The following is a 144,179-nucleotide window of genomic DNA, read 5'->3' on the forward strand; positions in this document are numbered from 1 at the left end:
GATTCATTCCCAACGTTTGAAATAATAAAAGTGAAGCTATTGGAAGAGTACGACAGACAGTCTGAAAAAGAAAAAGAGAGCATTGGAGTAGTCAGTCAGCAAGCTTTTCTCGCAAATTCCAAAGGGGAAAATAATACATCGAAGAAACAGTTCAGCGGAAAGTGTTTCAACTGTGGCAAGCGTGGGCATATGACCTCAAAATGTAAAGCGCCGAAAAAGGACAAAAACACCGGGTATAATGAGAAGTATTCATTTGCAGTGCTAGCGGCGACAGATGTGTCGGGTTTCAAAAGATCATCGTGGTGCATTGATAGTGGTGCGTCTACTCACATATGCAGGGAGCGAAGTATGTTTGTTTCTCTCAGACAAAGTAGAGAGAGAGTGAAGCTAGCATCGGACAATTACGTAGACGCGGTAGGTGTAGGAACAGTCGAAATAAAAGCAAATTGCAAAATTTATTTAAAAGACGTTTTATATGTGTCGACTATGGCGGGGAATTTCATATCGGTTGGAAAAGCAATTGCCAATGGTGTAACTATATGTTTTGAAAGTGACTGTGCGGTAATAAGAAATCAAAAATCTAATGTTGTGTTAAAAGCTCTGAAGAGGAATAATTAATATATATTTGATTGCAAAAGTGAGCATTCTTGTTTCGGTGTAGCAGAAGAGAATTTTATGACTTGGTATAAACGCTATGGACACTTGAATTTTGCAAGCCTAAACGAACTGTCTAATAAGAAAATGGTGAATGGGTTAGATATAAAACATGTACCAAAAACTATAAACTGTGACGTGTGTATGAAGACAAAAATAAGCTCAAAGCCATTTCCACAAAACAGTGAGCACAGTTCGGTGAATTTGTTAGACATAATTCATTCAGATGTATGTGGGTCTATGCCAAAAGTGTTTCTGGGTGGTGCGCGTTATTTCACGGGTTTTATAGACGACAAATCTAGAGAAATTCAAATTGTTTAAAAGTCTAGTAGAATGTCAAACAGAGAAACGAATGAAGATGTTAAGAAGTGACAATGGCACTGAGTATGTCAACCGTGAGTTCGACGATTTCCTTAACGCAAGTGGTATACAAAGACAGTTGACAGTCCCCTATACGCCTCAACAGAACGGAGTAGCGAAACGCGCGAATCGTACGATCGTAGAGATGGCCCGCAGTATGCTTGTAGTCCAGTCATTATAGTAAGTTCACCTCGGAATTCGATATTCCGAGATTCTTACCTAATTTAAGCTTAAATGACTGGACTATTGTGCAGGCTGGACTTTGTGAGTCGTTATGGGCTGAAGCTGTGGCAACTGCAGTCTATATTCGAAATCGTTCAGTTACTAGACTACTTGGTGATAAAACACCATACGAAGTTTGAACTGGGTAAAAGTCAAATGTACGACATATGAGAATATTTGGTTCAAAAGCAGTTGGTCTTATTAAAAATCAACACAATAAGTTTCGCGAAAAGGGTAAAGAGTACACATTTGTTGGTTACTCTTTGACAGCAAAAGCATATCGTTTGTACGATTCCAGTGAGAGACGAATAGTTGTGAAGCGAGATGTCATCTTTGATAAATCTACGACAGGAAGCGTACGAGAAAAAGAAGCAGAACGAGTTCTAGTCGAAATAGAAAAAGTACCAAAGTCGCATGGTGAAGAATGTTTAAACGTTGAAAGAGAGACGAATGTTCATCTTGAGAAGGAGCAATATGAAACAGCTTCAGAAGCTGAAAATGAAACAGGTGAAGAACGCTAACGAGATCGTAACGAGTAACGAGATCATACTATATATGATAGCACAAGTGAGAGCAATGCAAACGAAACACGAAGAAGAGGTAGACCGAAAATTCTTCGTACTGGCAAACCAGGCCGTCCGAGCAAACAGTTTCATACGGTAAATCTAGCTGATAGCAGTGGCAAGATACCGAACACTGTAAAAGAAGCAATGTCAAGCAAGAATTGTAAACGCTGGCAGGAGGCTATGAACAGAGAATACAAATCGCTTATTAGAAACCAAACATAGGCATTAACCGATTTGCCAATTGGAAAACGAAAAATTCCTTGCAAATGGGTTTTTAATTAAAAAAAAAAACAAACATGGAAACATTGAGCGATACAAAGAGAGGTTAGTTGCAAAGGGGTGTAGCCAGCGGTGTGGCGTTGATTATAACGAAACATTTTCCCCTGTTGTACGTTATGCTACTATACGAATGCTGTTTGCATTGGCAGCTGAAAAGGAACTACATATGCATCAACTGGATGTATCAACGGCGTATCTTAACAGCGAGATAGACGATGAGGTATATATGGAACAACCATAAGGGTTTGTCGATTCCAAATATCCCAATCGTGTGCTAAAATTAAAGAAAACAATATGGTTTAAAGCAGTCTTGCAGAGAATGGAACCGTAGGTTGAATATCACTTTAAAATCCATTGGTTTTTAGTAGTGTCAGAATGAGCCATGCTTTTATACGAAAAATACTGATAAAAATTATAACTTCATTGCTGTTAACGTTGACTACATTATCGTGGCAATTTTGAGCGTGACAGACTTATTGGCGATAAAGAGACAAATCGCTGAGAGTTTCGATATTGTTGACAAAGGCAGAATAAAACATTTTCTTGGAATAGATATTGAACGTGTTCGTCAGCATATGCGATATATCTGTTGGTCACTCTCAATACGTACAAAATTTGTTTAAGCAGTATGGTATGGAGGAGTGTCGCTGGGTATCTACTCCACTTGATCCTGGTTACAAGATTCAATGTTCTACAATTGAATGCGAAAGAGTGAATGCTACAGAATACCAGTCTCTTATTGGCGCGTTGATGTATTTAACAGTAACGACAAGACCCGACATCTTACATTCAGTCAGCAAGTTGGCGCAAAGAAATAGCGATCCTCATATCGAACTTGAGACAGCGGCAAAACATGTACTAAGGTATATTTCTGCAACGAAAAATTTAAAGCTTCATTTCAGAAAGACGGGTAAGCAAGCAGAGGGCTTCGTAGATGCAGATTGGGGCAGCAGCGTAGATGACAGAAGGTCCTATACCGGCTATGCCTTTACTCTGGCAGGTTGTGTATTCTCTTGGGAGAGTAAGAAACAGGTGACAGTTGCTTTAAGCTGTACCGAAGTTGAATACATGGCGTATCGGCGGCAGCCAAAGAGACAGTTTATTTGAAAAATTTGTTGAATGAAATGGATTGCTACAATAGCAAGGGTGCGTTCACAATGTATGGTGATAATCTGAGTTCACAACATTTAGCGCAGAATCCAGTTTACTACACTCGAAGTAAACATATTGATACAAGATTTCATTACATACGAGAAGTTGTAAAAAATAATCTAATTGATTTAAAATATTTAAGTACAGATAATATGCCAGCAGATATTTTGACTAAAAACCTTTGTTAATCAAAACATGTAAAATTAATTGAATTACTTGGAATGAAACAATAACTTTTGATATTGAAAAGAAAATAATTGTTGTTGAGGAGGAGTGTTGAAGAATCTAGAAACCACGAATGGCCATAGTTTTCCCCTTAAAACAACAACGTTTTTCGGTTACGTTTAAGATATTTGTAATCCATCTTGTTAGTTCTTAATAAACTACTGATGAGAACGGTCATATGAACTTTAATCAAGGTATTTTATTTATTCCGGCTCCCTGCGGTAAAAGTAAGTTTTACAACACTAAGCCATTATCGTTTTAAACAAAAAAATATAAGCTTAAGGCTAAATTAGTAAAGATTTTCTTGTAATAGATTACTTATATATATTAGTTGTAAGATGTATAAATTATTTTTGAGTTTTCTATATTAATTTTAAGCTGTATATATGTATTTGTTTTAAGTTGTATATATTAGTTCCAAGGTGTACATATTAGTTTTAAGTTGTAGTTTCTAGTTTTACTTTTTTATACAAGTATGAAATTTCAGAATTATAATATTTATACTGAAGTAAACTTTATCTTGCATTATAATTTTTAATTATATAATTTAAATTTATATCTAAATCGGGACATCCAAATAATGAAATAAAAGTGAAATATTAAAAAAATATTTTTTGAAAATTATTTAAAATGGATGAATTCGTTAGAAGTAACAAAAGGGCAACAAATATAATAACATATCGATGTAACAGATATACTTGTTATTGCTAAAAAATTGGTAACAAACACGCCAGCATGTTTATATTATATGTAAAAGATAACAAACTGTTAACCAAAATAATACCACTAACAGAAATTTGGGTAACAAGTACTTTTTGTTATGCATAACACATAGGCAAGCTATGCGCTTACAAAAATATTTGTTACCTGTAACTGACTGTAAAGAGATTTGATAACAAATGTATGTATTTTGTTAGAAGAAGGCAGCATGCGAAATTTGCCATTGCTTAGAGCGAGAAAGCCTGTGAATATCAAATAACGATGTGGTATTCTTTTCCCACTATCTGAACAAAAGTAACAAATATTTGAACGTATGCAAAAGTGAGCAATAACAAGCAGCTTACAGGTTTGCTAACAGATACCCGTCTTGCAGGGTTGTTGTTAAGCGAAGTCCGAGGCTGCCAGAATGTTCGAACGGCAAAGTTTTGACAGCGATAGCCTACTATGCAATGGCTGCCGGACTGCGCCTCCGACACAGTTCTAGTCAGAGTGTTACCATGTAGAGGGATACAAGTAAAAAGTAGTTAGTAAAGATAATGAATAGCAAAGCATTAAGCTGTTGGAATCAGAAATAAAAATAAGTATAAAGCCATTAAATTGAGACTTTTATTTAACAATCCAGTGAATGAACTTACGATTTAGTTTCATGGTGGAAGACTAATCGCGAAATCTGTCAATATATTATATTTAGCATCGTGACTCGGTAAAGCCACAATTACTTCCCAATTCGGCTCGGTGTTGGGAAGGCTCCGTTCGGATACAGCCGCATTAATCTCCTGGCTGCAAATCATCCAATGGGCACAGTAGTCGCATAACACCCTGGATTAGGAGGTGGTAGCTCTTGGTTGCCGCACACATGCAGCTTCTGCCAAAAATGCAGTGTAGTTAAGCCCCTGCACCACGACAAGGTACCTACCATTCGCAGAGGACAAATAAGGTAATTTGTATATATTAACTAGCAGCCCGTTCCGGCTTCACACGGGTATTAAGCAATCATTTCAAAAGTTATAATTTTGTACACTTTCTCCGACACATACTTTCTCGTTTTTGCGTGAGGTCATTAAAAATTAGTTACATGAAGGAAATACGGACATGAAAGTATATTTTTTGTGTTTTATTGTTTTTTTTTAATTTTTGTAAAAAGGCCTTTACTATGTATTTTACTTTCTCTGCTCCTGAAAAGTAATTTATTGAGTCAAAGCTTCCCTGCAGAGAACGTTTATCATAGAGAAGGTCCACGAATTAGATATCGTAACTTTTCGCAGGGGTACTCGGCAGAGATGAGGGAGTTTCACCAAAGACAGACCAGAGTTTGACATCAGGGAACGCGAAAATAGCAGAATTGAGCATTTCCAATGTTAAATGATAAAAATAAGGATAATTCCAATGTTAAGGAATGTATGCTTTCAGATTCGCTTATTTACTATGCACAAACTACTCTGCTTATAATTTATAGATCGGTATACCTACATATGCTCATATATTTGTTATGAAAGCACATAAGTATGTATTTTAAAATTTACCTATTTTATAATGTATTCCATAAAGTCTTTGCAAGTATATAATAAAGATTTGTATTACTACCTAAATATACATTTTATATGGGTTTGGTAAGTATATGTATTTGCTTTGGTTATTAAAAGATTCGATATCATGTTAAAAGACCAAGCGGTCGCACATGTGCTCATACATATGTATATATGTAGTATAATTATGTGTGGAAGTAAACAAATATGACAGACCATACACATAATGTTTCTAAATTTGTATACATGCAACATATGTATGTGTCGGAGCGGAAGTACTTGTATTTTGTATGTCAGTGTATATGCGTATATCTGAGTGCTAATAGTAGGCGACGCATTGGTGGCATATATTACGGTACTATAGAATGTAAATGCGCAAGTAAGCATAGTAACAGGACTAGAGAAACTGTTACTGAGTGAGGTCTGATCGTATTCTGCGAACAGAGTGAAGAGACTCAGGAACCGTTAGCTTTCAGAGCAATGAAGGGAAGCGTATATAATTATTCGCTATGTCCTCGCAGAATCAGTTCAAGAAGTGATCTTGATAGGAGCAGAACTTGCTGTGCTCGTATAGTGAAGTTATTGAGAAAAGTGTAAAGTGTAAAACTGTGAAGTGTAAAGTGATATGGAGACATCCATAAGCAAATCCTCAACAGAGTCATCAACGAAGCAAATCCCCGACATATGTATATAATAATGTACACTCAATGTTTCATGCGAAATCTCCGCTGACACGGGCAACCAATTGCCGAGCTGTGCCGAAAAAAAGCGAACGATCGCTGATTGCCACCAAAAAACTTGCGTAAATATGTAAGATATGTTTGAGCGTGCATACATATCGATGCACATTTCTGCGAACCATGGAAAAATATTATAGAATTTACAAATTTTATAAATCGAGAACAGCTATGTTGCCACTTTTGTCACTCCGTGTTTTTTATGTTTTGCGAGTTTGCACCAGAAAGTTCTTCAATTTATGATTTTTAGCGTTTGCCATCGTCGCAAAAAGCCGCTTGTGGGCAAACGCATGCTCGGGGAGATGTGAAGGTGGTCGCTTTTATGAATGAAGCGAGTTTATTTTGATGAATGAAATTGTTCTTGTTGTAAGATTTACTACATTTGGTTGCATTTGCTGTTTTCGTAAAACAATGTTTATAGTTTTTGAGGGTGACATATTTACAAGTATACGCATATGTGTATGCATTATTTGTGTGCCAATGTAATACGCACACGTATGTATATAAGGTCATAATACATATTTATAAAATTTTTGAATGATAAAAGATACGATTTATCATTATTGAAATATATTAAGTTGTTTTAGTATATTATGAGAGTTTGTTATATACATACATACATACACATGTAATGAAGTATAAATATAGGACATACAAATATATTTCAAACATTTGAAATAATGAAAAAAGTATGCCTTATTTATACATAAACTACAAATATTGGTTGGAAAAAGTAATTTAATTAAAATGTATTCAATTGCATCTGTATTTATAAATATGCACAAAACGAATTCATTTGAATACCTACATATGTTTGCATATAAACGTACAAAAATATAAGCAAACGAGCTAACATACGTCTGTAACAGCAATATATATGTAATTCTGAGCATAATTTTTATTCAATGTTCAGCTCTGTTCAAGTGCAACTGTTAAGATTTCTCCTGCCGAGCTGGCACTGGTGAAACTCCCTCATCTCGACCGAGTTAGTCAAAAATACTTTTACGTTCTCCGCGCCGTGAACCTTCTCTATGATAAACCTTCTCTGTTCCCTGTAAACGATATTTGATGTTAAATTTTTTTGTGGCAGCAATGTAAATTGATTTTCAAGACCTCCGACCTGCAACAGACCAACACCCAGTAAGTAAAACATTCTTTTCGTAGGTCAATCCCTAATAATTCGAAAGTTTGGCCTTGGGTCTTGTTTGAAGTTAGAGAAAAAGATGTTTTCACTAGAAATTTAAGCCGTTTAAATGCCAACATGCAGTTGGCCATGAGTAAAACATTCTTTTCGTAGGTCAATCCCCAATAATTCGAAAGTTTGGCCTTGGGTCTTGTTTGTAGTTAGAGCAAAAGATGTTTTCACTAGAAATTTAAGCCGTTTAAATGGGATTGGCAGGTTACTTGGGGTCATCGGAATCCTCGCTATATGAGCTAGTTGACCAGCTGCTGGCCCGGTGATAATAGTTGCTACACTTAAATTACCCTTCAGTTATTAATAAGCAGGCTCGTCCCGTTGCTTTTGCTTGGAGAACTTAAATTCTTCAAAAGCATAATTGGAATTCCATTTTTTAATGCCAATTCATGTGGTGGCAGTAAAGAAGCGTTTAATGAGTTTAAAAACTCCTGAGGATAATGGACTGCGTCTCCGATATTAGTCACGGATTCTATCAATTTGTATTTTTTTATTTTTCCGTGAACTTTTGAATAATTAGATAGTTTATTTCGTTGACACTATCATTCCCTGGTGATTCCATTGCTCTAGAACACAACATTTGAAATTCCCTTTCGTGCAAACATTTTGATGTCAGGGTGTAACGCATATATTAAAATTTCTAAACTATGGACTATTTGGCCTAGAGACTCAAGCACTTGCTGTGGAAAATCACCATCAGTGATTCCATTAAGATGAGCTCTAATATTCGTCCGTAAATTTATACAGTGTTCAAATATCATTGAACATGCTTACTTATCAGCAAAGAAGAAATTCTACTAAATATAAATATCTATTTATGAATTAATATATGTACATACATACATACATGTATACTTAATGCATTTACATGCAATGCACATTTAATAGGAAGAAAAATGCATGGGGACACAAGTCATAAATTTACAGAAGAGATAACATCACGCACACACACATATGTATTAAATTGTACATGTTAACATGGCAAATGTTAACAATTACTAAATAAAAGTAATAACGCGTAATCAGCAATAATGAGTAAAGCATAGCGGAAATGCATCTTTAGTTGCACGTTAGCCGCCTGCCCAGGAGAATGTTCCTGCTACTAGAGTAAGAATTAATTTTAAGAATCAATATTAATATATTCACATATGTAAAAGAATTTTTAAAATATAAAAAGTGAAACTGTTTAATGTGAAATAAACTATGTTTAAGAAATCCTTAATGCAAAGGTGAACACAATGTAAGAATAGTGACACAATTTAAGAAAGAGGGCGTAATTCAGAAAAAAATAATTGAACTAGACGAGATAATATTATATCGAAAAGTTAACTAAAAGTGAAAAATTTAGAAAGGAAAGTTTTAACTCAAAACAAAATAAGCTAGGGATAAATTAAATTTTTGAAATAAAAAAGTGAATAATAGAAATATATCAATCTTGCCAGTTAATCCTGCCAACCTTGTTCGGCCACCAATACTTAATGCACCCCAAGGGCCACCAGCACCTTCTGGTCAGCCTCTTGCCTTTTTTAATTCATTCTCTATGGATGAGTTAACTACCGTAATCACAGGAATTGTGAACAATGTCTTAAGGACTGAAGGGCGAAACATGGTTCAAGCCGCCCTTAATCCAAATTCCAACTTTTCAGATTTCACGGACATTACCATAGACTCAAGACTACCCGGGAATGTCTCTGAATTAGACAAAATACCAGATGTGGTACGATGTCTTCGGGAGTTCTCCGGAAATTCGGGAGAATTCACATCTTGGAGGAAAAGCGTGGACAGGACCCTCCAGTTATATGAGCCTCAAAGAGGTACCCCAAAATATTATGGCACCCTCAATGTCATTAGAAACAAAATCGTGGACAATGCCGACATTGCCTTGGAGTCCTATAACACTCCACTCGATTGGAAGGCGATCTCCAGTTGCCTAACATTGCATTACGCGGATAAACGCGACCTTGGTACCCTTGAGTACCAAATGACCTCTCTCGTACAGGGTAGCAATAAAATTCAAGAATTTTATCAAAAGGTATATTCTCATCTCTCACTAATTCTGAACAAACTGGGATGCATGGAAGTCGGTGCAGAAGCCATGCACCTTCAAACTCGCGGACTCAAAGGAGATCTACCGAGACTCCTTAGAATGAGGGAACCAGCAGATCTCCCTCAGGCACTCCACCTGTGTCTCAAACTAGAGAATCAAACCTTCAGGTCACATTATGCCTTGAGCAATAATAACAATATCAGCAGGAAACCACAAGAGTTTCGTCCACCACTACCTCCCAGAAGGATGAACAATGAGTTTTATCCCGAATTGGCATACATGCCCCAACCAAGGTTGTACGCAGCCACTCCACATAGACCACCGCAAATGAACTATCAAGTTCAACGACAGCAACAGGCGCCCCAATATGCACAACAGCATTACAATCCACCACCACGTCCTTTGCATAAGCCACAGCCACGTCCAGAACCAATGGACATTGACCCATCACAGCGAACTAGGAATTTTAATTATATGAATAGGCCACGTAATAATGACCCTATTAACAAAAGACCTCCTCCTGGCAACCCACCAGCTCCTGTGCCCCCAAATAAAACCCAAAGGAATTTCCATATATATTCCGAACAACCCCAAGCTTACTATCCTACCACGACAATTGACGAGCAGACGAACGACAACTATAGCCATTACGATGACGAATGTTACAGAGACAGAAATGATGGAGGTCAGGACGATACCTACATAGACACGACTGATTTACATTTTTTAGAATGAGTCACTCTTCGCTGCCTTATGTTGAATGCAGGCTGAAGAGTGGAGATATTGTGAAAATTTTAGTAGATACAGGATCTACGAAAAACTATATACGATCCTCTATCGTGCCCAATCCAACAAATAACGAAAGCATTTTTTTTGCGAAATCCATAGCAGGAGACATCGAAATTAAACAGCATACCTTTCTAAACCTATTTAACTCAGACAAAAAACTGAAATTCTACCTCCTCCCAACTCTGACATCATTCCATGGTATTATTGGGAATGATAGCCTTAAGGAGCTTGACGCAGTCATCCACGTAAAGAATAACTTCATGGAGTTAGAAGGCAATACCAAAATTAAAATCAAGCACCTGGCTTCAAGATCTGTTAACAAAATATATATTAAGGAAGATAACTTGTCACAAAAACATCAGAAGGAAATTAATAATTTAGTCGAAAATTTTTCTAATCTCTTTACGAAACCAAACGATAAACTTACCTATACCACTAAAGTCATAGGAGAAATCAGAACGCACAAGGACACTCCCGTTTATACAAGGTATTACCCTTACCCAATGTCATTAAAAGTTGAAGTCGAAACCCAAATCAACAAAATGTTAGACGATGGCATCATTCTACCATCAAGATCACCTTATAATTCACCTATTTGGGTTGTAGCAAAAAAACCCGATCCCCAAGGCAATAAGCAATACCGAATCGTTATTGACTATAGGAAGCTTAACTCGATTACTGTAGCAGACCGTTACCCAATACCATTAATGAGGTACTATCCCAGCTTGGAAAAAACAAATACTTTTCCGTTTTGGATTTAAAGAGTGGATTCCATCAAATCCCTCTCAAAGAATCCGATATTGAGAAAACAGCTTTCTCAATAAACAATGGCAAATACGAATTCACAAGACTGCCATTCGGACTCAAGAATGCCCCTTCAATTTTCCAGCGAGCCTTAGATGACATTCTTCGTCATCACATTGGGAAAATTTGCTATGTCTATATCGATGATATAGTCGTTTTCAGCAACTCTGAAGAAGAGCACACCCTCCACTTAAACCAAATTTTCAAAACCCTTGAAGACGGAAACATGAAAATATAATTAGACAAATGCCATTTTTTCAGGGACTCAGTAGAGTTTATTTCCTCAAAAGGAATAACAAAGAATCCCTCAAAGGTAGAAGCAATAGCTAAAATACCCTACCCCAAAAATATTAAGCAACTTCGCTCATTTTTAGGCCTTTTCGGCTACTTTCGTCGCTTTATTAAAGATTACGCCATGCTGGCTAAACCTCTAACCATACTCTTAAGAGGGGAAGAAGGACGTATATCTAAAAACAAGTCCAGCAAAATCAATATAGAATTGGATGAAGACGTAAAGGATGCCTTCAACAAAATTAAAAATTCACTCATGTCTGACGACGCCATACTTTCCTATCCTGACTTCAATAAATAATTCCATCTAACGACTGATGCGTCAAACTTTGCAATTGGTGCAGTCCTTTCGCAGGACAAACACCTCATCGCCTTCATCTCCCGAACACTAACCAAAACAGAAAAAGCCTTTGCTACGAACGAAAAAGAGTTTTTAGCAATCATCTGGGCTCTAAACAATTTCAGGAATTATCTATACGGTTCAGCCAAAGTAAAAATTTATACAGACCACCAACCCTCCAACCAACCCACAGGCCCTCAGCAATAAAAATAATAACTCCAAAACGAAACAAATGGAAAACCACACTGGAAGAATACAATCATGAACTCCATTACAAACCAGGCACAACTAACGTGGTAGCCGACGCACTATCAAGAACGCCTTCCGAACCAATTAACGCCTTGTCAGTAACTCAGCATAGTGACGAGAGCTCATCCGATAACTTAATTCGGCATGTAGAATCCCCAATTAACGTTTTCAAAAACCAAATCTTCCTAAATTCATGCCCAATTTCTACCTATCAATTCAAGATAGTACTCCCCACATACCATAGACACGTCATTGAAGAACCGGAATATAACTCAGAAACATTAATAAATCTCCTAAAAAGGTACCTAACCCCTCCATAATAAATTGCATCAAAACCGACGAAAGAACTATGGGTAAAATTCAAGAAATATACCCGATCCACTTTAGTAACTATAAAACCAGGTTTTCTCAACTCCAACTCCAGGATGTGACAGACGAACAGCAACAAGAATAAATAAAAGAGCACATAGGAATTCTCGTGAAAACAAACTTCAAATTTTACAAAATTACTATTTTCCCTCCATGACCAAAACAATAAAAAGAATTATTCAGCAATGCTCAGTTTGCAAAGAAAATAAGTACGACCGCCACCCTACCAAACCAAAACTAGGAGAAAACCCTATTCCACAGTTTCCAGGACAAATCTTACATATTGATATTTACATAACTGAACGAAATTTCGTCCTTACAGCCATAGACAAACTTTCAAAGTATGCACAAACCAAAATCCTTCGCTCCAGAGCCGTAGAACACGTTAAGGAACCTCTCCGCGAACTACTGTTTCAATTTGGCGTACCAGAAACGGTAGTTATAGACAATGAAACGTCTCTGAATTCAGCTTCCATTCGATTTTTATTGGAAGATACCTTAAATATAAAAATTTTTAGAACACCATCTTATGCAAGTTCCGTAAATGGTGAAGTAGAGCGATTTCACTCGACCCTCACAGAAATAATGCGCTGTTTAAAAGCAGAACGAAGTTTCACCTCATTCACCGAACTCCTCGATAACTCCGTCTACGAGTACAATTTTTCAGTCCACTCCTCCACAAAGAAAAAACCAATAGAGGTATTTTTCGGGAGAAGAATCTCCACAGACCCAAGCCAATTTGAAAGAGCTAGGGAAGAAATTATCTCGGAACTAAAAAATAGACAACTAAAAGATCTTTCCTACCATAATAAAGCCCGTCATCCAATTAAAACATATAACCCTGAAGAAACAATTTACGTTAGGATAAACAAACGACTAGGAACCAAAAAATTTCCAAAATTTAGAAAAGAACTAGTAAAGGAAGACAATAATTCCACCGTTTAGAGAGAATCAGGAAAAGTAGTTCATAAACGCAATATAAAAAATCAAAACTAAAATTTTTGTTTCCAGACTTCTCCTTATTTACCCAATATTCGCATCAATAAACATTTATGACTACTCCACGGCACAAATAGTTACGATAAATGACGGACTAGTAAAAATCCAGAATGGAGACTTCAGGCTAATACACATAATCGACCTCAACAAGTACGAACAATTTCTGACGGACATCTACAGATTCACCTCTTCGGACATACCCAAGGACACAATCCTTTATCCCATCCTAAAACACGAATTAACCCAATCTCTTCAAATTTTAGATACAATAAAACCTTTCGAAAGAAGACAGAAAAGATAGTTTAGGAACGGCTTGGAAATTCATAGCCGGAAGCCCCGATCACGAGGATCTGGATGTAATAACCAAAAATCTTAATGATATTGATAATAATAATAATAAACAAGTACTAATTAACAATATTTTTAACGAAAAAATTAATAACATTAGCATGATAGTAAATAATCTTCTTAATAACATAAGGAAAGATATTTATATAGAAAACGAAACTATTATAAATTTGCAAAATAGAATAAGATTAATAAAAGAAGAGTTGATTAACATTAAATACGCCATACAGTGGGCAAAGAAAGACATTTTATATACATTATTGTTAAACAAAAATCGTTTTGCGTTAAATTGCGTTAGAAAATTTAGAAAATGACGAAACACCTTTCAAAAATGCTGAAGAAGCACTAGAAATATCAAATATAAATTTAATTAGTCAAAATATGACAATATTTTACTTGGTAAAAATACCATTAACTATTAAGGAAAAATTTCAAAAAATTATTATAAGACCAGTTGTTAAGCAAAACAAAATTATTATTAATGTCGAATTTGATAAAATATTAAAGGGTACAAAAGATACCTATGGAATTAAAGAAGTATGTAATAATTACAAGAAAATTGAGATTTGTAAGCAAACTCAACTAGTAAATATAAGTAATAGTAGTTGTATACCTAGAGTAGTAAATAGCCTAAATTCATCTTGCACTTTAACAGAACGGCCAACATGTCCAACAAATCCAAGAAGTAAAAACCGGCACCATGTTACTTAATGGCTTTCAAGGGGTAATAGATGCTGACGGAATGCAGAAAAATTTATCAGGGACACACCTTATTAATTTTCATAACTCAACGTTAAAAATAAATCCTCAATTTTACATTAATTACGATTTGGTTCCACTGCCGGCAATCCCAGCAGCCCTGCAACCAGCACCAATCGAAAGAAATCGAATTGAATTACTTTCTCTCCAGGCCTTAAAGGGGTTTCACATTGATAACATACGAAGAATAAATCTTCTGAAGACAGCAACGATATCCAATAGCTCCCTTTCACTTGGAGCCGTTGCAACTATCATTCTCGGTATAATATTTTTTCGAAAATTCTGGAGAAAGCACCAAAACAGAAAAATCATATCTTCAAGCCTGGACCTTAACCAGATGCCCCCAGTGAATATTGATCTTAAGGAGATCAAATATCTTTCCAATGATCAAAATACTAACATCAATTTTAACAACCTCCCCTATTTTTGATAGGCTCTCAGGACGATCGCTTTTAAGAGGGGAAGTGTTAACATGGCAAATGTTAACAATTACTAAATAAAAGTAATAACACGTAATCAGCAATAATGAGTAAAGCATAGCGGAAATGCATCTTTAGTTGCACAATATTTCCCACAGCAAAAGCCAGGCGCTTTCATCAGCATAAAAGCTAATTTTTCGGTGTGAAGCGGAAATCCAAAACGCGCAACCCAAATAAGCCAATTCGGAGAATCGGCAACAACATCAAGTCAGCAGTTGGCCAGTTCAACTTAGCTTAGCTTTTAAGAAAATTAATTTTTAAGTTTTAGTCTTAGCTCTGTAATGAAACGAACAAGTAATAAATAAAATTTTTTTTAAAAGTAATTAACATAAAATTTCTTAACTTACACTTGAAAACAACCCCATGTCAAGCAGCAATGAACAATATGCAGCAATACATACGCACATACACATATATTGAGTGATATAAGATAGTTTTAAAATTTGGATAAGTTAATGATGACCTAGTCGTTTTAATGCAGATTTTATTCTGAGCTTTAATAAATTACTCCACGATCAACCAACCCAATATTTTACCAGATGCACCGATTGCCGCATTGCGGCTTGAGTTTATTCGCCAGGCTATGCAACAACTATTTCCCAGTTCCCTTAGTGCTGTATTACGGTTTGAGTCTTTACCGATTGTCGCATTGCATCTTGAGCGTAATTAGTATGTATAGTTTGGCAATGATTATTCCTCGTTTTCCTAAGTGCCGCATTTCGGTTTGAGCTCTTAATCCATTATCCGCTAGTGGAGCGCAATGTATTGGTACTTCATTGGAGCACGACATCGTTGTTGCTCGAGTATGAGATGGAGCAGCGCGCACCCGAGAAGCTGTGCTTGTTGTTGTTGTTGTGATAACGCATGCGCTGAGTGATAATGATGCTCATTATTGAGTAAAAGGTCAAGCCGCTCACTGCAGCCAAAGAAATTGTAGATGTAGCTACACTTGCTATCTTAACTTATATAAGCAAGGAAAATACTAAATAAAAACCAGAATGAAAGATTTCTCACTTGATATAAGAAGTTTCATTTCCCCCACCAGTGGTTTTGGTCCTTCGAGCCGGATTTAGAGCTCCGCCAAATTAAAAAGTCCTGTATTTACAAAACAGGCAATCTACAAAAAAAGTCTTGCTTAAAATACAGGCAACATAAAACAAAAATAATTGTAAGACGGGTGTATATTCCAGCATATTGACTAAATAAAAATAATAATTGTAAGACGGGTGTATATTCCCGCATATTAAACTGATCACATAAGCCGTTTTAGCAGAGACTAAACGCAGTGATCTAACTGCTATCCAAGAAATATTCAGCGGCTGTGAGTCGTGGCACAGCAAGGTTAACTAGGCGACCAAATCTATATACCTCCAACGATTTCTTTGGAGAATACCAGCAGTTACACAAATACGAAAAGTGTTTCGGAAAAGATCAGGGTATAAACAGGAACAAAATTCTTGATGCCCAAGCGGATTTATCCGAAACGGTGTTGTACACGTCCAACACTTTTCCAACAAAATCTGACATGACAAATACATAAATACTAATCAGATACATTTGATTTGAGTCTTGAAATCTTCATATTCAAGAGGAAAATTCAACTCCTCAGAAAAGTAATGGATGATCTCCACAAAATCACTGCAATAAAAAGTGATGATATCAAACTTTTAAGAATTGTGTTTCTTCAAATGCACAATTTTCACACGAAATACCTTTCAAACATTTTTCTTGAAGTTGAAAATTTGTATTTTGAAATAACGGCGGAGTATTTCCAAAATCTCAAACTTTGTAAAGCGAGATTACAAAAAGGAGAGCCTGAAATTAGTTATAGTTCAATTCAGCGTAATGTCCTGTTTGAAAATTTTACAATGGAAGAAGAACCTGAAATTTTGTACCGTTTTGACTCGGATTTAAAATGTACAAAAGTTCCAATCTTTTATCTATCATGCATATATCCTGTCTTCTGCTGAGAAAGAAACAGCAGAAGTAAAAGAGGAAAACAAAAACGAAAATGACGTTGAAGTTGAAGTAGAAGAAGAATCACTTGAAGAACTCATAAACCTTAAAAAACTGAGAAGTCTCAGAATCTCATATCTCTTCCGGCAGGCTCACATTTCGGAGAAATGTGGGAAAGTGAAGTCCGGACGAAATCGTTTGAAGATGAGGACGAAGCTGAAGATATCGACCACATTTTGGAAAATAATGCTGAATCATATAAGAAGGAAGGAAAGCAGCCAACAATTATAGCTTGCGAAACTGCTAAAATGCAGAATCAAGCGGATCATGACTCGAATAATTTTACAACCACAACCGAACGGAAAGGACCTCAACGACTGCAGTAATATTGGGCACAAAAGTGAAGAAATTGATGCATCGATATTACAAGCGCAAAAGGACTAAACTTAAGAAAGTTTAGTTTAAGTATCATACATATAAATATTCATATACAGTCCACTAATTTTAAATAATAATTTCTTTCCCTCCGCAATATGTTCAAATATCACTGAACATGCTTACTTATCAGCAAAGCCGAAATTCTATTAAATATAAATATCTATTTATATATTAATATACATACATACAAATAACATATGTACATAAAATATATTTCTTTGTTGTATTATTTTACCGCTACATGCTCTCTCCCGGGAATCTGACTCACTATCTTAAGGTAAACTTAATTCAGTCTGATGTCAACAGTCAAGCTACGAATAGCATATTAATAATAAATAAATATTTCTTTAATTAAACTGAAATAATTGTGTTTAATGTTACTTATATACATGTATACATAAAGCATTTACATCAGTGGTCGGCATTTCTTAGCACAATTGTGCAAACTAACTTCACACGTACGCTTACGCTCTATCGTTCAGTCGTTGTCGAGCCAGCCATGGATAAATTGATCCGAAACTCTTTGATTCGAGAGAGCGCTGTCAAAGTCCACATTTTTTATAACATTTGCCAATGATTTGCACTGCTGAAAAATATTAGATTGGGTATTTAATAAATTATACAAAACACTAAATTGAACACTTTGAAAATGCATGCATATATAAATGCTAAAATGCAAAATCATTAATTAATTTACATAAACATTTATTTTGCCAAAATATGTTCGCACAGTTCAATGAAATTTCATTTCTCACTAATTTCGTCTAGCTTTTTGCAGAGAACGTATAATATAGAGAAGGTTCAACTACGGACAAGCGTGTAAACTGTCAAGAGCCATGAATTTTCTATTGGTGGATTTCACCACTTTTGGCTCGGCAGGAGAAATTTTAACAGAAATGAGTGAACAGAACTGAGCATTGAATGAAAATTATGCTCAGAAATATACATTGCTTTTACAGACGCCTGTTGGCCTTTTGGCTTATATTTTTATACGCTTACATGCTATCATATCAATTGATATGAATATAATTTTGCGAATTTTTGTGAGTTCATGAAAAATTGATAACATTATTATTAAATTATGCTATTTTCATGGTAATATTTCTAGTTAATGTCCAAATAAAAGCTTCTTTTTAAATATTTCTTATCTTTGATAATATTATGTAATTTCGTATGCATGTTCATATGTATATATGCTATATACATACATATATGAAATATTATCGTAATATCCTAAAAACATAATATATAACAATAATAATATATGAAATCACACCTCTTATCATTTAAAACTTTCATACGCATTTATCCTGCAGATATGTATACAAGTACAAATCAATTTCAAATCAAGATATCATTTATCAGAAATATAAAAAGCGCGCGAGTTATAGTTTCCGAAAAAAAGGAGCTTAGGCTTTTTTTTCTACGACCGCCTTTATTGAATTGAATCTTAAGACTGACTAACTCTATATTCCTTATTAGTTTACATACTCCTTATTCTAATGCTAACTGTACTGACATTCTTAGTTAGTTAGCTTCTAATATTAGGCTTAACTGTATTATCGTTCGACATTAGCTTATTTACTTATATATACTTATTTATATATATATATGTATGTATACATTTATGTTTTTAGTTGAGATGGCGTTAGCAGACCCGAAATACGCTCACTCTCTTATTCCGCAACTAAGCCTAATGTGGAACCTAATTTTATGTTAGTGAGCTATTAAGCATTTACTATATACATACATAAGTATATATAATTACAAGGTGTTTAGAGTATAGGAATGTAACTCGCGCTTCTCTATATTTACGTACACACATATGTATGTATGTATGTGCGTATGACATTCTCATGCATAATATTTGCGTACGCATGTAAATCAAAAAATACAAACATTCATCATACATACTTACAATATAAGTACAAAGAATGTATATATGTATGTGCGTATGACATTCCCACACAAACATTGCATACACAACATACATACATACTTACATGCGTTCATGCAAAAATTACAAATATTGTTCTACAAAAACAACAATCGTTTGAAAAAGCATCAGAAGCCAATATGGCAGCCAAATTGCCGACGTCAAAATTTATAGTAAATTACACAACAACAAAATTTTCATTCATTAACGCAAACGTACTTTCAAAAAGCAAATTCGATTCATTCATAAAAGCAGACGCCATTACATCTCTCCGAGCATGCCTTGCCTACAAGCGTCTTTTCGCGACGATTTCAAAAGCTAAAAATCATAAATTGAATATATTTCTGAAATGCATGAGGAGGAAAATGTGACAACCCCGCAAATATAAGTACTAAAAAATATTAGAAAAAAATAGACAACATAGTTTATTTGTCGAATTTCAAGTCTATAAATTTTTCAAAGAAAATATTCAATATTCTTCTGATTTTTGTGTACAGTCAATCCCGGTTAAGTAGTACTCCGCTTAAATGAAAATCAAATCCCTCCTTCATCACTCTTAACACCCTATATTATATCTTGCTGCATCTCACGGTTTGTTTTTTGAAATACATAGAAGTTATTGTTTTAAGTACCACTTGCTTAATTATCCGCCCTCGTTTATGTGCCATACTACATTTTTATTTTTAACAAACCACAAATATCTGTATCTTTGAATGTGGCACATAACCAGGATTGACTGTATTTGTCAAGGAATGTAAAAAATATTTTGTAATGCTGAAATATTTTTACGCAGCTGCGTCGATATGTATGCAAGCTCACACACAAACATACATATTTACGCTGGTTTGATGGCGAAGCTGTACAGCGGCAAGGAAAGCGGTGACAATCGGCGGCCATTCGTTTCTTTTTTTCGGCATAGCTCATTGGTTGTCCGTGACAACGGAGTTTTTGAATGAAACAATGGTTGTATATATTTACATACAAAGTTGTGTAAATGTAAAACATTATGCGAATGATTGTTTCAAATTTTTTTACATGAACACAAAATTACATACATACATACATATGTGAATATGTGAACTTTATGCGTACGGTTTTTAAAATCTGTTTACATGCACACATCATTATATCGGGTGATTTTTTAAGAGCTTGATAACTTTTTTTAAAAAAAAAACGCATAAAATTTGCAAAATCTCATCGGTTCTTTATTTGAAACGTTAGATTGGTTCATGACATTTACTTTTTGAAGATAATTTCATTTAAATGTTGACCTCGGCTGCGTCTTAGGTGGTCCATTCGGAAAGTCCAATTTTGGGCAACTCTTTTCGAGCATTTCGGCCGGAATAGCCCGAATTTCTTCGGAAATGTTGTCTTCAAAGCTGGAATAGTTGCTGGTTTATTTCTGTAGACTTTAGACTTGACGTAGCCCCACAAAAATAGTCTAAAGGCGTTAAATCGCATGATCTTGGTGGCCAACCGCCCATGCATCCCGAAAAATGCACTGTTTGGTGTGGTTTGTACGCTGGTGGAATCATTGACCGTATTTTTTCAAAGATGCTGTTGGACGCAACGTTACGGTGAATGGCGATCGCTATCGTTCGATGCTAACAAACTTTTTGTTGCCAAAAATGGAAGAACTGAACTTGGTTGACATGTGGTTTCAACAAGATGGCGCTACATGCCACACAGCTCGCGATTCTATGGCCATTTTGAGGGAAAACTTCTGGAGAACAATTCATCTCAAGAAATGGACCCGTAAGTTGGCTACCAAGATCATGCGATTTAACGCCTTTAGACTATTTTTTGTGGGGCTACGTCAAGTCTAAAGTCTACAGAAATAAGCCAGCAACTATTCCAGCTTTGGAAGACAACATTTCCGAAGAAATTCGGGCTATTCCGGCCGAAATGCTCGAAAAAAGTTGCCCAAAATTGACTTTCTGAATGGACCACCTAAGACGCAGCCGCGGTCAACATTTAAATGAAATTTTCTTCAAAAAGTAAATGTCATGAACCAATCTAACGTTTCAAATAAAGAACCGATGAGATTTTGCAAATTTTATGCGTTTGTTTTTTAAAAAAAGTTATCAAGCTCTTAAAAAATCACCTGATAAGTATGTATGCATATGACTTTTAAGATTTTATCAAAACGGGATTTTATCAAAAAAAATTGTTATCATTACGGGTATGGTTTTTAAAAATCTGTTTATATGTACATATAATTACAACCATATGCGAATATGTGCGTCGGCTTGGTCTTCTAAATGTTATCAAAACCTCTAATGCCCAATATACATGTGTATGTATGAATGTATGTACATGTATCTATGTATATTTATTTAGGTAAAAATGGAAATATGACTTTATTATAAATTCCAACAGATTTAATGGAATTTATCATTAAATAGGTCAAATTGCACATACATACATATACATACATATGTATACATATGTATGAGCTTTGTTATCAAATATATGGAGAATATCTACATACAAATGATTGCAAACACGCGAATCTGTAAGCGTACATTTCTAAACATTGAAATTAGCATCACTTTTCTCATTTAACAACGAAAATGCTCAATTCTGCTATTTTCGACCCCTTCATGTTAAATATTGGTGAAATCCGCTAATAATATTTTTGTGGTGAGATCCACTAATAGAAAACTCCACCCCTCCAAAAAGAGAAACAACCTTCTCTATAAATGTACGTTCTCTGCTTTTCGTCTGGCAGTTCATTGTTTTGCTTGTCACCTGATTCGTAGCCCATGAACTTTCAGTATTGCCATACCAAACCGTTAGATCATGGGCTCTCTCAGAAAGCGAAGAGAGGAGTTTCGGATCAATTTATCCATGGAGCCAGCAACGAATTAACATCATGCAAGACTGTAGCGCAAAACCAAATATGCCCTGCGAGGAGTATTTTATGATTCTAAATGCCTTTGGTGCCATGCAATGCCTTTTATGTTCCAAGTATTTTAAAGATAATATATCCTTAAAAGACATTTTGTTAATTTTCATTATACTATTAATTATTTAGATTAGATGCTTAATTTTAATTCCAACTTCTTACTGGGCTACTTTTTTTTCGTGCTCATCAACACACTGACAGATCCTCTCAAAACTCACTTTTTTCTTGAATCAGCTCATACGCAAAAGTTTCTATTCAAGTCCAATCACTGAGCGAAACACAGCGTTGAGTAAAAATCAGCTCATGTTGCCGAATCGATCATTGGCGTACAATGTGAGCCTTCGGTCCGAAATGCTTTGCTCACGTTTGCTCACTTCACGAAATATTTAGCTCATGCTCGCTCACTTTACGAAATGTTTAGCTCACTTTCGCTCAGTCATTGGAATTGAATAGAAACTTTTGCGTATGAGCTGATTTAAGGAAAAAGTGAGTTTTGCAGTTCTCTGGTATGTATGTACATATATAGTTTTTGTATGCTTTGTTCGCGATCAGCTTATGTGTCACATGCATTGCACTAAGAATTTGGTACACAACTTATATTTTAGTATGTATTTGTCATCCCGTCGATATGGAGCAAGAAGATATTTTAGAAAAAATACGTACAAACGCCTACACATTGTCAGCCCGACATAAGGGAAGGAGCCATGTTTGGAATATATTATCTGAAATTATTAAAGAGGATAGCACTATTTGGAATGGATTTACATATATACTGCCAATCCTGTAACAATATTTTAAAATATTTGCCAAAAAATTCTTCAAATTTAAACAGACATATGTATGTAAGTGCTGCAAATCGCTTAAGGAGACGGCGCTTTTATTCAAGCACAGTGAGTTTATTCATATGCGTTGAGTTTGCTCATACCCACTGAGTTTGCTCATAGGCGTTGAGTTTGCTCTTTTGTGTTTTTGTTTTCATTCAACACGATCATTGTTGAGCCGAATGAGCGAACTCTTGAGTAGAGCTGTTTTAACACGAGCGTGAATAAACTCAGCAAGCAAACGAATTTACCGCAATTGAGCTGAATTTAGTGGCGAAAATATTCACGAATGCCATTTTGAGCGCTTGAGCCGAATGTGCTGATAGTTCGGGTATTGATCGTGCATGAGCATTTTTGCGCTCAACGGAAGCCGTTCTCTGCAATGCACATCTAATAGTAATAAAAATGCATGGGGACACAAGTCATAAATTCACAGAAGAGATATCATCACACACACCCACATATGTATTAAATTGTACACTTGAAAACAACCCCATGTCAAGCAGCAATAAACAATATGCTGCAATACATACACACATACACATATATTTAGTTATTTAAGATAGTTTTAAAATTTGTATATAAACAAGGAAAATACTAAATAAAAACAATAATGAAAGATTTCTCACTCATGGCTTAGCTAGATCATGGCCTACGGCCAATAGCTGCCGAGGGAAAACCCGTCAGCCAATCAGAAGCCAGCATGTCGTCGTCGTCGTAAAAGGTGTTATAAATGTTTACCGCATAATATTTGTAGACTGTATCATACATTGTTGTAAGTTGTAATTAATATCAATAAAAAAAAACATGTTATTTGAAGTAAACCTTGTAAAATATGCTATATAAATAATTGAATATCCGCGGTAAATTTAAATGTCTACAAATAGTGACAGTGATAGTGATAGTGTGCGCTCATATAATTATTCTCCTGCTCCTGAACATCATAATGCCGAAGAAAGTGACTCTGAGGGAACCTCTAATTCGGGACGACTCATCTCCGAACATTTCGGACACAGAGACAGTGATGCCAGCGCAGAATATAACTTCAGAAATAATTCCAGTAGAAAGCGAACCTATTCCCAACACTCAACCTGTGACTGCTGCGATCGTGAAGGAAACGACAAGGAAAAGGAAGAGGGAGGAAAAAGAAGAAAAAGGAGGAAAGAAAATGAAGATCAATATCGAGGAGGTAATATATATTTGTGAAATTATTAACAACGTAAATAAAAAACGTATACAAATAGGAAATTCGCCAAGCGCAATGCTTATCAGAGAACTCGACACATATCTCGATTCTCTCGATAATTTTAGCGATGTGGACACCGGATTTTCTTTTACATGCGATTAAAACTTTGGAGAAAATGTTATCGTTAGCCCTAGTAAAGAAGGAATACGAGGCGAAACGGGTAATACATTCATTAATGGAATACCTGTTGATGGTCCAGAAACAACCCCTAGCCCCAAAGAAAGAGTTAGGAAAGTGTTCCATGAGGAACTTAGTGCGAAGCCTCTTAAATCTAGAATCATCCCCCCACCAGTGGTAAGGAATGATAAATTTTTGTTGAGTTTTAAATATACAGCGTGGCGCAAAAGTCAGAAGATGATCAAAAGATGCTATAAATTTTGCAATTGACCTCTAATGTCAGTTCTGTTTTACATTTGTGTAGTAAACACATACGAAATACACTTAAATAAACAATGGTAAGCTACACTGCGTGCAACAATCGATATGCTGAAGGTTGCATTTCCCGGGCGCCTAATCTCCCGTTTTGGCGATTTGCACTATCCAGCAAGATCGCTTGATTTGACCGCTCCAGACTTTTTTGCGGGCTGTTTGAAGTCGCGGGTTTATGTCAACAAGCCTCAGACTCTTGCAAGACAATATGTGAGGAACTATCGGCGTAAGTTTTGGCCAAAGTGATGGAAAATGCCATAAAAAGGGGTGACAATCAACTGTGGCGGCGGCCATTTACATGATATCATATTCTCGACTTGATATAAAAAAATTTAAAAGACCAAATAAAATTAATCCACAAGCAGAATCAAAGTTTTTCATTTTTTAAAAAAGTTTTTCATTTTCCAAAAAACATCGGAAATTAATTTCTTCGCCACCTGTTATTTTCAATCGAAGTACATAAGGGCGACGATATTAAGCATGCTTTGATCATCTGTACGTGTACCTCTGTTAATGACAGGAATAGTTTGTCGGAAATCTCCAGCAAATGCAAAAGTTTTCCCGCCTATGAGAGCAAAGGAGTCTCTAAGGTCTTTTAATGTTTTGCAAGAACGTCTTGCCAGTGCCCAGTGGCGCATCCAAAAAAAAAAAATATTGCTTTTGTTATTATTCACGCTTTAACTCGCGCTTTTCTGTGTATTGCAGCTTAGCCAAATGTTAAATAATATTCTTCAGTCACTAATTTTAAACGTAAAAGTTGTGAATTTTAATAAAAACTTTCGTGATTATAAAAAAATGTGTGGCAAATATTTATCAATTAAAGAACTTGAGCTTATTATAAATTTGCATGTAAAGCAAACGAAATCATACGTAGAAATAGCCAAGATAGTGTCCCGTAGTCGTTCGACAGTACAATCCGTTATTGGCCGCTTTAAATATGAACGCCGTGTAGAAAACAAAAACAAATCTGGTCGGCCTTCAATTCTCGTGGATATAGATCGCCTAAGAATTAAGCGAATGGTTACTGCAGATCCATTCATTAGTGCTCAAAAAATCGCTACAGAGCTTCACCAATTCAGCAAAAAAAGCGTTAATGTAGAAACTGTACGAAAGTCACGAACGCCTCGCCGAAAGCCACTTGCAAGCGTGACAAACCGTAGGAAGCGCATTGCCTTCGCTCAGAAGTACCAAAATGCATCTCCTGTGTTTTGGCAGAATGTAATATTCTCTGATGAATCCAAATACAATACAACATTTTTCGATCTGACGGCAGGATTTAAGCATGGAAGAAACCGAGAGAAGCATACAAACCAAAAAATACAATTAAAACAGTAAAGCACGAAGGTGGTGGAGTGATGGTATGGGGTTGTATGGCTGCTAATGGCATTGGCAAACTTGAAATAATAGAAGAAATGATGGACCACCGTGATTATATTGACATTTTGAAGCGAAATTTGAATCCAAGCGTAGAAAAGTTGGGAGTATCTGAAGGATTTTATTTCAAGCAGGACAACGACCCCAAGCGCATGGCTCATAAAACAAGGATGTACTTAGCGTACAATGTCCGCCATTTACTAGAGACACCACCATAAAGTCCTGATCTTAATCCAAAAGAGCATATTTGGAACTTGCTCGAAAAACGGATCAGTACACATCATATAAGTTCAAAAGCTCGCCTAAAAGAAGTCTTTCTAGAGGAATGGATGAAAATAGATGAACGATATACACAAAAGCTTGTGGAATAGATGCCAGACCGTCTTAAAACCGTTATTAAAAAAAGGGCTATCCCACAAAATATTAAAATAACACATATTTGGATATATTTATAATTTATTTTACTTGTAATAGAATGTACGAAGACTTTATTGGAGTTAAAATAGTCAAATTATTCCAATTTGTATGTATAGTCTTGAAACGGTATAATGAGTTATGTTTATTTTTGAATTAATATAAAACGAAATATGTCGTAAGCAAATACTCTTTAAAAAATTAAAAAAAAAAAAATTTAAATGTTTCACTGCTTTTTATCAATGAACTTTTTATTAGGTGCTGTACGAAGACTTAATTGGAACACTGTATATATTTGAATGTCTTAACTTATCGTTATAAGGCTTAATATATAAAAGACTGCATTTGTTGTTTTTGTAGAACAATTTTTATAGTTTTTGAGGGTGACATATTTACAAGTATACGCATATGTGTATGCATTATTTGTGTGCCAATGTAATACGCACATACATATGTATGTACTTATAAGCAGCACGCACATGTTATTAATGATAAGTGATAATATGATTTGAATTCGTGAAAGCGAACATACGAGTAGAAAAATTAGTCTTAAAATGTCTTTCGTCAAATGCGCTGCCGAAACTATTAGCGATAGAACAAAATAATATACAACAATATTGAAGAACATCATAATGTCTACAAAAAACTCTGCGGTAGCATATATCCAACTATTGTAGTTATGTCACTACAACAACTTTTTTCATTTTAAACATTAATGAAAATGCTAACCAAATTCAAACCATGCTATTTATATGTTAATATTAATCCTTATCCAAATAAATTATTTTACGGTCAAGACCATTTAACTACCTATAAAATAGCTTTTAAATGATTTAAATTGGACTTTCTATTCAAAAGATATTACGAATTAAAATTTAAATTCAAACATTAAACTAAACCGTCATAGCGCCGTGGCCGTTGTTTGCGATGCAGTCTGTAAAGCGCGCCGGGCCAGAGAATGTAAAGTATAGAGAAGGTGCAAATTGAATTCTGTATGATGTTCGATTTGGCGGCTAACATAGCCGATAGAATCCAAATTAAGGAATTCGCCGTTGTCGCTGCTATTTAGAAGAATTGAGAATATATGTAAAACGCCTGAATTCATGCCAGAATAAATAAAGAGAAATGCTTTGAAGAAAAATATACAAAGCATTCTCTGAGTCACATCTGCTTGATTATTTTGTATTATATGAACCATTGTTTTCTGGAAAATGGTAAAAGTTTTAATTATTTTTACAAAATCGGGAAAAATGAGTAAACGTTATTTTAATTTTATTTTTCTTTAATTTAATTTTTTTGGAGGATGGGGTCATGTGTAGAAGTTCACGCAAGTCAGGAAAGTTCTCTGATCGCCATTCACTTGGGAGTGGCCAGAAACGATTCTTCTATATATGACTCAAGTAGCTCACGACTTCCGGTCTTTGACCAAGTATCCTCTGGGGAGCCTAAGAACATCCGTTCGAAGGCGAGCTAAAGTGAGAAGGCGAAACATCCCCTACATAGGGTTGTGCGCTGGGTTTGGGACCCGCCACGTAAGAAGCATACCCCAATGAAAAACTACCAACAGCCTCGGATGAGAACTCTCGCCAACAGGTGCTACTTCGGACTGAGTAGGCAATTGAGAAGCAAAGTCCTCTCTCGACAAACAAAAACAAAACTCTATAAGTCACTCATAATTCCCGTCCTGCTATATGGTGCAGAGGCTTGGACGATGACAACAACTGATGAGTCGACGTTACGAGTTTTCGATAGAAAAGTTCTGCGAAAGATTTATGGTCCTTTGCGCATTGGCCACGGCGAATATCGCATTCGATGGAACGATGAGCTGTACGAGTTATGCGACGACATTGACATAGTTCAGCGAATTAAAAGACAGCGGCTACGCTGACTAGGTCATGTTGTCCGGATGGACGAAAACACTCCATCTCTGAAAGTATTCGACGCAGTACCCGCCGGGGGAGGCAGAGGAAGAGGAAGACCTCCACTCCGTTGGAAGGACCAAGTGGAGAAGGACTGGCGCGCTGTTGTTAACTCGGTTATAATCGCGTAAGCGGTGTCTACGCCAATTAAGAATAAGAAGAATTTAATTTTTTAATTTTTAAATAAATTAGTATTCCAAATAAATTGTATTTATTTCGACTATTAAAAACTGAAGAAGAAAATTGATGACCTTCATGAAATATGCATATTCGCATTATTTCGTTATCATTTCCATATTTGTACCAATAGAATTTCTTTGATACATACATATGTAGGTACATACATATATTATTTCTTTGGCACATTTGTCATTTGTATCTTTTAAGAGGTTACAGTTTCCTCTAAAAACATCATTTGCCCTCACAATAAATAAGTCCCAGGGTCAAACATTTTCGATGGTTGGCATCGACCTAAGAAAAGAATGCTTTTCTCATGGACAACTATATGTTGCCCTTTCTCCAGTGGGATCTCCTGAAAATCAATATATTTTGTTGTCATCTACAAATACCACTGTCAACGTAGTTTACAGTGAAGCTTTAAGATAAAAACTGACAAATATAAAAGTAAAAAACGTAAATAAAGTAAATAAAAAATACTAAAAATGTAAATTATTAAGTAATAATAAGAATGAAAATGATTAATGACAAACCCTTTTTTAATAAAAAATAAAAAACAAAAAAATATATAAAACCAAAATAATAAGCACAAAACAACAAAACCAAACAAAAAGAAAAAAATAATTTTGTAAGGAAAATACTAAATATTGATAGGCAAGTTTATATCGACACGAACAAAAATTTCTTTGAAATACCTAGATGTATAGGTAGATACATTTTTAGTTGAAAGTTGTCAACGTTTAATTTAGACTGTATATAGTTCATTCGACTCTGCTTTTATTCTAATTACTGAAAAAACATAGTAAAAATGTATATAATATCCTATGTAAATATTACTTATTTAAGTGCCCGCCACTTAAACCTTCAAAGAAATTGAACATAAATAGACTTACATACAAATATAACTGTGGTATTTTTTTAATACCAATAAAAATATTTGTGAAAAAAGTGTTTTATATCCAAATTTCCAAAAATAAATAATTGTTTACCCCGTGCGAAGCCGGGACGGGCTGCTAGTGAAGTATAAATATAGAATATACAAATATGCATATAATATGTCAAACATTTGAAATAATGAAAAAAGTAGGCCTTATTTTCACATAAACTACAAATATTGGTTGAAAAAGTAAATTAATTAAAATGTATTTAATTGCATCTGTATTTATAAATATGCACAAAACGAATTCATTTGAATACATATGTTTGCATATAAACGTACAAAAATATAAGCAAATCTGTCTGTAACAGCAATATATATGTAATTCTGAGCATAATTTTTATTCAGTGTTCAGCTCTGTTCAAGTGCAACTGTTAAGATTTCTCCTGCCGAGCTAGCACTGGTGAAACTCTCTCATCTCGACCGAGTTAGTCAAAAATATTTTTACGTTCTCCGCGCCGTAAACCTTTTCTATGATAAACGTTCTCTGTTCCCTGTAAACGATATTTGATGTTAAATTTTTTTGTGGCAGCAATGTAAATTGATTTTCAAGACCTCCGACCTGCAACAGACCAACATACAGTAAGTAAAAGATTCTTTTCGTAGGTCAGTCCCTAATAATTCGAAAGTTTGGCCTTGGGTCTTGTTTGAAGTTAGAGAAAAAGATGTTTTCACTAGAAATTTAAGCCGTTTAAATGCCAACATGCAGTTGGCCATGAGTAAAACATTCTTTTCGTAGGTCAATCCCCAATAATTCGAAAGTTTGGCCTTGTGTCTTGCTTGTAGTTAGAGCAAAAGATGTTTTCACTAGAAATTTAAGCCGTTTAAATGGGATTGGCAGGTTATTTGGGATCATCGGAATCCTCGCTATATGAGCTAGTTGACCAGCTGCTGGCTCGGTGATAATAGTCTTTTAATGCTTTGCAAGAAGTTTCTTGGCAGTGCCCGTGGCGCATCCAAAAAAAATATTGCTTTTTTTATTATTCACGCTTTAACTCGCGCTTTTCAATGTATTGCAGCTTAACTAAATGTTAAATAACATTCTCTGTCTAAATTTAACATTTTCTGTTATTTGTAAGTAATGATTTTGTTTTTACTTTACGCTCGTAAGTCGGTTAAAATTGATGGTAAATGTTCAGCAGAGCGGCTTTTCCGAAAACGTGCACCAATTTTCATGAGAAATGTCTTAAAAAATTCGTTTTTAATTCCGATTCACGAATGTGTGTGGCGCGTTATCTATTTTTATGTTTTTTGTAATAAAAACAAAAAGAAATATTATGATTTTGCACGATATTTACGCTATAAATGGCATCAATATTCGAAATTCAATTGGGTGCTAGTGATACAAGCAGCGATCGGTTTCGAAATATCGATACTCTCGATATTCGAGACTAAACATGAATTGATAAAAATGAGAGACACATAATAAAAAAATAATAATAATTGGAAAAATAAAAAGAAATTAAAATATCGATATTCTCAATATTCGAGTCTGAACGAGAATTGGTAAAAATGAGAAATACATAATAGGGAAATAATAATAATTGGAAAAATAAAAAGAAATTAAAATATCGATATTCTCAATATTCGTGACTGAACGAGAATTGATAAAAATGAGAAATACATAATAGAAAAATTTATAATTCATTATTATTGCAGAAAGAAGAAGAAGTTAGACACAGAAGAATTATGAACGCCGGGGTGTTGGACCGACCAGGGCTATTTTTTTTCGAACGCTCGAGAGTATCGTTAATTCGAAAACGATCAGTTCATGAACCCATTCGAATTTACAGCAGTGATGCCACTTTCGAAGCCAATTTCGAACATACCCTGCCATTTTTGTTGAAGTGAAGTGATGATGAAGTTTTTCATATTTTTATAAAAATAACATAAAAACAAATTTCTCTTGTTAAATTACTAAACAGCATCAATAATTACGTGTATATAATTTATAGAAAATATATTTTTAACATCTAAAGAGGTGTAAAGTGCAAAAGTTAATTTTTGATTTCGGGAAATACGATATTTTTCTATTAAAACAAATAAAATATTGTTTTTAAAAGCACGCGCCTAACATATTCGTAAAGTAGAACTAAAAACGAGTATTTTAAGACATTTCCCGTGAAAATTGGTGCACGTTTTCGGAAAAGCCGCTCTACTGAACATTTACCATTAAAAATTTTAATTACACACACGACCTTCAATTCACAATGTTTACCTTTTTCTCCTTGTTAACCCTCCGATGTTCATATGGGTCTGGCCAGACCCATTCGATCTTTAAATGTATGTAGATCTTTTATTTTTAATATCTGAGGTTTCTTAGTCCATGACTTCTTAAAATGTAGTGTTCTAAACACAATGAAGTAGCAAAACTAAGATTTTTGCTATATTTGTTGTAAAAATAATAATTTTAAACTAATTTCGTTTATTAAGCTCAGATGGGTCTGTGCAGACCAACATAAGCTTCTCATGTAAATTGGTTAACCGTTAGGTGTAAACAACTAAACTGTTAGCGGAGGCAGCGGCAGAGATAATTTTTTAGTTGACATTTGACAATTTGAAGTGTTTTTTTTTAAATAAAATGGAACAAGTAAATATGGATGAAGTTGATGTGTTGACGCGTTTGCTTCGTAAGCTAAACGCAGCAAATGTGAGTCCGGAAGAAAGTCAGCGACTTCAGGCACAAATTGAAGAAATTATGGGACAGGAGTCCGATCCATATGAAACAAGTGGCGACGTAGAAGATGATGAATATTTTCCAGATGAAGATGACTTCGGTGAAGCATCAGATATAGAACAGGAACTCGAGTTAGAGGCTGTTCTGGATAAAAACCTTGATGATATTGAGGATTTGTATAGAGAAGCTATCGCCCTTGAGGCTTCAACTACAATGGAATCATGCAGCACATCTATTACCCAGGGCCTTATATACAGGTCGAAAGATGGTAGAATGTGGAATTAAAATCCTCCACCACCTGGAAGGCCTCGTTGTCACAATGTTACAACTTTTACTCGTAAAGAGCCACTACGAGGAGCGTCACCGAGTCATAAAGCTCTTTTCAAGCTATTGCTGTCTCCTGAAATCGTAAGTATCATTGTGCGGGAAACCAACAGAAAAGCCGTTGAAGCGTTTCGTCTATGGAATGAAAAGCATTCCAGTAATAAACAGCGTTCTTGGGTAATGACTGACGAAGACGAAATGTATGCTTTTTTTGGGATGCTACTTATTGCTTGTGTATTCCACTCGAATTCTCAGTCAGCGAAAGAATTGTGGGCCAGCTACAATATGCCAATTTATAAGGCCACTATGTCATTGAATCGGTTCAAGAGCTTAACTACTTTCATACGTTTCGATAACAGTGGTACTCGTGCTGAGAGGTTGAAGCAAAGCAAAACTGCTGCCCTGGACGATGTATGGCTCATGCTGATGGCCAATTTAGAGAAAGCATACACTCCGTATTGTCATGTAACCGTCGATGAACAGTTATTTCCATATCGTGGGCGCACTCGATTCACCCAATATATTCCGAGTAAGCCGGCAAAATATGGCATGAAAGTGTGTTGGATTTGTGACTCTGTTTCAAACTACCCTTTGAAAGGTATAATTTATACTGGAAAACCACCAGATGGCTAGCGAGAAACGAATCAAGGTGAACGGGTCGTCATGAAATTGATGCAAAATTATATGGACAGCGGTAGGACTGTTTATGCTGACAATTTTTTTTCAACATACAACTTGGCAGAAATGTTGATGAATCGTAGAGTGGCTTTTGTCGGTACCGTAAGAAAAAATAAGACCTTCATTCCGCATGAATTGCTTAACCCGAAGCGTGATGTTAAAAGCACTTTATTTTGTTATCACAATAATAATATCGGTCTGTGCTCGTATATGGCAAAGCCGAAAAAGCCAGTAATTATGTTATCCACTGCCCATTACCGTCAAAGCACCGATCCATTGAAGAAGATCATATTTTGGACTACAATAAATTTAAAGCGGGGGTAGATACAATGGATCAAATGTTGACTGGCTATTCGTGCAAACGCTCGACAAACCGTTGGCCACTGGCAATGTTTTATAATATGCTGGATATTGCCGGTTTGGCCTCATTCATCATCTATGACGAGCTGAATCCGGCAAAGCAGAGTGATAAGAGGCGCTCATTTATCATTGAATTGGCACGGCAGCTAGTTATTCCACATATGACGAAACGGGCGACTAACCCATTAGTATGGAGGTTTGCTCATATAAAACAAGCAATGAATCTTTTCAATATCAAGGTGAGTATGAATTATATACACACCTACATATATCTCCGCGTATAAAGATATGTGTATGCATGTATTCATATTTACTAATTTAAAATAAATTATTTAGCTACTTTTAGGTACCGGAATCTTGTCCATCGACATCAGATGCAACACAGCAACAATCATATGCTCAAGTTGCTTCAAAACGGTCATCGTGCTACCATTGTGCTGCTTCTTCTTCGAAAAAGCGACGTAAAACTCGTTATAACTGCAGCAAATGTAATCGTCCCATATGTCTTAATGAACATTCCATGCAACTATATAGTTGTAAACCCAATTGCTCTTCATAATTAATACTAATCCGTTCAAATAAATAAATAAAATTATTTTTAAAACCGTATTTCTTACATTATTTTTATGGGTCTGGGCAGACCCTTATGATGCACTTACCGCATCATAAGGCACCGAACATCGGAGGGTTAAGTTTTTCGTTTACTCTATATAAAAGAAATTGATAACATATATATATATATATATATATATATAAAAATTAATTATATAATATCAAATTTTGAAATAACGAACTTACCTCTTTAAAATCCAAAATAAAGTGCGCTTTTCGTTTTCTCGTTCTTGAAAAATTGGGCATTCGTCTTTCCTATTCTAGCAAGTTAATATTACAATATGTTTAGAATGTCGATATTTTTTCTCTATCTTACTTACGGATTCTCCCATTCAATTGAAAATTCCAGAAAATGTAACAGGGTTAGTGAACAGCTGAAAATGTTTCAATGTGTTTGTGCAATCTGTTACCTCCGTCTTGCAGGGCGATAGCAGGAATAAAGGGTTGTTAAACTTATTCCAGTGTGAGAGCGCTTCAAAATTAGCGTTTTTTATAACATTTTCCATTATGGCCAGATTGAACAAAATTACAATTTTTGGGCATTTAAATTAAAACACCCAACATTTAGTATGAATAAAAATTACTATATAGCGGTTATTTATTATATGGAGAAACTATTTAAATCTTTTTAAAGAATATTATAACAACTGACTTTTGTCCTTTCAATGCCCAATAATTGGATTTAAGCTTGTTAGCTCTCAATCATTAAACGTGTTTAATCATTTTCCATTGAAAATAAAACTATGATGCTTCATCAAATATCTTTAAATTTTACAAAATTATTTAATTTTCATTTTTATAAGTGGTCTTGAACGATGCAACTAATCCCTCCTATAACATATTTTTTTGGTAAAATTTCAATCTGGCCATCGCTCGTTTCCAATTGCTAAACGTCAAAACCTCTTGAACTCGATCAACTCTCAAAGTTTAGGTGGTTTTGACGTTTAGCAATTGCTCTCTCAATTCCAGTGAGAGAGGAGTTAAACATCTCTTTATCTCTGGCGATAGCCTACTATGGAATGGCTGCCAGACTGCGCCTCCGACACAGTTCTAGTTAGAATGTTACCATGTAAAGGGATACAAGTAAAAAGTAGTTAGTAAAGATAATGAATAGCAAAGCATTAAGCTGTTGGAATCAGAAAATAAGTACAGAACTATTAAATTGAGACTTTTATTTAACAATCCAGTGAACGAACTTACGATTTAGTTTCATGGTGGAAGACTAATCGCGAAATCAGTAAATATATTATATTAAGCACCTTTCAATGTGATAAGTTAAGAATTCGGGTAAATTTTAGAATACCATCCCCGATTTCGGGATTAAAATGGATATGTAGGGATAAAGGAGGTCTTCCAGATTAAGAAAATTTATATATGCATGTAGTTGCCGCTGACTTATGGTTTTTGAGATATTTGCATTTAAAGTTCAAATTCAACTATTTAAAATGCGTGTTTCTCTCATTTATAAAAAATTTTATAGTTATATTTTTAACTTTTACAGCCACTAACACTTCACTTATTCGTTTATAACCATTTATTTGATGTTATTATAAATAGTGCAGAAATAACTTTTATTCAACATTTAACTTTTGTCCAATTATTTTTGTTCACACAATAACAAAAGGGTTGCATTCTAACTAATAATCAGTTCTACCTTCTTCTTCTTCTTCTTAATTGGCGTAGACACCGCTTACGCGATTATAGCCGAGTTAACAACAGCGGGCCAGTCGTTTCTTCTTTTCGCTACGTGGCGCCAATTGGATATTCCAAGCGAAGCCAGGTCCTTCTCCACTTGGTCCTTCCAACGGAGTGGAGGTCTTCCTCTTCCTCTGCCTCCCCCGGCGGGTACTGCGTCGAATACTTTCATTGATGGAGTGTTTTCGTCCATCCGGACAACATGACCTAGTCAGCGTAGCCGCTGTCTTTTAATTCGCTGAACTATGTCAATGTCGTCGTATATCTCATACAGCTCATCGTTCCATCGAATGCGATATTCGCCGTGGCCAATGCAAAAAGGACCATAAATCTTTCACAGAACTTTTCTCTCGAAAACTCGTAACGCGGCTTATATGCTCTTTTCGAGCATTACCCCTGTCGGCTAGCTTATCAAGCTCTTCGTACTTACGCCATTCGGCCTCTTTCTTTTTCTGTCTGCAAATGCGTCTCGCTTCCCTCTTCAACTCTCGGTATCTATCCCATCCTGCTCGTGTTGTGGTCGATCGTAACGTTGCGAGGTAGGCAGTCTGTTTTCTCTCGGATCCAACACGGCACTCCTCCTCGTTTCAGCTGTTCTTTTGCATTTTCTGAAAGCCGATGGTTTCGGTTGCAACTATACGTAAGAAGCTTGAAATGCCGTCCAACAGTTCCCTTATTCCGAGTTGTTGATGATTGCTCTCAGAGAGAGGGAGTGCAAGCCGAGCATCATTCTCGACGTCGAACCTTCCTTGTGTTTGTTGACGTGCGTTTTTTGCTACACAGAGGCGGGTGCGAATCTTGGCTGCAACAAGATAGTGATCCGAGTCGATGTTAGGACCTCGGAGCGTACGCACGTCTAGAACACTGGAGACGTGTCTTCCGTCTATCACAACATGATCGATCTGGTTGGTGGCTTTTCGATCCGGAGACAGCCAGGTAGCTTGATGTATCTTCTTGTGCTGGAATCTAGTACCACAGATAACCATATTTCGGGCCCCGGCGAAGTCAATCAGCCTCCACCCATTTGGGGATGTTTCGTCGTGGAGGCTGAATTTACCGACCGTAGTGCCAAATATACCTTCTTTGCCCACCCTGGTGGTAAAGTCGCCAAGCACTATTTTGACATCATAAGTGCACTCCAAGCGCTAATAGAAGGCATCTTTGGTCACATCGTCTTTCTCTTCCGTCGGGGCGTTGGCGCAAATAAGCGATATGTTGAAGAACCTCGCTTTGATGCGGATTGTGGCTAGACGTTCATTCACCGGAGTGAATGAGAGAACTCGGCGACGGAGTCTCTCTTCCACCACGAATCCAACACCAAACTTGCGCTCCTTTATATGGCCACTGTAGTAAATGTCACAAGGACCTACTCGTCTCTGTCCTTGTCCCATCCATCGCATTTCTTGGACGGCGGTGATGTCAGCCTTAATTTTCACGATGACATCAACCAGCTGGGCTGCAGCACCTTCCCAATTAAGGGTCCGGACATTCCAGGTGCATGCCCTAATATCGGAGTCCTTATTTCGTTTGCCATGGTCGTCATTAAAAGGGGGGGTCTCTCATCCGAGGCAGTTGGTAATCTTTCATTGGGCTGGGGGGGGGGCTTTTTACGTGGCGGGTCCCAAACCCATCGCACAACCCTATGTAGGAGATGTCTCGCCGTCTCACTTTAGCTCGCTTTCGAACGGATGTTCTTAGGCTAAAAGAATCGTTTCTGGCCACTGCCAAGTGAATGGCGATCAGAGAACTTTCCCCTCTTGCATGAACTTCTACACCTGACTCCATCCTCCAACCTTGCGTTCATATTTTACAAAAGAACTCAAAGAAATAAAGAAAGCGAATAATACCCCAATGACAGGGAATGCATAACACATAAGTTTCCCGATAGAATTATTTTTGCGTTGACGGCCTTCGGCCACTTTCCAAAAAAATAACCCTCGGTCGGACCAACACCTAGCCAAGCCAACACCGAGATTTATCAAGATAATGAGAATTCTGAAAAATTTTTTCATTTCTCATCACACTCATGAATTTAGTTATGACGTCATAATCTTTCTTTTTCCTTATATTTATTTCATTACGAAATATGGTAACACTAATTTTTTTCTTGTTTACAGACATTTTCTTATTTTATGAATAAATGGATTTTAACTAAAGTTTGATATGGAATTAAAGTAGTTTTTGCACTATTTCATATTAAATAAATGATTAGAAACGAATTAGTGAAGTGTTAGTGGATACAAAAGTTAAAAATATAAATGTACAATGCATTATATATCGGAGAAACACGAGTTTTAAGTAGTTGATTTTTTGAACTTTAAATGCAAAAAAATTTAACACCATAAATCAGCGCAACTATATATATATATATTCTTGATCTGGAGGACCTCCTCTTTCCATACATACCCATTTTATCCCTGAAATCGGGGGATACTATTCTAAATCGTAGCCAAGAATTCGGTAAATCTCAATATGGGTTGGGTTTAGTATCGCGCCGGTTAATTTTGGCTCACTGTACCTAAACGAGACAACCGAATTGAAAATTTTAAACACGAATGTATGCTTAAATTATCAAACTTTATTTTAAAACATATTTTATAAAAATCGGTTCACAAATTTTTGCACAAATTCACTTTAAAAAATGCTATTTTTTGCAAATTTCTCAATATATGCTAGTGTATTTTCACCTGTTGTGCATTGTACCAAACCAATTATGGATACATTTTCACGCACATATATTACTTATAAATTATAAAAACCACTAGTAATGTTTTTAATTACTTTTGATTGTTAATTTCTTTGTAAATCTTTAAATAAAATACACCTTTTTCTACATTGAGTTCAATAATGCGAAAAACCAAAATGACTGCCTAATTTCAACTGTCAAATTACCGAGAAAGCACGAACAAAAGGGAATAAATTAAACCCAGTTAGTAATAAATGTATGAAGTGAACGCGAAAAGGTGTTCAATGCTAAAATACTGTGGATGGCGTAGCCGGTGTTGGACCGGCCAGGGTTATTTTTTTAAAGCGCGGCCGAAGGCCGCCAACGCAAAAAGGAGTTCTATGCGAAAAAAATTCTGAAACACCCGGGTGTTGGACCGACCAGGGTTATTTTTTTTGAAGCGCGGCCGAAGGCCGCCAACGCGAAAAGGTGTTCTATGCGAAAAGAATCTGATACACCCGGGTGTTGGACCGACCAGGGTTATTTTTTTTAAGCGCGGCCGAAGGCCGCCAACGCAAAAAGGAGTTCTATGCGAAAAAAATTCTGAAACACCCGGGTGTTGGACCGACCAAGGTTATTTTTTTTGAAGCGCGGCCGAAGGCCGCCAACGCGAAAAGGTGTTCTATGCGAAAAGAATCTGATACACCCGGGTGTTGGACCGACCAGGGTTATTTTTTTTAAGCGCGGCCGAAGGCCGCCAACGCAAAAAGGAGTTCTATGCGAAAAAAATTCTGAAACACCCGGGTGTTGGACCGACCAGGGTTATTTTTTTTGAAGCGCGGCCGAAGGCCGCCAACGCAAAAAGGAGTTCTATGTGAAAAAAAATCTGATACACCCCGGTGTTGGACCGACCAGGGTTATTTTTTTTGAAGCGCGGCCGAAGGCCGCCCACGCAAAAAGGAGTTCTATGCGAAAAAAATCTGATACACCCGGGTTTCGGACCGACCAGGGTTATTTTTTTTGAAGCATTAATAGATAATTTGTACCATTAATAGATGCAATTAAATATGTATATGCATTGCACTGAAACATTTTGGTTTTCTTTATTTGAATTATTGTCCATACAAAAATGTTGGCTGGGTTGCATTGGTTTCAGTTTGTATGGAAAAATGAGCAAAAACACCGATTTTTGGTCATTTTCAAAGGGCTCCCTACAGGTCTATAGTGGCTCTAGGGTGTCGAGGGGGGGTTTATTAAAAAGTTCGAACCTTCCTCTTTCCGATAAGGGGGCGTGAGGGGGGGGTAGACCCCCCCACCCCCTCCTGTTTTTCTCCACAAACGATACTAAACCGGCGCGATACTAAACATTTCCCCTCAATATCTACGTAAACTGAAAATTTAATTTTTCTTCCAAAAATTCTTCCGCGTTGTGAGCTTAACGTGCTTATTATTAATGATAAAAAAATCCACGTCTGAACGCAGTTTATGAAATGGCAATACCATTAGCGATGTATATTTCGAGTGAAATCATCGATAGTTCTACGGCACCGCTATTGGGTATATGACTCAATGGGAAAGCGTTTTCTGGGCTAAGGACTGTTTATATTTGGGTTAGTAACGAACTCTGATATATAAAACATATTGAAGAGAATAATGGATCATGGTTCTCAAATATAACAGTGCAATATTACTGGAAAATTTGCCTAAAGTTATAAAAAGACATGTAAAAAACATTCAACGACGTTCCAGGTAGGATTTAGAAATGTGAGTAACGTTATATTTATCCTTATTTTGGATTTATTCTAGTGAAAATAATGGGCTGTGATTTAGAATAGCATCCAACAATTTTCGGGATAAAATGGGTATGTACGGATAGAGGTTCTTCAGATGACGAAAATAAATATATTGTTCCCGCTGATTTGTGGTTTTTAAAATAATTGGATATAAAGTTAAAAAATTAACTAATTAAACTGCGTCTGTCTCCAGTTTATAATGAATTTCACTTTTATATATTTAACTTTTATGTCTACTGACACTTTACTAATTCAGTTCCACTCATTTTTTATATGTGAAATAGTGCAAAAATAACTTTTATTCAGTGTTTAACGTATTTCGTTGAAATCCATTTATTCGTACAATAAGAAAATGGTTGCAAGGAAGAAAAGGGTAACATTTAGATTAGCATCCCCGGATTTCGGGGATAAAATGGGTGTCACTGGAAAGGTGGCGTTCTCCAGATCTCGAAAATATATACATTTAGTTGCCGCTGACTTATAGTTTTAAAGATATTGGCATTTAAAGTTGAAAAATTGACAACTTTTACATTGATAATTTGTGTATTGTGAGTAACTTTTTCACTTATATTGTGCACTTTTCACTTACCAACACTTCACTACAACGTTTCGGTATATTAATTTTTTTAATATTTGTTGTAAATAAAGCTAGGATTTAGAATAGCATCCCCGGATTTCGGGAATAAAATGGGTATCACTGGAAAGGTGACGTTCTCCAGATCACGAAAATATATATATACAATTGCCGCTGACTTATAGTTTTAAAGATATTTGCATTTAAAGTTGAAAAATTGATAACTTTTTCATTGGTAATTTGTATATTGTGAACAACTTTTTCACTTATATTATGCACTTTTCACTTACTAACACTTCGTTATAACGTTTCTGTATTTTAATTTTTTTAATATTTGTTGTAAATAAACTTTAAGTCAGCGGCAACTATATACATATATTTTCGGGATCTGGAGAACGTCACCTTTCCAGTGATACCCATTTTATCCCCGAAATCCGGGGATGCTATTCTAAATTTTAACCATTCATTCAAAAAAATTTAAGCGTGGACGAAGGAAACATGTAAACAAAAAGAATTGAACAAATGTTAAATATTGAATAAAAGTTCTTTCTGCACAGTTTAATATAGAATAAATAGTCAAAAATGAATTAATAAAGTAATTAAAGTTAGTAATAAAAATTAAACGTATAAGTGTAAAATTCATTAAAAATAGGTGAAACACGCATTTAAAATACTTGAATTTCTGAATTTTAAATTCAAATATCACAAAAACCATAAGTCAGCGGCAACTATTTATTTTCTTGATCTGGATGGCGGCACGTTTCCGATTACTTTGGCGGAGGGGTAAAAAAACCGAATTTCCGTATAAATGGGGTATGTACGGATAGGGGAGCTTCTCCAGAGGAGGAATAATGAAAAATTGCTAATATTTTTTAAAAAGTTCAAAAATTTGCACTAAGAAAACATGTTATTTCTCTATGTTCAACAAAATTTTTTCACATTTTTTACTTTGTATATGTAAATACACACTCTAAGCTTTGAAATAAGCTTACATTTCACTTTTATTTTGCTATATTTTACCTAAATGTATTAATTTAAAATCACTTAGCACACTCATCGTTGAAAAGGCTAGATTGTTTACAATTATGAGGCAAACGAGCCTTGCCACATCTCAAACAGTAAATGTGTAGGATTTTTAACAATTTTTCTTTGTTTGTTTTATCGCGTGATTCTTTTTTCTATATTAACTATAAAAAAATACTTTCTGCATATGTATACATATGTGTAATACGTAATTTATGTGACTGAAGTACTTTCGCGTAGTACTCCTTTCTGCGTTGGCGGCCTTCGGCCGCGCTCTAAAAAAATAAACCTGGCCGAGCGAATACCCGGGGTCACTGAAGTACTATCGCGTAGTACTCCTTTCTGCCTTAAAAATAAAAAAACATATATTGTTTTTTTGTTATAAAGTTGTGAAAGTGGTTATATTCTTTGGTTATTATGCATTCATATTCAAACAAAATTTATGTTTTCGTTATAAAATTGATAAATTTTGATTATTATTTTTGTCAGCGATTTCCATTTATTTTTTATGATACATTGGTTTGTTTATTAGGTGACGATATGTATATATATATATAATGTTTAAAATATGAGTTTGAGTGCATAATAACCAAAAAATATAACTACTTTATATCCAAAACTCAAATTTTGTTTCAATATGAGTGCATGATAATCGTAAAATATGACCACTTTATATTCAAAACTCATATTTAAAAAATTTAATAATATGTATATCGTCCCCTAAAATACAAACCAATGTATCGTAAAAAATAAATGAAAATCGCGGACAGATATAATAACCAAAAAATATAACTACTTTATATCCAAAACTCAAATTTTGTTTCAATATGAGTGCATGATAACCGTAATATATAACCACTTTATATCCAAAACTCAAATTTTGTTTCAATATGAGTGCATGATAACTAAAAAATATAACCACTTTATATCCAAAACTCATATTTTAAATATAATAATATATATATCGTCACCTAAAATACAAACCAATGTATCATAAAAAATAAATGGAAATAGCTGACAGATATAATAACCAAAAAATATAACTACTTTGTATCCAAAACTCAAAATTTGTTTCAATATGAGTGCATGATAACCGTAAAATATAACCACTTAATATCCAATATTCAAACAAAATTTAAGTTTTCGTTATAAAATTTATACATTTTGGTTATTATATCTGTCAGCGATTTCAATTTATTTTTTATGATACATTGGTTTGTATTTTAGGTGACGATATATATATTATTATATTTAAAATATGAGTTTTGGATATAAAGTGGTTATATTTTACGGTTATCATGCACTCATATTGAAACAAAATTTGAGTTTTCGTACTGTACCGTAACTTTACACTTTATTACGAAACATTATTATATAATATTACTTATACATATGTGTATATAATATCTAATATATAAAATTCTCGTGTCCTGGTGTACGTTATTGAACTCCTCTGAAACCGCTCGACAGATTTTCGTGAATCTTAGCGTGCATATCGGCTAGGGTGGAGAATCGGACAACATCTATTTTTCATCCTCCTAAATGTTAAGGGAAATTAGAAATTGGAAAATTCCCAAAAAGTAACATTTTTCCATACACATTTTTTTCAATTTTTGTTTGTTTTGTTTTTCAATATTTTTATTTTGTCAAATATTTGAATCATTCAATTTCGGTTGCATGCTTTTTTTATTCCGGCTATTCAAAAGAAAAATTATTGAAAATTATTCAGTGAAAACGTTATTTTTCACATAAAGTGATCAATTACAGATTGAAATTTCTTACGAAGCCACGAAGAGGTCGCGCTAATATCGGTCGGCGTTCCGTTTGCCATCAACGTATGGCAGCCCAAGACACATGAACGACTACTCCCAGGATTCGATGACATACATGTGGAATTATGGAACGCGGTCAATCAGCAAGCGATCGTCACGATGTCACATCACGACTTTTCAAACAACAGCAGCGATGCTTGATGGACTTTATCTTGAAGCAACATATATATGGTACTGTTAGATGCTGGATGTATTCTGTTGAGTAGCAAAGAAAAGTTACCCGCACGCACACATTCTTCTTTGGATGGTGGATGGTGGTTACACCAGATCAAACTGATGAACTCATTTCTGCGGAAATTCCTGATGCAGAGAAAGATACAGTATTATACCAAATGGTGAAACCAATATGGTTCATGGACCTTGCGGACACCACAATCCCACTTCGGGTTGTATGTCTGACAATAAATGTACGAAACACTATCCAAGTGCTTTTCTTTCGGAAACTCAAACTTCAAATGATTGATATCCACTGTATAGGCGTGGCCCACCAGACGACAATGGCAGATCATTCAGCATTCAAATTAGAAGAATGAATGTAGAAGTTGACAACACATGGATCGTATCATATTCGCCATTATTGTGTAATTCACATTCAAAACTCATATCAATGTTGAGTATTGCAGTTTGGTGTAATCGATAAAATACGTTTGTAATTACGTCACCAAAGGAAGAAACATGGCGGTTATTGGTTTTGAACGATACGGTCGAAACGTGAACTGCAATAAAGCGCTTTGTAGGATATTTACTTTTGCGATTCATGAACGTTTTCAGACTGTTGTGCGTCTCGCAGTTAATTTGGAGAGTGTATACAAATCGATCGATCGTCTTGACAAAGAGACGAAGCCGCGAATTATCAAGTGGAATTTCTAAGTGCTTTGGAGAGGCTTGGTATGACACCGCATTATTTGCGTCTCAAAGTTGGATCTTTCGTTATTATGTTTCGCAAACTTCAAGCACCGAAACTGTGTAATGCAACCCGACTGATTGTAACGTAGCATCTTATAGAATGGGGCAGAATGCTTGACTCTACGAATTCCTCTGAGCTCCAACGATTTGCCATTTCAATTCAAACCTTTTCAGTTTTCAAAGAGTTCTACAATTTCCGTATCAGTTCCAACGCATTCCGTTTCAAGTGAAAATTGCATTTGAGATGAGAATCAATAGGACACAAGGATAGTCGCTAGAAGTGTGTGGCATAAATTTGGAAATGCTATGTTTTTAACAAGGACGGATATACGTGGCGTGCTCACGAGTTGGAAATCCATCTGCTCTGTACATTTACGCACCGAAACAGAAACCAAAGAATATTGTTTATCAAGCTTCGTTAAAATTGAAAATATTTGGAATAATCGAAAATAAAAGGTTTTTAACACAATATAAATTCAACTTTCTTTTCATTTCAAAACACATAATTTCAGGCAGGACAACGGCTGCCGGGTCAGCTAGTTATTAAATAATATTACTAATACGTGTATATAATATTACTTATTTGCCTATGTTCGAATTTTGCGATTTTTTGAACTTTAAGGTCGAATATCTCGTAAACTAAGCGTTTGCGGTACCTATAACCCTGTATATTTTTTATTCAGGAGGACTTCCTCTTTCCAACGGTACCTTCAAATCGCGTCGCCAAAGAAATCGGAATTGTGCCTGGATGGCCTTCGTCCGTACATTACCATTTTAACCACGAAATCGGGAGATGCTATTTTAAAATGAAACTAAAAATTATTTAGTAATGTATTAGTGCATATAATATTCAATATTATAAGCAAAGTTTATAAGAACATAGAAAAACTGCAAACTTAAATTTGTAAATTGAATTTGTCTTTATATGCGAATAGCTGGAAAACTGTAAGTGTCGTGTGACTATATATTTTATTGATGTGGAGAACAACCTCTATCTCCCCCATTCCCATTTTTCCCGAAATCAGGGATGCTATCTATCTATCTATGCGTTTTTTTTAATAATTACACACTGAATATGTATACTGGGTATATTTAGCTTACCACGAAATTTGTAATACCGCGAAGATACTATAAAATAAGTATATAAATGGTCTGCATGACGAACTGATCAATTCCTACGACAGCCGGTTCTACGCACCGCAATTGACTCGAATTTCATCCGACTAAAGGCTGTTTTTTCGGCGATATAACCCCGTTTGGATCGGTAAGTGTTAAACTGTGTTTGTCGTCATTGTAGCAATGCCTCGCAGCAGGGTTGCTGTGTATCTTCCTGACTCATACTGGCATTGAGTTCAACCCGTGCTCGGAGGAATTTTTCAGCTGCTTTTGCGCAAAACGGCTCGAGAGGCAATTATCTCGATCGAGAAACCTCCTGATTTCGTTTCTGTGGACAACCGTATCTTCGTTAACTTTAACAAAGCGAACTGGGTCGGCTTCCCAGAATTTACTGAGAGCACCTTTAACACACTACCCATTCCTACGGACGTATGCGTTGGTGAACGTCGGTTCCGCAAGGTGATCGCCGCAGCTACCGTACACGTACTAAAGTACAGACTGCTGTGCAGTCGGTCAGCAGGTGCTCCGGGGTTTCAGGCTCCCTGTCTCAAAACCGGCAGTTGGCGCAAGATGATAGGCCCATGTTAAATAAATGTCTATTCAACTTGCAGTGGCCGGTGTAGAATGCGACCAGTAGCCTGAGTTTATCCCTTGGGAGGTTAATTATTGATTTAAACCTATTCTGGTTGTACCCCTCAATTAGCAACTTAGCATGTCGCATACCATGCGCTCTTTGCCAATTCCTTTCCCTGCTCACTCTTTCTTCCTTACGGAGCAGCTCCTTAACGGTATGGGGGCCACCCCGTTGAATGGTTCGGGCCCTACCATATTAGTCGAGGCTGCAGAGCGGGCAAGCTCATCAGCCAGTTCGTTGCCGGCTATACCTCTATGACCAGGCACCCAAATTAGGTGCACCTGGTTTCGTTCAGCTAGACTGTTCAGCCGTTCTCTACACTCCTGCACTAGTAGCGATTTGATCTCGTAGGAGGAGATTGCTTTTAGTGTCGCTTGACTATCGCTGAGTATAGTTATTCGTTCATTGCGGTAGTTGCGATGGAGATTTATCTCTATACATCGACTTATGGCAAAGACCTCTGCCTGAAAAATGCTCGGAAAGCTACCCATCGGTATGGAGAGTTTGGTGCGTGGACCCGCGATCCCTGCCCCCTTCGACGTTTTCGAGCCGTCGGTGTCCACTTCAACATGCTTTCCCTCAGCGTTAGCTCAAGAGTGGAGTCGTTCCACCCATTCTTGTTGCCGAGGGTAACCTTGAACTTCTCCGTGAAGTTAATTGTTTTGGTAGTGCTGTACTTCGGGAGCAGGGCTATTGGAATATTACCACTTATCACCTCCATCCTCTGGGACCAGATTACCTTACCTTTGCCACACCCCTCTGCTGTCATTTGTAGAAGTGAGTGCTTGGCTACTTGACCGATCACCAAATGAAGAGGTGTGAGTTCCATCAGGACCTTCAGGGCTGCCGTTGGGCAAGTACGCATTGCGCCCGTCATGCAGACACAAGCTAGCCGCTGTAACTTGGGTTCCTGTAGAAGCTTGCGACGCTATTGAGGCCCAGGACACCGCCCCATACATGATTATCGGTCGCACAATCATGGTGTACAACCACCTTACGATCATTGCCTTACAGCCCCAGGATTTTCCCGCCAGCTGATTGCACACCATTAATGCTTTTACCAGGGTCTGGTTCACATGCTGCTTCCACCGAAAAGTTGAATCCAGCGTAAGACCAAGACATTTGACCGTGCTAATCATCTCGACCTCTCTGCCACCAAGTGTGAGATTCCTGAGACCGGGTAAGGACCTGCGTCTCGTAAACGGAACTACGGTCGTCTTTGAGGGGTTGATACTCAATTCATCTCCTCTACACCACCACTTTGCCAAGTTTAGACCTCGTTTTACCAGGTCGAAGAGAGTGTCCTCAAATTTGCCTCTGGCTATGATTACAATGTCGTCCGCATACCCCTGGCAGCGGATTCCATTGTCCGTTAGCAGTGCTAACAGGTCGTCCACGACTAGGCTCCATAGTAGTGGTGATAGCACACCACCCTGTGGGCAGCCCCTTGTTGTGCCGAGACGAATCCTTGTACCTTCTACTTTAGTCTCAGCAATTCTCGTGCGCAGTACGGCCTCTATCCATCTACGCACCGGTGCTGCTCCATTTCTTCTCTCCAGTGTCCTCGCTACACTCCTGTGAGATGTGTTGTCAAAGGCACCTTCTATGTCTAGGACGGTGCATAGCATCACTTCCCCACTCTCCAGTGAATTCTCTATCTCCGAAGTTAACTGTTACAGAGCCGTATTGGTCGATCTTCCAGCTTTGTATGCATGCTGAGCAGCATGCAGGGGTGCAATCTTCAGCGCCTTCGCTCTTATCTCATAGTCTATGATCTTTTCCATAGTTTTTAGTAGGAAGGAAGTTAGGCTAATTGGCCTGAAGGATTTGAATAGCCCTTCCTTTCTACTTTGGGTATGAAGATCACCTCAGCCGTCCTCCATAACTAAGAGATATACGCCATTGCGAGGCTCTCCCTCAGCAGCCGAACCAGGTGTGGCAGCAGAATCTGCTCACCCTGTTGTAAGAGCGCTGCCCACTTGATCGAGTCCGCGGTGAATAATTGTTTCGCGATTGCCCAGTCGGAGCGGGATGGCCTGTGTTCAATTACGGGTAGACACTGGTCTTCCGGAATAGTCTCCGGGAAGTGAGCACGCAGAAGCTCTGAGGCTCTGTCTTCCGCGCTGGTCGTAAAAGTCCCGTCACTTCTTTTAATTGCTAGCACTGTGTCAGACTTGCCTCTTGCCAGCGCCTTGTGCAATTGAGCCGCTTCTGGTGTGGAGGTGACATTTTCACAGAATCTCCTAAAGCTAGCCTGTTTAGCAGACCTAATCTCCTTATTATATAGAGTGATGTTGCTCCTATACTCTTCCCAGACCCCAGTACGCTTTGCTCTATTAAATAGACTACGTACTTTTTTCCTAAGGTCTGCAAGCCTTCTTGACCACCAGTTTGCCCTCCAAGGGTTGGTGTATTCTGTCTTGAGGCCTTTGACCTCTCCTTTGTAGACCCAAGGCTCTTTGATCAGCAGAATGCCCAGTTTTTCCGCTGTGAACCTGGTCGTTTTGACAGCCGAAGCTGCCGCCGCGTGATGTAGGTTCACCTGGGCGACTTCCATATCGACGGCCACTATAATAGTGGTTCGATGAGGGGCAAGTCCTCATCCTCGCCGTCGTTCGCGCTGCTGTTCATGAGGTCTCCTAATCCATCGAGGAGTTCCTGGGTGGAGGGAAACTCTGCTCCCGGGACAACCGGGGCGTCCGAGGTCGCGGCAGGCGTGGCCTGCTCATCCTCCTTACACTGGGTTGTTTCGCGCCTCCTCCACCTGCATACTCTCCACCTCCTAGGCCGCCACAGTCGTGCCCTGTTTGGCATTGCCTTCGCTTGGCTGAGTGACAGCCTTATTCGCCTCCTTGCTCCCGGTGGTCGCGGGCTTGTATGGCCTTATGACCACCTTGCTGTACCTGTAAAACAGGCGGAAGCTCGCTGCACGGATGTACTTGTACGAGTCGTCGTCCACATACAGGTGCAGCCTCTATCCTTAAAGTTCCCCGTTTTCCTCTACATTGCTACTGACAACTCGCCAGGCCGAGATGCTGAGGCCCCGGTTCTGGTTCTTAACAAGACCCAGAGCAAACTGGGTCCCGCAGCCAGTTGGCGGACATCTCGTCCATGCAGTCCACCTGCATCATGCCACCTGTGAAATCCACCCCAAGGAAGGACGCACGGTAAGCTGCTCCGATTCCAACGCCAGAGCCTTTGACAGCATCCGCATATCTGCGCCGCCCATCCTCCGCCAGGGGGGAGACCGGTGCTGATGGTTGGCTTCCGGCTATTCTTGAGTTAGATTCGGCGAATGGTAAACCACCATAAGCGGACGAAATGGATAGAGCACCTGAAGTTCTGCAACCTCTCCACCGGTGTGAGTAAGCTTTGGGCTACTATCAAGGCTTTGTCAAACCCGAAGAGACATGACGACCGAGTTGAAGTTTAATTCAATGGTCATGCCCAGCGTTTGAAAAACTACGCTACTCTCGTAGCATTTCATTTTACTCTTGCTACCGCTCTCACTTTGTCGGGAGCCGCAGCATAGCCTTAGCATAACAATGTAAAGTATGTGCTCTACTCTGCTCCGAGTTTTGTTAGGTAAAAAACTATAGCTGGAGCGGGAGCAAAAAATTAAATTCTGCGCTATGCTCTGGCGTAGCGGTAGCAAACAACTGGAAGAGTAGCACAGCAGAGCAAATGAAAAATTTCATGTGCTACAGCTCCCGAATGTGTTTGTTGTTTTTTTTTCTTTTTTGCTATTTTCTGGCATAATATTTGAATTAATTGAATAATTCAAACAAAACAATGCTATGCAAATCATTTTGGCACTTGTTGCGTCAAGTGCCTTTATAAATCTAAAATCAAATATTTTAAGAAATATATTAATAAAGTGAATTAGATAATAATTGAATAAATTATAAATTTTTTTTTATTATGTAAAATATTTACCAATTTTATATTACCAAAAACATCATCTCTTCCAAATGTATTACAATACTCAATTACTATGAATTTTCGAAATTAATTTTAACTATGTACATATACTTTCCCCCTTTTTATATACATTAGAGTGTTTTTTTTTTAACTATTAATTTTTTTCAGTCCCGTCACGAAATTTCCTTGGAAATACCCCAAAAAAAAAATTCCCTGAAAATTTTAGCCCTAAATATTTACATTAAGAACTGGACCAAGGCATGTAAAAATTTTCCATAGAAAATACACTAAAATCCTGATTTTTATCTTTAAATTCCTACAGATCAGAGGTATTTTATGGCATTTTTATATGTGCGGAAGAAATTGCGGGAATATAGCGCGGGAATTCCCGCAATTGTTTTATTGAAGGAAACATGAATGACCGCAATTTACGCGAATGTGTTAATCCATTGCACTGTGTATTTGCAGTTCTATTCTACCATTCCCAATATTTAGTAATTTTATAATTTTTTAGGAAGAATCAGTTTGAAATTGTACGCATATACATACTTCAATGTATATTGCAAAGAATCGAAAAGATTTCTGTATATCAAAAATTTTAATAAACCTTCTTATCAACACTCCAATTATTCCGCTTTATCTTGATATTATAATCTAGCAAAGTATCCGCAGTGCCTTGACGATGAAAATTCCAATTCCATTTTTTGTTGTGATATTAAATATATCGGACGGGCTCGTCTTAAAAAAAAAACTACCTGGTTAAGAAGCAAAATCAGTATAACCCATATACTAAGCATGTTTGGAAATGAAAATTTTTACTTATTTCTTCCTGTTTTTGAATTACTAAAATTTTCAAATGATTCTTACATAAATTTTGAACAAATGCTTATGATTTGAAATATAATTTTTGTATTTATGAGCTGTATTGAATTTTAGCATAAAGAGATAAAATGTATCCTATGTCCTTACCTTGCTTCTAAACCACCTCCCCACCAATTTTAAGCCAAATCGGTTCAGCCGTTCTTGAGTTATAAACGACTTTCTTTTATATACCAACTTGTACCATACTTGTAAATGCCAGCAAATAGCAAAAAAAAAAAAAAAAAAACAACAAACACATTCGGGAGCTGTAGCACATGAAATTTTTCATTTGCTCTGCTGTGCTACCGCTCCCAATTTTTTGCTACCGCTACGCCAGAGCATAGCGCAGAATTTAATTTTTTGCAGAGTAGAGCACATACTTTACATTGTTATGCTAAGGCTATGCTCTGGCTCCCGACAAAGTGAGAGCGGTAGCGATAGCATAGCAATAATTTTAGAAATTTTGCTGCTACGGAGTAGTAAATGAGAACCCTGGTCATGCCTCTTCGGACCCGAAGTAGTGCGCCAGCTACTTCAGCCGGCAGTTTACACTGCACCCTTCGGTAGACAAAACCAAGCGATGTGTTAACCGACGGCTGCGCAAAATACCAAACGACTGCGCGACACTTACTTTCACCGATGAGAAGGTTCAGAATGTCATAAACGCTCAAATAGTTCGTGGCCTCAACCAGAAACCACCCTGTGAGAAAACGATCCTCGTAGCGTTGGACTTGTCAAAAGCTTTTGACACAAAAAACCACGCTTCCTCCAGGACTGAAGAGGTGAACCATGAACTGAGAAAAATTAAACACGGAGTTCCGCAGGCTGGTGTCCTCTCCCCATTACTGTTTAACTTCTACATCTCGAAACTCCCACAGCCACCAGAGGGGGTTTCCATAACCTCGTACGCAGATGATTGCACGATATTGACTCGGACAATGGAATCGATGGCATGTGTTCGAAAGTAAACAACTACCTCTCCGACCCTTCTCGTTTTCTCACCGCACGGAACCTCACACTTTCTCCCACCAAATCCACAGCGACCATTTTTACGAACTAATACGAATTGCAGTCGATGGCGTCAAAATTCCGACTGTCAATAACCCTAAGATTTTAGCTGTAACTTTTGACAGTCTATGCTCCTTCACTCTGATGGAATCAACATACAGAGCCGGAACAAAATGCTCAAGTCGCTAGCCGGCAGCTCATGGGGAAAAGACAAAGAAACGTTGTTGGCAACATACAAGGCAATCGGCCGGCCGGTTCTCAATTTCGCAGCATCAATATGGTCGCCTGGATGCAGTGGTACGCATATGAGGAAACTCCAGACTTGTCAAAATACTGCACTCCGGACCACGACGGGATGACTCGTGATGTCTCGCATCGAACACCTACATAGTGAGACGCTTATGCTCCCAGTTAAGGAGCATAATGAACTCCTCTCCAAGCAGTTCCTGCTGGGATGTTTTCGTAGAAATCACCCTTGCACCCACCTGCTAGGAGTGGAACCGATTCCTAGGAGCATCAAGAGGTCTTTCCTTGACTACGTCGACGACATCGTACAGTACGCCGACCGGACTTCGGACGCAACTGACTTCCGACAGCTACTCACCGCCATTCACAGTGGAGCCATCAACACCTTCACTGACTCCCTTCCCGTGAATGGCGTTCTTGGAGCCAAAGCACCACCCATCGCAGACGAAAAACTCGAGTTGCCGCGAGAAACGCGAGTGACCCTAGCGCAGCTTCGTTCTGGATATTGTAGCAGGTTAAACTCCTACTTATCCAGAATAGACCCCGACATATCCAATGTATGTCCTGCATGCTACGAGTCTCCGCATGACACTGACTATTTCTTTGCATGCCCTGCCAACCCTACTCATCTAACACCCTTTTCCCTTTGGTCCAACCCCGTCGAAACAGCACGTTTCCTGTAACTTCACTTAGATGACATCGACGACAACACAGATAACCCTTACAATCCTAACGGGGACTGAGAAACCGATAAAACAACAACAACAACGAACTGAGGTGTTATATACACGCGACTTGGTCTTTCATTTTTTTGATAGATTATTATGAAATTGAGCCATTCCATCATGGAAAGATATACGATCCAACAATGAGTCGAAATTATTAAAATTTACCACCGAAAATCGGAGTCAGTGGCCAATTTTTTTAAGAGAAAGTACGCGATTGAATATTTCGAACTTCTTTGAACGTAATAAGGTATACTTTCAGCTATATTTTAAGATTTTTTTTTGCAAAAATGTTGAAAAATAGCGGAGTTATGGGCAGTCTTCGGAGATGCCAAAAAAAAAGTGCCCCAATTGCTGACATAATTCCGGCCGAATGAGTAGCTGAAACAAAAAAATTCAAAAAGGTTATTAAAATTAAAAATATTTCCTCTACAATGACTTACGATCTTTGAAAAATATCAAAAATTGGCAAAATGGCGTAATTTTGAAAAAAAAAATCGCTTTATTTTTTAGATAAAAAATTGTCCGTAGCGTCCGTCGTGGCCGTGTAAAAAAAAAAGTTCCATACATAATGGCATCGAATATACTTTAACAGGAATAAAGATTTTCTATGACATTTCCAACAGTTTTTGTTTTATTTAACAAAAAGCTTTTGTAGCGCTTTTATTGAAAAACTCGTTATATAGTTGCTGCAGCTTTATGGTTTTTGTGATATTGCACTTAAAGTCCAAATATTAAATTATTTAAAGTATCTGTTTCTTTGAGGTGTAATGAATTTTACACTTAAATTTTTGCCTTTCATATCCAATAAATTTTCACTCATTTGTTTTACTTTACATAACTTAAATTCATTTTTTAATATTTGTTCAATTCTTTTTATTCACACAATAACACCAGGTAGCATAAAAAACAAAATTAGTGTTACCTGATCTAAATAATATGCACATAGAACTAAAAGAGAAACAAAAGACATAATACCCCAATAACAGAAACTAAATTACATATTGTAACGAATTTCTCGATAAATCATCTACTTGTAACCCAATCTTAAGGTCTATCACAAAATTGAGGCATAGGCGACCTATGACCTATGGTGTCCTCTCCTATATTACATATGGTCACAAAGGTCCAGCATTCTGAACGTACACGTAGATGGAACCTACGGCCCTGAACCTGCTTCTACAAATTGCTGGGCATTCTAGAATCAGGCGTTCTGGAGTTTCCTTTTCCATGTCGCATAACCAGCAGTTTGCGCTAAAGATTATGCCCTTGTTGGCCAAGTGCCACCTAAACCTGCAGTGCCCTGATTAGAGCGCGAAAGAGGTGGAATTTGTCTTAGAAGTAAATGGTCATTTCTTTAAACTTTATACTCTCCCAGTAGTAGCTTAAGCCTTACTATTATGGTATTCAGCCATCTGATAATACCTTGCTTGCAGACCCAGGATCTGCCGTCTAGGCGTCTACATATCACGAGTGCGTTGTTGCCTTTGGACAGTAGTGTTAATTCCACGTGCCTATTCCACCGTAAGGTTGAGGCTAATGTAAGGCCATGGAATTTGATTTCTAGGCGTCTACATATCACGAGTGCGTTGTTGGCTTTGGAGAGTAGTGTTAATTCTACGTGCCTATTCCACCGTAAGGTTAAGTCTAATGTAAGGCCATGGAATTTGATTTCTTTAGACTCATCCAACTCACTGTCACCGAGTGTTAGGGGCCTCGGAAGAGATCTTCGTTTTGTAAAAGGGACTACGGTTATGTTTGATGGGTTGATATTGCACCATCCCTTTGCAAGACTTAAGCCCCTTTGAACTATGTCGCAAAGTGTACCAAGACAAATCTTACTCTCCCCCACAGTAGTTTCAGCTTTCCTAGTACGCAGTACAGCCTCTATTCATCTTCCGAGTATAGTCGCCACATTCCTTTTCTCCAGTGCCTTGGTTGCGCTTGTGTGGGACGCATTATCAAAAGCACCTTCGATGTCAAGAAATGCGCATATTGCAACCTCTCCATTATCCAGCGAATTCTGCAGTTCAGCCATGAGTTAGTACAGAGCAGTGTTAGTGGATTTGGGTGGTCTGATGCCCTCGTTTTGGTTTTTGCTCAAACCAAGCACGAATTCGTAGGGTTTACCTGCGCTCCGGGGAAGAAATACCTTCATGAAATGCTCGCGGTAAGGTTTTACTTTCTAAAGTTACTTCCCAAGGCGGCCCGGTGTTAGGAATGCTCCGTTAGAATACAGTCGAATTTTATCTCTTGGCTGCAAATCATCCAATGGGCACTGGAGTCGCATAACACCCTGGATTAGGAGGTGGCAGCTCTTGGTTGCCGCACGCGTGCGGTATTTGCCAACCAGAATAAACAGCGTCATAGAGCACCACTCACACCGGTTGCGACTTAAGCCTCCGCACCACGAAAAGGTGCCTGCTATTCGCAGAGGAATCGCTGCACATTCTGGCAATTATCCCAACTAAATCTGATCGTCCCGATTAGACATATTTACGATACCAAACGCGTATCATTTATGTCTCTCATCTCGTCTTCTACGATGTGCTGGCATTGAGTTCAACCCGGGCCCGGCGTAATTTTTTGGCTGCGTCTGCGCCAAAACAGTCCATACAAACTCCACCTCAACGCTATGTGAGGACATCAAACAATCCACGCTCTCTCCAAAGTTGAAGAAGGGAGCTATGAACTTCCTGAGCGGTCGGTAATCATCCATACTTTTGCGAGAAAAAAGCTGCATATTGAGCAGAATGTTTCGCAGGGTAGTGTTCTCTCACCTTTGCTGTTTAATTTCTATTTTTCGAAACTACCTAACCCAGTACAGAGATTTTCTATCACCTCGTACGCTGCTGACTGCACTATAATAACGTCGATCAACAGAATCGACTCCACGTACTCAAAAGTAAACGGCTATCTCTTCTCGTTTCCTCGCCGCACAGAGCCTAGCACTCTCTCCCACTAAATCTACAGCGACCACATTCACTAACTGTACGAAGGAGTACAGACTTGACTTTAATATTGTAGTCAATGGCGATAAAATTCCGACTGTCAATAACTCTGATTAAATCGGCTGTTAATAGCGGCCGCTTCCGATTTCAACAAGATAACGACCCAAGACACCCATTCTATCTTGTACGTGCAGGGTTGCTTTGGAATTAAAAATAACTGCATAGGTCCCGCAATCACCATACATTAATACTATTCAAAATATATTGAATTTTTTGGAAAATCGTATTCGAAAATATCGATTTTCATCAAAATAGGGCCAAAAAGCTGGATCATGGACATGATGGGTCAAAATATCCGGAAAAAAATACTAGAACTTGATTGGGGAGCATACATCGATGTCTAGGGACAATAATAGCAACAAAATTTAGGCCAAAAACCGCTAAAACTATTGTAATTACTTTTGATTTATATAAATAATCATTAGTGTACGTAAACTTTTTTGACATAAATTATGCCAATTTTTTTTTTATTTGTGTAGAAAAAAAAAATATTTTGATATGCTCAATTTAATGTTAAATATAGATCTTTTGAAATGGATAGAAAAAAACCACAAAATTTATTCATTTTATAACAAATAAACGTGTCGTAATCGAATTGAACTAGGTGTATGTAAACTTTATTGGTTCACTGTATATACATTTTTTTTCTAAAACTTGAAATAATTAAATAAATTTGTAAAAACATTTAAATTGAATTATTAAAAATTAAATTAAGAAACTTTATTGTATATAAAATACTTTCCCTGACAATGCATTTATAATACTAATCAATTACTTAGCTTAACATAATCTAGTACAATGTTTAACGAAAGACAATTATACTTACCCCTTTTGTAACACATACTTTCATTACCACAAGTTTAAGCCATTAGTTTAAGATTTAGGCCAAGCAATTCCCTAAAACGGAATAAAGAAATCTCTTGTAATTAAGAACGTTGAACCGATCGGACGTGTTTTCATTTTTATCGCAAATCTTTCGTGACAGGCTTCTTGATTTCATTCGCGCATTCCCAAGGTATATTTTCGCTTCTCAAAAACGCTTGAGATTTTTCATGGCGCCCGAGCAGGGGCTAAGTGCGTGAACTTAGTTTATAATTTTAATAAAGTGCCAACTAATAAAGTTAGTGCTAACTTTAGTTATCGTTTCTAATTGCCTATCAATCTTTTCGGTTTTCGGTCTTCGGAAGTGAAGGGGAAAAAACAAACTAAAGAAAATAAACCTTAAACAAAAAGCAAAGAATATATAAAAATGGCGAAGTGTGGGCTGGAGCTAGCGGACATATACATATCGCACCCTAAATACAAAAGGGTCACAACTTATAATTTTCCCAAACTGAGTTTTTTACATAAATTAATTCAGAGTACACATCTCTAACTACTGCAAACATTTTGTTCACATAACTATCTTCTTTAACTGGAAAAATACAGTTATGTCTATTTTAATGTCAAGTGTGTTGCTTTTGCACGATCAACTAAAGAGAATTATTTTTAGTTGCGTTAATGTGCTCAAGAACAGCTGAATACTTTTATTACACATAAAGAGCTTTATTTTGAGTTCTGCCTCTATAACTGTAAAAAGTGATAAATTTCGTGGTATATTATTTTGCATTGTGCCTCTTTAGTTGTGAAAAGTGAGTTCAATTAACAGTATTATTTATTTATGTGCCTTCTTTGATTAAATAATCGTGAGCGTCGTAAGTTTTATAATTTTATTTTTTTTAAAGTAGTAGAAAAAAGAATAAAATGTTAATGATATTGGAATTAGTATTTTGTTTCTTTACTTATTTTGCATGCCTTTTGTAAAATCTTAAATTATTTGCAATACAAAATTTAATTTTTAGTTGTGTCCCCTTTGATGAAAATGTCTTGCCCAAACCTAGAACATTACTCAAACACAATGGAAACAGATTGTAGTGTGCCTTGTCACAATGATGATAGTAGCACTAATGATACTCAGGGAGTGAATTTTGTGTGTCCGGAAAAAGCAGCACCTCGGAAGAATACTCAGAAGAAGAAGAAGTAGATATAAAAAGATTAAGTAGGAATAGAACAATTTTTAGATATACATATCAAAACAAGACAACAGAAACAAAAACCTTTAATAAACTCTGGAGCTTCTTATACATTACTTTCCAAGTCGAAACAAGAAGTAAATGCCAGGTGTATAAGGCCACCCTGCGGAGCAAAGTGCCGACTTCGATGCAATGAACTAATTTCCGAATCGATGCGCCTTGAAATATTTAAAAAATATTGGGGTTGCAGTGACTTGCAAAGACAGAGAGAGTTTATAGCCAGACATATGAAAGAAATTAAACCGAAATACAGAAACACCTGTACAGATGGGCTTCGCTAACTTAATAATGCTTTTTTCTTTGAGCTCAACTCAAAGACTATAAGAGTGTGTAAGACTTTTCTTAAAGCAACCCTTGACATAAATGACAAAGTTATACGCACAGTTATAAAAAAGAAGGAAGAGCGTGGTTTCATTGAGCTGGATCTTCGTGGAAAGCATGATAATCATATTACAGTAAGCCCAGAAATCAAAAACAGAATTTATTCAAAATATTCCAAGAATCGAGTCTCATTATTTACGTGCTAAAACTTCTCGCGAGTTCATTGAAAGCAGTAAAAGTAATGCAGATCTATACCACGACTACAAAGAATCTCGTGGAGCTGAAAATTTGGAGTTTGGGAGTAAAATTATGTTTTATCGAATATTCAACACAGAATTCAACATTTCTTTTTTCAAACCAAAGAAAGATCAATGCGATGTCTGCGACTCTTTCCTAAATGCTGATGAGCTTACAACACACACCACGAAGAAAAGGAGCTATGCAGAACCGAAAAAGATAGAGATAAGAAAAAAAGCAATGTAGCTGTGTATGACTTACAGGCTGTTTTACCATTGCCAAAAGGCTTTACCGTTTTTGCGTTTAGCGCTTTTTTAAGATTTAAAGTCTCTTCAAAAAGAGTGGGGTCACAATTTTTCTACAAATAAAGACCATCAGAAAGTTATATGGCGTGGTATTAAAGTTCTCCAAGTCAATAAAGAAACCCCACATTCATTTTTTTATAAAACATTTTATAAATTTATCGACTGTCAGGAAGTGTGTTTACGAAACAACTTAAAGCCTTGGAGTTGCATCAAGTAAGAATTGAGAAGCATAATACAAATTGCTTTACTTTATTTCGCTGTTTTTAAAAACATTAAACATTTTTTTAACAATAATATTTTTAGCTTGTGTGGCATTTATTTCGCTTCCACAAATAAAGCAAAAGGACATAAAGGAACTGGTGGATAAAAATCATATTCCAAAAAACTTATATGAGTCATATTACAAATATTTATTTATTACATAGTTTCAATGGCATTTAAAAACGTAAACTTTTGAAGATTTTCTTATTTAATATAGTGAACTATTTTGATTTCTACTTTGTGCTACTTTGATACATATGTGTTATTGAAATGAATAAAGCTTTATTTCGGTACAGATTAAGACAGTCTTTGCTTAAGTCTGTACTGTGAAAGTTCACTTTTGACTCTGGTTTTCTTTATTAAAATTTCTTCCCTCAATACATTTCTTAATTCTAATTTCTTAACTATGTATATATGTATATGTGTGTATGCTTAGTGTGCATACACATGTGTAAATATGTATTATATTTTTATTGCATTTTTGAGATACCAACGCATTGATATTTTATAGTTTTTTAGATTAGTGCATCTAACGCACTTATACACATACGTACACACGCTTGATACTTTCTTATCTGTTGCTTGTGTGCATTAATATTTCGAGTATGTATATTTTGTATTTTAATATTAGTATTATGTATACTCTAATTTATGAGTTTTCTTTTATGTGCAATGATTTTCACATTTTTATGAGCAAGTCTCATATTACAATTTTGTTGCTTACCATTGCACTTGACATTTAGTGGACTGTATATACTTTTTATTTAATTTATTGTTTACATGTATATTTTTATGTATTAATGTAGTTGTGTCAAAAATATAATTTTGTATATATAATTCTATCTTAAGGTTACAAAACTTTCATGTTCATATCTTTATGAACATTCTGCCAGGGGCCAAAGTTGTATCTTAACTTTACTTGTATATTATGTTTTATTATTAATATTTTTTAATTATGTCTAACTGGAAGTTCAAATGGAACAGTCACAGTTCTTGTTACACATTTGGATCTTATATATAAAATAGTAATGATTAATGCTATTATCAAAACTAATGTTAGCGAAACGTGACCACTTACGTGATGAAAATTTATACCTTTTAATTTTATATTTTCTGTTTTGAGGAGTTTATTTGTTGTTTAAGATGTACGATATCTTTGGTATTGTTTATTAATGTTGAATCAAAAGGTTTTATTTGTAGTTCTGGAATATCTTCAATATCTTTAACCCAAAATGTGTTTCTTCATCTTTAATAAAAACTATTTGTCCTTGTACGAGATTAGCTTGTTTGGTTTTCCATTTCATGCGCTGTTGCAACATTACAACATATTCGCTTTCCCATCGTTTCCAAAAGTCTTTTTTAAGTTTTTGTATTAATTTCCATCTATCTAATGAACCTATTTGGTTATCATTAATAGCTTCAGGACAATCTATTATTGGACATCCTATTAAAAAATGGCCAGGCGTTAAAACGTCTATATCGCTTTCACTATCTATCGCACATAAAGGTCGTGAATTCAGTATTGCTTCAATCTGTGATAGCAAAGTAATCATTTCTTCAAATGTCAATTTAGTTTCGCCTATCACTCTTTTTAAATGATATTTCACCGACTTCACTCCTGCCTCTCAAATTCCTCCGAAGTGAGGAGCTGCCGGGGGCCCGAAATGCCATTGAATTTTATCTGCTTCTAATATGGGAGCTACGGCTGAATTATTTTTGATTGCCATTTTAAAATCTCGGTCTAATCTTCTACAAGCTCCGACAAAATTTGTTCCATTGTCCGAATATATATGTTGACTTTTACCTCTTCTAGCAAAAAATCTTTTCAAAGCAGCTAGGAACGCTTCGGTTGTTAAATCACTTACTGCTTCTAAATGAAAAGCTTTTGTTGCCATACAAACAAATACAGCTATATATCCTTTAAATGTTTTTTGTCCTCGTCCTTTTGAACATTTCATATGAATCGGTCCTGCATAGTCTATACCAACGTGTGTAAATGGAATTGACATAGATACTCGGAATTCTGGAAGATTTCCCATTAATTGTTTTGCTACTTCTTTGCGGTAACGTACGCATCTACTACAAGTTCGAATTGTCTTTTTTATAGAATTCTTCAATCCAACAATCCAGTAATTCCTTCTAATCATTGATTCCATTAACTTGTTTCCTCCATGTAAAGTTATTTTATAAATATTTTCAATTATCAATGATGACAAATGTGACTTATTTAATATTATTGGGTGCTTTTGATTAAATTTAAGTTTTGAATTACCCAATCTACCTCCTACACGAAGGATTCCCTTATTATCCAAAATTGGATTTAAGCTTGCAATGCTACTTTTATGATTAATTTCTTTTTTTATTTCTAAACTCTGAATTTCCTCTCTAAATTGTAATTTTTGCTGATATCTTATTAACATTTCTTCAGCTTCCTTCATTTCAGATTTAACTAAGTATTCAGGGTATTTTTTCCCTCTTATTCTTTTTACAAATCGCAAAATATAAGCTACTACTCTTATTAATTTGCTTAAACTAGAATATTTAAGTATTACCTTATCCAAGAAATGTAATTCCTCTGAGGTTGTCACATACGTTGCATCGATTTGAGTAATCTTCTTTATTGGCCAATGATGTTCCTCTTCTCGCAACCATTTTGGTCCCTTCCACCATAGATCGTGTTCTATTAGTTTGTTCGCCAGTACCCCTCTGGTTGCTACATCAGCTGGATTGTCCTTTGTTCCAACGTGTTGCCATTTCCGAATGTTTCGTCATCATTGTGGAAGATGTTTTTGTGACATTTTCTTCACTTCCTCCTTTTCCTTTTTGGAATTCATTGAAGTGCAATAAATTATGATGATTTCTTTCACACTTATTGCACTTCTTTTTATTATTACATTTTCCTTCATATACGTGATCAAGGCAAATGTAGCATAACTTGTTGTTTGTTATGAATCTTCTTCGATTCATCGTAGTCAATGTCTGAAACTTTCTGCATTCACCAATTTGATGCCCAGGAACCTTGCAGTATACACAATTATTTTGTGCCGCTGTATAAAATGTAGGTGTTCGCTGTGGCTGCTTTTGCTTGTTCCATTTAGTTGGTTTTCTGTCGCGTATTGCTTCTAGAGCTTGATATTGCTGTTCCAGAAAACTGAAGACGTCATCTAGGCTTTGTATATCCCTACTTTTTTTTACGTTTTGCTCGTATAAACGTAGACTTTCTTTGTCTAGTTTTCGAACCACTATCCGAGCTATGGTGGCTTGTTCGTCATTTAAATTTAGATTTAGCCCTTTTAAAGCATAAATGCATTCTTTGGTGGTATCTAACAGCTGCTTCATGCTTTGTGCACTTTCTCCATTTGCTGTCGGTTGATCAAGTAGTCTGTCTACTTGTGCTGTAAATTGTAGCCTTCTATTCTCATACCTTTCCTTGAGAATTTGCCAAGCAGCTTCATAATTTGTTGCTGTTACTGGTAGATGTTGAATTAATCTACCAGCTTCTCCACCTAATGATGTCTTCAATCGGAACATCTTTTCCACTTCTGTAAAGTGCTTCGAATCATGCACCAAACTTTTAAAAAGATCGTGGAATGACGACCATTGTTTCATTTCACCGTAAAACATCGGAATTTTAATTTCCTGCAGTTTTATATGGGAATACATTGTTTGTGGTGAATTATAATTATTTAATTTCTCCGTTATCCTTTCGATGATGATTTTGTATTCTTGACGAAATACATCTATTTGTTCCTCAATAGATTCTTTAGTTGTTTCAACTAATTTGATATTTTGAGTTTCAAAATATGATTCTTCAACATTTTCAAATTGTATTTGAAGCTTGGTTTTGAATTCTCTCATTGGCTCGAGAGACTCCAATGCATTTCTTCGTATTTCATCCATCGTGCTTTTGAGCATTTTTGCTCGACGTTGATATTTTCTTTCAACGCCAGACGCGGCTTCAGGTGGTGCGGCCTGAATAGTTTGTGGCGTAGATTCTATTTGCCACATGCTGCTCACTGCTGAAACACCTTCGGCAGTACTTTGAATTCTTAAATTCTGAATAGAATTCTCCATTGTTTGCATTACATGCTCGAAGTAGTTCTTCGCAATGTATTCCTCAGCTTCTTGACTCTTCTTAGCCATTATTTTATTATGATTTGCAGTAAACTCTTTCACAACAGTCTGAATATGATCCATATATTCCAGACATGAAGACTTTCTTATTTTTCCGCTCAGGATTTTCTGCTCCTCCAACGCAGCTAGATCTCCCAACTCCTTCTGTCGTGTTAGCAAATTCTTCATATTTGCTTCTTTATAGATGGTTTTGTATATATATATTTTTTTTGTTTGCACTGTTCTTGTTGTTATAGCCACAAGGACGCTTTTAAAATTTTTTTTTTAACTTTTACTAAAAGTAATTTTTATAAATGCGGTTAGTCTTTGCTATTCCGGCTTACATTTATTTTTACTTGGCTAAGTAATGCTCTTTTTCTTTTAAGAGGCTTCTAGTACTTGCACTTGCTCGATTCTTTTTCAAAAAGAGGATCGAAGGACCAAATGTACAGATTAAGACAGTCTTTGCTTAAGTCTGTACTGTGAGAGTTCACTTTTGACTCTGGTTTTCTTTATTAAAATTTCTTCCCTCAATACATTTCTTAATTCTAATTTCTTAACTATGTATATATGTATATGTGTGTATGCTTAGTGTGCAAACACATGTGTAAATATGTATTATATTTTTATTGCATTTTTCAGATACCAACGCATTGATATTTTATAGTTTTTTTTAGATTAGTGCATCTAACGCACTTATACACATACGTACACACGCTTGATACTTTCTTATCTGTTGCTTGTGTGCATTAATATTTCGAGTATGTATATTTTGTTTTTTATGGGTTTAATATTAGTATTATGTATACTCTAATTTATGAGTTTTCTTTTATGTGCAATGATTTTCACATTTTTATGAGCAAGTCTCATATTACAATTTTGTTGCTTACCATTGCACTTGATATTTAGTGGACTGTATATACTTTTTATTTAATTTATTGTTTACATGTATATTTTTATGTATTAATGTAGTTGTGTCAAAAATATAATTTTGTATATATAATTCTATCTTAAGGTTACAAAACTTTCATGTTCATATCTTTATGAACAATTTCAAAATAGAAATATTTAAATAAAAACATACATTTCATCACTCCTGTGATTTTCTTATTATTCTTATTCTTTTATTCAGACGGAGGTTAGGAAACTTATAAAATTAAAACATTTTATCAGTTAAAAAGGCACAACTTAAGATAATATCACTAGTTAATCGAAAAAATTCAATTAAAGAGTCATAAATCAAAATTTTGTTTTATTTTCGCAAACATAATATAAAATTGAAAAAGATATAGCAGAACCTTCTTCAATGTTGCATATTTTCATGATGGCACAATATTTTCTTTAAATATTGCAATAATTTTTACATAAAACGTTTTTCCTCTCTTCTGAAAATCTCAGTATTTTGAGTTGTGACCCTTTTGTATTTAGGGTGCGATATGTACGTTATAACTAACGAGAAGTTGCGGTGAGACAAAATTTAAAGATTGTGGGCTTGGGCTGGCGGACATATATGTATATAAGACATACTTATATACATACATATAAGTACGTTGTAAAGAAACCGCAGGTACAGTGAGTTTAAAGCAGCGTTTGAAAAACTACGCTGCTCTCGTAGCATTTCATTTTACTCTTGCTACCGCTATCACTTTGTCGGGAGCCACAGCATAGCCTTAGCATAACAATGTAAAGTATGTGCTCTACTCTGCTCCGAGTTTTGTTAGGTAAAAACTATAGCTGGAGCGGGAGCAAAAAATTAAATTCTGCGCTATGCTCTGGCGTAGCGGTAGCAAAAATTGGGAGCGGTAGCACAGCAGAGCTAATGAAAATTTTCATGTGCTACAGCTCCCGCATGTGTTTGTTGTTTTTTTTTTCTTTTTTGCTATTTTCTGTCATAATATTTGAATTAATTGAATAATTCAAACAAAAAAATGTTATGCAAATCATTTTGGCACTTGTTGCGTCAAGTGACTTAATAAATCTAAAATCAAATATTTTAACAAATATATTAATGAAGTGAATTAGATAATAATTGAACAAATTATAATTTTTTTTTATTATGTAAAATATTTACCATTTTTATATTACCAAAAACATCATCTATTCCAAATGTATTACAATACTCAATTACTATGAATTTTCGAAATTAATTTTAACTACATATCGTCACCTGAAATGCAAAATAACGTATCATCAAAAAATTCGAAATTGAGAGTCTTATTGATTACGCTTCACTACTTCAAATTAAATACATAATATTACATATGTTCAACATTTCCTGGTTCTGCGGTCAGATATAAACCAATTTTAACTAATATTAAAATTTTGTTTCACTCATGTTCCATTTTATTTCGTGTTTCATTCATGCCACTATAAATTTCCGAAAATGTTGTTACGTTATTTTGCATTTCAGGTGACGATATACTTTCCCCCTTTTTATATACATTAGGGTGTTTTTTTAACTATTAACTTTTTTCAGTCCCGTCACGAAATTTCCTTGGAAATACCCCAAAAAAATTCGCTGAAAATTTTAGCCCTAAATATTAACATTAACTACAACAAAACAAGTGCACTTTCAGTTTTTGGCTCTTCATTTTTCACTTTCTGCATATTACATTTTATTAATATTGTACATATACATATATATACATCTGTACATATATTAGCTCTTTACATCAAAATAAAGGTAAACAATTTTTTAATGAAAATTGAAAGTTATTTTATTTTCGCAATATTTCGATCCGTTTTTGCAATTATCGGTCGGTTTTTTGCAATTTTTGTCGATTTTCATTCGGACATTTTCCGATTACTTTATTGTACTATTGCTCATTTTGCGCATTTTTCGATTTGGTTTTTCGCTATTTGGGCATCGACATTTTTTGTTCTCTGGCTTTTGATCCAATCGAGTTGAAATGTCTCGACACATTAAATTCACTTAGTGAAAAATTAATAAAATGCCAATCAAAGATTGAAGAAACTGATGGAGACGACATGGCCCGAGTGGAGTTAGAGGACATGGTTGAAACGAAGTTCATAATAAAGACAATTTTAGCGAAAAATAAAATTTCACTTGCCGAAACATCTTTGGTAGCTTCTCACAGCTCAAGGCTCCCTAAAATGATTTTGCCGAAATTCAAGGGAGAATATTCAGAATTCAAAAATTTTATGAGTTTGTTTGAGAGCTTGGTTAATAATAATCCAAATATCCCAGATATTTAAACATTTAACCATTTGGTTAATTGTCTATCTGAAGAGGCTTTGGGAACAGTTAAAGCGTTTCAGATGTCGGATGAAAATTACCCGAAAGCGTAGGCAAGTCTCAAAAAAGTTTAAAGTAATAAATGTTTCATATTTTTCAATAATCATCTAAACTTTTTGAGCTGCCAACCATCCTAAAGTCGTTCGCGCCTTCATTGCGATCAATGATTAACGAAGTGTCAGCGGTGTATGACTCATTGCTATCGCTGGAAGATGAGAAACAGATTACAAACGCTATAATTATACACACAGTGATGACAAAGGTCGACTCTGCTACCCGATCTAATGGGAGGAACAGCTGGATTATGACAAGCTGCCACTGTGGAAGGACTCTGGAGCCACCCTAAATCGAAGATACCAGCAGCTATCAGCGGAAGGAGTATCACACTCAAGGACGAAGCCCATACCAACAAGCAGTGCGAGTCATGGGATACAACAACATATGGACAGAACCAAATCGGCGCTAGTTGCAGCAAATACGAGCCGGCCTTATTGTTAGCAGTGCAAATCCAAAGACCATCATTTGACTGCCTGCCCCCCTTTCAAGGCGCTTCCGGTGCAGCAGAGGTTCGAGTTAGTGAAATCGGTGCCCTTATGCATAAATTGTTTGCGTAAGGGGCACACTGTCTCTTAGTACAGAGCGGATCGATGTCGTGTGTGCAATCGATTGCATCACACATTATTGCACTAGTATCCGGTGTCCTTCTCCGCTGTACCTTATCCACCACACATGCCATGCATACAGCCAGTATACCGAACTTGGTAATGTAGGCGACAGCAGTAATTTTAGTGAGGATCAGCTGTGGAAATTACCTGCCTGCGAAAACGCTGCTAGACTCAGGCTCCCAGATCAACTTTATGACGGAATGTTGCAGATTCAGCGTCAGCACAAAACATTAAGCGTAATAGGAATTGGCAATTCCAATACAAAAGTGGGGGTCAAAACTAAGCGCATTTGTCAAGTCGCGGTTAAATAATTATGAATTTTCGGCGGAATTCTGGGTAATGCGATGCATTTCGGCAAATCATCCAGACCATAACATCAATGTTAGTTGCTGGAAAATTCAACACAATATTGAATTGGCGGATCCAGAATTCCATAAATCTAAAAAAATGGATATCCTATTGGGTGCTGAAACTTTTAGCTGGTCCTAAGCAACTAACTTTTCAGAAAACCCTTTTAGGACAGATTGTATCTGGCAAATACGCCAGCAATTTAAGTTCTCCTCCCAGATTACATAGCACATTATGCCAAGCTGAAGAAGACTTTACGTCAATGGATTCAGTAGTCCAAAAATTTTGGGCTCTAGTAAAATTACCGTCATTACATTAAATTCACACAAAGCAACAAGAGTGTGAAAATTTTTTCGTAAATACAACTGAAGTATTGCCTTCAGGACGGCTTCAAGTCAGAATGCCATTTAAAGCTGACCGTATGTAACTCGGTCACTCCTATGGAGAGAAGAACATTAAAGATCCAGAACTTCGTAAAATGTATCTGGACTTAATGAATAAATATAGAGCACGGGGTCACATGAGCGCAATGTCCGCTACTAAAATGTATCGCCAAATAATTATGCATGAAGAAGACAAAAATTGTAAACTTATTTTGTGGAGAGAGCATCCCTCAGAGCAAATACAAATTTTTCGTCTTAACACCGTAGCATACGGAACTGAGCCTGCTCCATTTCTCGCAACACGGTGTTTGCAAATGCTCAGTGACGCCAATACAGTGAAATATCCACTCGGTTCATTGGCCATCAAAAGAGACTTTTATGTTGATGATTTATTATCAGGGTCCGAAAATTTTGAGTCTTTAGTCCTTTGGGAAGTGAGGTAATTAAAATATTAAACTCGGCCGGATTCACCTTAACGAAATAGTTTTCGAACCACCCTAAATTTTTTGACAGTGATTGCACTGAAAAGTCATTAAGCTTCAATGACAAAAATTCCTCTGATCTACTAGCTACTAAACGAAACATAGTATTCGTTTCTGCTCGCCTTTTTGATTCTCTTTGATTACTAGCCCCACTAATTACCAAAGCAAAAACCTTATTGCAAGAGCTTTCGATCCAAAAACTAGATTGGGATGAGTGGAGTCCATTGCGCCTTGACACCAGCTGGTAGAACTTTAAAGCTAACCTAATGCAGCTCTCATCGATAAGCATTCCTCGTTGTTAAACGTTGAGTCGAGTGCCTTCTGCCAATTACATGGCTTCGCAGATGCCTCAATAAGGGCGTACGGATGCTGCATATATATACGAAGCCAATCTGCAGCTCATGACTTCCGGTTTTAGACCAAGTATCCTCTGGGTAGCCTAAGAACATCCGTTCGAAGGTGAGCTAAAGTGAGCACGCAAAATATCCTCTACACAGGGTTGTGCGTTAGGTTTGGGACCCGCCACGTAAAAAACGCCCCCACTGAAAAGATTAAAAGTATGCTGCTTACTGCAAAGTCTAGAGTGGCTCCGCTGAAGACCAAATCACTTCCGCATTTCGAAAAAATAACGTTTTGGATAGACTCTGAAATCGTTTTACATTGGACTAAAACACATCCAAACCTTCGTCGCAAATAGAATGTTCGAAATCAAAGCGTTGACTGACAAAGTGCATTGGCGACATGTGCCAACGAAAAACAAAATCCTGCGGATCAAGTGTCTCGGGGTTGTAACGTGGACGAATTGAATATTTCGATATGGTTTGGCGGTTCACAGTTCCTCCTAGAAAACCCTGCATTATGGCCAATTAATAACCACTTCCAGCTCCCACCAGAAGACGAAGCATTAGAGAAGAAGAAAAATACATTTACACTAATTTCGACCACTGAGAAAAATTCAATAATGGACCTTTTTGAAAAATTCTCTTATAAAAAAATACTTCGTGTGGTCGCATATATATTACGATGACTTCAGAAGAGTTAAACTTGAGTCTTCTAAAAATTGCGCAGGTGGTCCAACATTCAGAATTTTCGGATGTTACTCAAAAATTGCATAAAGGCACCACCCTACCCACAACTTTGCAAAAACTCAACCCGTTTTTGCATGAATACTCGGATATGTCGCTTTCGTTCAAATTGAACCGCGAGGTCGCCTATTAAATGCACCTCTCCCATACGATGCCAAACTTCCGCTTTTATTGAATAAAAGTTCGCACTTCGTTATAACATTTTTACGATCACCACGCTGGAGTTAAAGCGTTGGTTGCGCATATGGCGCAAGAAACTGTATACATTGTTTTCTTACAAGCCGAAGTTGCAAAACCAATTAATGAGAAATTTGCCAGTCGAAAGGCTTCGAGCGCTACGGCCCTTTCTTATATGTGGCTTAGATTTTTGTGGTCAGATATACACATCTTTAAAAATACGCGGTCGACCACCCGTAAAAACATGTATTGCAGTTTTCGTTGCTTCACTTCCAAAGCAGTACATTTAGAATTAGTTTCAGACCTGTCAACTAATTCATTATTTTCGCCCTAAAAGCAGCCGTGAAGTGGGCCAAACATCACATCCTTCGCGCAATCGGCAACGCGCTACTCACAGCAGAGGAGCTAGCAACACTGTTGGCCGAAGTGGAGGCTATCCTCAACTCTCGCCCCTTAGTACCTCTGAGCCGAGATCCCAACGACGGTGAGGCATTAACACCAGTGTATCTGTTATTGGAGTGTAGTATTCTGACAAGTCTGGAGTTTCCTCATCTGCGTAGCACTGCATCCAGGCGACCATATTGATGCTGCGAAATTGACGACCGGCCGGCCGATTGCCTTGTATGTTGCCAACAGCGTTTTTTTAGTCTTTTCCCCATGTGCTGCCGGCTAGCGAATTGAGCATTTTATTGCGGCTCTGTACCTTGCCGATAAGAGCGATCGTATGGGGAGTGAAGGAGCATAGACTGTCAAAAGTTACAGCTAAAATCTTAGGGTTATTGACAGTCGGAATTTTGACGCCATCGACTGAAATATTAAGTTCAAGTCTATACTCCTTCGTCCAGTTCGTAAAAATGGTCGCTGTGGATTTGGTGGGAGAAAGTGTGAGGTTCCGTGCAGTGAGAAAACGAGAAGGGTCGGAGAGGTAGTTGTTTACTTTCGAACACATGCCATCGATTCCATTGCCCGAGTCAATATCGTGCAATCATCTGCGTACGAGGTTATGGAAACCCCCTCTGGTGGCTGTGGGAGTTTCGAGATGTAGAAGTTAAACAGGGGAGAGGTGAGTTATCGGACGATAGGACTCCCCTTTAGTGGTGGGTTTCCCAGGTTTCAGTAGTGGGACCACTCTTCCGACTTTCCACACATCGGGTATTTAAAGAGTGGTCCGCGACAGGGCCAATGGATTAAGAAGATTTCGATTTGTTGATGACATTCTGAATCTCCACATCGGTCAAAGTAAGTGTCGCGCAGTCCTTTGGCATTTTGCGCAGCCTTCGGTTAACACATCGCTTGGTTTTGTCTACCGAAGGGTGCAGTGTAAACTCCCGGCTGAAGTAGCTGGCGCACTACTTCGGGTCCGAAGAGGCATGACCATTGAATTCAACTTCAACTCGGTCGTCATGTCTCTTCGGGTTTGACAAAGCCTTGATAGTAGCCCAAAGGTTACTCACACCGGTGGAGAGGTTGCAGAACTTCAGGTGCTCTATCCATTTCGTCCGCTTATGTTGGTTTACCATTCGCCGAATCTCCTAGTTGAGATCCCTTATTCGGCGATCCCGGGATGTGGCGTAAGGTGTCGCGCTCGTCAGTTAAAACTGCTGCTTTGGCTGGGAAATTGGGGCGGATTTCCGCTATTCTTCCAGCCGGGATGAAGCGAGCGGTTGCCAGGTTATGCTATTTATCAGACCACCGCTAGCATTGGTAATATCGGGCGAGCTGTTACAGGTGCTCATAGCTCTGGTGGGGGCTTCGTCATGTGCAGAATGTCGAATCGTCAATCTGTTCCCCCAGCTCCATCTCCCTGCGATCACTTTGCAGGCAGGAATGCCAAAGATCGTGGTGCGCGTTAAAGTCGCCAAGTACCAAACGGTTTTCACCACGAAGTAGCGCGTCTTTATTCGGGTGATATTCTGTAGGGCAACATGTAATTGGGATGTATATATTAAGTATTTCGAGCTCGACATCGCCTGACCGGACAGCTATACCCTGACATTCTAGGGTAGTATTTTTGCGGTTGATGTCTTCATCGATTAGGCGATATTGCACAGTGTTGTGCAATATGAAGGCTAGGTCACCACCATTATCTCGCTCGCGATATTTACGTATTACGATGAAACCGGCACAACTCAGAAGATCTGAGCGGCTGTTTAGTTTGGTTTCTTGGATATCGACATGCGTTCCCGATTCATAAGTGCAACTATCTCCTCAATCTTACTCGACAAGTCATAGTGGGAGCTATGTTGACGCGCCGTCGCAACCGTCGAAGGGCAAGACCACAAGGTGCGAGTCGTCGATGTGGGGACTAAGACGCTCACAATGAAGCGTCCCATCCACAAATTGGCTTTGCTTCCGGTGGAGGTTGAAGGAACCTGATCCTGTCAAGGTGGCCGGTGTTGTGTCAAGCGACATATGTATATGTATATATATGTGACCTGGTCTACGAAAAGGAAGCTAACGTGCGAAAACTAGTTTTCTGCGAAAAGCTGTTAAAAATAACCGTCAGTTATCTCATTAATTGTTCTACTTTTTTTTACACCTAAGCTCCCTTTTCGTAGACCAGGTCACATATATTTTTTTATCTAAAACTTGAAATAATTAAATGGGGGTTAACGTTTTAAAGGCAAAAAATAAATATATATTTGTGTTTTTTTTTGCGGCGACATGAGTAATATAGTTTTATTAAATTTAATGACATATTAGTGTACAACTTTTGAAGTATATTAGAAAAAACTTTCAATGAAAACTGTTAATAAGTAAGCCTGTGACGGTGAATCTCCAGAAGCGCTTTGAAAAACAGTGGTGAACATTACAACTCGTTACGGGGCATCCATTTTTTTCGATTTATCCCATGTAAAGTAGTGTGATACTTCTGAATAGAGCAGTGTTTCTGCAAAAGCGTGCACATGATTACACAATTATAAGAATTAGGTGAGAGTAGTTTTTTAAGGATTCATATAACGATCAAGCGCTTTTTTTGCTCTTGAGAATTACGCAATGATGACATCGGACATGGAATAAATGGAATGTGTTCAAAAGTGACCGTCTATCTCCCAGAACTATCTCGCTTCTTCACTGCTATGAGCCTAAAGCTTACTTGACTTAATCCACGGCCACCCTCTTTACAATCTAGACCAAGGAGTACAGACAACATTTCCGCCGATGGAGTCAGAATACAGCTACTGGTTCATGCGCTTAATTAGTATTTGAATATACTTCCGGCAATTCGCTGATACGCTGCTTGACTACCAAAAAATGTTTTTTCCTTATTTGTAGGTGGGAGTTTAACAGTCAGTCCTATAAAACCTTTGCTTTAATTTCTCCAAGGTTTTCGTGATTCTCAAGTGCCCTCCACTTGTACCCTTATGCAACTCGAAGAACTCTTCGCTCTTCCATACTCGATGCAAGCAGCCCCACACCAACATAAAAGTGCTCGCTCTGCACATTTGCTTTGCCAGCTGGGCTTCCTGCAGCTAATTCTTCACTCGATGTATACTTGTTCAATACCGTTTTCATGCATTACACTTTCCATTCTTCTTGTAATTTTTCACCCACTTCTGCCCTTATCTTATCCTGCTCCTCCGACTGTCAGGAAACCTGTGTTGATATACGCGCCTTATGTTTATCCGACTATGATGATCCTTGTACTGGTATCCAAGCGTTTTGTTCTTCTGACTGTGAGGACATCTGAGCAAGTATTCACGCTTTCTGCTCTTCCTGTGTTGAGATATGCGTTCCATGCACCATCAATTGTGCTAATATATGCGCCCCAAATCCTTGTGCCAACAATTCATTAAGTTTGCAACATTTGCGTCAATATTGCATCAACAATCAAATAATGTACATAACCTCTGACAATCATTGAGCTTTTTCTATCTTCGTAGTCTCTTCCTCTAATTGCAATTGATGGTTTTTGCTTCCAAGGCTACCCGTAATCGTCACTCTAATTTGGACTTTACTTTATTTGTCGCCAAACCGCGTTGGTCGAGCTCCTTTTTGAGTTGTGCTATCTGCAGATCGTTAAGCTTTACCACTTTAAACTGGTTTTCTCCTTGAGGATTGTTAAATACAAGTCCCAATTCAATGCCTATACACTTATTACACCCTGAACAGGGTATATTAAGTTTGCCACGAAGTTTGTAACACCCAGAAGGAAGCGACCCTATAAAGTGTATATATAAATGATATGTATGTTGAGCTGAGTCGTCGTCTGTCTGTATATACACGAACTAGTCCTTCAGTTTTTAAGATATCGTTTTGAAATTTTGCAAACGTCATTTTCTCTTCAAGAAGCTGCTCATTTGTCAGAACTGCCGATATCGGACCACTATAACATATAGCTGCCATACAAACTCAACAATCGGAATAAAGTTCTTGTGTGGAAAACTTTCACATTTGTCAATGTATCTTCACAAAAGTTGGCACCGGTTATTTTCTTAATCTCCGAAGAAATTGTTCAGATCGGTTAACTATAGTATATAGCTGTCATACAAACTGAGTGATCGGAATCAAATGCTTGCATGGTTACTAAAAGAAATGCACCTGTGAAGGGTATATTAGCTTCGGTGCAGCCGAAGTTAACGTTTTTTCTTGTTTTTATTTCTAATTCCAACTACATAACGTCCGTCAACAAACACAGAGCAGGTACGAAGCTACAATCACAACCGACAGAAAACCGGTTTTTCACTCGGCAACAACCCGGGGAAAAAGGTACTGTGGGATTTCGAGCTCTTTACCTACAGTTGCAAGCGAAACAATTGGTTTTCGGAAAAGGCAAAAGAACAGCTGGTCCGATGAGAAGTGCCATTTAGCAGTGAAGAGAAAACATAGTGCATACTTCGCAACGTTACAATCGATCACAACACGTGCGGGATGGGATAGATAGAGATGGTTGAAGAGGGAAGCGAGATGCAATTGCAGACAAAAAAAAGGAGCCTGAAATGCGTGAGTACGAGGAGCTTGACAAGCTGGCCGACAGAGATAATGCTCGAAAATTCTACGAAAAAAAGCGACTAACTGAAGATTTCAAAACCGGAGCTTCTCCTGTAGGATCCAAAGAGGTGATCTAGGGCCTACTAAACGGCAGTAAAAGTGTAACATCTGGAAATAGCGAACCTGATTCCTCAATCGATGACGATGGAATAGATGTTCTGTTGCCCGACTATGATGAGGTTAGAATAGCAATTACCAGCCTGACGAACAACAAAGTGACAAGGCCACTGGATTGCCGAACGAGCTTTTCAAATACGGCGGCGAAGAATTATTCAGATACATGCATCAGCTTCTTTGCGATATCGTCGGATGAAGGTATGCCCGTGATTGGAACCTGAGTGTGCTCTGCCTCCTTGACCCTGCAATCTGCGTCCACTACTTTGGAATAAGCTTCCTTAATATCGCATTTAAAGTCTTATCGAGTATAGTGTGCGAAAGACTGAAGCCATTATCGGTTCGTAAAATACTCGTAAAAGAAAATCGACACACACGCATTGCCCCTTGCGACAGCACGAAAAGGAAACGCCTCCATGCCGATACGTTTAAACTTAATATCCTCGCAAAGTTAATACGGATGTGTAAGCTGATGCTGAGAAACTTCGAAAGCTTCGTCAGGATCGGGATTGACCTCTTAGTTAGATACTAAGCGAAGTTTCACACAAGGAGACTTCCTATCGAGTTACTGCTTCAATCTATTGCTGGAGAAAATAATACGAGCTGCAGAGTTTAATAGAACACCTAAGCCCTAAGTAGTTACAATTTCCAAAAATTGTCCTTCCGCCCGCTCTAATTCAGACCGCGAGCGACGTTCAATTAGAAAAACGAAGAAGAAGAAGATCATCGGCATACGCACACATACTTACACAGTAGCTCGCACCCAAGCAGAGAGTCAATCATGAGACTCCAAATATATAGAATGATCTCCACACTCCATTCATAACGACTAGAGAGGCCCTTCTGTCCGAAAAGTAGCTTCGCCAAAAAGTAATTTCCGGACAGCCAAGCTCTTCTAGTCGTTTCGCCAATCGACCCCAGCTTAGGTAATCAAACGCTCCCTAAGGAGGGGCACCTATCGGAGCCCCTGCGACGATAACGGAGAGATCCATACAGTCAATACTCGTACCAGTGGTATGCCCTATTTGCTGCCTGATTCATTAGCGTCACGTCAATGTCACTCACGCCCATTCGCTTAATTCCTCACCCCGACCGTGGCTTTGATATACATACGAATGCGAGGATACCTTACTAAACCACATCGTGGACCATTCGCAACCAGCCCTACTACTACTCGCAAGTAGTAGTAACTTATCCATGTAGCCCGGGTGGGGCTCTACGGCATCCTACCGAGCTCCCTTTGTGAAGTATCCATAACAACGCAATCGTAGTTGGGCTCACTCACAACTACTGCGGCATTAGCCCAAATGTTCGTGAAGACCTTAAAAATTTCAGGAAGACCCTGAATCACACATTACGGCATAAATGTACAATTTCTCTCATCAGCGACTGGTGAGAGCGCGCTCAACAATTCCTCGGTAAATATCGCCGGCACCTGACATCGTAAGATGCCCATCTGGTTTACCTTTAAATGCGCATTTGCGACAATGGTGTGCATTGACTGGCGGCTCTGTGGCCTTCCTAACGGCACCTCCTACAGACATCTGATTTAGCCCTAGCACACTGTGGTTCCAATCCATACACCGGGAGCAGCTAGCGACGGAGCTTTCCGATCGCAAACGGTAGGAGAACCACTTAATGTAGCATTGTGCCTCCATGAGAGTGGACATATTGCCGTAGCCTAATGGACGACATTGGTGCTACCTTCAGGTGCCACTTTCAGCGACGACTGACCATGCTCACATCAGACCTCAATGACGCCGAGCCATGAACTCTTCATGGGTGATCTCCGTATTGACCCTCTGGATTGCAACCCGTGGTTGGGTCCATGTTGTCAGTCACGTCTAACCCCACCTACCCGAATTTTGCGTTAGTCGCCACCTTCTCCCTCTCCATAACAAAGGGAGTGCGGATAACCGCCCTACCACCGTTAAGTGGCCGTACTTCGTTGACTATGCTCAAAAAACTTCCCATGGGTATGGGGAATTTGGTACCTACGTAGTACTGCGCCTCCTGCACCAATTTGTTTTTTTCTTAATAAATCCCGGTGCTGGACCGCAACGCAAAAAGGAATTCTACGCGAAAAACTAATAATGAGTTATTTATTTTCTGCCGTTGGGGTATTATCTGTTTTCTTTACTTCGTTTGGTTCCTTTGTAAAATAAATAGATAAGGTAACATTAGGCGTGTTTTATTTGACCAGGAAATTAAGCTATTAGCTTATTTTGTATGGAAAACTTAGCTAACATAATTATATTGGGTTGTCATAAGTTATCATAGCTTGTATATTGAACTAGAGGCATTGCCAGTTCATCGCTTTTTTTCATTCACAATAGCTAAATTTTTTCCAAAAAAAAAAGTAGTTGGCAATAGCGAGAAACCCTATTTTGACAGATGAAAATGTAAATAAACCAAAATTAAAGATTTTTTTGGATGAGTATTGAATTAAAATTAAGACTAATATGAACACTTGTTTTCAGTTTTTTGTATTCTAGACTTTAAATAAATAATTTGTATATATTGTATAGTATATCCAGAGCTTTCGTATCAATAAACTATCAGCACGTCGACAGGTTGCCGATCTTAGTTTCTATTACAAGGTTGTCAATAATATTATTGATGCTCCAGACATTCTTGGCTGCTTTGAATTTGGCCCAGTAGGCACTTTACTTAGACGTAATCGTCTACTAAAAACTTCCAACTCCAAGAAAAATTATGTGATCAACGGTCCTCTGAATAGACTGGCCAAATCTGTCAATTCTTTTCAAGGTGTGATTGACTTCTACGGAGATACATACTCTGCCTTCATAAACAATACTAAGAAACATCTGCTTGTTTAACCAAGGACTCCATTTGCTGCCCGCCACAACCAGAAACCATCACCACAGTACTCTGCATATACACATTTACCTTCTACCTACATTTTACATTTTTTATTTGTTTCTCTTAATGTATATTGCCGATTGGCGTTATTGTAATAATAATAAAAGTATCTTAATATTATTACATATCATTATATTAATATTCCGTTTACAAATTTAAAATTTCAAACTAAATTGTATATCAGCTGATTGTTTTTGTTCGCATTGCGAACACAATTCATTTTTAAGCGAATATATGAAATAAGCTAAGTGCGTTTTATTTGTCCATAATTTAGCTATTAGCTTCTAATGGTCAAATAAAACACGTCTATTGATTATCTGATAAAATGGAACCCTTTTGTTTAAAAAGGATTTAACAAATAGTAAATAGAGAATGAACGTTATTTTGCACAAAAAAAACCTGTGTGAATGAATTATTGACGTGTTAGTGCATATAAAAGTGTTAAATTCATTACAGATCAAAGAAACACACTCCTAAATTTTTGAACTCTAAATACATAAGAGTGTTGAACCCCACCGCGATGCATGGTTTTGGTCCCGTCATCATGGACGCTGGCGCAGAGTGGGCTCATTCGCCGTCAGTGTACCACTGGATAGTACTGACTTTCAGCAATATGCCAAGCGTGGAGTCATTTCACTCTGTCTTATTGCCTAGAGTAACTCTAACGTTCTTTGTAAAAATTAATCCTCTTTGTAACGCCGTCCAGTATGACTTCATTCGCCGCAGTGGGGCATGTGCGCATTGCCCCTGAAGCACAGACACATGCAAGCCTTTGCAGCTTTGATAGTCTAAGGCCTACCGAAAAGTGCGTTGCCTTGGCAGCCGAAGCAACCGCTCCATAGGTAACAATAGGCCTTACAATCATGGTATACAGCCATCTAATGATACCTGGCTTGCATCCCCAGGATCTGCCGGCCAGGCGTCTGCATATCTTGAGTGCCTTGGTGGCTTTGGACAGCGTTAAGTCCCAATGCCTACTCCACCGTAAGGATGAGTCTAATGTGAGGGCAAGGAATTTTACCTCTTTCGACATCTCCACCTCCCTGCCTCCAATTGTTAGGGGCCTCAAGCCCATAAGAGATCTTCGCTTAGTAAAAGGGATCACGGTAGTTTTGGCCGGGTTGATACTTAGCCCTGCCGTGTTACACCATCCCTTTGCTAGACTCAAGCCCCTTTGGACAATATCGCAGGGAGTGTTCTCATATCTGATTCGCGCCATTATGACAATGTCGTATGTTAAAGTATAAAAGATTACCTTTAAAATAGCATCCCCCCAAATTCGGTATTACAATGGGTATGTACGAATTGAGGAAGTTCTCCCGATTAGGAAGTATACATATAGTACCGCTGACTTAAGGTGTTTGAAATATTTGCAATTACATAAGTTAAAAAATTTTGCGTTTCTTGGACTTATATCAAATTTTACTTTTATATAATCCACTAACACTTCACGAACTCGTTTCTACTATATACTTATATATAATGTTAAATAGTGCAAAAATAACTTTAAATCAATAACTTTTGTTCCATTCTACCCATTCACACAACAAAAGGCTTGCATTCTAACAAATAATCGGACCTTCTCTACATTTGTGTCTTTTTGCATCCTCATACGGATAATTTAAAAATTAATTGGGTTGGTAATGCGGACAAGAACAATCAGCTGATATACAATTTAGATTGAAATTTCAAATTTGTAAACGGAATATTAATATGCTATACAAATATATTTATTTTAGTTATTTGAGGTCTAGAATACAAAAACTGGAAACAAGTGTTCATATTTATCTTAATTTTAATTCAATACTCATCTAAAAAATCTGTAATTTTGTTTTGTTTACATTTTCATCTGTCAAAATGAGGTTACTCGCTTTGCCAACTACTTTTATTTTGGGAAAAAGATTGCTATTGTGAATGAAAAAAGCGATGAACTGGCAATGCCTCTAGTTCGGTATACAAACTATGATAGCTTATGACAAGTCAACATGTTGGCTAAGTCTTCCATACAAAATAAGCTAATAGCTTAATTTGCTGGTCAAATAAAACACGCCTAGTGTTAAAAGTGGGTAAAATCCCATATGCTTAAGGGGTCAGTAATGTAATCTTTTTTGAAACTTTTTTTTTTTTTTTTTTTTGCATTTTCTGTTCCGTTATACGCGTAGAATTAATGTAGAAACCCACTTTACCATTAGAAGGTTTCGAAAAAGGCCCAAAAATAATAATACCGCTCGACGTTCGGAGCGTTCGGAGTGCACACCTCAAACTTTAAACGCGTTTTTCTCAAAACACACTTTTTTAAACTGGCAGACATGATTCCGGTCGAACTACTCAACCGATTTGATCAATTTTTTTAATGTTCACAAAACGCCTGGCTATAGTTTTATTGTAGAATACAAATTTCTATAAAAGAAATGTCAAAAAAACAGGCTACCCTACTGACACCTTAATGTAGTATATATGTATATCGGATAATATGTAAGGAATGAACGTATACATATTGTTGGACTTAAACTTTAAGCTTAAAAAAAGTACTGAAAATACGACTTTTGTTAGGTGTTGTACAATCTGAAATTTATTGCATAATATGTAAAACAAGCATGTCTCAATTTTATTGCATCCCTAAACGAAAAATTTATATTTATGGTTTTAGGAAATTTGCAAAACAAAGGAATAATACTAAAGGACACCTTATCCTAGACTACATAACTATTTCCTTGTACCATTATGGCCGAAATTGACTTTGTCGTTTTGAAGGTAAGGAATAATTTTAAATAAAATTTTTATCTAATATTGAAATATTTTCATAGGTTAATGGCGCCGATATAAATCAGTTACCAGAACAAAAATTGGTTCAAATGTTCCTTACTGCCGGTGAGCCGTTGCTTGTAGAAATCCATAGGAAATATAGCTCTAACGAAAGCTGTTTTACTGATAGCAATTATGGCAAACAAGATTTCGATAACATTAAATCAAAGTCCGATTTTCTTGAAATTACTCCAAATGCAGAAACCAAGAAAGGAGTACCGGTCAAAAATAGTTCTTCAAATACATCTTTCAAAATAAAATTGGTTGTAGCTACAAACCAGTCAGAGTCTACGAAAAATTTAGAAAATTGTCTTGATCGTGTGTGCAAGACAACTCAAACTGACACTAGTTATTTTCTTTATGATAGTTCAAAGAAAGCGGCTGATCATTTCGTTGAACATGAACATAATTTATTAGATCAATGTATGGCACCAGAAATTGATGTAGAAGTGAGTTTGTATGGTTTTTTCTTGACAAATTTTTCTTTTTTGAGTTTTCGTAAATATTGCTTTCAGGAAATAACACTGCGAAAGTCAGATAGCAACGAACGACTGGGATTAATTGTTTGTTATAATAGTTCCGCCAGCAACGGTAATAGCGGCGAACACAATGGTGCCTTTTCTAGTTCTGACGACAACGATGTCTGCACTGAAGTATACATAAGTGGCATACAACCGGATAGCGTAGCTGGAAGAGACGGTCGCTTGCGTCAAGGTGATCAAATACTTCAAATCAATGGGAAGGATATCAAAAATAAAGAAGAAACCGAACTGTTAATAGCGGAAAATAATAATGCTGTAACTCTTTTAATTAGCCGGTATCTTTTTGCGGTAATTATTATAATTTATATATTATGTTTGTATTTATTATCATGTTCAAAACATAGTAGTTTTGATGCTTAATCTAATTTATCATATCCTAGTTATAGACTCGGCTTTAGAGCCTTCCACGAATAACTTTCAATGGCTTCAATGACTTCATGGTGTTATTTGTGTTTAGTCAAAAACTCAGTCATAATCATAGTATTCGGTTCTTTTGGTACGTGTTTGGCATTGACACTCTTCATATTTAAAACATTTACCAAAAAGTGTTAAGTCGATCCTTAAGAGACGTAGAGATGCTCTGATATCTCTCTAGTGGCCACACGATGGTTTTCAAGCACTGTTTCTTTAACGACAAAATATTTCAAATTGTATGTCGATTTAAATTATATCCGACTATGGGATATAGCCGCCATACAAACTGAACGATCAAAATCAAGTTCTTATATGGAATTTGATGTGAAAGGTATTCTAACTTTAGTGCAACCAAAGTTAGTATTTTTCTTGTCTTTAAATAAACATGCAGGGCGCTCGAAGTTTAACCAACTTCAGACCGATCGCGCAGCTGTCGCACTGGAATCAGCTGTTTATAAATTTCCTGAATGACAGTTCGGAGTATTGTTCACAAGTGTACAAAAGCGTTTTGCCAAAATGAACGCAAAAAAAAAAGTGATCAGCGATAGAATTCAAACGTAATAGTGTGATTGCTTTATACTTAGCTGGAAAATCGCAGCCAGCAATTGTTTGTGAGCTCAAACACCTTAATGTGAATAAAGTTTTTGTTTATCGCACCATCACTCCTTATAATGATACTGGTAGCATCGCAAAACGCCGTGGAGGTGTTCATCAAAAGACTTCAACGTCACGTGAGATGGTTCGGAAAGTGAAGAAGCGACTTGAGCGAAATCCACGACGAAGTGCCAATCAAATGACTAAAGAACTGAAAATATCCCAACGCAGCATCTGACGCATATTGAACAATGAGCTCCTTACAAGTTCAGCAACAAGTAAGACGTGAGAGAGCGAAGCAGTTGCTTCACTTGGCCGAAAGCGTTCAAATTCCGAACATTGTGTTTTCTGACGAAGAAATTTTTCCAATTAAGCAATTCGTAAACTCTCAAAATGACATGGTTTACTTGACCGACCGTTCAACCGAGAAACTAAGTCATCGGTTGGCCACCGGGAGGCAGGGAGTCTCAAGGCCATAGTTAGGGCAAAAGGTGGTCATATCGAACAGAAGTGAATTGGTCCTGAATTTATGATTATTTTCACGCATTTTGTACTTTAAAATAAATAAAAATAATTTTCCAAACCGATTTTATAGCTTTTTCAATTGGTTACACTACTTATTTTATTAATATTTTTTACTACTTTCACATGTTGATAGCTGGTTTATTTATGTATTTATTAACGTTATTTTAGTGGTTAAATTATTTTGAAATTGCTATACTCAAGTAAACATTAATTACTATGGTCTTTGACCATTATAGGAAGAGTTCAACGAACCTTTGTTGGCTGATATAGAAATCGATGAAGAGGATGACGCCGAGGATGAAGAGTATTACGTTGAAAATAATATGACTTATGAGAATTGTTTTCCACAGAATGCAGCCACTCCAGATTTAGAAAAGGCTTTAGTAAGTCATCACGGCAATAAAAGCAAAAAACAACAATCTACTTTAATTGAACAAAGACCCTCACTAACAACAGTACCTTCTACCGCCGTGACAATATTAGCCGATCCTAGTAATTTCAAGCAAAGAGATGTAGAAACTGCAAATAGCCCGGAAAAGAACCCCATGTTTGGTTGTGAGAAAATTATTGAGCAGTTGCCTAGTCCTGCTTTACAGCAAAATATAAAAAAGGATCATCATAACTTATCAAAAAGGAGTTTACGGCCATCGAAAGTTGACCAGCTTATTTTTCGTACACCAACAACGCTTGGATCGTCAAGAAATAAATCAAATGATCAAAGAGATAGCAATTACGATACGGCAGAACATATATATGAAACTATACCAGAGGATTCAGAATTGGAGCCAGTGTATTGCTCACCCTACGAGAGTTCAACATATGTTACGGCGTTGGGATCCTGTTCATCTGCCGCTACAGACTCTTTGCAACAATTGCAACAAAAAAAAAATTTAGTAAAATGGTTAGATGTATGTTCTACTCCTATGACGGGTTCGGAAAATGCTATCAAAGAATCTGGACGAAGTACTAGCAGTTGTATTCGTAAATATTGGAATAGCGATACAAATAAAAAAAATAATACTGTCTCCAGTACCTTAACAACTATAACTAATGGATCAAGTAGTAGTGGAGGCAGCGCAAATAGCGGTGTGGGCAATAGAATAGATTTTTTGCAAGATGAAGAACTTGATCACTCTTCTAGTGCTTACAATACCGGAGGATCAAATAATGGCACGGTTCAACTTTTCTCGGCATTTAATCCAAATGGTAAGCGTTATGGTGTACGTGAAGACTGCAAAACGCAGAATTTCCAACAGCCGAAGGCCAAAAGTAATCATGCCTTGACTACCATCGGTAGTGATAGCATAACGCAGCTTACACAAACTATGAGCAGTAATCTGGGTATGTTTGTTTACCGTGTATTTATTTATATAAAATGTAAATATATTATATAAATCATATTTTTATAAATCTCATATATATATATATATGTATCTACTTAATATATATCTCTATTTATTTATTTCAGGTGGTTCAACAGATTTTCGCGAAACTCTTTTATTGAATGCAACTTTAGAAGAACAACCTATATTTTCACCAAACCACCAATGTAATAATGAATCTTACCAGACATTTAACAAAAGTGTGTGCCGAGAAGCGATTTCACAACATCAACACTATCATTTGTCTCAATCACTGACGCGGGATAAAATTCTTCATCTACAGAGCTCATGCTGTCCTCAATTCGTTGCACCAAACCTAAGTCAATATCATTTTGTTAGCAGTCAAGAGGTTTGTTGCTAATACAGATTCAGTGGGAAGCAAAAGTGAGTAAATGTTTGCATGTTTCGTATAACGGAGCGAATAAAAAATAAAACAGATAAACAACTTTATTATTCTACTCGTATATGTAATAGGGTGTCCGTTATTTCCCAAATTTATTTTTGAGTCTGCAGCGCCCTCAAAAGTTTTAGTAAATGCCCTAAAAAAAATTATGAAACCCAATGAGCTCTTAATATTGATAATAACCCGTGCCACAACGACGATTTATTTCCCATTTAAATAACATGGGGTTTTCGTACTTTTTGCAATTAATTTTTTCTGTGCGAAACCATTTGATACATTGCTGCGAAATATTTTTGGAGGAAATTGAAAGTTCTACAAAGTTTCTCTGAAATTTTTCAAAAAAAAAATCGAAATATTTGTTTTTTTGGTCAGTCAGTGATATCTGTGTCAAATTTCAAATCAAAAATTTTAAACTTTGACCTTGAATAACTTTGACGGAAGTGATTTTTTTGAAAACAATTCAATGCCGCAGCAATGTATCAATTGGTTTCGCAAAGAAAAAATTAATTGCAAAAAGTACAAAAACCCCATGTTATTTAAATGGGCAATAAATCGTCGTTGCGGCACGGGTTATTATCAATATTAAGAGCTCATATGGGCTTCATAATTTTTTTTAGGGCATTTACTAAAAATTTTGAGGGCGCTGCAGACTCAAACTAAATTTGGGAAATAACGGACACCCTAATATGTAATGTACAAAAATTTGCCGAAATATTATCAACCAGTAAATAAATAACTATGTGAGCCGAGAATAAAATATAACAAAAGCAACTCATACAGGGCATAATGAAATAAAATTGTTTTTGTTCTCCGTTAAATTTTTTAGCAACTTTTGTGCTCTCGCTACATGTTGCAGTAGAGAGTGTAATAGTTTTGTTTTACTTGCGATTGTTTGTAATACCTGTAACTAATCCAGATAGATATAAATGATCAGGATGACATTACGAGTGACTGTTCGTGTGTTCGTCGGCCCATCTATCCGTGCAAGCCATAACTTAGGTACAAATTGAAATATCTTTGGAGATTCATATTGCAGATGAGCTTAATTGGACCTACTAACGAGTGTTAACTCACTAAATAAATACGTTAGATGCATTAAATTTTTAGATGTAGGCTACATGATATAGAAAGTCCTCGAAATTGTAAAATGGGCATGCCGCCCTCCGTCTGATTCTTTTATTTTGCAATCGAGCGATAATGACGCCATCGAAATAAAATTTTGCGTTTGCCCAATTAGGGCCATAAGATATGCCATATCACGTTAAAAAATGGTAAAAATCGGATCACAACTTTTTAAGAACTCAGATACCGAATGTGTGGACTCGAGCAACCCTATGTATGGCTATTGAAATTCAATATCTTGTGATAACAGAGTGCTTTTGTGTCAAAACTTAATATAATTTAAGAACTTCCGGCTTACTTAATATCATTCAATTCTGTTATCAGTAAAAACTATAGCTTTTATTTTATAAAAGTATACATATTTATGTAGTTCATAAGACCTTATAACACTTTCTATGCGATTAAGCATACTTCAGCACTCTTTGCCGCAAATCCACCAGGTTTGATGGAGACGATGGACATTGTGCCAACTGTCTTTTTTCTAATACACCATAAATTTTTAATTGGGTTGAGGCCAGACTTTTGAATTGTGTTTCGAGTCTCCATCTTGCTGAAACACTATTTCAGATTCGGTGTAAACATTTATATAATAATTAAAATCTACTAAGCTGATGTCACCTCGTCTATACTTTAAATAAATGTAATGACTATAATTTTGTCAAAGAATTAATAAAATTTTACTATAAATTTTGAAAATTTTACTAATCAGAAAATTAAAATGAAAAAGCTACATTACTGAGAACATATGAGTTGGTGTTGTTTCATTTTTTTATTTCTCCTCATCCATGCTCTTCTTTTCGTTGCCAATTTTTTACTACTTTGTAGTACACTAAATATATCGCTTGCTTTACTGTTTTCTGTTTTATTCGCTCTCGAATTCCAAAATGCAAATATGCCTTCACCTTGCTCCTCACTGTATCTTCGTTACTGTAATGAATTAATGTCTAAGCTATATGTTTTCGAATGGGTATTTTTTTTTTTGCTACGTACTTTTGGTTTCGTATGAAACTATCCCAACACATCACTTTTTCTTAGACTATTAGAATCCCAATATATAGAAGTAAATCACACAAATTTCGAGAGTGCGCAATGTTCGGCTACAAGTGGACTTAGCCCTTTCTTACTTTCTTAATATAAGGTTGTCAAAAAAGTCTTGCGGTATTTTCGCTAGTTGGCGCTGAAAGCACGTAGTTCTAGTTTTATTCGTCGCATCGGGTCATGCTATACCTTTTTGGAAAGCTCGTTTCACGCGCTAACACGTGTTTGATTGATTGTCGTTTCTTTTAAGTCGTTCGTGAAATATAGCGTCGCAAACATGGAGCAAAATAAAGAGAAAATACGGCATATTTTACAATACTACTACGATAAAGGCAAAAATACATCTCAAGCCGCCAATAAAATTTGTGAAGTTTATGGACCCGATACAGTTTCCATTTCCACCGCACAACGATTGTTTCAACGTTTTCATTCTGGTGTAGAGGTGGTCGAAGATGTGCCACGCTCCGGAAGGCCTGTCGTCGAAAATTGTGTTAAAATCGCTGAATTGGTCGAAAGAGACCGGCATAGTAGCAGCCGTAGTATTGGTCGAGAGCTGGGCATGAGTCATCAAACCGTTATAAACCATTTGAAAAAGCTTGGAGTCACTAAGAAGCTCGATGTATGGGTGCCACACGAATTGACGCAAAAAAACATCTTTGACCGTATCGACGCACGCGAATCGCTTCTGAATCGCAACAAAATCGACCCGTTTTTGAGGCGTATGGTGACTGGCGATGAAAAGTGGGTCACTTACGATAACGTAAGGCGCAAACGGTCGTGGTCAAAAAGCGGTGAAGCGGCCCAGACGGTGGCCAAGCCTGGATTGACGGCCAGGAAGGTTCTTCTGTGTGTTTGGTGGGATTGGCAGGGAATAATCCACTATGAGCTGCTCCCCTACGGCCAAACGCTCAATTCGGACCTGAACTGCCAACAACTGGACCGCTTGAAGGCAGCACTCATGCAAACGAGGCCATCTTTGATCAGCAGAGGCCGAATTGTCTTCCATCAGGACAACGCCAGGCCACACACATCTTTAGTGACGCGCCAGAAGCTCTGGGAGCTCGGATGGGAGGTTCCTTTGCATCCACCATATAGTCCGGATTTCGCACCAAGTGATTACCACCTGTTTCTGTCCATGGCGAACGCGCTTGGTAGTCTGAAGTTGGCCACAAGAGAGTCCTGTGAAAATTGGCTCTCCGAGTTTTTTGCCAATAGGGAAGCGAGCTTCTATGAGGGGGGCATTATGAAGTTGGCATCTCGTTGGGAACGCGTCATCGAACAAATCGGCGCATATTTGACTTGAATCGCATTATTGTAACCAATTTTATGAATAATTGAAAATTCAATAAAAATACCGCAAGACTTTTTTGACAACCAATATAATAATATAGTTGTTAAAAAGGAGAGAAGATTTCGGACAGTTGCATTTTTTCTAATGTCTCTAATGTAATCGGTGGAAAGCTCAACTATCCAGTAGTAGAACACACGAGGAGAAGGAAGCACCTACCCAGTTCCAATATAGTGATAGCGGAGCTATGAAATCCTTTCTTTCCAGTTCATCTGCTCTACAATTGCCTGCCATTCCGCTGTGGCCTGGCACCCATACCAGCCTTATCATAAAGTTAATCGATGCCATTGACAACAAGGTTAGGCATAAGTGGCGAATCGTTAGTGAGTCCAAGGCTAATGTAGAATACCATTAAGTGCCGTGATTGAAGTGGACACATGCTGATGTGTGCCGCCCGCTGAATGCTCTCTAGCTTAGTTGCAGGTGTGGTCTTTTCAGGAGCTCTCCACCACATAAAGACCCTATAGAACATAATAAGATTGACTATGGAGCCAGTAGAATACTTTCAGTGCGAGACCCCACTTTTTGCCAATGACTCCTCTCCAGCAATACAAGACAATCTTTGCTCTCTCTATATTAGGTTTCAATGAAAGCTTTCACCCGCGAAAGTGATGCCTTCGGAATCTTGTATCGCCTGGTAAATAAAACCATCTCAGCAGAAGAAGAGAGAAGAGGTACATTTTTCAAAAATGTATTGCTGGAAAATAAGCATCCTAAGTGTATCTTCTCTGCTCATGGCCCACTTTCCATTTGAAATCTTAACCATATAAGACGGGGACAGGGTTCCTTGTATAGAAGACTCCTGTCAGCCTTTTATTTGTTTGCAGACGTTTTATTTGAAGTCCTTTTGGCCTTTCTTACTTCTGACTTGTACTGCTCAGATACTTGTTCGACATGCTTGTCACCGTAGTGCTCCACGCTTATAAAGGATCCACCCACGTCCTTAGCCGCGAGATGTTCTCCGTCTTCCCCCATCGATCTACTGTTTATAGAAGGGTCCGACCGCGAACTTCTATGACTTGGCATCGATACTTTTACTGCTTTTAGGTGACGACGGTTCCGTCGGCCCGAGAGCAGCACTCCCTCCCGTGACAGATCTGGGGGTCGCTTTGGCCATCTCTTCACTTCCCATCGTCATCTAAATGATTTGTTGTCCATGATGGTTGGGTTCCAACTAAGAGCGGCTATCTGTCCCCCGAAAAGGTAGTTGCCTTTAGGGGTCCCAAGGTTGTTACAGTAACGAAGCTAAAGTGAGGGTTGACACATGCCCTTATGTGGCTATACGTTCAGAGCTAAACAGCGCAAAGAAGGAATCGTCTCAACATATAAGTATGCATACACAAAATTTAAGATGATGTAATCCTTCAATAAATATTCCGGATATATATATTACATATTGTATATTTTAGGTAAGAACGGGTTCTCAGCTGGTAACAACAGTACCTTTACTTACCAACACTTACGTTAACCAAAACCCTCATTCGAAAGATGAAGCTATGGTTTGGAAAGTTAAACGTCGTCAAGATGGAACAAGATATATTGTTCGTCGTCCTGCTCGTAACCGCTGCATGGTACAAAATCGTTCTATTCGCATTAATACAGAGCACATTCGTAATAGAGATATTTCAACAACCGCGGAGGAGGATAATATGTCAGAGGTAAAAACAGGACGTTACTGGCCCAAAGAAGACCGAAAAAAACATATTGAGCGTGGAAGAGAACGAAAACAACAAAATCAGTGTCAACTATCTAGGGCTGTTCTCGTATCTAAGGTCTGTGTAAAAGATCAAATATCCTCAAAACCCCTTCATCAAAAGAAAAATGCCTTAAATCAGCAATATCGAACGAACCAGCACAGAGTTATTGAACATGAAGCTAATAGTATTCAACAATCCTATGCGACTGCCACCTTGCAACAGCATTATCAACTGCAATTCAATTCATCACGGATACAGAAACCTTTGAAAATGATCGGCGGATGTGGTTCTAATGAAACAAACGGCCTTTCTAGTACTGGGTACAATAAAATGCAGTTCATATCAACAAAAGAGTCGGTGCTTGAAACAACGGAGAAGGAATTAGGTAGAATAACTTTGGCACCACTGTCGGAATCTATCATAACCATGAACAAACTAAACGGCGATGGACAATGTAGGCCAATAGCGTTGCCGAGTCCTCAAGGTGTTAATCTTACAAACACCTCGGTTTTTCCAACTTCCGCTGAAGACAATGAATTAAAAAATTTTATATCCCGCACTTCGGTTTAATTTGTTTATTGTTAACATATTTTGCAATAGGCAGCCTTTCTTCCACTTTTTTTGAATCTATTTATTTTTTATTAAAAAATGCAAAATATACTAGTCCTTTAAAATTAAATATATTATGTTCATTTTTTGATTATTTTAATAAAGACTGGGGAAGGAGAGCCAAATACGATCGTAGAAAGGGATAACGACAATTATATTTATAGTCTTATCATGAAGGGTCTCGATGCAATTGATAATGAGGTAAGGCATACCCTAACCAGCCCTGAACAAACAGTTGGTGAGCTGAGGGCTAGTATCGCCGCTCTGCTTTCAAAATGGATAGTTACTCCTCTAAAGGAGGCTGCACTCCGGAGCAGTAAATCCACCACTACCATAATGACTGCATCATCAGCTTGAAAAAACTGCAATAGTCAGGAAGTCTGAAACTGAAGTTCATAGAGAGTTCCTGACAATATAGGGATTTTTCGGAAATGCAGTAAAAACCGGCTGATGCCCTTTGGCCCATCAAAGGAATGGGGCAGTGTTTCCTCCAGCTGCTTCTATTCACCCACAACTTTCAAATACCACCACACAAAGACCCCATAGAACATAATGGGTTTGATTATATTGGCATAGAGTAAGTAGACTGTTTCTGTTGAGAGACCCCTCCTTTTGTTAATGGCACCTCTGCAGCGGTACAAAGCAATCATTGCTCTCATCTCGATATTAGGATTCCATGAAAGCTTCCTCTCTAAGACGAGCCCTAAATAATTCACTGTTTCCACGGAAGTGATGCCTCCGCCTATTAAAATTGTTCCGGAAAATGTTAAAGCTACATCCGGCCGCCCAATTAGTTACGACGCTGAATTTTTGACCGTGAAGTGAGTGCACATACCACCTTTCGTGATGAAAGTAACATTGATTCGCATCCAGCTACGCTGGTATGATGCCATCCGGCTCGGGGAACTGATATGGTTTGATTGAGTTAATGACCCAAGTCATGTTCCGTTCATCCAGAGCCAGTTTTAATCCATTGCTTTGCGTATTTGGTTGCAGTTCTACTCTGCCATTCCTAATATTTAGCAATTTTATTATTTTTTTTGGAAGGATCACTCTGAAATTGTACGCATATACTTCAACGTTCTCGTTTAAATATTGCACTGCTCTGTGCAATGCTTCGAAAAGATTTCTGCATATCTCCAATTATATAAGACCGTTTTATCAACCCTCCAATTATTCAGCCTTAAGTTTATGCTAGATATCGCATTTGGTTTGCTATGAATGCATTTGCGTTCTTCGCCCATAATCTAGTAAAGTATTCGCAATGCCTTGACGACGAAAATTTCAATGCCATCTTTTGTTGTGATATTAAATAAATCTGACGCAATCTTGCGGCTTCGTTCTAAAAAATCTGTCTGGTTAATATACTAAGCATGTATGGGTAGAACATTTTTACCTATTTCTTTCTATTTTTGAATTACTAAAACTTTTAAATGATTCTTACATGAATTTTGAACAAATGCTTATGATTTGAAATATAATATTTGTATTTAAGAATTGTATTAAATTTTAACATAAAGAGAATAAAAGTATGTCCTTACCCCGACTCTAAAGCTACCTCCCCACCAATTTTCAGCCAAATCGGTTCAGCCGTTCTTGAGTTATAAATGGTGTAACTACACGACCTTCTTTTATATATATCTTCTTCTTCTGTATTGGCGTAGACACCGCTTACGCGATTTTAGCCGAGTTAACAACAGCGCGCCAGTCGTTTCTTCTTTTCGCTACGTGGCGCCAATTGGATATTCCAAGCGACGCCAGGTGGAGTGGAGTGGAGGTCTTCCTCTTCCTCTGCTTCCCCCGGCAGGTACTGCGTCGAATACTTTCAGAGCTGGAGTGTTTTCGTCCATCTGGACAACATGACCTAGCCAGCGTAGCCGCTGTCTTTTAATTCGCTGAACTATGTCGATGTCGTCATATATCTCGTACAGCTCATCGTTCCATCGAATGCGATATTCACCGTGGCCAACGCGCAAAGGACATCCGTTGTTGACATCGTCCAATCCTTTGCACCATATAGCAGGACGGGAATTATGAGTGACTTATAGAGTTTGGTTTTTGATTGTCGAGAGAGGACTTTGCTTCTCAGTTGCATACTCAGCCCGAAGTAGCACCTGTTGGCAAGAGTTATTCTGCGTTGAATTTCCAGGCTGACATTGTTGGTGGTGTTCATACTGGTTCCAAGATAAACGGAATTATCTACAACTTCAAAGTTATGACTGTTAACAGTGACGTGAGAGCCAAGTCGCGAGTGCGACGACTGTTTGTTTGATGACAGGAGATATTTCGTCTTGCCCTCGTTCACTGCCAGACCCATTTGCTTTGCTTCCTTGTCCAGTCTGGAGAAAGCAGAACTAACGGCGCGGGTGTTGAGGCCGATGATATCAATATCATCAGCATACGCCAGCAGCTGTACACTCTTATAAAAGATGGTACCTTCTCTACTAAGTTCTGCAGCTCGAACTATTTTCTCCAGAAGCAGGTTAAAAAAGTCACACGATAAGGAATTGCCTTGTCTGAAACCTCGTTTGGTATCGAACGGCTCGGAGAGGTCCTTCCCGATTCTGACGGAGCTCTTCGTGTTGCTCAACGTCAGTTTACACAGCCGTATTAGTTTTGCGGGGATACCAAATTCAGACATCGCGGCATAAAGGCAGCTCCTTTTCGTGCTGTCGAAAGCAGCTTTGAAATCGACGAAGAGGTGGTGTGTGTCGATTCTCCTTTCATTCCGCATTTTTTTCGTAGAATTTTCGAGCATTGCCCCTGTCGGTCAACTTATCAAGCTCTTCGTTCTCACGCATTTCGGCCTCTTTCTTTTTCTGTCTGGAAATGCGTCCCGCTTGCCTTTTCAACTCTCGGTATCAATCCCATCCCGCACGTGTTGTGGTCGATCGTAACGTTGCGAGATAGGCAGCCTGTTTCTCTCCGCTGCAACACGGCACTTCTCGTCGTACCAGCTGTTCTTTTGCACTTTCCGAAAACCAATGGTTTCGGTTGCAGCTGTACGTAAGGAGTTGGAAATGCCGTCCCACAGTTCCCTTATACCGAGTTGTAAACGAGTGCTCTCAGAGAGCAGGAGTGCAAGTCGAGTAGAAAATCATTCCGCTGCCTGTTGTGATTGCAGCTTCTCGACGTCGAACCTTCCTTGTGTTTGTTGCCGAGCGTTTTTTGCTGCACAGAGACGGGTGCGAATCTTGGATGCAACAAGATAGTGGTCCGATTCGATGGTTGGACCTCAGAGCGTTCGCACGTCTAAAACATTGGAGACGTGTCTTGCGTCTATGAAAACATAATCGATCTGTTTGGTAGTTTTTCGATCCAGAGACAGCCAGGTAACTTGATGTATCTTCTTGTGCTGGAATCTAGTACCACAGATAACCGGGCACCGGCGAAGTCAATCAGCCTCAACCCATTTGGGGATGTTTCGTCGTGGATGCTGAATTTACCGACCGTAGTGCCAAAGATACCTTCTTTGCCCATCCTGACCTTAAAGACGCCAAGCACGATTTTGTATCGGGGCGGAGGCAGCTCTCATAAGTGCGCTCAAAGCGCTCATAGAAGGCATATTTGGTCACATCGTCTTTCTCTTCCGTCGGGGCATGGGCGCAGAACAGTGATATGGTGAAGAACTTCGATTTGATGCGGGTGAATGACCGACGGAGTCTCCCACCACGAATCCCACACTGAATTTGCGATCCTTTATATGGCCACTGTAGTAAATGCCACAAGGAACTACCCGTCTCAGTCCTTGTCCCGTCCATTGCATTTCTTGGACAGCGCTAATGTCAACCTTTATTTTCACAAGGACATTAACCAGCTGGGCAGGGACACCTTCTCAATAAAGGGACCGGACATTCCATGTGCATGCGGAAGTCGTGAGCTGCTTGAGCCATCTGTAAAAGAATCGTTTCTGGCCACTTCCAAGTGAATGGCGATCAGAGAACTTTCCTCACTTGCGTGAGCTTCTACACATGACTCCATCCTTTATATATACATGTAGATGACTTATAAGAGCAAGGATTAAACGCACTGACTGCTGCCAACCGACTTCAGTGGAAAACTAAAACTCCCCTAAACATGTGTTTGGTAACGTTCGATCCCATGGAAAACATAAAGATTAACTAAACCAAAACAATATTAAATTCAATTGTTTCTATTGAACTGGTAAAACTGCCTAAGATGATACCACAATGCAAACATTGCCAGTCACTAGGCTACACACAAAACTATTGTGGCAAAAAATCAAGATGCGCTAAGTGCGCCAGTATGCGTAAGACATCTGTATGTCCAAAACCAGAGAAACAGCAGCCTAAAAGCTGTAACTGTGACAAAGCGCACGCAGCCAACTATCGAGGGAGCCTTATCGCCAAAGGATTACAAAAAATATGAGCTAACATAATTAACCACAAAAAAGGTGATGCTCTGGCTCAAAAGGTAGAAGGTCCTGTAGATTTCAGAACAAAAAACAATGAACCTCGTAAACAAGACGAAGAAAGTCTACTTTTGCTCAGGTTTTAAAAGTCAACAAACAAGATGAATTCAACACCCCCTTAGAAAATCGCTAATGCAAGCTTGAAATATATATTTTTAATACGAAAGACGTCTAAATCAATAAATTCCTTAGAACTCAAATGGGTTAATCAAACATAATAATGAAATTGAAATTGTATTGAACTCGGAAAATGTTGACGTGTGTAAGATATCGGAGATAAATTTTACGTCACAAACCCATTTCAAAATGAAAACAATCAATATTACCATACAGTTTATCCTATTAATTCCGTCCGTGGCGGAAGGCGCAATATTAATTAAAAGTTCGTTTAAACATTTTGAGGGAGAGGAACTAGCAACTGATAAGTTTCTTGCTACAACAGTGACTATTTACGGAGTTAAAAGTCCACTCTCACTTATGGCCCTATTGCGGTTTTCAACCCGACTTGATCGAATTGAAGTTAAGGCAACTCAACTTCAGATCAACCAAACTCTTTTTCGGTATTGCGAACCTCAACTAAGTTCAGTCGAAGTATGATTGGCGTTGCCAACCTAAGAAAGTGAAACTTGACAGATAGTGAAACAGCTAAAATTTTGTAAATGACATATTTAAACAATTGAATTCAGTTGTCGCTGGCGAAAAAGTGAGTAAACATATATAATAAACAATAAACAAAAAATGGATATAAGTTTTGATTTATATTACAATGACGAAAATACTGGGGGCAAAATTGATGTGCTACGTATACGAAAAAGCCTTCGTGATCACTCAAATCCATTGGAGATTCCAAATGCAAAGTAAGCCATGGTTTTTTTACAATTGAATTGCTTTTTAATAATGTTTGTTGCAGATTCATGAGTTATTTTCGATTAAATAAAGAAGCATTTTGTTTTTTACTGAATGAGATGAAGGAACATTTCCACAAACGTGTGCGAGGAACGGCCATATCTCCTATATTAAAATTATGATTAAATGATTTTAACATTGGGTTGGCGCAACCTATGATATCTTTAGTAATTAAAGAGGTTCTAAATGTAATTGAACAACGTATTTGTGCCCAATGGATTAAAATTCAAATGACTGAGGAGGAGCAAAACGCTTCAAAAGTTTCATTTTATTCAAAAAGTGCATTCCCGGGAGTAGTTGGTTGCATCGACGGGACTCATGTCCGCATAATTTCACCAAGAAAAGAAGTGCAACATCTTTATCTTAACAGAAAGGGCTACTGCAGTTTAAACGTGATGATTGTATGTATAAAATCTGAATTATATTAGAAACAAAATGGTATGATTTCTTAAAATTTTTACCTTTGTGATTATAAAATGTCTATTCGGTATGTGGATGCTAGGCATGCAGGCGCACATCATAACTCTTTTGTTTTCAATGTTAGCGATTTGAAAGTGCATTTACAGAACAACGTACAGAATAACACTAAGAACTTGGGACTTTATCGTAATTATTGCTAAATAATTAGAGTAATGTAATTTCTTAGGCGACGCTGGGTATCCTCTGCACAAATTTTTAATGACGCCTTATCGCTTGGCGGAAGCTTCTTCACCCCAAGCACGCTACAATACAGTACACTCAAAGGCCCGGAATATTGTAGAGCGGACAATTGGTGTACTCAAGAGTAGATTTCGATGTCTTTTATCTGTACGAGGTTTACATTACACTCTTTTATCTGTACGAGGTTTACATTACACTCCCGAAAAGGCTACGCAAATTGTGAATGCTTGTTGCGCATTGCACAATATTTGCCAACACTTTCAAGTGGAATCTCCGGAAGACATACCATCTACTTCACATACTACAATGACCAATGATATTTTGGACAAAGAAAGAGAAGAAGAGGATACGGCTCGAATAATTCGCATTAATATCATTCTTCTTCTTAATTGGCGTAGACACCGCTTACGCGATTATAGCCGAGTTAACAACAGCGCGCCAGTCGTTTCTTCTTTTCGCTACGTGGCGCCAATTGGATATTCCAAGCGTAGCCAGGTCCTTCTCCACCTGGTCCCCCGGTGGGTACAGCGTCGAATACTTTCAGAGCTGGAGTGTTTCCGTCCATTCGGACAACATGACCTAGCCAGCGTAGCCGCTGTCTTTTAATTCGCTGAACTATGTCAATGTCGTCATACATCTCGTACAGCTCATCGTTCCATCGAATGCGATATTTGCCGTGGCCAACGCGCAAAGGACCATAAATCTTTCGCAGAACTTTTCTCTCGAAAACTCGCAACGTCGACTCATCAGTTGTTGACATCGTCCAAGCCTCTGCACCATATAGCAGGACGGGAATTATGAGTGACTTATAGAGTTTGGTTTTTGATTGTCGAGAGAGGACTTTGCTTCTCAATTGCCTACTCAGTCCGAAGTAGCACCTGTTGGCAAGAGTTATGCTGCGTTGGATTTCTAGGCTGACGTTGTTGGTGGTGTTTACGCTGGTTCCAAGATAGACGAAATTATCTACGACTTCAAAGTTATGACTGTCAACAGTGACGTGAGTTCCAAGTCGCGAGCGCGACGACTGTTTGTTTGATGACAGGAGATATTTCGTTTTGCCCTCGTTCACTGTCAGACCCATTTGTTTTGCTTCCTTGTTCAGTCTGGAGAAAGCAGAACTAACGGCGCGGGTGTTAAGGCCGATGATATCAATATCATCGGCATACGCCAGCAGCTGTACACTCTTATAAAAGATAGTACCTTCTCTATTAAGTTCTGCAGCTCGAACTATTTTCCCCAGAAGCAGGTTGAAAAAGTCACACGATAGGGAATCGCCTTGTCTGAAACCTCGTTTGGTATCGAACGGCTCGGAGAGGTCCTTCCCGATTCTGACGGAGCTTTTGGTGTTGCTCAACGTCAGCCTACACAGCCGTATCAGTTTTGCGTGGATACCAAATTCAGACATCGCGGCATAAAGGCAGCTCCTTTTCGTGCTGTCGAAAGCAGCTTTGAAATCGACGAAGAGGTGGTGTGTGTCGATTCTCCTTTCACGGGTCTTTTCCAAGATTTGGCGCATGGTGAATATCTGGTCGGTTGTTGATTTTCCAGGTCTGAAGCCACATTGATAAGGTCCAATCAGTTTGTTGACGGTGGGCTTTAATCTTTCACACAATACGCTCGATAGAACCTTATATGCGATGTTGAGGAGACTAATCCCACAGTAGTTGGCGCAGATTGTGGGGTCACCTTTCTTATGGATTGGGCATAGCACACTTAAATTCCAATCGTTGGGCATGCTTTCGTCCGACCATATTTTACAAAGAAGCTGATGCATGCTCCTTATCAGTTCTTCGCCGCCGTGTTTGATTAGCTCGGCCGGCAATCCGTCGGCCCCTGCCGCTTTGTTGTTCTTCAGGCGGCCAATTTCTATTCGAACTTCTTCATGGTCGGGCAATGGAACGTCTGCTCCATCGTCATCGATTGGGGAATCGGGTTCTCCTTCTCCTGGTGTTGTGCGTTCACTGCCATTCAGCAGGCTGGAGAAGTGTTCCCTCCATAATTTAAGTATGCTCTGGGCATCAGTGACTAGATCATCTTTGGGGGTTCTACAAGAGTATGCTCCGGTCTTGAAACCTTCTGTAAGCCGCCGCATTTTTTCGTAGAATTTTCGAGCATTACCCCTGTCGGCCAGCTTATCAAGCTCTTCGTACTCACGCATTTCGGCCTCTTTCTTCTTCTGTCTACAAATGCGTCTCGCTTCCCTCTTCAACTCTCGGTATCTATCCCAACCCGCACGTGTAGTGGTCGATCGTAACGTTGCGAGGTAGGCAGCCTGTTTTCTCTCCGCTGCGACACGGCACTCCTCGTCGTACCAGCTGTTCTTTTGCATTTTCCGAAGACCAATCGTTTCGGAAGCAGCTGTACGTAAGGAGTTTGAAATGCCGTCTCACAGTTCCCTTATACCGAGTTGTTGACGAGTGCTCTCAGAGAGCAGGAGTGCAAGCCGAGTAGAAAATCGTTCGGCTATCTGTTGTGATTGCAGCTTCTCAACTTCGAACCTTCCTCGTATTTGGTGGCGCGCGTTTTTTGCTGCACAGAGGCTGGTGCGAATCTTAGCTGCAACAAGATAGTGGTCCGAGTCGATGTTAGGACCTCGGAGCGCGCACATCTAAAACACTGGAGACGTGTCTTCCGTCTATCACAACATGATCGATCTGGTTGGTAGTTTTTCGATCCGGAGACAGCCAGGTAGCTTGATAAATCTTCTTATGCTGGAATCTAGTACTACAGATAACCATATTTCGGGCCCCGGCGAAGTCAATCAGCCTCAACCCATTTGGGGATGTTTCGTCGTGGAGGCCGAATTTACCGACCGTAGTGCCAAAGATACCTTCTTTGCCCACCCTGGCGTTAAAGTCGCCAAACACGATTTTGACATCGTGGCGGAGGCAGCTCTCGTAAGTGCGGTCAAAGCGCTCATAGAAGGCATCTTTGGTCACATCGTCCTTCTCTTCCGTCGGGGCGTGGGCGCAGATCAGCGATATGTTGAAAAATCTCGCTTTGATCCGGATTGTGGCTAGACGCTCATTCACCGGAGTGAATGATAGTACGCAGCGACGGAGTCTCTCTCCTACCACGAATCCAACACTAAACTTGCGCTCCTTTAGATGGCCACTGTAGTAAATGTCACAAGGACCTACTCGTCTCTGTCCTTGTCCCGTCCATCGCATTTCTTGGACGGCGGTGATGTCAGCCTTTGTTTTTACGAGGACATCAACCAGCTGGGCAGCCGCACCTTCCCAATTAAGGGACCGGACATTCCAGGTGCATGCCCTTAATTCGTAGTCCTTATTTCGTTTGCCATGGTCGTCATCAAAAAGGGGGTCTCTCATCCGAGGCTGCTGTTGGTTTTTGGCGGGTCCCAAACCCAGCGCTCAACCCTATGTAGGGGATGTTTCGCCTTCTCACTTTAGCTCGCTTTCGAACGGATGTTCTTAGGCTACCCAGAGGATACTTGGTCAAAGACCGGAAGTAGTGAGCTGCTTGAGCCATGTGTAAAAGAATCGCTTCAGGCCACTCCCAAGTGAATGACGATCAGAGAACTTTCCTCTCTTGCGTGAACTTCTACACATGACTCCATCCTCCCATTAATATTATTACTTCCCTCTAAATAATTGAAATATTAAATTTTATTTAAATAAATTCATTAAATAACAATATCACTTCATTTTTTAATGTAAACTTAAACTATGGTACAAAAATATAAAATATCATTCCAGAATAATTAAAAATAAAATAAAAAAAATATTACTTTGTGTCTTGAATAACCCAAAAAAAAATTAAAATCTTTGCGAAGTTTTGATTTAGCAATTTGGAGGCGCTGCACCTCAATTTGAATTTATTGTTTCCAAATTGTGGCTTTCCTCTTCCTACTTCTGGAAACTTCTCCATTAACTCCACCAATTCTTCGAATTGCTTTTTGTTGCAACTTTATTTTTCTAAAAATTTATAAAAAATATTAATTAAAATTAATTTAATATTAATTAAAATAGTTATTTTACCCGTCCTCCATTTTTTTTTAATATTTTTTTGTATTTTACTGAACGAATGTTGAACTTCAACTGCTATTAAGCAGTTGAAGTTTATTTATATTCTAGTCAACCCCACTTGTACAGAATTGAAAACCGCAATACCAAAAAAAGTTGAAGTTCGATCATACTTCAACCGCAATTTTTTTTGACGGATTGAGTTGAAGTTGGCAATACCGAATTTTTAAACTTCGACTGAAATTCAGTTGGGTTGAAAACCGCAATAGGGGCATTACCCATGTGTTTGGTCCTCCAATGTATCAAATCCAATTTGAAGAGTACCAACGCTTAATAAACAGACACAGGTATAGATTCATAACGGATGGATATTTCAACGCTGCGGCTTAAGGCTTACAACTAGAAAGGTGAGAGAACTCTATAAAGCAGCCAACTGGAAATTATGTATTCTCAACGAGCTTACCATCATATTGGCCATCAGATAGCCAAAAGATCCCAGACCTGATTAATTATTTCATTGTCGGCAAAATATGCCGGAAATTTTGTCGATCAATCAGGGTTATGACTTTAACTCGGATCATTCTCCAATCTATTTAGGCTGTAGTGAAACCGTCTTCTCTAAAGACAAAACAGCGGCCTTGTATAATAAACGTACAGATTGGGAATACTTTAGAACGATCATGGAATGTTACAAAAGTAAATATGACTCTATATTAAATACAGGCCAGTTGGAATCTGAAATTTTACACTTTACAACAAGTATGCAACACGCAGCTTGGAAAAGTACACCAGACGTAAGGAAAATTGCTGTTAAATCTCAATATATAGAAGAAATAATTAAATAAAAGAGAAAGCTACGATGTAAGCAGCGTTAAACTCGCTGCCCAGCTGATAAATATACATATTTTAAATAACTTTTCTAAAGATCTTAATCGCAAAAAGAGGTTCAAAAATGAAAGTTTCGCAAAATATCTTCGGTCTCTAACCAATGGAAGAAATTCCGATACTCTCTTTGGAAAAAAATGTAAGAGATTACAAACACCAGAAACTCAAGTAATCCCATTAAAATATGTGCCGTTAGTTGGGCTAGAGAAGATTAAAAAAAACGGAAGTATTTTTGGATTATTTAGTCACAATATTCTGCCCATATGAAACACAATCTACGTGAAAGAAAGCGAAAAAATCTTAAGTTGCAAAAGCAGTGAGCTAAAATCCTAAAAACAAAAAATCTCCCGGTTACGACCTGATTACTGCCGAGGTTCTAACCAGCTTCCTCCAATAAGTATAGAAAAACTTAACGCGGGTTTTCATCTTAAATACGTGTCAACTTATTGGAAAATTGTTGAAGTTATTATCACCAGGAAAACCAGGACATGATGTATCTTCTTACAGACCTATATAACTTCTACCGATAATATCGAAGCTCATAGAACGAAAAATCGTAATAACCGTACCAGCGCATCAGTTTGGGTTTTGAGCCAACCATTCTACGATTGATTAAATCGTAAATTGAGGAAAAAAATTCTGTTCTACCGTGTTTTTGGATGTATCAAAAGCGTTCGATAAAGTTTGTCACAAAGGACTCGTTTCGAAACTGAAACTGATTTTACCGAAATAGCATTACGACGTCATAAAATAATATTTATCAGGTCGCTACTTCCGCGTTAAACAAGGAGACAAGTATTCTACATATTCTTAGGGATATAAAAGCAGAAGTTCCACAAGGTAGTGTGTTCTGCCCTCTTCATTATATTCTATTCACGCATGACCTGCCAGTAGACTGCAATTATATAACAACCACATTTGCAGATGATACCGCGTTGCTTACTGTTGGTAGTAGTGGACTCTTGTTCACTCCAATCTCCAAAAAACTGTTAAAAAAATGTGATAGATATGGGCGTCGCTTTTGATATCTCTTCACTTCCCATCGTCATCGTTTTATGTTTTTTGTCCATGATGATTGGGTCCCCACTCAGAGCGGCTATCTGTCCCCCGAAAAGGTAGTTGCCTATAGTGGTCTTAAGGTTATCTCAGTAACGAATCCAAGGTGTGGGTTGACACATGCCCTTATGTGACTATGCGTTTAGAGCCAAACAGCGCAAAGAAGGAATCGTCTCAACATATAAGTATGCATACATAAAATTTAAGATGATGTAATCCTTCAATAAATATCCCGGATATATATATTACATATTGTATATTTTAGGTAAGGACGGGTTCTCAGCTGGTAACAACAGTACCTTTACTTACCAAAACTTACGTTAACCATAAACCTGCTTCGAAAGATGAAGCAATGGTTTAGAAAGTAAAACGTCGTCAAGATGGAAAAAGATATATTGAAACAAACGGCATTTCTAGTACTGGATAACAAAAGACTCGGTAGTTGAAGCAACGGAGAAGGAATTAGGTAGAATATTTTTAGCACCACTATCGGAAACGACCCTAACCATAAAAAAACTAAACGGAGCCTGAGAATGTAGGCCGATAGCAATGTCGAGTCCTCAAAGTGTTGATTTTACAAACACTCCAACTTTTCCAACTTCCGCTGAAGGCAATGAGTCAAAAAATTTTATGTCATGGACTTCGGTAAACTATTGTTAACATATTTTGCAATATGCAGCCTTTCATTTTTATCATTTACTACTGGCCTATAAAAAGGTGATCCATTTCGAGTTTCCCTACTTTTTTTTAAGAAAAAACACAGAAACTTCAAATTTAAAGGGAAATGTATTTATCATTAGAAAGAACATTATTTGGCATTTATTTTTTGAAGATTATATCTTTTAAATGTTGGCCGCGGCTACGTCTCAGGTGATCCATCCATTGAGCTCAATATTCGATGACTCGTTCGAGCATATCGAGTGGTACCTGGTGAATATCACGCTTGATATTTTGTTCCAAAGCCTAATCGAAGCGGGACTGTCTGCATAGACTTAAGACTTTACACATCCCCACAGGGGCGGTGTGATATCACACGATCTTGGTGGTCAATCGACCGGCGAAAAACGTGAAATTATTTGCTCACCGAAGGGTTCTATTAATAAATCTAGTGATTGATAGGATGTGTGGGAAGTGGCGCCGTCTTATTGAAACCAAATTCACACAATTTCAGGCATCAAGTAGTCGGTTATCATGATGCGATAAGGGTTGCCATTGACGGTTATGTTCTCACCGATGATTCCACGAGAGCACAAACCACACCAAACATCTCTTGAATCTCCTCAGGTAGATTTAGGCTCGTCGAAAAAATATCGATACATGGATATAATTTTTTCAATGTATCGATATTTTTGAGCGATATTTATTGTTTCGTTATATCGAGGTATCGATATAATATTACAAGTATTGAAAAGTTATAAAAAGTCGATATTTTTATGATCAAAAAATTCTAAATTCTTTTTTATACTAACATTTTTTACCTTTTTTCTGTTTATGGTCGACTTGATTTCCCGCTTTTTAATTTAGTACTAAAGCTGGCTTTTAAGTTGGCAACTTGTGCAACTCAAGTGTAAATCATTTCAGTGTCAGTGTCTTTCACCGAATTTGGTATTGCTGTTCAGAAGAGTTTGCTAAACTTAGTTATTGCCAAACTAGAACCACTAGAGCGACATTAACATTTGGCCAAAACAACAATTTTAGACCCACGCTTTAAGCGTATTAATTTTAGTTCAGCGCTAACTGTTTCCACTGTAATAACCGCACTGTCAAAAGAAATACGTTTAGAACATAGACGTAGAGGGCAACTTTCGCCTGAACTCAGACCCACTCCCACTACCATAATTCCAAATTCAGAAAATTCTTCGCCGTCGTTGTGGTCCGGCCATGAAAAAATTATGATAGATATTGCTGCAGCTTCAGCAAACTTTTTACTTTCAACTTCAACCAGTGATGGTATGCCTAGCGAACTAAAGAAATATCTAGATCAGCCTATAATACCCAGAAAAGAGAATCCTAAAAAATTCTGGTTTGATTGTCGTCATTTCACCCCAGTCCTTTCCGACATAGCTCTAAAGTATTTGATATCGCCTACGTCCTCGGTTTCCTCAAAGAGAGTGGCGTCTGATGTGAAGCTCGCAGTACCCAATAACAGAAGTCGGCTTACAGCCGAGCACGTAAATCAAAGAGTTTTTCTTATGTGTGTATCAGATAAATATTGGTTTGATTAATAAATAATTAATATTTTAATTCTTATTCTTGATTTATTAAAAATTATGTATATTGATTAGTATTTATCTAATAATGTTAGATGATTAAGGGAGATTAGGCCAAATATTTTTTTTCATATCATACCGATATATCGATATCGATATATTCAAAAATTACCAATACAATATATATCGATACTTTATTCCATTTCCGACATCACTAGGTAGATCATCGTCCCAAATGCGGCAATTTTTCTTATTTATACATATACCCATTGAGCCAGAAATGGGCCTCATCGCTGAACAAAATTTGGCTCGAAAACGTCGGATCTTCTTAGAAATTTTTAAGAAGCGATGTCGCTTGTGCTGTTATATTTTTTTCTCTGCGTGTTTGACCATGTCTATTTGGTCGATTATTAGCCAAAAATAAATACTGCTCTCAAGATGGGTGATGGTATTGACCATAAGTTTAGCGAAGCGCGCGAAACACATTCTTTACAGAACGTGGATTTTTGTAATAAAGTGAACGATTTGTAAACGTTGTTCAGGCGAAAGTCTTTCTGTGATGAAATGCCAAATAATACTGAACAATAATAACATTACAGCTTGACACAACTCACCAGTGGTCTGTCAAAAAAAAAAGGCTATTGAAAAAAGTACTTCTACTTGGATCGCCCGTTAGAAGCCAGCCTTCGCAGAAAGCTTATAAGATATCGGTAAGTAAAATAATGTTGTCTTCGAGTGTTGTTGGTTGATTGGCGCAGGCCTTTGATTTAATATACTCCTGGAAACATTAAATCGCATGATTATGGTGTTGTCACGCTCGCTATTAATGGTAATGACATTTCTTTCGAAAGAAAAAAGGCCAGATGACAGTCCGACTAGGGATGTCGGAAATGGAATAAAGTGTCGATATATATTGTATCGGTCATTTTTGAATATATAAATATCGACATTGATATTTTTATTTAAAAATATCGATATATCGAAACAATAAATATCGCTCAAAAATATTGTTACATTGAAAAAATTATATCGATATATCGATATTTTTTCGACAACCCTAAGTCCGACACTCATAGTAGTCATTGATATGGAGGGTTTTACATTTTCTATACCGATTTGAATCTTTTTTATTGCAAAAATTCTCTGGATTTAGTGCACCACAGATGCCGATTTGGACTACTCTTTGAGTACGCTCCAGCTGCTTAACTTCTTCTTCTTAATTTGCGTAGACACCTCTTACGCGATTATAGCCTAGTTAACAACAGCGCGCCAGTCGTTTCTTCTTTTCGCTACGTGGCGCCAATTGGATATTCCAAGCGTAGCCAGGTCCTTCTCCACCTGGTCCTTCCAACGGAGTGGAGGTCTTCCTCCTCCTCTGCTTCCCCCGGTGGGTACAGCGTCGAATACTTTCAGAGCTGTAGTGTTTCCGTCCATTCGGACAACATGACCTAGCCAGCGTAGCCGCTGTCTTTTAATTCGCTGAACTATGTCAATGTCGTCATATATCTCGTACAGCTCATCGTTCCATCGAATGCGATATTCGCCGTGGCCAACGCGCAAAGGACCATAAATCTTTCGCAGAACTTTTCTCTCGAAAACTCGCAACGTCGACTCATCAGTTGTTGACATCGTCCAAGCCTATGCACCATATAGCAGGACGGGAATTATGAGTGACTTATAGAGTTGCTTAACTAGTGTACTTTTTTCGAGCGCCATCCAACCAGAACACCACTTTCACATTTGCCCAAATTCTGTCTCGAAGTACTTCACTTGTTATGTTTAACCTGGCTGCTGTGTTACATTTTTTGGGGAAAATAGCCCAAAACAAATGTTATGCAAGCATTAATAACTCATATTTTCTCCTTTTTTATTAGACGGGAATTATGCATGGCAAACTCCGTGATGAGCTTACATCACATATGAATTGAAAATAGTGCTAAATTCAATGGAAATAAAGTTTTAAAATGGGACACTCACCATTTTTAATTGTATCAATTATTGCTAGATATTGAGAAAATACAGTCAGCATATCCCGACAGAAACCAATTCAAATTATCATATTCGATTCATTCTGATATACATATGTACATTATATATGCCACTATAAGCCAAAAATAGTAAGACTTTGTTTATAAATTTAAAATTCTTAGTTTATTCTACAAAATCTATGTCGTCCCCTTCAACGTAATCTCCCTTGGACCTAATACGCTTGTATTCATGTTTTTTCCAATCCTCGAAACAGTTGTTAAAGTCAATAGCGTTCAATGAGCGTAGCGATTCACGGTTAATGTCCTCAATTGCCTTGGTGATATTGGTTGAAAATTTGTGACCGTCCATGACAGAAGTAATGCGAAGCTGTCTTTCAAAATAATGCTGTCATGTTGGAAAGGTGAGGTTTTAAGCTTTTTATTTAACAAAAAAAAAAAATAAATAAATTCGGGAAAGTTGAAAAAAAGTTACAGCTGTTCAAATATGAGTGAAAATAATTATGAAATTCGCTATATTTTGAAATTTTTTTATAAAAAGGGAATAATGCCACGCAAGCCACCAATGAAATTTGTGAAGTTTACGAAGACGATGCTGTATCAGTTCGTGTAGCACAACAATGGTTCGCTCGCTTCCGTTTTTGAAATTTTTAAATTTAGAATTACACTGATGGAATAATGTCTCTAGCGGAAAAATGGAAAAAAGTAAATTATTAGTATAAATATAGAAGAAAAATAAGTTGAAGTTTGATTAGAAATACGAAAAGACATTTTCGACTACCTAATATATTATTCTGATTCTAGGAAATATCATGAACGAAATGATTTTACAAAATACCATTTATATTAATTTTTGCAAAAGCGAAGGAAATGGCGTCATATTACAAATTTATTGATTTCTGAAATTCGGCAAATTTATCATTTTTAACGTTTATTGTTGGGCGATTCATACATGTAATTACTAACGCGTTTAGATTAGAATTCTTCTAAATTATTTTATTTAGTGTTATTTTTATATATCTCTATTTCATTATCACGATTGCAATTGCTAATATTACTAAAATTATAATAAATATGTTACAACCTTAATTAGTTTATTGTATAATTTTAAAAGACAAATATTTACAACTTTTTAAAATCATCGTATTTCCTGTTCATAATATTTCCTTCGCCAGTATCAATTAAATTTGGAAAAGAGTGACTGTTGATTTTTATAGATTAATTTTTGAATTGGGTTAGATAATTTCCGCTCAGAAAAGTTCGATTATTATTCTTCTTCTTCTTCTTCATTGGCGTTGACACCGCTTATGCGGTTATAGCCGAGTTTAAAACAGCGCGCCTGTCGTTCTTCCCTTTTGATGCTTGGCGCCAATTGGAGATTTAAAGTGTAGGCAGGTCCTTCTACACCTGACCTCTTCAACGAAGTGGAGATCTTCCTGTTCCTAGGCGGGTACTGCGTCGAATACTTTCAGAGCTGGAGTTTTTTCATCCATTCGAAAGGCCTTACCTGGCCAGCGTAGCCGGTCTCTTATATCGCTGAACTATATCAATGTCAACGTGTGTCTCATACAGCTCATCGCAGAGGACCATAAATCTACCGCAGAACCTTTCTCTAGAAAATTCGTAACGTCGACTCATGAGATGTTGTCATCGTCAATGCCTCAGCACCATATAGCAGGACGGGAATAATGAGTGACTTGTAGAGTTTGGGACCTGTTGGCATAAGTAATTCTGCGTTGGATTTCGAGGCTAACATTGTTGTTGATGTTAATACTGGTTTCAAGATACACGAAATTGTATACGACTTCGAAGTTATGACTGTCAAGAGGGACATTCGTTAGTTGACTGTCGACGAGAATAGATCTGCGTGCGCATCGTTGCGATTTTTGCCAAGTGTTTTTCTGCGGTTTTTTCGGCATTGTCTTTTGTGAGGTCATTTGTTTACGCGATTTAGCTGGCACCGTTATTGCCTGGCACATGTGCGTAGTTGGCGTTGAACTTTTTGTGCGATATGAGAGTGTATTTTTGTTGCGAAGGTTAGTGACCGTGAGTGTTTTTCGTACGGGTACACATTACATTATTGTGCATTTTTGTTTAAAACTCGGCGTTATTAACGGTAAGTAATTTATCTAGTAGGTAATATGCGGGCAACGTGGTCATCTACGTTGTTGTTATTGGCGGAAGTTTCTCACGGTTCCAGTACAGCAACGTATTGTTGACATTCTCGCTGACTGGACTGCTTGACAGTATTACTGTGCTGAGCATCTGTCGTTCAGTTGTCTCAGTGTCAGGAGGATATCTGTCCAGTGTTGGAGATTGCGAACCTTGTGCTGACCAACGGTCATAACAGCGAACCATTCAGCCCACGTTGCGATTTGGTACAGCTCCACATCGGTCCGTCCGGCGGCAAATAGATTGGCCTTTGTTCGACCCCTGGTTGGAGTTGTGGGCTTTTCCCCGGCGATCACGCAGTAATCGACCGCTTAGATGATCGCTGTTACAGAGCGGGCCTGAGCGTGAGTCGCATGCTTTAGAGCGTTCAGATGCACGCATCTGGAGAGCAGCTGTTCCAAATCCTCTCTGTCCGTCAGCCTTATGCGCCAGTGGTACGCTGGCGTATCATTCTGACTGATAAGGAGTCACAGAGCGAATTGCTTCCTAGACGAAGAGGGAGGGCTAAGACCCTTACTTTTACGGTAGTGGATGATTCCACGTCGGGTGGCGAAGGGGAGCAGTAGTTGGAGCATTAATGTGGCCACCGGTGAAAAAGCGGTTGCTCAACCTCCAAGTAAGGTGGGCAAAGAAACGGGCGTCGGGCGTGCTAATGAGGGCGTTACGAAAGGGGACACTATTGACGCGAGTGCCAAGCGGGATATTTCGCGGGAAACGGTTGTAGTTGGGGGTAGGGCATGACCCATATCGCGGCTGCCAAAAAGATAGCTGGGCAACTAAAAGGGGTTGATGTTTGATGCCAAAAACTTTGACGTAAGGACTGCGAAGGGGCAGGTGGAGTTTTCCTAAAAATATGTTACCGTCGGCACCGATGCATGCGCCTTCAGCACCTGTGCTGGATGCAATTACACCGGTGATGCCGAAGCCTGTGGAGACCTGGTCGGTTGTGGTCAGGATTAAGGGGCCTGTAACATCCTCTAAGGAGGTAAGATTATTAAGTAGGCGGGTCCCTCACTCGGAGTGAGGATCCACTAAGCTCGACCGATCAAGGGAGGTGGAGCGGTTATCCGCACTCCCTCTGTTTTAGAAAGGGAAAAGGTGGCGACCAACGCGAAGTTCGGTGAGGTGGGGTTGGACGAGAATGCCAACCGGAAGTTGAATCCTCAGGTTGTACTGCAGCCCGGCGTACCAGGGGTCTGACGTAAGGATGGTCAGTCGGCCCTGGAAGGTGGCCCCTGATGGTAGCACCAATGTCGTCCTTGAGGGTACGGACAAGTTGATGTCCGCTCTCTTGACGGCAGGTAGGTGCTACATCAAGTGGTTTTCCTTCCGGGTGCGACCGGATAGCTCCGTCGCTGGCTTCTTTAGATCAGATGTCTGCCGGAGGTGCGATCGGGAGGGCCACAGAGCTGCCGGTTGCGTCAATGCACCCCATTGACATGCATTGCAATGCATTGACTTATCGCTCTAGGTTTTCTGCTTACGGGGCATAAGCCTCTGAATGCATTTTTGCATCACAGGCACCTATCTGGTGGGTCGGCTTGTTTTTGTGGGGCGGGGGTAGATGATTGGGTGCAAATATTGGCAGAATGCCCGAAGTACTCGGACATTAGGGATCTGGGTGGTATGGGGATTAGATGGACTGATGGACGATTAGATGTTAATGGTGTGATCTACACTAGTCGGGATACCGACCAGTTGGGATCGTTTGCGCTTGAGTTGTTTAAGCGGCGAAGGCGTTTAGCTGGGAATTAGGGTTAGATTTTGTATGAGTGGAGTGTGTACAGGGTCCAACCCCTGGCCACCAGTCCAGATCTGTATGCAAGCTCAACTGATACTAGCTTCGGCTACGAGGTCTGACCGGAGACTTAATTCTGGTACCAAGGAGGGGAGAAGCCCTTGGAGTTTACTCCTACCTGCACATGCGGACTGGCCCCTCGGGGAGTATGATGGTGGCTGTGGTTAAAATCCAAATGCGGGAGGAACTGACTTTGTCAGTTGAATGTGGAGTTGCATTGCAACCGGGCGCCCGACCCAAAGCGCGGAGGTTTGTCCACTCTTATAGAAGATGATACCTGCTCGATTAAGCTCTGCAGCTCGAATTATTTTCTCCAGCAATAGGTTAAAGAAGCCGCATGATAGGGAGTCGTCTTGTCCGAAACCTCGTTTCGTATCGAACGGCTCGGAAAGGTCCTTCCCGATCCTGACGCAGCTTTTGGTATTGCTCAACGTCAGTTAACTCAGCCGTATTAATTGTGCGGGGATACCACACTCAGACATAACGGCATAAAAGCAGCATCTGTCGTGCTGTCAAAAGCAGATTTACAATCGACGAAGAGGTATTGTTTGTCTATCCTCTTTTCACGAGTTCGAAATTCTTAATAGTTATTAGATATTTAGGGGCTAAGGGAGTATAAATCCAATTCACCCCAATTTGACACACAGTCAATCTATTATCAGGAAAGAATTCCCTCTGAATTTCAATTTAATATCTCACACATTGACCGATATTTTCTGTTAAAAGTCAAATAATAGGTTGTCAAAAAAGTCTTGCGGTATTTTTATTGAATTTTTTTGTTTTTTATTGAAATTGAAATGAATTTTTGATGACTCATGCCAAGCTCTTGACCGATGCTACAGCTGCTACTATGCCGGTCTCTTTCGACCAATTCAGCGATTTTATCGCAATTTTCGACGACAGGCCTTCCGGAGCGTGGCGCATCTTAGACCACCTCTACACCAGAACGAGAACGTTGAAACCATCGTTGTGCGGTGGAAATGGAAACTGTATCGGGTCCATAAACTGCACAAATTTTATTGGCGGCTTGAGATGCATTTTTGCATTTATCGTAGTAGTACTGTAAAATATGCCGTATTTTCTCTTTATTTTGCTCCATGTTTGCGACGCTATAACTCACGAACGACTTAAAAGAAACGACAATCAATCAAACACGTGTTAACGCGTGGAATGAGCTTTCCATGAAGGTATAGCATGACCCGATGCGACGAATAAAACTAGAACTACGCGCTTTCAGCGCCAACTAGCGAAAATACCGCAAGACTTTTTTGACAAACTAATATATGTACTGAGGTTCGCGTGTTCAGTACCTAGGGGCGTGAGTAGTTTTTGTTCCATTTGGACAATTTTCGGTCGTAAGGTGGCATGGTACTATTTGTACAAAGTGTTATCTCGTTATATTAATTGCTTCTTGATTTGTATACCAGAAAGTGAAAAAATCAAAAGGAATTTAAAATGGTGTTACATGAGAAATTTTCAGACTCTGACAGAGTAATGTGAACATAATGTCATATAATTTAGTTGAAATCGGGCGCGGATGTTTCGAGACCCCGATCCTTATAAAGTTGTCTAATACCATTTCGGTAAAACTTAATGCCTACGGCGTATTTAGTTATGAATTTATGGAACTTTTAGAAGTTTTTAACTGTACCGTTGTATGATTATGATCCGATTTCATTCATATTCACACTTTACGTAGGAGTTCTTATAGGAATTAGCGATTTTAATTATATTAGCTTGAATGGTTGGAGAGATATGTAAATTAAAGCTGCTTGCCAAACAACAATTCTGTATACTTATTAAGGTACTGTTTAGTTATGGTACTTATAGGTTTTTCCTTAATAAAGTTTTGTGGGCGTGGCAGTGGTCCGATTAGGCCATCTGTGAAACTTACTTTTTCGCCAGGGAACATATATACACAATTCCATTACGATATCTAAATTTTTACTTTCTAGTGCAGGCACGGACGGATAGACAAGCTGTCACACGGATTTTAACTCGTCTCGATTAGTTTTAGGTGATACCTACAATATGTATATGAGTATTATATATATATTTTATTTTTTGTGAAAAATTTATTGAACCATTGGAGAAAAACTGGGCGAGGCAAGCTACTATTAAAAACAGAAAATATAATATAAAGGGATTGTGGGAAGTGTATCGAACATAAAAAGTCGCTACAATCTACTATTCTTATTCATGGGAATTTACTTTTTGAGCACCATTTTGTAAACGTTTTGCTTTTTTTTTAGTCATTTGTGCTTTATTCACTACACACAAATGTAGAGAATGTCCAAGTTGTTTATTTGATATCAAGAATGTCCAAAATTGTTTATTTTAAATCGTTATCAAACGAATACAAAAAGTATTTTTAAATTTATTATTGTACGAATACAAAAAAGTATTTAAAAAAAATTAAATTTATTTTCCAGCGCCTGCTTGCGGCTGCTCCCTCTGCTTGTTAACGAACGAATGCCTTTCACTTGTTAAAACTTAACACTTGTCCTGCAAGGACGATTCGTCGTCTCCTTCGCCATCTAATTCAACCATCTCGTCCATTTGCTTCTGCATAGCATACATTTCACTTGCCGTCATTTCCGTGCTGTTTGAATTTTACTCGTCGACTTCCAAAAATTGAAAAATATGCTGCTGACAATTCTGTTTACAGTTTTTTTTTCCAAAATTCTCAAACATTTCGAACTTTATTCGTCGACTTCCAAAAAATTGAAAAATATGCTGCTGACAATTCTGTCTACAGTTTTTTTTTTCAAAATTCTCAAACGTTTGAATTTTATTCGTCGACTTCCAAAAATTGAAAAATATGCTGCTGACAATTCTGTCTACAGTTTGTTTTTTCAAAATTCTCAAACGTTGTTCTTCGATTACTCGTTCTATTCGTGTTGTTCCCTTTTATTCGTTGAAACCTTTTTCCGTTGCCATGGACAACTCTCTGCTGCCTCTCTTTGCGATATTTATATAAAACCGTTTGCACTGACTTAGGTTCACTCCTTGCCCGTTGAGGATTTACGTTTCTCGTTGGCATTGAAGTGCTTACAATACTTGTTCTTCTTATTTTTAATTGGCGTAGACACCGCTTACGCGATTATAGCCGAGTTAACAACAGCGCGCCAGTCGTTTCTCCTTTTCGCTACGTGGCGCCAATTGGATATTCCAAGCGTAGCCAGGTCCTTCTCCACTTGGTCCTTCCAACGGAGTGGAGGTCTTCCTCTTCCTCTGCTTCCCCCGGCGGGTACAGCGTCGAATACTTTCAGAGCTGGAGTGTTTTCGTCCATTCGGACAACATGACCTGGCCAGCGTAGCCGCTGTCTTTTAATTCGCTGAACTATGTCAATGTCGTCGTATATCTCGTACAGCTCATTGTTCCATCGAATGTGATATTCGCCGTGGCCAACGCGCAAAGGACCATAAATCTTTCGCAGAACTTTTCTCTCGAAAACTCGCAACGTGGACTCATCAGTTGTTGACAACGTCCAAGCCTCTGCACCATATAGCAGGACGGGAATTATGAGCGACTTATAGAGTTTGGCTTTTGTTCGTCGAGAGAGGACTTTACTTTTCAATTGCCTACTCAGTCCGAAGTAGCACCTGTTGGCAAGAGTTATCCTGCGCTGGATTTCTAGGCTGACATTGTTGGTGGTGTTTACGCTGGTTCCAAGATAGACGAAATTATCTACGACTTCAAAGTTATGACTGTCAACAGTGACGTGAGAGCCAAGTCGCGAGTGCGACGACTGTTTGCTTGATGACAGGAGATATTTCGTTTTGCCCTCGTTCACTGCCAGACCCATTTTCTGTGCTTCCTTGTCCAGCCTGAAGAAAGCAGAACTAACGGCGCGGGTGTTGAGGCCGATGATATCAATATCGTCGGCATACGCCAGCAGCTGTACACTCTTATAGAAGATGGTACCTTCTCTGTTTAGTTCTGCAGCTCGTACTATTTTCTCCAGAAGCAGGTTAAAGAAGCCGCATGATAGGGAGTCGTCTTGTCTGAAACCTCGTTTGGTATTGAACGGCTCGGAGAGGTCCTTCCCGAACCTGACGGAGCTTTTGGTGTTGCTCAACGTCAGTTTACACAGCCGTATTAGTTTTGCGGGGATACCAAATTCAGACATCGCGGCATAGAGGCAGTTCCTTTTCGTGCTGTCGAAAGCAGCTTTGAAATCGACGAAGAGGTGGTGTGTGTCGATTCTCCTTTCACGGATCTTTTCCAAGATTTGGCGCATGGTGAATATCTGGTCGGTTGTTGATTTGCCAGGTCTAAAGCCACACTGATAAGGTCCAATCAGTTTGTTGACGGTGGTCTTTAATCTTTCACACAATACGCTCGATAGAACCTTATATGCGATGTTGAGGAGGCTAATCCCACGGTAGTTGGCGCAGATTGTGGGGTCTCCTTTTTTATGGATTGGGCATAGCACACTTAAATTCCAATCGTTGGGCATGCTTTCGTCCGACCATAATTTACAAAGAAGCTGATGCATGCTCCTTATCAGTTCTTCGCCGCCGTGTTTAAATAGCTCGGCCGGCAATCCGTCGGCCCCTGCCGCTTTGTTGTTCTTCAGGCGGGCAATTGCTATTCGAACTTCTTCATGGTCGGGTAATGGAACGTCTGCTCCATCGTCATCGATTGGGAATCGGGTTCTCCTTCTCCTGGTGTTGTGCGTTCACTGCCATTCAGCAGGCTGGAGAATGTTCCCTCCATAATTTAAGTATACTCTGGGCATCAGTGACTAGATCACCTTTGGGGTTCTACAAGAGTATGCTCCGGTCTTGAAACCTTCTGTAAGCCGCCGCATTTTTTTCGTAGAATTTTCGAGCATTACCCCTGTCGGCCAGCTTATCAAGCTCTTCATACTCACGCATTTCGGCCTCTTTCTATTTCTGTCTGCAGATGCGTCTCGCTTCCTTCTGCAATTCTCGGTATCTATCCCATCCCGCACGTGTTGTGGTCGATCGTAACGTTGCGAGGTAGGCAGCCTGTTTTCTCTCCGCTGCGGCGCGGCACTCCTCGTCGTACCAGTTGTTCTTTTGCACTTTCCGAAAACCAAGGGTTTCGGAAGCAGCTGTACGTAAGGAGTTTGAAATGCCATTCCACAGTTCCCTTATACCGAGTTGTTGACGAGTGCTCTCAGAGAGCAGGAGTGCAAGCCGAGTAGAAAATCGTTCGGCAGTCTGTTGTGATTGCAGCTTTTCGACGTCGAACCTTCCTTGTGTTTGTTGGCGGACGTTTTTTGCTGCACAGAGGCGGGTGCGAATCTTGGCTGCAACAAGATAGTGGTCCGAGTCGATGTTAGGACCTCGGAGCGCACGCACATCTAAAACACTGGAGACGTGTCTTCCGTCTATCACAACATGATCGATCTGGTTGGTAGTTCTTCGATCCGGAGACAGCCAGGTAGCTTGATGAATTTTTTTGTGCTGGAATCTAGTACTACAGATAACCATATTTCGGGCCCCGGCGAAGTCAATCAGCCTCAACCCATTTGGGGATGTTTCGTCGTGGAGGCTGAATTTACCGACCGTAGTGCCAAATATACCTTCTTTGCCCACCCTGGCGTTAAAGTCGCCAAGCACGATTTTGACATCGTGGCGGGGCAGCTCTCATAAATGCGCTCCAAACACTCATAAAAGGCATCTTTGGTCACATCGTTCTTCTCTTCCGTCGGGGCGTGGGCGCAGATCAGCGATATGTTGAAGAACCTCGCTTTGATGCGGATTGTGGCTAGACGTTCATTCACCGGAGTGAATGATAGTACTCGGCGACGGAGTCTCTCGCCCACCACGAATCCCACACCAAACTTGCGCTCCTTTATATGGCCACTGTAGTAAATGTCACAAGGACCTACTCGTCTCTGTCCTTGTCCCGTCCATCGCATTTCTGGGACGGCGGTGATGTCAGCCTTTGTTTTTACGAGGACATCAACCAGCTGGGCAGCGGCACCTTCCCAATTAAGGGACCGGACATTCCAGGTGCATGCCCTTAATTCGTAGTCCTTCTTTCGTTTGCCATGGTCGTCATCAAAGGGGGTCTCTCATCCGAGGCTGCTGTTGGTTTTCATTGGGGTGAGCTTTTTTACGTGGCGGGTCCCAAACCCAGCGCACAACCCTATGCAGGGGTGTTTCGCCTTCTCACTTTAGCGCTCACCTTCGAACGGATGTTCTTAGGCTGCACCCAGAGGATACTTGGTCAAAGACCGTAAGTCGTGAGCTGCTTGAGTCATATGTAAAAGAATCGTTTCTGGCCACTCCCAAGTGAATGGCGATCAGAGAACTTTCCTCACTTGCGTGAACTTCTACACATGACCCCATCCTCCTTGTTACATTTGATAATTTCTCACTGCCAAATAATTCCTTCCTCTCTTCTTCGTTTGTTCGATAGTTACGCCGGCGCTCTCATCGTTTGCAAAATCATTTCCCAAAAAGTATTTTTTTCACAAATTCGTATAATTCGGATTTTGGTATCCCACTTCTGAGATGTCAAGAATGACCAAGTTGTTTATTTGATATCAAGAATGTTCAAAATTGTTTATTTTAACTTTTTATTTTTACGAATACAAAAAAGTATTTAAAAAAAATTAAACTTATTTTCCAGCGCCTGCTTGCGACTGCTCCGTTTGCTTGTTAACGAACGAATGCCTTTCACTTGTTAAATGTGTGTGACACAAAGATGTTGTTCATAATATTTAAAACGTGCGTAATAGACTTCTGGATGAATGTACACATATCTAGCTTAACAGACCTGTACAGTAGTGAAGTGTTCTTAAAACTCTTCGTGAATGAATACTACATTTGTATTTTTTTAACACGGGGGACATCAAGCGAAATTATAAGAACAGTTTGAGTGTGCTATTATACATCTGTGCAGATGAGTTCAGTATTATTAACACGTGCATAAACATGGATTGTAAGGAAAACGACGCTCGTGCAATGAACGCACAAGAAAATGTAAGTTTTTGTAGCAATAAAATTCTCAGATTTTCATGGAAAAAAGAAATATGTAGAATTCAAGGTATTAATTTAAATAATATTAGCGGACTGGCGAAACTTCTTGCTTCGTTTGAGGCTTATTCGAAAAATCTGGAGGGTACCAATTATCTAACATTGCATTTGACTATTCCACACATTAATAACCTAAAAAAAATATCCACTCAAAAAGAAAATGACATCGAAATTGAACAAAAATGCAAGATTTCACTTTTAAAATATTTAGATTCCATAGTTCATGATAATTTAAACAAATTTCATAACATTGCCCTATTTTTATTTCCACCCACAAATAAATTGATTAAGTTCACAGATTTAGAGAAGGAACAAATTAGCTGCAAGATATTAGCAGCTCCGGCGAGCAGTGCAGCTCTGAAAAGGTTTTTTCTGTAGCAAAAAATTTAATCAGCGAAAAGCGCTCAAAACTTGCTACCTCTGAAGACTTGATAAACAAAATAACGTTTCTCCATTCCAATATTAATGAATTAAATATAGAATCATTTGCAGCATAAAATAATTAATATAATTAGGTACTTTGAATTAAAATATTATTAGTTGCTAAGCTCTTTGTTTTATAATAAATACATTTTCACCAAAAAAATAAAACCATGTTTTTTTGTCTTATTCTTGCATATGACATACCAGTTATGAAGATTCGCTCACTGTACAGTAAGTAAACTGCACACCAAAACATTGTACAGTGAGTTAACTGCACACCAGTTTTGCTGTACTCATTAACAGCTGTACAACTATGGAGTGAGTGAAAACACTACCTGTCAATACAGTCAATATTTCCCTATTCACTCTCACTCAATTATACTGTGCAGAAAAAGAAGTGTGCCCACTTCTAGAATAAGTAATTCATTAGCCGTTATGGGTGCATTCATGCAGAAGTCTAGTGTGCAACAATCATAGATATCGTAGTCTGTGCCAGCCCAAAGTTAAACTTATTTAAAATACATTCTTGATAGCTGTCAACAGCAAGGAAATGAAAGTTTGTGGGAATGTTTCTTCATTAAATTTGGGAGATGAGTCCGCAGTAAACCTTGTTTAAAAATCATTTAATTGTCCGAAATACTTTGGCTTACTTGATGTCAGGGAGTTCAAATGCATTCGCTTTTTCTAATGCGCAACAACGTTTTTGTCATCGTAATATAAATTTAAAAAAATGTCAATTTTATTAATTATTCACCTTTCGTGAGCAATAAATGAGTTGAATTCATTTTCTTTTCGTTAAAAAAAATTTACGGCTGTTTGATTACAGAGCTCTACCAAAAATAGGTATGTATTATTGCTTGGCATTAGCGAATTTTTTATTAACTTATTTATGAAAATATTGAATGGGCTCTTGCTTTTTACATTTACATTTAATATTTTGATCATATTGCTGTGGGCAAAAATAGTAAGAAATTTTAAAATTCTTAATTTATTCTTCAAGATATATGTCGTCCCCTCAATTGCCAATGCGCGTACTAATTCACGTTAAATGTCTTCTACTCGTATTGACTCAAAACGGTTTCCCCAGAGCGGTCGTTTGAGTTTTCTGAATAGCCAGAGGTCACACGGAGCAAAATCAGGCAAATACAGTAGTTACGGCGAAAAACTCACTAAGAATATGTATATGCAGCAAGTGACAGTGCATTATCGTTTAGCAAAAACCAAGAGTTGTCCGCCCATAATTCCGACGTCTTTTTACGAATGACCTGCTTTCGGCCGATTGATCGTCAGTTTCTGGGTCGTAAGCATAGATTTGTGACACATCGTCAGTAATAATATGTTTGTTGACATCCTGGTAGTCGGAGAGCATTGTTTCACAGACATTAACGCGACACTGAAATACACCCAACTCTTTCTTTACACGGTTTCTTTTACACGGATTTGAAGTTACACGGTTGAAAAAAATTTTTTCTTGTAAATTTTTTTTAATCTTTTATAGTACGGTTTCAAAATCACTCTCTTGTAATTATGTTTGTTTTTACCACACTTAGCACCATTGTTGAAATGAACATACATAGTAGTAATTGGGAAATCCCCTTATTCGATAACTCTTACCTACACATTTTGTTCGCATGATATTTACATTGCTGAAATGGATATCTCCAGCGATGATACCGACTTTTGTCCAGTTCGTCGCATACAATTGCGCTTGTTATCAAGTAGCGACGAATAATTATGCAGCTATGTAAATATTGTTTCCTTATTTCTATTCTAATTTTTCTGTTTTTAATTCTGGATTAACAGTTTTCTTTTGTTTTTTGCTTGCTCTACCAATTTTTCACGTGTATGAATTATGTATTTTAAGTTTTAATGTTCAATAAAATGCCATATGAACATACAATTTGTTTGCATATGCGAAATTTTATAGTTTTCAACATTTTTAACATGGGTTTTCGAAGTAAATATAGTTCTTTATTTCATCTTACACGGTTTTCAGATGACATGGAACGTATCCCCCATTCTACTCTAGGAAACGCCTCTTTTGCACAGTTTTTTTTTACATGGATTTCTGAGAAACGTATCTTACCGCTTACGCGATTATAGCCGAGTTAACAACAGCACGCCAGTCGTTTCTCCTTTTCGCTACGTGGCGCCAATTGGATATTCCAAGCGAAGCCAGGCCCTTCCAACGGAGTGGAGGTCTTCCACTTCCTCTGCTTCCCCCGTCGGGTATTGCGTCGAATACTTTCAGAGCTGGAGTGTTTTCATCCATCCGGACAACATGACCTAGCCAGCGTAGCCGCTGTCTTTTAATTCGCTGAACTATGTCAATGACGTCGTATATCTCGTACAGCCATCGTTCCATCGAATGCGATATTCGCCGTGGCCAATGCGCAAAGGACCATAAATCTTTCGCAGAACTTATCTATCGAAAACTCGCAACGTCGACTCATCGGTTGCTGTCATCGCCCAAGCCTCTGCACCATATAGACGGGACGGGAATTATGAGCGACTTATAGAGTTTAGCTTTTGTTTGTCGAGAGGGGACTTTACTTTTCAATTGCCTACTCAGTCCGAAGTAGCACCTGTTGGCAAGAGCAACCCTGCGTTGAATTTCCAGGCTGACATTGTTGGTGGTGTTCATACTGGTTCCAAGATAGACGAAATTATCTACAACTTCAAAGTTATGACTGTCAACAGTGACGTGAGAGCCAAGTCGCGAGTGCGACGACTGTTTGTTTGATAACAGAACCCATTTTCTGTGCTTCCTTGTCCAGCCTGGATAAAGCAGAACTAATGGCGCGGGTGTTGAGGCCGATGATATCAATATCATCGGCATACGCCAGCAGCTGTACACTCTTATAGAAGATGGTGCCTTCTCTGTTTAGTTCTGCAGCTCGAACTATTTTCTCCAGAAGCAGGTTAAAGAAGTCGCATGATAGGGAATCGCCGAGAAAAACCATGCGGAAGAACCTTGTTCAAAGTAAAAGGTTTGAAGTTCAATAAAAATCTAACATAGAGATATCTTGAATTAATTTGACAATCTATCAGTGTAAGTGAAAGAGACGGTGAAACATCTATGCCAAAGTTATTTTCATACAAGTAAGGAAGAGTTAAGTTCGAGTGCAGCTGAACATTTTATATTCTTGATACTTGCAAGAATTAATGCCAGGGAAATGACACGACACGACACATATGTATGTGCGTTCGATCTGTATTAAATCGTTTCGCCATACAAGACATACAAATCCATTTTGCGTTTGTTCTTCAAACAGTGAATATGTGCGACAAGCAAGGGGAAAATTGTTCGTCCGCGATATTTCCCATTCGGCGTCACGAGAAAAATGAGATTTTGTGTGCTTACAGCAATGACATACATGTGTGCACCCCGATCGTGAAAAATCAAACATTTTCGTGAAACATGTCTCTTTGTTTACATTTTTTGACATCCAATTCGTACAGATTTGGCACTTCATATGGAATTCCCGTTGTAGTATTTGTGATAAGTGCTGAACAAATAGAGCGCGACACGACATGGCAGCACGACACTGAACTGTAAATGGCGTCGTGAATCCTTCTACATGAACATTTGTAGGAAGGCAGCGAGGTAACAATGGCCGACATGTACACACAGTGGCGTTGCTACAACTTCGGGCGCCCGGTGCCAAGGATGTTCTGCCGCCCCCCTTTATCTACCTACCTACAAGTTTCATGAGGTGGTTCGAACAAATATGAATTTTGACAAAATATCTTGGATATTAAGTATATAAAATTTAGAAACTAGAACCCACGCAAATTCTGAAGTTCCAAAATTCTCACAATACGGTTTTCGATGTAAATTTACAAGACATGTTATTAAAAGCCATAGAAAAAACCCATTTTCGCCCTATATCTTGTACACTTTTGACACAATTTGCAGGAATTTTTGCCCATATTGGAGTTTTTAAATACCATTTTTGAAAATTTGGAGAAATAAAAGTATTTGTTACATTCAAAGCATAGGGCAACTGTGAGAGTGACACGTCGCTAGACAAAGCTAGAAAAGTGCATCTTTAAATTCTATCACTATTTTTAAGAAAGATATAAGCCAAAAGATATAAGAAAAATTCAAAGACTGAAGAGTATTCGAGTAAAAATTAATATTTTTCATTGTTATTGAAATTATTACATTCTGAGTGTACAACTCTGTATCTTTTATAATAAATTTTGTAAAAAAATTGTTGAAGTATTTTTCTGAATATTAAAAAACAGCGAAGGTCGTTTTGCTGCCCCCAAGACGTTGCGCCCGGGGCGACGGCCCGATGGCTGATTTCACAAAAATTAAGCTCAACAGAACCCTAAAATGTAGTTCAATGAGGTTGAGGCTCCTGTAAAGCAAAAAATTTTGTTATTAATTGTACAGCTGGTCAACTAGTAAAAAATGGAGTAGAGAAATAATTTGCATGAGTATTTTAAAAAAATATTTTTAAAGTTTAGAATTTTGTTAGAATTAAACAAAATAATTTAAAAATGGTTTATACTCGCAGCGCAGTCTTTTTTTCTTAATTAGCGTAGACACCGCTTACGCGATTATAGCCGAGTTAACAACCGCGCTCCAGTCGTTTCTTCTATTTGCTACGTGGCGCCAATTGGATATTCCAAGCGAAGCCAGGTCCTTCTCCACTTGGTCCCTCCAACGGAGTGGTGGTCTTCCTCTTCCTCTGCTTCCCCGGCGGGTACTGCTTCGAATTCTTTCAGAGTTGGATGGTTTTCGTCCATTCGGACAACATGACCTAGCCAGCGTAGCCGCTGTTTTTTAATTCGCTGAACTATGTCGATGTCGTCGTATATTTCGTAGAGCTCATCGTTCCATCGAATGCGATATTCACCGTGGCCAACGCGCAAAGGACCATAAATCTTTCGCAGAACTTTTCTCTCGAAAACTCGCAACGTCGACTCATCCGTTGTTGACATCGTCCAATCCTCTGCACCATATAGCAGGACGGGAATTATGAGTGACTTATAGAGTTTGGTTTTTGTTTGTCGAGAGAGGACTTTGCTTCACAATTGCCTACTCACTCCGAAGTAGCACCTGTTGGCAAGAGTTATCCTGCGTTGGATTTCTAGGCTGACATTGTTGGTGGTTCCAAGATAGACGAAATTATCTACAAATTTAAAGTTATGACTGTCAACATTGACGTGACTGCCAAGTCGTGAGTGCGACGACTGTTTGTTTGATGACAGGAGATATTTCGTCTTGCCCTCATTCACTGCCAGACCCATTTCTTTTGCTTCCTTGTCCAGCCTGGAGAAAGCAGAACTAACGGCGCGGGTGTTGAGGCCGATGATATCAATATCAATATGTTTTATCCACAAAAATAGCCCTCTTGGTAAACTATTGCAAGAAGCCTCATTGATTATGTGGGATGAATGCACTATGAGCCATAAATCACGTATAGAGACCGTGGACAGAACATTAAAAGACTTTAGAAACTTTCTGTTCTCACGGGTGGGATAACTTTTGTATTTGCTGGAGATTTCCGACAGACTCTTCTTGTCATTAACAGAGGTACGCTTGAAAATATTAATTTACGGACGAATATGAGAGCTCACCTTCATGGAATCCCTGATGGAGTAATTGTGTTATTTTTTAGGATGCGTCTCTAGGCCATATAGTTCATAGTTTAGAATTTTTAATAGATGCAAAATACCCTGACATTGAGAATTTGAACGAAAAGGAATTTCATTGCTTGTGTTCTAGGGCAATAGTATCTCCCTGGAATAAGAGTGCCAGCGAAATAAACTACCTAATTGTTCAAAAGTTCCCGGAAAAAAAATACAAATCAATAGACGCCGTGACTTATATCAAAGACGCAGTCCATTATCCCCAGGAGCTTTTAAATTCATTAAAACTTTCTGGACTCCCACCATTAATGTACCCATACCTGGGTTTCATTAAGGTACCTCAAATACATTCACCAATCATATGTAGAAAATTCAGCTGGATATTCGAAAATCCTGGTAATAGTGGGGTCAGGTAAAGTTTTCGCCCAAATGGATATATTTTAGGCACAAAGATATACTGTTATGAGTAAAACATGTACTGTAATTTTCATTGAGATAACCCTTATATTGGCCGATAAATTCAGCAAAAAGTCACCTGGAAGTTCGAAAATCTTTATATTGGGGAAGTATTGACCCGATTCCATCCATTTTTGATACATAGAATTACCATTGTCAGAAGAGAATTCTGTCCGAATTTCAATTTCATATCTCACACAATGACAGATATTCTCGGTCAAAAATCAACTATAGGTACTGGAGTCCACATATTCGGTACCTAGGGGCCTGAAAAAAGGCGGTGCCACGTGCATCGTCAAAGCTTCACACCGGCTCCCGTAAACCCTTTTCATAAAATTTAGAATGTAAAATTTAATGTCTTTGGTGAATTTAGTAATTGATATATTGCACTTTTAGTAGTTTTGAACGCTACCGTTATATGGGGAGTGAGCACGGACATCGTCCGATTCCATCCGTTTCCACAATGTCGGTAGGATTTCTTATAATATTTCCCTCAGCAAATTTGGTTGTTTTAGCTTAAGTAGTTTAGGACATATGTACATTGAGTTTATAAGTGGGCGGGCCGCGCCCATTTTTCAAAATTGTTTGCCCACACTTGCCCCTTGCTACTGCAACCCGCTGTACTAAATTACAGTTTTATATCTTAATTTAGAGATTAGTTATGGCACTTTATATGTTTTCGGTTAATAGCGATTTGTGGGTGGGGCAGTGGTCCGATTACGCTCATCTACGAACTCGTAATTTGTATCTCATTTAGCCATCCCGGCCTCCCTAGGCGAATATTCAGCCTAGCAATCCTTGCAATTGCTGGAGAGTTGCAACTACGTTGCTGAGTCCAGTAGCGGGACGATGCTGTGGCGCTTTTTGACGACGCCTGGTTGGTGCTACGTGGTGCGGACGCCATTGATGGGTCTCAGGCCGGGCTGCAGTGGTTCGGCGTCATACCGTCCGGTTTGCTTGCCTTGGTCTACCCGTGCTTGAGGCAGCTAGCCGACCTAAAACGCGTCGTGAGGTCCTGTACAGCAGCGTGTGATGTGGTCTGCCACACGTGTGACATTAATCGTCGGAAGCACACTCCTGCGTCACATGCGTGTGCGACAGGCAGTTGAGGCAGTGCTCATGTGCCTGGGCAACACGCTGGCGTTGTGTCGGTGATAACTCCTTAAAGAGCCCACAGTGCTGTAGTTGGTGTTTCTGGCGACATAGCGGTCATCGGATGCGACGCGGCTCGGCTTGAGCGGATGGCGTTGATGGGGTTGCTCGTGAGCCAGAAGCGGTAGACGATGCAGTAGCATTGGTTGGGCGGGGCGTAGAGATAGGCCCAGTACGTGCCACGTTGGTTGCCGACCGAACAGTAGGGTTGGGATAGTAGGCATTTCCACATCCATCTTGATCTCTGTAAAAAATGGTATTTGAATATACATACATGGTAGTCTATAAATGGAATGTGCGATTGTCCCACGTTATGTGGCATGACTGGGTCGTCGTATTGACCAACCATTTCTGTAATTTTTTATTGTTATTATTAACGGTTTGTTGCGGGTTGCGGTTTTATTGATTTATTTTGTTTGTTTGATTGATTTTTGTATGTGTTTCGGCATTATGTTCGGATTATTTAGTATCGGATTTTCGCTATTATCCGCGGTTGGGAGAAAGCATAATTTAACCAGCGGTCTGGTGAGTATTCCGCTTTGAGTACGGAGATCAACTACCCGGATGTGACCGTCTGAGCCATAATGGAGCTCTTCTATACGGCCAAGTCGCCACTCGGTAGGTTGGTGACAATCGTCGTTAATAAGTACACAATCTCCAAGTTTTGGCGCACTTTCTGATGTTTTCCATTGATACCTCTTTTGGAGGTCCTTTAAATAGTCTTCTTTCCATCTACGACTGAAATTATGATGGAGAATTTTAATTCTCTCCCATCGATTTAATAAGGATAGCGACTCCACGCCTTGCTCAGGTGTGGCCAGAATGGGTGCTCCTTTGAGAAAGTGCCCTGGAGTTAGGGCTGTGAGATATGAGGGATCTTACAAGAGTGTTGTTAGTGGCCGTGAATTGAGCACGGCTTCAATGCGAATTAATAGTGTTGTAAATTTTTCATAATTAAATTTGTAGTTTCCAGCTACCTTTTTTAAGTGGGACTTGAAGCTTTTTACAGCTGATTCCCATCAACCACTCATATGAGGAGCTCTAGGGGGGATGAACTGCCAATTAATGCCTTGGAGAGCGTACTTTTGTACAATCTTAGGGGAGACTTATTTAATAAAGTCCACAAACGAAGTAGACCTTTCGTATCCAGAAATGGATTTAGTACTAAGAGTGAGCTCTTTTAGTCAATCGGCTTCGATTCTCTTAGTAGTGACATTTCGCATCTGAAGTGGCGCGACTGAGTATAAGTGATAAGAGCGACCTTTGCCTTTTCTAGATCTAGGTGCGTCAACACATCGCCTTGGGAGAACAGCGTGGGTTCTCCCTTCACTCTAATTTTGAGTCGCTTGATGAAATTTAATATGTAAGCGATTATCCTGAGTGCTCGAGGTTATGATGAAAATCGCTCAAGGATGTCAGTATTATCCAATGTCGTGTGAAAGGAGTTGATTTTTCGACTTTCTGGGGCAATTATGATGCGCATGGGCGATTGTGGCCCAGAATCGGGGGATTCTGTTAACCACCGAGTACCATTCCACCAAAGAGTGGTGGTGGCAAGGTACAGAGGCTTGCACCCTCTTGTACCTAGAATGGCAGGATTGTCAGAACTGGCTACGTGTCGCCAAGTGGCTGATCTCTCTAGGTCAAGGATTTGAGACGTTCGATTGGAAATATACGTCTTCCATGCATGTGGAGGTTGGAGGTGGAGGCAGTCGTGGCAGACTTATTGTTTTTAGCGGTGCCACCTTAGCCTTGGCTACTAGTAGGTGACTGGTGGTCGCTGTGTCGGATTGTGTGCGCACACAGAAGGTGGCACAATATGCCTTTTCAGAGGCATCACAGAAGCCATGTAGTTCGACTTTGTGCTCTGGGGCATAATTTATCCATCGTGGGATTTGTATCTGTGAGATATCATTCAGATTACCCGCGAACTGGGACCACTTTTCTAAACGAAATGGTTTCACTTGTTCATCCCAGTCAGTTCCGTCTAGCCACAATTCTTGTATTCGAATTTTTTCTTGTATCATAATTGGCGAAAGCCATCCTGCGGTGTCGAAATGTTTTGCCACCGAGGATAAAATTTGCCTTTCCTTTTCGAATTTACGGAAATAAGTGTCTAATAGATTTTCTTTAGGTATGTCCTTTAAAATTTTATGGTGGTTCGCCGGTATCTTTTCAACAGAAACCCTGCTGTATTGAGCGCTTGTGTCACTTGTGCTCGTATGCCTGTGGAAGACTGTGGCTTCCAGGCAGAATGTCGTTTACATACGTTTGTGTTTTCAACACTTGTGTTGCCAGAGGAAATTCTGACTTTGTGTCTTCTGCCAGTTCGTGGAGTGTACGAATGGCTAGGTATGGGGCACAGTTTTCACCGAAGGTAACTGTTTTAATTTAAAGTCGCGTAGTGGACTATTGGGAGATTTTCGGAAAATAATTCGGTCAAAATCTTGATCCTCTTTATGTACGACTATTTGTCGATACATTTTTTCAACATCCCCATTAAAAACGTATTTGTATATACGCCAGTTTAGTATGCATTAAATCTGGTTGGAGTGTGGGTCCCGTAAATAAAATGTCATTTAGGGAATTCCCCGAACTTGAGGATTTTGATACATTAAAGACAACTCTTACCTTTGTGGTTTTTTTGTCTGGCTTTATTACTGCATGATGAGGTAGGTAAAATGAATAGTATTTACTTTTTATAGTTTTTTCGCCAGGGTGACTTCCTCCATGTGGTCTAAATGGAGGTATTCTTGTAAAACCCTATCGTATTCTGGTTTTAGCTCGCCTTTTTTAAGTTGTTTTCCATATTTAAAAACTGTTGGATAACAGAGGTGCGGGAATGATATAAGGCGAGTGTGTGGGGAAATTCTGGCTTTAGTGGTAGTCGGACGACGTACCGGCCATTATCTAATCGCGTAGTTGTGGATTTGTAAAAATCTTCACAATATCGATCTTCTGGGGTTGTGATTGATATGGAGGGAGTTCTTCTAACTCTCAAAATTTCTTCAGTTGTGTATTGCGGTACTCGTTTGAGATTTCCCCAACTTGAGTTGTCATTGTTGTGACTGGTTCCGCAACTAATTCGCTTAGGACCCATCCGAAAATGGTATTTTGTGCCAGAAGTGGTTTTGTAATTTTCTCAATACTTTCGAGAATAATTTGTGGTATGAGATCGCTCCCTAGTAGAATGTCTATTTGAGCGGGAGTGTTGCAGTTGGGGTCTGCTAACTTAAGGTATGAAACCTTTTGCCAATGCTTGCTATTTATATGATAGCTTGGTAGCATGTTTGTTAGTTGCAGTAAGACAATAGCTTCTACTTGTATGCCCTTATCCGCTGGAGGGGAAGTAAGGGTAATGGGGCAAATTTTGTTTGAGTTTTGTACTACTCTTCCGCCCATTCCCGTAATTTCAAAATTAGCTAGTTTTGTTGGCAATTGCAGCCTACTTTGTGCCCTAGACGCTATATATGATCGTTGAGATCCTTGGTCTATTAAAGCCCTAAGTTTAAACAGTTCTCCTCGGTGCTCGATGGAGACCACTGCTGTGGGTAATAATACACTGCTTTGGTTTTCGCTGTGTAGCGTCTGAGTTTTTAAAGCCTTTCAGCAGCATGGTGCTTCTTGGCAATTTTCGGAATTTTGTAAGTTGGGATTTGCTGTTGCAACTAATCCCGCAGCTCTTTTAACATTAGCGTTGTTATTTTGAGCGAAGCTGTAAAAATTTGTAATGTGAAGCATTGAGTTATGTCGTTTATGTCAATAAACGCAATCTTTGAGCGCATGCGCATGTGACAAACAGTTTTTTCGTTCTTACGAAATTGTTTCTTTCGTTAATATTTGGTTTTTTCGCAAGATTTCAGCCTGTGCCCTCCTTTACACATTATCTCATTTAGCCAATTGGTTCTCAAATACAGAGAATCAGATTTAATAATGCTATGACTGTTCTGGAAATTGAAGCTTGGAAAGGTTTTTTATTGCTAGTCGAAATTTTTGTAAGCACCAAAATGTACAAACAAATTGAAGATATTGTGTAGAATAAGCTGAATAACTGAATAGGAACAAATATAAATTTATTAGACATTTTCGTATAATTTAGGAAATTGTAGTAAGAAACAGAGAGAGAAATCTAAAAGTGATAAAAGAAAGGTTTCAAGGTTGATGGGATGGTCCTATTATTGCTTGATTCCAGTCGACTAAATACATTCAGGTGTTGGTAATATTGGAAAATGTAGCGAAAGGAAGTCACATATTGGCCGATATATGCGGTATAAAGTCACCGAGAAGTCTGAAATTCTTAATAGTTATTAGATATTTGGGGGCTAAGGAAGTATTAATCCGATTCAACCCATTTGTGACACACAGACATACAAGTATCAGGACAAAATTCTCTCTGAATTTCAATCATATATCTCACACATTGACCGATATTTTCTGTTTGGAGGTTCCGATACCCTGACTCTAATAAAGCTGTCTAACACCATCTCGGGGGTAAAATTTAATTTCTATGGCGTACTAAGTTATAAATTTATCGCGCTTTTAGTAGATTTTAACTGTACTGTTATATTGGAAGTTTGCGAGGTTACAATCCGATTTCATCCATATTCACACTGTGGGTAGGGGGTCGTATAGGAATTAACGAATTTTATAATATTAGCTTGAATGATTTGAGAAATATGTGAATTAATCCTATTAGGGACGGGACCACACCCACTTTTTTAAAAATTGTAGCCCACATGTTCCCTTGCCCCTGCGATCCTCTTTGCCAAATTACAGTTTTATGTATTAAGTTAGTGGTACTTTATAGGTTTTTCCTTAATAGAGTTTTGTGGGCGTAGCAGTGGTCCGATTAGGCCATTTCTGAAATCGTCCTTAGTTTTTCTCCAGGAAACATATGATATACCAAACTTCATTACGATATCTCAATGTTTACTCAAGTATACGGAAGGACGGATAGAAAAACAGTCGCACAGATTTTAAGAGTATAAAACGACTCTTGTTAATTCGAAATTGAATTGCTTCAACTTCAATTTAACTCAGTGAAGTTGAAAACCGTAATGAAGGTATATGTTAAATTTCTAGATAAGAGTGCTGTTTTGAACAAAATAACCATCATAATTTTCAAAAGTTATAATTGCTTTTGCCCTAAGATCTACTACTGCTATATGAGTAAGTTCACCGTTCATATTTCTTCTTCGATCATTTTGGTTTTGCCGCCTTATTTTCGCCATTGTGTTTAGTTGCTATATTATAAGCTTTCACTGCGCTGTATTTTGGTGGAGTTCACTTTAACTATCTTCTTTTTGTTTTTATTTCTACACATACATATGTAGTGTGGTGTTAACTCAAATTAATTTCACAATAAATGAAAGAATTTTGTTTTACCTCATCGATCGACTCAGTTTGGGGAACAAAAGAAAATCACACGAAGCCAAACCTCGTGAGTAAGATTGTTGAGCGATAGTATTCATTGCGCTTTCGGCTTTAAATTTGATCACAACCATACACTTTTTGAAAAAAACAATCAGCTTTATCGGGACGACTCTAGCAATGCGCTTCATATCAAAATACCCATCCAAATCATTCGAACGGACTCGAGAGAGACGTCGAGCTCTCTTTCCAGCTCTCTAACACTTACGTGACGACTTTCAAGCACCATGTCCTTCACTTTTTCATTTGAAGAGTCGTTCAGAATGAGACATGACTTCTCTCGACGGTCTTTGAAGGCTTTGTACCACTCGTAGTCTTGTGTTTTTGATAAAGCTGAATCACCGTAAGACTTTTTTCAAACATTCGCTACGAGTTCGCACACGAAATTTAGTTAAGAACACAAAATTTGAGACAAAGTATTTGTTCTATATAAAATTACAGTACATGTTTTAGTCATAACAGCATATCTTTGTGTCTAAAATAGATAAAATTGAGCGTAAACTTGATCTAGTTCCCATATAACTAATATCAAGACTGGCATCCGTCTGAATTTCCTCCATGTGATAATTGATGGTATGTCAGGTATCTTAATGAAATCGAGGAAACATGTTTTTAGTATGTGGCATGATAATAGTTAACAGATAAAACCAGGTCGATTGTATATTTTGTATTGTATCGGGTGATTGTATAATAGGGGTATTCTCTTGATTTTGCAAAACCCTTACACGGTGCACTAATTGCAGAATTTTTCACTTGGTGCAAGGTAACAACAACAAACACACGCAGATAATTATTTGCAATGGCTGTAGAATATGTTAGAACATAACAAACCCATGTTTATTTTCGTGCAATGACAGGTAAAAGTATAATTGTAACCCTGTTCCTAGATTCTAGATTCTGCAATGGGTGCTCTGGTGCCCTTGCAAATTTCGGTATAGGATTTTTGGATTTTGCATCATCGTGCAATCTTGCAAGAGCAAGATAATCCCCCTAATTATTTTCGTTTTTCTAACGAACCTTATTCGATATATGTCGGTCAGTGTATGAGTTATATTGGGTAGTCTAAAAAGTCTTTTCGTATTTTGTCAATAGATGACGTTGCAGTTGTATATCTGCAGTGCTACCAGTCACATTGTATCATATCATATAGTGTTGAAAAAGTGAGTTTTTAAGCTTCATATAACCAAAACTAAATTCGGCGAAGTTGAAAAATGTTACGACTGTTCAAAAATGAGTGAAAATAATGAAGAAATTCGCAATATTTGGAAATTTTTGTATAAAAAAGAGAAGAATGCACACAGGCCCTCAATGCATATTGTGAAGTTTATGGGGACGATGCTGTATCAGTTCGGGCAGCACAACAATGGTTCACTCGCTTTCGTTCTGGAAATTTTGAAATTTCGATTTACTCTGATGGAGTAATGTCTCTAGCGGAAAAATGGCAAAAAATGGTCGACCAAATTTTAGTAAATTATTAGTATAAATATAAAAAAAATGAGTTGAAATTTGAATGGAAGTACGAAAATACTTTTTCGACAATATATAGCATATGTATAAGTTAACACAATATTTTATGAACTTCTACATAAATTCCATTCCCACATTATATGCTAGAAACATACAAACCGTTTGCATACTTTGGAGTCCTATTACAACCAAAAGTGCAACTGCGCTAAACGCGCATCCGCTAAATTCTTAAGTGAGCGAAACACGCGCAACCATGTCTTCTCCCCAAAACCAAATAGTTGCAGGTGAGCGCTACACGCGCAAACCCTTTAGCTGACCAAGCATCTTTGGTCACGTAGGCCGGCTCAAGCATAGGTTAGATTATAAACCTTAAAGTTAAGTGTAGTCAGTTTTGTAATAAAGCTCAACAGAAGCACATAGTGCTGCTTATAAAAACGCATTGTTTTATTTTTTATGTGGCGCCCGAGCAGGGACCGTGAGGAAAAATAATAATATTTTTATACTCGCGGACGAAACCTAAATAACATTTCGTACTCGGCCCCTTAGTACCTTTCGGAAAAAGGACGGGCAGTATCAACCCAGCCGAACGAAAAGCATAAGCTAAATACAAATACATTGAACAAAAAGTGCGTGACGGGGAAATTTAGAATAAATTAAACAAGTGTAAAATAATACAACTATAAAAGGAAAGATTTAAATTAATTCATCAAATACAACCAATACAACAAATACAACTCCTAGAGGAAAGATTTAAGTTAATTCATCAAATACAACCAATACAACAAATACAACTACAAGAGGAAAGATTTAAATTAATTCATCAAATACAACCAATACAACAAATACAACTACTAGAAGAAAGATTTAAACTAATTCAGCAAATACAACAAATACAACTACAAGAGGAAAGATTTAAATTAATTCATCAAATAGAACCAATACAACAAATACCACTACAAGAGGAGAAATCTAAATTAATCACACAAAGGAGGAAACATTATCAACACAGGAAAATGCCAAATGATATTTATGTAAGTTTGATATTAAGATTATTAGTAAGTAAGGTTATGTGAAAGGAAATAATTATTGTTATAACAAAAGAAAAGTTAACACTGTAAAAAAAAAAAAAAAAAAAAAATTTAATTTAAATAATCAGAAACAAGTGAACAAAATGAGTCAGGAAGAACAAATAGCATCGACATTGTCGAGATTAAATCTGCACTCATCCAGCACTAACGTTTCCCCTCCTAACATCCCTTCCACTTTCACTCCTAATCAAAAAAGAGAACTCGTTTCGTTAATATCGGAAACAGTTTCGACCATATTACACCCACAAATCGAAGAAGAAGTTGAACATCCTGTAGATTTTAGCATTAACGTGGACGCATCCGAAAGAGTTCCGGATGTGGTAAAATGTTTAAGAGAATTTTCGGGTAAAACGGAGAATTCAGTTCATGGCGGAAATCGGTAGATAGAATATTATTAATGTACGGACAGAATAAGAACACCCCAAAATATTTTGCTATCCTGCATACAATAAGACACAAGATAGTTGGCGAAGCTGACACGGCCCTTGAGTCTTACCGCACCCCATTAAATTGGGGTAAGATAAAAAATGTCTGATGTTACATTACTCAGACAAGAGAGACGTTAGCTCGTTGGAATATCAAATGACAACACTTGCACAACGGGGTAGCACTGTTGAAGAATTTTATCAACAAGTTTATCAATATCTCTCGCTTATCCTAGACAAAATCGATTGCCTGGAGTTAGGTGAAGAAGCTTTGTATGCCATGACAACGACATATAGAGAAAAGGCACTCGACACATTTATAAGAGGTCTGAACGGTAACTTACCCAGTCTGTTAAGTGTAAAGGAACCAACCAGTTTACACAGGCTCTCAATATGTGTCTCAAATTAGGCAACATGAATTACAGGACGAACCATACAAATAGTATCAGTCGCTTGCCGACCAATACCAAACCTATTAGCCACAATCAACCCATTAGCCACAATCAACCAAGGTCATACTCATTCAAACCCCAAGTAAGACCCTTTTACCCAGAACTTACAAATGTTCACAACCAATCCCTTAGACCAAATTCGTATCAACAGTACGGACAAAACCGACACTACGTCACAGTGCAACCAAACTTTAGACCACCTCTTCCTCCAAAACCTCCTACACCAATGGAAGTTGATCGCTCTGTTCAAACGAAGCAAATAAATTATCAGAATAGGCCTCAGTATCAACAAAATCAAACATTTTATAATAGGCAGCAAACATTCAGTAACAAACCACAAGCATTTAGTAATGGACCAGCGCAGGCTAATAATAATCAAGCTAGTAAGAGACCACCATCACAGATAATACAGACTCCTAATAAAATGCAACGGATCTACAATACTGAAGTTACAGAAACTGACTCAATAGAATACAATAATGATATATTAGAATATCCTGAAGGGTACTACGAGTCTTCACAGGACTACCAACCCGAATACAACGAAGAACAAGAAGAGATCGAAGCAACCCCTAGTGACAATATCAATTTTTTAGACTAAACTCCTCATTGCCATACTATCGTTTCAAAATGAAAAATGGCAATGAACTAAAATTTTTATTAGATACCGGATTATCCACATGACAAACATAACAGAATACTCTACAATATTACGGGAACTGAACAGAAACTTCATACGAAACATTCCAGCTAACAACCCTCTTTACCCATTTATAACAGACGAAATCAGTAATATCAACATAACAATTAATAACATTTTACCTAAATACAAAAACAAAAGATCACTAGACTACTTAGGATCAGCCTGGAAATGGATAGCTGGCAACCCCGACCATGACGATTTAATAGCCATCAACAGCAAATTTAAAGAAGTAATCGAGAATAACAACCAACAATTAATAATCAACAAAAACATTTTAGAAAGAATAAACAATATAACAGAAATTAGCAACTCAATAATAAAGTCTCTAGGAAGTAGTAACGAATTTCAAACCGCCCTAATACTTAAATATAAATTTAAAATTGACATAATCAAAGATGAGTTAGAAAATATTAAAAGAGCAATTCATTTAACTAAAGCGAACATTATTAACTCAGTTATTATTAACAATCAAGAAGCGCATAGAATAAATAAAATTTTTATCGAAGAGAATCTGCAATTTGGTTCGTTAGAAGAATCTCTGAATTTTGCAGATGTTCAAATTGCTGTAAAACAAAACTTACTAATTTATATGATAAAAATACCGAAAACCGGTAAAGAAATTTGCAAATCTATTATAATTAAGCCTTTAAGTAAAAACGAAACTATTTTAAAGATAAATTTTGAAAAAATACTGAAATGTAATGAAGAATATTATGGTATAGAAAAAGATTGTAAAATAATAAATGAAATACAAATTTGCAAACAAACCCAAATTGTTAATTTGGAAAAGGAAATTGTATAAAAAATTTAATAAGGAATAAACCATATAAGTGCACCGTAACAAATACGGAACATGTTAAAAATATTGTAGAAATAAATAATGGATTAATACTTTTAAATAATTTCGAAGGAAATATTACTGCAAATAATAATACTAGAAAATTAAGAGGATCATATTTGATAAGAATCTTTAATGAAACTATAAGAATAAATAACATGAATTTTACAACTTTAGAACAACATAGCTTGAGACCACTGCCTGCTTTAATCCAACATTCAAACTCAAATTCAGAGTTCGAGGAAGTTCTATCCTTAAAACTTATGAAAGAGCTTAATATAAAAACATTAAAAAATAAGTTCTCTGAATCTTTTAGTGAAATCCAGTTTATTCACTCATTTTGGGCTATTAGCCCTAGTACTTACCATAATTGCAATTTTCAGATGCAAAAAGCGCGTAAAGCCTGAAATAATTATTAGCAAACCGGAATCATTTCAAATGCCAGTAATTAAAAGGACGCAGCATAGAAGTCTTAACGACATCCCATTTTTTAATTAATCAAGCGGGGACGCTTGATATTTCGGAGGAGGAGTTAACACAATATTTTATGAACTTCTACATAAATTCCATTCCACATTATATGCTAGAAACATACAAACCGTTTGCATACTTTGGAGTCCTATTACAACCAAAGTGCAACTGCGCTAAACGCGCATCCGCTAAATTCTTAAGTGAGCGAAACACGCGCAACCATGTCTTCTCCCCAAAACCAAATAGCTGCAGGTGAGCGCTACACGCGCAAACCCTTTAGCTGACCAAGCATCTTTGGTCACGTAGGCCGGCTCAAGCATAGGTTAGATTATAAACCTTAAAGTTAAGTGTAGTCAGTTTTGTAATAAAGCTCAACAGAAGCACATAGTGCTGCTTATAAAAACGCATTGTTTTATTTTTTATGTGGCGCCCGAGCAGGGACCGTGAGGAAAAAATAATAATATTTTTATACTCGCGGACGAAACCTAAATAACATTTCGTACTCGGCCCCTTAGTACCTTTCGGAAAAAGGACGGGCAGTATCAACCCAGCCGAACGAAAAGCATAAGCTAAATACAAATACATTGAACAAAAAGTGCGTGACGGGGAAATTTAGAATAAATTAAACAAGTGTAAAACAATACAACAAATACAACTCCTAGAGGAAAGATTTAAGTTAATTCATCAAATACAACCAATACAACAAATACAACTACAAGAGGAAAGATTTAAATTAATTCATCAAATACAACCAATACAACAAATACAACTACTAGAAGAAAGATTTAAACTAATTCAGCAAATACAACAAATACAACTACAAGAGGAAAGATTTAAATTAATTCATCAAATAGAACCAATACAACAAATACCACTACAAGAGGAGAAATCTAAATTAATCACACAAAGGAGGAAACATTATCAACACAGGAAAATGCAAATGATATTTATGTAAGTTTGATATTAAGATTATTAGTAGGTAAGGTTATGTGAAAGGAAATACTTATTGTTATAACAAAAGAAAAGTTAACACTGTAAAAAAAAAAAAAAAAAAAAATTAATTTAAATAATCAGAAACAAGTGAACAAAATGAATCAGGAAGAACAAATAGCATCGACATTGTCGAGATTAAATCTGCACTCATCCAGCACTAACGTTTCCCCTCCTAACATCCCTTTCACTTTCACTCTAATCAAAAAAGAGAACTCGTTTCGTTAATATCGGAAACAGTTTCGACCATATTACACCCACAAATCGAAGAAGAAGTTGAACATCCTGTAGATTTTAGCATTAACGTGGACGCATCCGAAAGAGTTCCGGATGTGGTAAAATGTTTAAGAGAATTTTCGGGTAAAACGGAGAATTCAGTTCATGGCGGAAATCGGTAGGTAGAATATTATTAATGTACGGACAGAATAAGAACACCCCAAAATATTTTGCTATCCTGCATACAATAAGACACAAGATAGTTGGCGAAGCTGACACGGCCCTTGAGTTCTTACCGCACCCCATTAAACCTGGGGTAAGATAAAAATGTCTGATGTTACATTACTCAGACAAGAGAGACGTTAGCACGTTGGAATATCAAATGACAACACTTGCACAACGGGGTAGCACTGTTGAAGAATTTTATCAACAAGTTTATCAATATCTCTCGCTTATCCTAGACAAAATCGATTGCCTGGAGTTAGGTGAAGAAGCTTTGTATGCCATGACAACGACATATAGAGAAAAGGCACTCGACACATTTATAAGAGGTCTGAACGGTAACTTACGCAGTCTGTAACCATACAAATAGTATCAGTCGCTTGCCGACCAATACCAAACCTATTAGCCACAATCAACCCATTAGTCACAATCAACCAAGGTCATACTCATTCAAACCCCAAGTAAGACCCTTTTACCCAGAACTTACAAATGTTCACAACCAATCCCTTAGACCAAATTCGTATCAACAGTACGGACAAAACCGACACTACGTCACAGTGCAACCAGACTTTAGACCACCTCTTCCTCCAAAACCTCCTACACCAATGGAAGTTGATCGCTCTGTTCAAACGAAGCAAATAAATTATCAGAATAGGCCTCAGTATCAACAAAATCAAACATAACAGAATACTCTACAATATTACGGGAACTGAACAGAAACTTCATACGAAACATTCCAGCTAACAACCCTCTTTACCCATTTATAACAGACGAAATCAGTAATATCAACATAACAATTAATAACATTTTACCTAAAGTAGTCATCGACTAAAGCTCGCTCTGTGTAGACGTGTTTCGGCTTATCTTTTGCGTATTTCGCACAGTACACATCCGTCTTACGTGCACGTGTTCGCTTGGTAAATTTCTGTTTTATTATTATACCGCATATCGTTTTTCCTACAAGTGTTTTCTAAACAAGTGAATCGAGTGTGTAGACATAATAATCATGGCCCCCGGGCCACCCAACCTCGGGAATAACAGGTTCGCTTTGCTTGCCTCGGAATCCCATCCAAAAAGAAAGAAACCCTCATACACGCCCCTTAATTTTCCTGACTTGCCTCAGTCTAGGAAAGAAAACCTAAATTTATTATTATTAGTGCTTCCGACTCAACGAAACCCATCTCTAATTATTCTTGTTTCGCCGTACATAAAGCATTAGAAGCTATTAGTAAAGAAATTATTTCGATTTCGGAATTACGTGCTGGCAATCTGCTACTGCTTGTGAAAAACAACCAAATTGCCCAAAGGTTCATTTCAACTAAAAAGCTACATGGTGTGTGCGAAATTGTTGTAAAATATCATGACAATCTTAATAGCGTAAAAGGTACAATCTATGCACCCTGCCTAAACAATGTCAGTGAAAAAGAAATAATTGAAAATATGAGTAACCAAGGCGTAGTCGGAGTGTACAAATTTTCGAAAACTGTGGAAGGAGTTTCACAATTCACTGGAGTTGTGCTACTTACTTTTGATCGGTTCGAGCTACCAGATAAAGTTGACGTTTCTTGGCGTAGTGCTAAAGTGAAACCCTACTACCCTAACCCAATGCGGTGCAAAACTATGTCATGCAATCTTCCCCCCCATCCTCCCCCATGCTCTCGCACGCTCTGTGCAAACTGCTCTGGTAACCACCCGTCATCTGCCAACACGTGCCCGAAATACATGCAAACGAAAGAAATACTTAAAATAAAATGTCAAACAAATGTTCCATGCGCGAAGCACTTAAGCTTTACAAAGCACAAACACCATCGATGCTTAACTCCTCTTTCGCCGAGGCAGCTAAAGAAGCACAAAAATCAAATAACAACCCTACTCAAAGCTCCAAATCTCTAATCTCTCCACCCATCTCATTAAACAAATCGCCGATTACTACTTCATCTGAAATTTCTTCTGTTAACCCACCTCAAATAATTTCTTCTTTACCTAACCACTCACCACAAAACAACAACAATCAACAACCTAAGAATGCCTTAGTTTCCGCTTTTACACCTCTTCCGCAAACTCTATTACACACTCCCTTCAATCTCGAATCTACACTCGCAAACATCATTTCGCAAGCTAACGCTTACCAAAACAAAACAGAAGCAGACGCTTCCATGAAAGAGACAGCTGACACCTCAATTGTCAATCTCTCTTTAAACCAAACTATACCTCAACATAATGAAAACAACTCGAAAAGCAATTTATGTCTATAGACGAATGCAATTATTAACATACATACATATTTGTTATCATAGCATATTAATTTTGTGACAATCTCTCTCCCGCTCTCAATGTTTAAGATCCTACAGTGGAATATGCACGGTTACCTCAACAATTACACGCAACTAGAACTTCTGTTGAAAGAACATTCGCCAAACGTTGTCTGTCTCCAAGAGATTAATATTGCTGCTGATAAGTCAGCAGCTTCACCCCATCAGTACCAAAGCTATTTTTACAACTTGCCTCAAAACAAAACTAACAAGCAAGGCATTGCAGTTTTGATAAAAAGATCGATACCCCATAGACAAGTTTCCATTACTTCAAATATTGCCACAATTGCAATAGAAATTTCACTATCTTTCAAATTTACTATCGTGGCCCCTCTATATACCACCTCTACAAAACTTCACATGCAGCGAACTTAGAAACATTTTGCGATCAGTTTCTACTTCATTCGTTATAGTTGGGGACTTTAACGCCTGGAGTCCACTTTGGGGATCAACTCTTTGCAACAATCGAGGTGCTATCATAGAAGATATGATATTTTCAGAAAACCTCACTTTACTTAACGACAACAAACCGACTCACTTTTCCACACACACAAAACTTTTACCTCTGTTGATCTTACATTATGTTCCTCCAACATCGCCCCTAAACTAACTAGCAATACCCTTCCCCACCTCCACGGCAGCGATCACTTCCCTATTCTTACTATTTTACGCACTCCGTCAGTCTTTAAGGCCCAACCCATTCCAAAGTTCCTAACAGATATAGCGAACTGGGAAAAGTTTCAACATACTGCCAGCGACCTTTGCGAAAAATACCCCTATTCGGACAATATCAACAAAGAAGTTGCCACAATTACAAAAATTATTCGGACTTCTGCTCACCTTTCCATTCCACAATCCAGTAATAAAATCTTTACTAAAACTGTGCCGTACTGGTCTCCTGAGCTATCACAATTAAGAAATGTAAAGCGCTTTTATTGGTCGGAATATAGACGGACAAGATCAAACCAAAATTTAATTATGTATAAAAAGGCTAACGCGATGTTTCGTAGGAAAGCAAAACAATCTAAAAGGGACAGCTTAAATAATTTCTCGGAATCTATCAACCATAAAACAAACCCGAAAAAAGCATGGTCCGATATTAAAAAATTATCTGGAATATACCCGCAATCCCAGTTGATCTCCATAAGTAATGTTAATGGGCCTATCGCCAACGCAAAACAACTATCTAACTACTTCGCAGCATACTGGTCAGAATACTCGCAGGACTCAAACTTTCATGCCACTTTCATTTCAGACAAAAACAAATATCTCAGTACTTCCCCTTATACTTTGTCTAACATCACAGATTGCAATATAGAACATATTGAACTAGAGTCTACACTATCCTCTTTCTCTCAGGCAAAACCCGGGTGCCGACAGAATATCGTACCCCATGTTGCAACATCTACCTTCATGTTTGATGGCCAGATTAATTAAGTTATACAACAACATTCTAAATAAAGGTATTTACCCCCAAACCTGGAAAACGCTATTATTATCCCCATTCCTAAGTCAAGTAGTCCTGCAACAGAAGCATCAGGTTTCAGACCCATTTCACTGCTTAGCTGTTTAGGTAAACTTTTCGAAAAAATTATAGCTCATCGTATTTCGTGGTATGCCATAAACAATAACTCCATTAGTCCGCAGCAAGTGGCTTTTAAAGAGGGGCATGGCACCATTGATGCCTTGCTCTCTCTTCGAAAGCTATGCTTCTACTGCTCTTTCCAATAGAAACCACCTTTCCGTGCTAAGTATAGACTTCGAGAAAGCCTTTTGACCGCGTGGGAGCTCATGTAGTTTTACGTCAGTTGGTAAAATGGAACCTTGGTGGAAAAATCCTTAAAATTATCCAGTCTTTCTCACTAATCGCAGATTTGTTTCCAAAGTAAATAACACCTTTTCGGATTATTTCTCTTTACATAATGGTATTCCCCAAGGTTCCCCGCTATCTGTCATTTTGTTTACCGCTGCATTCAATGAAGTTTGTCACATAATTGATAAGTATAAAATATTTTTACATATGCTATGCTGATGATTTATTATTGGTCTCTAAACTAAGTGACCTAAACCTTGTTAAACAAGATTTTACTAATATATTAGCTGATTTAAGTATATGGTCCGAATCATCTGGAGCCAACGTATCTTTAAACAAATGTAAGAATTTCCATGTTTGCCGCAAACACAAATGTAATTACTTTACATTAGTTTATAACAATATTCCAGTTGTAAGCGCTAATAAACTTAAGTTTCTAGGTTTAATTTTTGATAAAAAATTAACTTTCAAAGAACATTGTTTATATTTAAGAAAGCAACTGGCTGCTAGGCTTAACATTATTAAATATCTATCATCCAAACACTGCTTAATTAACTCGTCAACACTAATAAATGTAACCAGAGCTCTTATATTATCGAAGATAGACTGTGGCCTACCCATCTATGGCAACTGCGCGAAAAGTATCATCAAGTTACTGTATTCCCCATACCACATGGCTGTGCGCAGAAGTCTTCGCGCTTTTCCGACATCGCCAACACAATTCATACTTGTGGAAGCGGGGCTACCCACAATCGAAGAAAGATTTACACTTAACCTAAAAAAACTCATACCGAAGCTGTTTCTTTTTGTTACAATAATATTCTTTACAAAACAGTGTTATCCGAGCTGCAACGGAAAAAGTCTACAAGTCGTAAGTCGTCAATATTCCTCTGCATCGAATACGCCAGAGAGCTTGATATCACATTCCTTCTCTCCGCCAAAAGTATCTTCTCCGCCTTGGATGATAAACAAATCATGTTTCATGCTAAACTTGGAGAAATACGGAAAAAGTAGTACCTCCCCACAGTATTTCAACGCCTTTTCGCGGAATATACAACTCCACTGCTCCCAGACTGGAAATTGTTTTCGCCAGATGGTTCAAAAACCGACATTAGCACAACATTCGCCGTCGTGGACTCCGAGGGAAGAACAATTACAGCAGGAATACTTCCCAGCTACGCCTTCGGTTTTCACAGCTGAAGCTGTCGCTATCTTCAACGCAATCATCTTCGTCGTAAAATCTAGTTTTAAAGCAGTTATCTGCACTGATAGCAAGTCAACCATACACGCGGTAATAAATACAAACAACAAGTCCTACTTAATTTCCTGTATTCGGAGCAAATTAATCGAGAATAATCGCGTGAAACTAATGTGGGTTCCAGGACATGCAGGCATAAAAGGAAACAATCTGGCAGACGAACGGGCTAAACTCGCAGCAAAAGAACCACTAATAACTTTTGACTATATTATGAAAAAAGACTTGTATAAGTGTATATCGCAGCTCCAATATAGCTCACGTATGGAGACTTGGAGATCTATCCAGCACCAATATACTGCGAATAACCCGAACAGGATAAAACCAAGTTATCCGCCAGCTGCCGGTGCAACGACATCAAAGCATTTATCCGATTACGCCTAGGACACACAATTGCCACACATGCGCACCTTCTAAATCGTTCTAGTCCACCAGTTTGCCAACACTGCCCGTCGTTAGCTTTAACAGCCTATCATTTACTCGACGACTGCCCACATTTCGCAGCAATTAGAAAAAATATCTTCGACGACCAAATACCGTCTGCTCTGTTACAAAACGAGTTCCTCCGAAAACGTAACAAAAATATCAGCATTCTTAGTACAAACAGGATTAAAACCACAAATATGATTATGTTTATAAACTTCCCATTACTTATTATTTATTTTGTTCTTAATACTTTTCTATTAGCTACAGAACATTTTATTAACTTTTACACCTAAGACTTAATTAAGCAATAACTATACATTTTATATTTACATCAGCGAGCCGAAGGTCCTGGCAGCCAGTGCTCCTTTTTTCGTGGAAAAGTAATTGTATTATTGTTTCACGTTTTATAAATAAATAAATAAATAATACCTAAATACAAAAACAAAAGATCACTAGACTACATAGGATCAGCCTGGAAATGGATAGCTGGCAACCCCGACCATGACGATTTAATAGCCATCAACAGCAAATTTAAAGAAGTAATCGAGAATAACAACCAACAATTAATAATCAACAAAAACATTTTAGAAAGAATAAACAATATAACAGAAATTAGCAACTCAATAATAAAGTCTCTAGGAAGTAGTAACGAATTTCAAACCGCCCTAATACTTAAATATAAATTTAAAATTGACATAATCAAAGATGAGTTAGAAAATATTAAAAGAGCAATTCATTTAACTAAAGCGAACATAATTAACTCAGTTATTATTAACAATCAAGAAGCGCATAGAATAAATAAAATTTTTATCGAAGATAATCTGCAA

General features: G+C 38.0%; 2 protein-coding genes across 3 annotated transcripts; both read left to right on the forward strand.

Moving 5' to 3' along the window:
- Positions 1-33,305: 33,305 nt before the first annotated feature.
- On the forward strand, positions 33,306-34,384 carry LOC120779491 (piggyBac transposable element-derived protein 4-like). Its single transcript, XM_040111777.1, has 2 exons — positions 33,306-33,943; positions 34,051-34,384. Exons 1-2 carry the CDS (start codon positions 33,674-33,676, stop codon positions 34,261-34,263), a joined length of 483 nt encoding a protein of 160 aa, XP_039967711.1. The 5' UTR covers positions 33,306-33,673; the 3' UTR covers positions 34,264-34,384.
- Positions 34,385-40,227: 5,843 nt separating this feature from the next.
- LOC120779754 (slo-interacting protein 1) lies at positions 40,228-90,573 on the forward strand. Of its 2 annotated transcripts, none has more exons than XM_040112135.1 (7): positions 40,228-40,440; positions 80,671-80,774; positions 80,828-81,274; positions 81,341-81,655; positions 83,137-84,241; positions 84,369-84,631; positions 89,603-90,573. In XM_040112135.1, exons 2-7 carry the CDS (start codon positions 80,745-80,747, stop codon positions 90,458-90,460), a joined length of 3,018 nt encoding a protein of 1,005 aa, XP_039968069.1. In that variant the 5' UTR covers positions 40,228-40,440; positions 80,671-80,744; the 3' UTR covers positions 90,461-90,573. The 2 variants fall into 2 exon arrangements, with proteins under 2 accessions (XP_039968069.1, XP_039968070.1); XM_040112136.1 differs by having other exon boundaries at positions 40,228-40,425.
- Positions 90,574-144,179: the final 53,606 nt, after the last annotated feature.

This window comes from Bactrocera tryoni, unplaced genomic scaffold (assembly GCF_016617805.1).
Source record: "Bactrocera tryoni isolate S06 unplaced genomic scaffold, CSIRO_BtryS06_freeze2 scaffold_11, whole genome shotgun sequence".
NCBI lineage: Eukaryota > Metazoa > Arthropoda > Insecta > Diptera > Tephritidae > Bactrocera > Bactrocera tryoni.

Excerpts from the sequence above, each read along its gene's own strand:
- LOC120779754 (XM_040112135.1), top strand. The coding sequence starts at position 80,745 with ATGGCCGAAATTGACTTTGTCGTTTTGAAG. Across the intron at positions 80,775-80,827 it reads TTGACTTTGTCGTTTTGAAG|GTTAATGGCGCCGATATAAA; the intron begins GTAAGGAATAAT and ends ATATTTTCATAG. Across the intron at positions 81,656-83,136 it reads TTAGCCGGTATCTTTTTGCG|GAAGAGTTCAACGAACCTTT; the intron begins GTAATTATTATA and ends TGACCATTATAG.
- LOC120779491 (XM_040111777.1), top strand. The coding sequence starts at position 33,674 with ATGGATCAAATGTTGACTGGCTATTCGTGCAAACGCTCGACAAACCGT. Across the intron at positions 33,944-34,050 it reads TGAATCTTTTCAATATCAAG|GTACCGGAATCTTGTCCATC; the intron begins GTGAGTATGAAT and ends AGCTACTTTTAG.